At 41.7% G+C, this 144,179-nt stretch overlaps 8 protein-coding genes and 1 long non-coding RNA gene across 11 annotated transcripts; 5 read left to right on the top strand and 4 right to left on the bottom strand.

The window, feature by feature from the left end:
- The first annotated feature begins 28,963 nt into the window (after window positions 1-28,963).
- On the top strand, window positions 28,964-34,404 carry LOC108874399 (ectonucleotide pyrophosphatase/phosphodiesterase family member 7). Its single transcript, XM_018662837.2, has 6 exons — window positions 28,964-29,279; window positions 29,706-29,851; window positions 30,216-30,845; window positions 32,374-32,608; window positions 33,700-33,817; window positions 33,973-34,404. The coding sequence occupies exons 1-6, from the start codon at window positions 29,045-29,047 to the stop codon at window positions 34,028-34,030; spliced, it is 1,422 nt and encodes a 473-aa protein (XP_018518353.1). The 5' UTR covers window positions 28,964-29,044; the 3' UTR covers window positions 34,031-34,404.
- A 1,315-nt stretch (window positions 34,405-35,719) lies between these two features.
- On the top strand, window positions 35,720-41,259 carry cbx2 (chromobox homolog 2 (Drosophila Pc class)). Its single transcript, XM_018662828.2, has 5 exons — window positions 35,720-35,803; window positions 35,897-35,940; window positions 37,332-37,397; window positions 37,508-37,577; window positions 37,654-41,259. Exons 1-5 carry the CDS (start codon window positions 35,732-35,734, stop codon window positions 38,995-38,997), a joined length of 1,596 nt encoding a protein of 531 aa, XP_018518344.1. The 5' UTR covers window positions 35,720-35,731; the 3' UTR covers window positions 38,998-41,259.
- Window positions 41,260-44,351: 3,092 nt separating this feature from the next.
- On the bottom strand, window positions 44,352-86,516 carry LOC108874456 (uncharacterized). The gene is made up of 3 exons (XR_001959684.2): window positions 86,428-86,516; window positions 67,222-67,373; window positions 44,352-44,514 (listed from the first exon to the last, which is right to left on the bottom strand). It is a non-coding gene; the product is annotated as an uncharacterized LOC108874456 (long non-coding RNA).
- On the bottom strand, window positions 57,308-58,765 carry LOC108874440 (noggin-like). The gene has a single exon (XM_018662899.2). It carries the CDS (start codon window positions 58,364-58,366, stop codon window positions 57,698-57,700), a length of 669 nt encoding a protein of 222 aa, XP_018518415.1. The 5' UTR covers window positions 58,367-58,765; the 3' UTR covers window positions 57,308-57,697.
- Window positions 86,517-87,265: 749 nt separating the features above from the next.
- pctp (phosphatidylcholine transfer protein) lies at window positions 87,266-92,299 on the bottom strand. Its single transcript, XM_051074039.1, has 5 exons — window positions 92,121-92,299; window positions 90,947-91,064; window positions 90,076-90,155; window positions 89,812-89,983; window positions 87,266-89,395 (listed from the first exon to the last, which is right to left on the bottom strand). The coding sequence occupies exons 1-5, from the start codon at window positions 92,247-92,249 to the stop codon at window positions 89,328-89,330; spliced, it is 567 nt and encodes a 188-aa protein (XP_050929996.1). The 5' UTR covers window positions 92,250-92,299; the 3' UTR covers window positions 87,266-89,327.
- A 2,014-nt stretch (window positions 92,300-94,313) lies between these two features.
- tmem100a (transmembrane protein 100a) lies at window positions 94,314-97,673 on the top strand. Its single transcript, XM_018662953.2, has 2 exons — window positions 94,314-94,539; window positions 96,315-97,673. Exon 2 carries the CDS (start codon window positions 96,391-96,393, stop codon window positions 96,793-96,795), a length of 405 nt encoding a protein of 134 aa, XP_018518469.1. The 5' UTR covers window positions 94,314-94,539; window positions 96,315-96,390; the 3' UTR covers window positions 96,796-97,673.
- Window positions 97,674-111,699: 14,026 nt separating this feature from the next.
- Window positions 111,700-112,151, top strand: LOC127142971 (small integral membrane protein 36-like). The gene has a single exon (XM_051073894.1). The coding sequence runs from the start codon at window positions 111,849-111,851 to the stop codon at window positions 112,149-112,151; it is 303 nt and encodes a 100-aa protein (XP_050929851.1). The 5' UTR covers window positions 111,700-111,848.
- Window positions 112,096-124,627, top strand: mmd (monocyte to macrophage differentiation-associated). Of its 3 annotated transcripts, none has more exons than XM_018662972.2 (7): window positions 112,096-112,281; window positions 120,475-120,556; window positions 120,652-120,812; window positions 121,009-121,083; window positions 121,174-121,275; window positions 122,051-122,120; window positions 122,903-124,627. In XM_018662972.2, the coding sequence occupies exons 1-7, from the start codon at window positions 112,244-112,246 to the stop codon at window positions 123,104-123,106; spliced, it is 732 nt and encodes a 243-aa protein (XP_018518488.1). In that variant the 5' UTR covers window positions 112,096-112,243; the 3' UTR covers window positions 123,107-124,627. The 3 variants fall into 3 exon arrangements, with proteins under 3 accessions (XP_018518488.1, XP_018518496.1, XP_050929850.1); XM_018662980.2 differs by having other exon boundaries at window positions 112,154-112,287; XM_051073893.1 differs by lacking the exon at window positions 112,096-112,281 and adding an exon at window positions 119,088-119,518.
- Window positions 124,628-127,299: 2,672 nt separating this feature from the next.
- hlfa (HLF transcription factor, PAR bZIP family member a) lies at window positions 127,300-137,941 on the bottom strand. The gene is made up of 4 exons (XM_018662985.2): window positions 137,535-137,941; window positions 136,212-136,571; window positions 129,411-129,625; window positions 127,300-129,113 (listed from the first exon to the last, which is right to left on the bottom strand). The coding sequence occupies exons 1-4, from the start codon at window positions 137,647-137,649 to the stop codon at window positions 128,898-128,900; spliced, it is 906 nt and encodes a 301-aa protein (XP_018518501.1). The 5' UTR covers window positions 137,650-137,941; the 3' UTR covers window positions 127,300-128,897.
- Window positions 137,942-144,179: the final 6,238 nt, after the last annotated feature.

The following is a 144,179-nucleotide window of genomic DNA, read 5'->3' as shown; positions in this document are numbered from 1 at the left end:
AAGAACGATAACTCTCATTATCAGCGCTTTCCTGTATACGAAGGAAATATGTTCATCCATTATGAAATGTGCTGAGAATGACAACATGGAGCAAACATAAGACGATGTAAGCTGTGACTCGCCTCTGGGAAAAAAAATGGGATGGAGCTCGCTGGAGAGTGGAGAGTGGACAAGTCTCTTTTTTTTGTACAATGCCTTCACTTGCTTTATTTATGGATGAGGTGATGGTGATTTTCACTGCACACGAGAAGCCCATGTATTGGATTTTAACACAGTCAAGACTGTAATAGGTTGATAATTTTGATATCGCACAATGCTGTACGCAGTGGTATGCAACAGCAAGACAGCCTGTGCTTTTATTTACAGTGCCTTTTCTTGTGGTAATCTGACATCTGGTAGACCATGCCAGACCTTGAACAGTGTCTTCCCAGGCATTATCTCATAAAAACAGAGCCTTGATAATGCTGTTCCATTAGACAAGCAGCGGAAATAACAATAAGTCATTTTGGCCAGAATTAATTGATAAACAGGGAAATGAGGGAAGTCTCCAGATCTGTAACCCACGATAACCACGGCTTTGCTAAACTTAGGAAGACAGGACTTCAAGCTGTTTCAAAAATATATTCACTTCAAAGAGTATAAAAATATGTTTGGTGCCAGGATAATCATCAAAAGTAAGTTCAGTGCCAGCAAAAAGTGTTGCTGAATGAGCTGGAGTGGAGGAAATGGGAAAGCCAGGTGCTTGGGGGGGGGGGAGTCACACACACATACTAATGCGCCATTAAAAGTCAAGAGCACACATTCAGGAACAAGAGACTGAATCAAACACAAAGCGATGCGCTAATAATTAAGAAACACTGATTTGGAAATATTTTCAGCTCTAAAATAACGAATGTGTTTATGGTCACGGTTCAGTGCCGCTGCAGCCTAAACCTTATGTCCATGTAGAGCAACTGCAGCCACTGAAATGTCACATCTAAATTTTTCATGCAGCAGGACTGAAACAATAACAAGTCAAACTAAACCAGTAAGACTGGCATTCTACCTCAGCCAAACAAAAAAAAAAGTTTAAAGCAGTAAGAGAAAAACTCACTTTCTGAATTCTGAATTACTTTAAGCAAAACTTCATGAAACAATAAAAAGCTATGTATCAAACGTCAGTTGTCTAACACTCACGCCAAGCTTTGTTCCCATCATAACTAACCTGGCCACTGGATAACAATAATAATAAAGACGTAAGTGTGGGTCATAACAAACTGCTGCACAGACGACCTGACGCCTCGTTCTTTATGGGAAGACAGTCTCATTTACTCTGTACAACACCAAGAGGAGTCTCTGCCGGCTGCTGCTAGACAGGAAACAGTGCTAGCACATAACCCACGGACATATTATGGATACTGGACTCAGATGACGCACATGCGTATCATCATAAACGCTGCCATTGCATCTCGTTGGGATGACATTTTCTGGGGTCTGGGAAATGTTTTTGCAGCATCACGAGTGGCTACTGGGCCAAACTGATCCTTTAAGGGTTTTCATGAGTATAAAATCAGGAAGTATCTACTGAAGAAACCCAATGCAGTGTTTCTACTCTACACTACTGGTCACAGCTAGTGATTATTGTGAAACCATTTTTCCTACATTCCAAGCACCCATTCGTTTTGGTTTGTTGAAACTTGTTAAAGGTTGTGTAATCCATCCCAGTGAAAATCAAGTCTCATTATTATTTTTTTTTCCATTATCCTTATGGCATTACTTGGTAACAATACTGAAACTCTGAAAAAACAAATCTCCTCAGACTTAACATTTCCTGTGATGGATTACACAACTGAGAGAAGTTTCAACAGTCAGGTAATTGATTTTCATACCAGAGCAAATGAATAGAAAAGAAAAAAACACATTCAAAAATCTGAAAAACTACAACATGTCATGATGTGTGGACACTTCAACATGGTTTTCAGCATAGTCAGTAGTAGGTAAGCACAATATATTAGTCGCTGACATAAAGTTTCAGGCCTTAATAATGCCATGAATAGTTTATTTATCAGTTAACTTCTGATAAAGTGCAGTAAACTGAATCAAATGAATATTTGATCTGATCCCCCTTTGCCTTTGTAACAGCACCAGTCCTCCTCAGTACACTTACACACAGTTTTTCAAGGTATTTGGTAGGTGGGTTGTTCCAAACACCTTGGAGAACCTGCCACATTTCTTCTGTGGATTCAGGCTGTCTCAGTGTCTTCTGTCTCTTCATGTAATCCCACACTGACTCCATGATGTTGAGATCAGGGCTCTGTGGGGGCCAGACCATCTGTTGCAGGACTCCTTGTTCTTCTCGTGGCTAAAGATAGTCATCATTGTCATGCTGCAGAATGATGGGTGAGAATCTAAACATCTAAAGCGCCTAAAACTTTTGCATAGAAATGAAAAAATGGTAATTATTGTTCCAAAAATGGAAATTCAGCTGGTGCACTGATAGCTTGGAGCCCTTTCTTACAATAGCTGTGCTTCTTCTGTTGCTATGAAATAATACGAGGAGTATAACTATGCTACAGGGAGACAGACGCATGTCAGTCTCTGCAGAATCATGTCAGTTCAGGCCACAAAGAAACTCACAAAAATGTTGGAGGTTGTATCATATCAAACATTATCTACTGTGGTCATCCTCGTTTTATTCACATTTCCATCTAATCCACAAGTTATCATATTGTGTTGTAACTAAGAGATAGTGAATGATTATTGTTATTGGCCCCTAAAATCCATATCTAATCAGCAGTTATCCCTCCTTCAAAATGCACTGAGGTATATTGGACACTGCTCACATGAACTCTCTAACCCGAATGTAAAAAAAAAAAAACCAAGGCAGCGTTGCAAAGCCATAAAGTAACTACCATCATCTTCATTATGAAAATCAAATGCACAACAAAGTCTTGGATACGAGTGACTTTCAAGGCAAGAAAGACAAAGGACACATATCAAAAACACTCGTCCTCTAACAATGTTCACTGCATTCAGTCCCTGTTCCATCTCCGAGGGATCTTCGTGTCCCACACGTTCCTTTTTCACCGACTCCTTCAGGTCAATATTAGCACAAGGAACTCCAGCTACTTGATGTACCCCAGTCAAATTTACCAAACACTGTTTGACTCATGCGATTAAATCTGAAGATGAAAGAATCGCCAAGGGCAAACAGCTCCTTAGGCTATACACTAAATACCCAGACTCTCTACTTTTAACAGTAAGGCACAATTAAGAATTTAAATGGATCCTGCATGAATGTGCTTCTGCTGCGAATCTGACTGACTTTGAAAATATCATAATTAGTGTCAAGCCTGGCTGACATTGTCCAAAGTCTGAAGTCTAACTATCTTCACTGATCTGCTGCAGTGATTACGGGGTAAAACCAGGAAATATGACACAAAATGTACCCGAGAAAGAATAATATCATTAAGTCAGGAGCTGTAGCTGTGTACTCCTGGAGGGGCCTGGCGGAAACCTACATCTATTTTACCTCCACACTATTTACTTTCAACATATAATTCCAACTCTATTACAGCAGATAGAGAAGGACAAATATGACAGAGCAACAGACAAATGGGAAGGAAGAGTGAGAGAGGTGCAGTGAGAAATAGAGAAGGAAAAGGAGGAGTGGGGGGCAGAGGGGCTGTGAGAGATAGGCAGAGTTGGGCACGATAAGGAATCACAGATAAAGGCCTCGAGGGTGCAGACGTGTTCCAGAGAGGAGTGACCAATCAAGATAGAGTGAAAGAGGGGGTAAAATTGTGATAAGAGTGATGACAGAGTGTAAAATGACTCAGTGAGCCCTGGCAGTGGCATTGGCTCTGACCTCGCATTCCTCATCCCAGTTCAGCGAGGTTTAGGACTGTGCCAGCTGGTTGTAGCGACGCAGTCTGAACCCGCTGCTTTTCACAAAAAGCTAAAAGGCATTTGGCAAAGACAAAGGCCTCCTCAGACTGTGACAGTGTTTTACATACAAAGAACAGGTTTCAACAACTAAAACGCAGTTTTTCATTCAAGCGTTTTATGACCTTGGTAACCTATTGGCAGGGCTACACGTTTTCTCAGTGCCTTTCATAACACATGACTGCTACGAAAATGATGGTGCTCGTGATTAAAAGAATCCATCATTGACTGTATATTGAAAATGGGATGTGAACATCTGTCTCCCGTGTCAAAGTCGCCCACTTTGTTAACCCCCTCAGCCCATCCAGGCTCCTCTCCTCTCCAAGTGTTTCAACAAACAACCACTGCTGCTATTTTGATAAAAGCTAAAAAGCTGCAAACCGTCAAACTGAAAGGTCTTTTCAGTGCGTCCTAGTACTATATACCTGTGTGACAAAAGCAAAAACAAAACCTAACCAGACAGAGGCCTCTGCAGACCACCAACATCGCACATAAATAAGATCCATACTCTCAAATAAGCACTGATGAGGTGATTTGCAGGTGAAAAGACGAGTATTTTACATTAAATCTGGATGAAAAGCTAAAGTTTTACAGATGTCTGTTATATAGCATAACTACTGCTTTATTTCAAGAAAGTTAAAACCTGTTTCACAGTGGGTGCATTAATTCTTTAAGTGGGTTAGGAGCTTCTTACTGTGGAGCCAGGTTTTTGACACATCCATCACTGCGGCTGTTATTTAAAATCAGATCCTCAGCCGTATCATCTAAACTGAAACTGTAGCAGGACCCTGTCAAATGTGGGGCCCCGTATGGCTCCGAATGTTGTCAGGTGACAACAAGAGACTGGGAAAAGCTGCTCATGACAAATGTCTGCGCAGCACCATGAAGATTTTCTGGACACTAACCTTTTCAAATAAACAGCTAGTGAAACAAACAGGACAGGGATGTATGCATGTCACCGTAACAAGGAGTGGGTGGAGTTTGAGCAGCCATGTTCTGTAGCATCTCACAGATCCTTAGATAGATCCTGGAGAGAAAGCACAAATGAGGGAGCCCAGAACATTCTTGCAGAAGAGTAGAGACACAGTTGAAGGAAATGAAGCTGACCTGAGGCTGTCATCAAATCAAAAGCTGTCTCTATCTCGCACTATAGAAGTGCATTACTCACAATGGTTTTGTGCATTTAATTGAAGATATTAACAAGACTAGAGGGCGACACACACATTTGAACAGATTGACAATTACGTCAAACTGCACCTACAATCTCCCCGTAACTCCACATAATTTGAAAACAATCCCTTTGTTCAGGCTTACTGCAAATCTCAGAGAGATGCACTGGGAACTCTCCGTTTTCTACCTGCATCATAAATTTTCATAAGCAGTTGAAGCAGGGGGCATATTTTGTTTTCTGAATAGTTGACAGTTGCAAAGTGCACACATATTGACAGTGATTAGAATCCGTGAGGGCTCACTGCCAATGAATATTCAAGAGCACCTGTCTGCAGCTGAACCCGCGGCTCAACAATGCGTGGTTGGAGCGTTCAATTTGAGTCTGTAAGATGGAGTCCTGCTACACTCGATATAAAATGAGGAATTACAAGCGTGTGCACTGGGTTACACACTGGTGTGCACTGATCAGAATACACACTTAATTTAGTTGGTTTAGTCTGTTTTTAACATTTTGCTCATCAGCTTGTGAAAAAATAGTAATCTTTTAAAGCTCGCCTACACGTGTGACGTGTTTGTGTTTCTACTGATGAAATGCCGTTGTTAATTTAAAGCATCTCATTTAAGATTTTGTCAGTTTGGTTTTGTTGTCTGGACGACTGTCAAAGCAATTAAGTGAAATATTTTCATGCTGCAGTAGCTTCTTAAATTCCACATTCAAAGATACTGTTAAAAAGTGTCCATAAAGAAAGTGGACACTGTGTCTTCATACTTGTGTGTACTTCAGGTCCAGGGCTGTTTTTCCTGGTTCCAATGAAGGGAATTCTTCATGCTTCAGCACACAGTGACATTTTAGATAAATGTGTGCTTCTTACTTTGTGGTAACAGTTTGGACAAGGCCTTTTCCTCTTTCAATATGGCAATGCCCTGCTGCACAAAGCCAGCTCCGTAAAGAAATGGTTGGTGTGGAGGAACTCGACTGGCCTGCACAGAGTCCTGACCTCGACCACATCCAACATCTTTGGGATGAACTGTAAGCCAGGTCTCATTGCACACCTCACTAATGCTCTTGCAGCTGAATCGGGACAAATCCCTGCACCCAGGTTCCAAAATCTGGTGCGAAGGCTTCCCAGCAGAGTGTCATAGCAGGACATTAATCACAATGGTTTTGGAAAGAGATGCTGTACAATTACAAAAACAGGCCAGCAACGTGTGGCATAAACAACTGACCTAGAGCAAGCAAATGAGAAAGCTGAGATTTTTGTTATTCTTGACACCAATCTGTCCCAGTTTTGCTGACATGCTCCCTGCTGAGCTTCTCCTCCACCTTTGGCACAGTCGAGTTCAGAATGAGTCACCAAAATACTGGGAACAGGAGCAGCCGAGACTGCGCCTGGGAAACAGAAACAACAAAGAAACCACCCCGCTGGTGAAAGCCAAACTATAATTCAGGACATCAAACCCCCCCTCCTCCCTGCAGGAATATCATTTGCAAGAATATAATTTTACCTTTGAAACAAATGGGAGGAAAAAAGCAAGTGGCTCGCCTGACTAAATGTTATAAGCCTGAGAGACAATGAGGTCTTCTATCATTACGTGAGTTTAATTTTATTTTAGTTGACTCATGTACAGTGATATAACCTAGTAAATATAGATCCATGTTTTGGATCCCTGCCTGACAAAGCCAGCTGGTTCAGTTAAGTGTGTGATGCTTTCTCTGGCACAGAAAGTGAAATAGGTGGGTGGGCGGCAGTGAAGCAGTTTCAGGGTCTGGAATTGATATCATTGTTTGTGCGATTTAAATGATGATAATATTTGATAAACAAGACACAAAAGGCTGATGCAAGCCGCTATCAACAGCACTGCACCGTCATTTACCACAAATATTCAATTTGTCAAAGCAATTGTTTGAGAATTTGATCACAATTTGGGAATTTGAGCTTTACACTGCTGAGTGCATTAGTATCCAGCTGCAAAATGAGCAGCACTTACACAACAACGCCCAGAAATCAGACTATCATGAGCTGTTTTTGCAATTTAGCTGTTAACCACCATCATCTGTGAAAATGCAGTATTTTGTGTGAAGTGAAAGCCGCTATAGATAGGAACTGTAACCCTGCCATTCTGTAACTATGGAAACAATAATGAGGTCACTGTGCTATTTTAGCTGGGTTTACTTGGAGATCATTACTGACATCACCACACTTTCAGCTGAAGTTTGTGGAAGTTCAGTAAGACAGAGCCTCGGTGGAAACTGAGGGAACTTGTCACACACCGAGTCACATTAAGCTGCCATGTTGCCGGCTATAACCTTCAGTGATCTCACATGGAGCTCATTAGTCACTGCAAACAGTTCAATCCTATTATCACCCATGTCGAAATCAGAAAGGAAAAAAAAAAAGTCAAAATAACCACTTTTTTATTCACAGTAATTACATTTTGTTTGGCCTTCAATCTTCTGAGAAATTCTTTGTCTCCAATCTAAATTCTTTTCTGAATTAAACATTTGTTCGGCGAAAGACAAGCTGTGCTGAGAATGTGAGAGGTCTGCTTCACAGAACATATCTGGAGGTACTTTTTAATAAAAGGTTCCCATTACTGACAAATTGAACTGCTTGTGCTGAGACTAAGAAGTCTAAATTGGAATAAATTCCTGCTGCATCCCCTTACATTCACATTCAACATCATTTGAGCACCCTATGATAAGGCTCCTATCAATTAAAACATGTCCATTTAATCAATAACTTAACTGAGGGGACACGCTGAGCCGAGACAAGCAAATTACACCCTGAAAAAGACTTCATTCATCGGCTTAATTTAGACTTCAGAGTCTCCACTGAAATGTGTTAAGTGAAGAAAAGGCAGTGGTCTGCTTCTGTGTCAAGCACAAGAAGGATAGAGGTTACTCTGCCTGAACCTCAGGAGAGGGAGGGGAAGGTTAGCGTTAGCTAATACTAAATATACAGCTAATTCCATAGAGCATGCAAGCTAATGTTTTCTTGTTTGTAAAAACGACAGCAGAGGATTTAGTGTCGGAGAGTTTCCCCAACAGACGTCTTTTGTTCAACGACCTGTATTTCTGTTTACCGCACAAGGACCTCTTGTGGTCACGCAAATCATAACAGATATCGCTCACGAGTAAAAGCACAAGTAGCGTGCTGTTGTTAAAGCTCCACAGAACACAGAAGACATCGAGGTGAACGGCTAAGTCAACAAACTGGGACCCAGAATTTGGCTCAAGAGGCGAATGTTCTCATCTGGTTTATCAGGTAGCTTTTCTACTCACTTTTGCGCTTTTTGTTACCGTCATAAATGGGACAACGTTGCCATGCCAACAGGGATACCAAATGATAAAACGCTGATTCTGTTCATGTTGGGAGGCAGTGTCACATGACCCGTTCTGTCATTGTGTTTGGAGGACGTGTGGGGTGTCGCATTGGTGAACTGTTTGACCTTGCTGTTGTTGGTCTCCAGTGAAAATGTCATCGACCCTGCCAGGTGTATTTAAGGCTCATTATTTTCCTTCTTCCGTGGTTATTTAGAATATGATGGATGAAAATCAGAAATACAAAACTGAAAATGAAAATCTGTTTTAAATTATTCCATTTACAATATAGTCACCTTGTGCTTTACCCATTTATTGTGTGTTTTTTATTACTTTAAGGGACACGATACATAGCAGCTTGTTTGTGTTTTCTCCCCATTTTCTCTTGACCTGTTGAGTTGTGTTAATCTCAGAAGGAACTAATTCACTGTAAATGGTTTTGAGCATCATCTTGTTGCAGAAGAAAATGTAAACCAATCTGCTGTTTTTAAAACATCCAGGTATTTCATGGTGAAAACTGAAAAAAATGGTTGGGGTGGGAGTCAGTGAAGCAGTTTAAAGGTCCGCAACTGATATTATTTTAGTGCAATTTAAATGAGGATAATATTTGATAATGAAAACAAAACAAACCAGTGTAAACACTTAGCAACAGTACTACACCTTTATTTACCACAAATAAAGGAACTGCTTTAAATTTAACAACAATTTACAAACTGTAGCTTCATCCTGTTGAGTGCATTAGTATCCAGCTGCAAAATAAGCAGCACTTACACATTACCGCCTATAAATCAAATGATAATGAGCTATTTTAGCAATTTAGCAGTTAATCAATACCAAGCACTAAGGTGAGGAAAACAAATATTACACAACACAATGAGACATTCGCAACCCGACAACCCTGATGATCATTTCTCAAAAAACAGACAAAGACAAGTCTCCAGAACGGTAAATTTTAGGGATTTCAGCTCGTATTTTATTTGATTCTGCTTCAGCTATGCTGTGTTTATAAATGAGGAATAAATGAACATAATGTTTAGGAAAGTGAAAATGAATAGAAATGCACGACAATCCTCGTCTGCCTGGGTCAGATTGTGGCTCACAGATAGCAACACTTAACAGTTTGCACACATTCTCTGAGCATCTGAGCGAATGTTGTCCCCCATGTCTCTGCTCTGTCCTTAACCATTTGTACTCTGGTAATGACTCCAACATGCTGTGTTCACTAGATCGAAAGGGAAGAGAAGATGGAGGGGGGGGTAAGAGAGGAGGCTTATCGTACAGTTAAGCTGCAGCTGCAGTTTCCATAACAACTACCTGCAAAAACCCGGCTCCCTCGACCATCATTAGAATAACATTTTTACTCGTCAAGTAAGCATTAGCGGAATCTACATGAGCAATGAGATGGGAGTAACACACACACAGAAAAGCGTCAGTGTCCGCTGGAGCTATCATTTGACAGCCGTAGTAGGGAGCCTTTTTTTCCTGCAGGAGAATATCCAACGGTGTAATTACAGAATGGGAATTGTAAGCTGTGTAGTTTCCCTGGAAAATGCACACATGATGTGTAATCTTCACAGACATGATGTGTAAGACTTCCAGAGGATTGTTGTGCAGGAGTTTAGCACAGCAAATTATTTATACCAGGGTTCGGTTCGCACTGAAACACACTGAAACACAAAAGCATCCTGCGCATAGCTCAGGGCTTAAGAGGCAGGCCCTTGATCATAACCTCTCCGCTTTTTTTCTCCCAGCAGGAACTCCGGCGACCGACTCAAGGAGAAAGGCGTCGTTCCCGTTCAGCCGCTCCTCTGATCATGCATTACGATATCAACTTGAAAAGGGGATAATCAAGAGTTTAAAGAAAAAGTAAAGGGAGAGGGAACACATTAAGTGGTGGCTAGTCCAGGGTATCATTTAAAATCAGCGCTGATGGCTTCATTGCTGCCAGGCTGTATGGGCTGTAACCTTGAGCGAGGGCTGGTGGGGCCCTGGTGACCAGGGAGGGGATGGGGAGAGGGATTGGCTCTTTTTGCATTCACATTCTGCTCAGCAGGCACCCGGGGGCTATAACCCTGAGAATCCGTATTAGGTGAGCCAAAGTCACCATTAATATAGAGCACTGGGCCATACTATAACCTTACACTTCACATCTCTGGGGTGTCCTGAACTGAGAAAAAATGGTACTTTCGAACAATCACTTGGGAGGACTTTCAAAAGTGACCTCTTACCAAAGTCAATCCGTTTGCTTTTCTCTTTTTTTTTATTCATTTTTATCTGTGTTTGCTGTTCCTGCTCAATCTCTCCATCTCTCTCTGGCTTTGCGCGGCGGCTCTGGCCTCATGCTCCATGGCCGGTCACGTCAGAGAGGCTGTTCCTCCTTCACTGGATGCAATTACAGATTAGGGCTAAAACACAGGTCGAGGCCACGCTGCTACCACATCTTCTCTCCACTGAATATACGACAGTGTGGAGAGGACTACAAACAACACAAACTGAGTAACATGGAAGAAGTATTCTATGAAGAGTAGTGAAATTAAATAAACTAGACATAAATGCTTAAAAGTCACATTTAAGAAACTTATTTTCAACAATATTTATGAAGCACTTATCACTCATAACACGTAGAAATACATTACAAAACCTGCCACCACTGCAGATTCTGACCTTTTTAAAGGTTATTTAATTTTTCACACCACATAGAAACGGAACCAGCACTTCCTCCTTTATTGAGTTTAAATCAAATATTATGTTTAAAGCCTTCTATCACACAAAGAAAATAATGTATCACCACACACCATCAACCAAACCAACCATCGCTGGCAGGAAAATCCATAATTCTGTGTACACATCCTTAACACTAACTTAGAGTTCCTTAAATCTCTGGACCGAATCCCTAAAATCTCAATTCATTTGCAAAGTTGGGTGACAGATTAAGTGAGTTTCAAACTCTTACTCATCACTATCACTTTCCACCTTGAATCATATTATAGGACTCTTTATAAAGGGTATAAATATAAAAATAAATGTACAACAAACTCCACAGGGGTACCTATCATAGAACAAATCAACGTTTTTATTTTTAACTTTTAGTATAATCTCCATAAAAAAAAATATGACCATCTCAGTCCTTTGAGAGAAAGACTGGGAGCTCCCACTGGCCTCTCGGCTACACTGAACTCCACCGGACTGGAGATTTGGCTCAAAACTTGCTGGATGCTTTTTTTAGGCAAAAATGGGTTCTGTTTTAAGGCACAAAAAAAGGGAGAGGGTGCTGTTCCCCTGGCAGAAAAACAAGTAAAGCTTTTGGAGTTTCTGATAATAACAGATGGAGGAAGGAATGGAGAAAAAAGCACTTCCAACATGTTTGTTTTCTTTACAAAAATCTAAGAGAATGAGTGTCCCAGGGGAGGGTGGGCAAAGGGAACAGTGCTGCATGCGACAGGAAACAGTGTGGTTTATGGGTAATTCAGTGTTTGGGGAAAGACTTGCAGTGGTGTGAGAGAGAGGTGATTTCCAGTAATTAAAGTAATGTGTCATGACACATTTCACAATGATATAACCCTGAAAGAAAAATCTAAAATACAGCAAATTGTAAAGTCATATTAGCTGTGTGTCTATACCTCTAAACCCAAATACGTATATGAGGATTATTCCCAGTGAATCCGAACATAAGAAGGAAAGAATACACACTTTTATATAGTTGCTTCACTGAGTTGTTTTCATATTTGCCGTTAGAAAAGACTATATTAAAGGAAAACAATCTCCTTGTGACAGTATATAGATTCTTTTTGTAGGTAACATCGGGAGTATAAACATAAACCATATGATGGTCGGCTCTGGGGAGGGATGAGTGCATGAATAAATAAATGAATAAGCAGTCCTCTGTTGCGAGGTGATATATTGTACATTCTGTTTTTAATACAACAAAAGAAATACCTGGCCAGGCTTTGTTTGTTTGTTTGATTTGCAAGTGTAAGACAGAGAAACAGTTTGTTCTCTTTGTTTGAGAAGTTGAGCAGCTTCTTTAACTGCTACATATGTTACTGTTAAAGGGTCAGTTCACCCTTTTTTCATGTAGCTATGCACATGCTGTTTGTTTTTCTTGATGAAATTTTGACGTATGTCCACCAGGTGTCTGCTACAATCACACTGCAGTGAGTTTAGTGTTTGTCAGTTGTAATGGTGAGTGTACAGTAGAAACACACAAGAGACTGCGGATAGTGTCCTTCAATTAAGACTAGAGAAAAGGGTTGGAAACTGAATACTTAAATGTCCACACTTCCAACTATGATCTTTACTTAACCTCAAAAATCTGCTTTGAGTGTGTGAACATAATCCAGGTGGGATTATATTTCTCTTTAAATGCATTTTCTGTTTCCCTTGTGACACGATAACAGGACACAAATACAAGCTGACAGCAAAATGAAAAGTACCAGTGAGATGTTATGACTTCACCAACACTGAACCAAATTTCGATTTCCTCTAATTGTAACAGCACAGAAACATTTAAAAAGCAGGAATCAGCCGCTCTACAGGCTTTCATTAAAAGGTGAGGCTGCCTTTGGCGCTGTTGCCCTGATTTGATCTTGAGTTCAATTTGATTTCTGTCTTGCTGTCATTGGTTTAACACTGACCAGTCCACTGGGGAGACCAATGAAGTTAGTAATTCATCTCAGAAAAGGGCAGTGTCAGACCCAGCCAATCGCTAAATATAATGCGCCGCCAGTGATTCATGAAATCTGGAAAGCAGGCTCACCTTTGACCTTTGGCCTTTTTGAAATGGGTAACCTTTGCCAGGTGACCCGTTTGAATCCCTACACCAGCTGGGAGATGTGTGTGGGGTACATGAGTGGGGAAAGCTCTGACTTCCAATGCCACTACTGTCGTGATGCCTCTGAGCAAGGCAGCTGCCCAGTTTTTCAGATGAGATATTCCAATCAACAATGCTCGGAGTTCAGAGCAGAATTTTCAGTGATAAAATCAGAGAATCTTTTGTTCAGAGGTGTATTTTGAAGAAAGCTCGGATGGGGAATTGGACTGCCAACTGGCTTTAGGAAGGGTCAAAGAACACGGCCCGTCTGTCAGAACAGGGGGGCAGATTAAACTCTCCTCTTCCTCAACACAACTACTGTGAAGCCACCACGTGCCCTCTGGGGTTGGGGTGGAGATGGTGTTGGGGCTGGAGGTGCGGGGCTTGATTATAATGATTGGCACCTGTGAAAGAGGGCTTGGGCAAGTGCACGGACCATATCAAAGAGGATCAGCTGGGGCACACTGTGACCTGACTGTTATTAGGTGCCAAAATGAAATGGCCGCTCTATAGCCCTTCAAGAAATCATTTAACCAGTCACAGCTGAGAGAAATACACGCATGCATGCACACGCTCACACTCATAAAGTCAGACAAATACTCACACACACACGGTACAGTTGGACAGTAAAGACCAAAGGTTGCTAGTATATATTAACCGCACATTGAAAGTGGGGAGCGTGTTGAGAAATCTGCTGTTAGAAATGTGTTTGTCTACAAGTGCAGAAAGGTTGTGTGAAAGAATGTGAATCACGTCGATGGGGCAAAAATGCGAAATGCCTCCAAACAGTAAAATAAAATGTCAAAGCCATGATTTACTCCAGAGGCTGTGAGGCTGACATTGACCTTATGTGCTTTATAGTGTAATTTTTTAGAGTATATGCTCGACTAAGATTGTTCCGTTTCAAAATCGATTCAAATAATGTTGAATGAAGTGATTTATTTCAGGCGTTAGATAAAATATGAATGAACAGATGTGGTGTAAAACTGTAAATATGTTAGTACAGGGCTATTTGGCAAAATAATCTACAAGACAACAACACTGATAACTACTGAACAACAGTATTTTCTGGAGTGAAGGATGTTGTGTGGCTGCATGGATAACAGCCAACACGAAGGAAGAGAGTCTATAGTGTGTGCAAGATTTGCAGTAACTGGATAAATAAAGAATAATAAATGAAATCCAGTATGTTATATATACACTGTGCCATTGATTCTGAGCAGAGAAAGATCTCTACACTGAGAGAGAACTGGTCTGTGATCTGTTTAAATCTTGTTGCCTGAGCAGTAAAGGGGAAGAAAAGCAGAGGGGTGAAGCATCTAAAAAAAAAATGTGGTTGTAGTCCTTCAAGCTCAAACATTTAACCGTGTATATTTTTTATCCACCAGTGTAAAAATAAGTTTTTAGTTGAAGCACTTGTATTGCCAAAAGGAAGCTTGGCATCCATGTATATTAACTTTTCTGGTACATCTCAGATTCCTGTCCTCTAACCCTGCAATGTCTGTTCAGAAAGTAAAGTAAGTTATCAGAGCTAGAACAGTCTGATCTTTCAGATAATAAGCAATAGGAGGGATTAGGATCAATCATAAAGTCAGATAATTACCTCCACCTGGGAGGTTATGTTTTCACCCGTGTCTGTTTGCTGGTTTGTCTGAAGGATTATGCAAAAAGTACTGAAAAGATTTGCACCAAACTTGGTGGAGGGATGGGACACGGGTCGGGGATGGGCCCACTAAAATTTGGTGTGGATCTGGTGAAAGGGGAAGATGTAGGATTTTTTTTCTAAATGTCCTTCAAACTGAGATATAAGGGCAGACGTGTAGGACTGTTAGGTGTTGGCGGAGGTATGCGCTCTGCTGACTGCCATTCTAGCTGTAGATGCAAATATTTTTTTCACTCTTTTTTCTCAAATAAACAAAGAAGCATTAGAGCCACATTCCATGTTTACTTCTCTTAGAACAGAACTGGACCAACTTCAACCAATTGCTGCCAACATATTTCTTTGCATTTTGTCTATTCTAAGCCTGGTAACTAGACGCCTGGACTTTGCTCCAGTGTTGAAATGGCCCACAGTCTGTTCATAACAAATATTTCCTGTCACTTAGCAGCACCGCCACCCTCCCAGCGCACCCCCTGCTCATCAGCCATGTCTCTGTTACCATTTCCTCATTTGTTGTGTCTCCACATTGGCCGAGCCCGCCGTCCCCTTGAGAGACTGCTTCACTCATGACTTCCACTGTTGTGTCTCGGCAGTCCTCTGCCCTTTGCACAAACATATCGATCACTTCCACCTCTCTTCCTTTGTCACCTTTTTTGTCCTGGGCTAAAAATACATTTTCACAACCAATCCGTGTCGCCAACGACCACCTCCAATCCTCTGTCCTTCATCCTTTGACCCCTCTCCTTCGGCTTTAATCCTTTTCATATTTCTGTTTCAAATGTTTGTTTCATCAAAATCCATCTTGCGACCTCCTTGGGACTCTGCGACCTTAAGATGCCACTGCTGTTATTCTGAGGTCAGGGGATCTCCTGTGCATTTGGGGACGTGTTTGGCATTGGATTCCATTGTGAAAACCCACAAGTGCACCGTCTTCAAATAAATGCTGATTGCTGTGTTATTAGGTTCCTTTAGCTCATAAAAACATGACAGCCCCTAGATGTTTACAGATCCAGGCACTTTACAGGGGTCAATAAAAGGAAATTGCTGCTCAAAGAGGTGGTGGGAGTATGACTCAAGACATACAACTCAAACTATAACACACGCCCTCACAGCCCTCATCCCTACACTGTACCACAAAGAGAGTCCATCGTCTTTGTTTAATTGTATAGCAAGACTCAGTCTGTCCAAAAAGTGTGTCTTAACTCTGCCCTCGTTTACCCTCATTGATAAAATCTCACCTGTGATCCTCTTATCTCTCTGACAAGACTGACAATAACAAGCACGAAGGTCACTGCAAAGACACTGCTTTACTCTTGAAATAACAAGTTTGGGTTTCATGAGGCTGAAGTAGCAGCAATATTGTCCAGATCAGTGGACCACACGCATACTCTTGGTAGTACAAGGAAGGTCTATTTGCGGGAGGCTTTTCGGAAGGTCACAGCAGCAAGGCCACAACTGAAGTGTCTCAGTCAAGGCAGTGCAGAGGCAGGGTCACCTGATGGCCGATGCCGTATGTTCCTGAGGGTACTTAACCCTGGATGAGTAGCTAATGGAGGGAGTCATCCAGAGCAGACTAACCTAACCGATTTAAATAGGCATCCACTCACAAACGCATGGATAAGCATGGAACTACTGAGTGCTACTAAGCTAAAGGTGCTATTAGAGGGGACAAAATAACACTCAACAATATCCGTGGAATCTATCTTGGTGTGCACTGAGCAGATGGTCTAAGAACCAGAACGTGAAGAAAAACAAACATACATTTTTTTTTTTTCATTATTTCAAAGTAGGATATTAAACCTTTGATTGCCTGTGATTGGGATTGTATCTTTGCAGGATAAAAGAAACAGATGATATACAATAAGAATGTTGAATAATTTTGCTGAGTGCCTATTCAAAGAAGAGCCCGATGCTGATTTAACCACGCTGACATAAGTAAGTAAGTAAGTAAGTAGTCCACGTAGAAAGGGGGAAAAACATGCAGTAAAAAACTCGACAACATATTAAATCTGATCGCACTGTAACGAAAAGCGAGCAGTGATAATAATAAGCTCTGATGGGGCCCTCTTATGGCCCATCGATTTCCAATAGCTGAGATCATAGAAAGCTGGGGGGGTAATTACACTGTGCAAGCAGAGGTCGTCCTGAGCAAATATCATTATCATCAGATTAGAATGAAAGGCTGGCGCGGGTCGAGCACACGGGGGTGAAGGAGACCCAGAGGAGAAGCTTCTCAGCACACATTTCTGACCCTTCATCTGTCTCAATGTCCCCCACCTTGCTACCACCTCCACGGGTCAGCCCTACATCACACTGACACAAACAAGGAGGGGGGGCAGGTCACCACAAAGTACAACCATTCATCAGTGAGAGACAAGGCATATGATGAGAATGATACCTCAGAGTAGCAAACAGATAAAACAAGGGAACAACATAAAGAGGGAAGTATGGTCAGTGCAGAGCTGATGCTCCACCAGGAGGTGCAGTGTTTTCTCTGAAAAACCTCTCAAAATCTGGATGGAAAACTGACTTCTCTTTGGTCACTAACACAGACCCTCAAATTGGTGTATTTCTCATAATAAGTTAATCTATAAAATATCAGAAAATACTAAAAAAAATCCCAAATTCCCAAAACCCAGCGGCGTCTTTGTTCATGTTGTCCACCCAAGGATATTTGACTCAAATTGATTTAAAACACAAAATGCAATTTGAGAAGCTGGAACCAGTGAAGTTTGGCATTTTGCCTGATAAATGACTGTTGCAAATGAATTCCCTGTTAATCAACTGAAATAATTGACTGTCCCAGTGCTAATTTAATACAAATAGTAGCATGATGGTAAAAACTTGTTTTTATTTCTACCATTAAAGAGAGGAGGGATTGTACTCCACGCCCCTCTCGGTTAAAGTACCAGTCTGTATGCTGTTTCGTACATCATTTATGCCAGTTTTATGAATAACGTAACATATGCATAGAAAATAAAGGCAAAACTGACAGTGCATAGCTGGTTTTGATTGTAACTGTCAGGGTCTGACCCTATCAAAATAAAACAGAATAGAGAAAGAGTTGGTATAAAAATGCACATTTTCAAAGACGCATACATTAAAAACAGAATCCTCTCCCTTCCTCTCCGAGATGTCATTTGTGGTTCAAACGAAGTGTGAAGAAGTAGATGAACCATCCACAGATGATTAGGTGGGAGGGAGTCCCAGCAGGCCTGCATCACCTCACCCGTCTTCCCTCACCCCGGGTACTCCTCCACTGCCAACCCCCCACATGCGAATGCAGGGATCCTGGGTAGCCCGGCGAGAGGTTGCGAGTGCCACTCTGATGAGCCTCTGACGTCTCTATCTGTGCTGCTCAGTGTGGGAGCTGGCCCAGGCCACCTACATTAACATAAACAAGGCGTGCTGCTGGGGTCCGCCTGTCAGGGGCTGTCACCGCCGAGGACAGAGGAGAGACGCCTCCGCATTAACCTCCAGGCTTATCTCACTCTCTGTGCGTCTCACCAAAAAAAGTGGGGATTAGTGCTCAGTCAGGAATTGCTTTTGGGTCCTTGTCACTCCTGCACGATTATTGAACTCCCTCTTCTACACTCAGACCATTATTCCCATCTTCCTGTGCCACTTTCCCAAAGCGAGGGAATCCCTGGGGTTTTAAAATGGCAACCCACTGGATCTCTGTTTCTTTGATTTTGGTGACATCTGTGGTGATAAACTGTCACTGCAGCGATTTCTGTGTTTACATGAGACAGTGAAATTTATATCGTTATGAAATGACGTGCTCATTTAAGGTTTTTAAGTCTCCACCAAATGTATAGACTTAAAGAGAGGTAGGTGAAATATACTGAAAGATAATTAGACCTGATCCAAACCTTAACAGAGCCAGATAGAGAGAGAACACCATCACTGGCACCAGCATGATGCTCCACCTATTAACGCTTATAACCATTGTGTGATCAAAGCTAACAGTAATACATACTGACACAACAACCAGAGACCTAATGCAGCACAACGGGACCTGGACCAACCTGGGTCCCCCGTGCCAAGTCTTGGTTACACTGACGTGGACCTATTAAGACTACTGCAGTTGAGAGCATGCCACTTCCACAAAAAATCCAAAGTCCAAAGTTCCAGATGTCATGAGGAACAGTCAAGTAAACAGCTCTATGGAGAACAGAGATACTGTGCTGTTGTAAAAGTTGGAGAAAAACTGATAACTCAAGGTCCTCTTACTGCAAAAGCTAGCAACAAGAAAAGATTTTTTTATTACATTATTGAGGAGCTGTGAGTTTCTTTTCCTGCCCACGCTGGCTATCAATGCCTCATTCCAAGGAAACTTTTTTGTCAAGAAGCATGATGAACCATAAAACTTCAGATTTCTCTGAATGAACTTTGGCGATGCACTTTGCAAAATGACTTTCCCTCTCCTCCATCAACGCTGAGTCAAATCTACACCGCCACTGCTGAAGTATTCGTTGCGCAGGTGCTCGACAGGCGATGGTGGTGATGTACGTGGAGGTGCGCGCCCCTGACGATGAGGTAGCCTGAAAGGCGCTCTAGCTTCTCCGTGGTGAGGCTGACGGTTATCTGCTTCACTGGGAGAAATAGTCAGCAACAGTCACTGTATGTTCTTCCTCCTCCCCACCCTCGTCTTCCTCAGTCTGTGCGTGCATGGCCACGTGGCTCCGGGCCAATAAAAGACTGCAGCGTTGTGCGGCTGCAACACTGTGAGAGCCTAATCCATATCTCCAGACCTCAGGCCTAATCAAACAGACTGAATGTAGGGAAGGAGTCAATGGCTGCTTAATTACTAACGAGAGTAATGACAATAACAATCACGTTCCTTTCCGGCTGACGTAATTAAGGGAGGCATGAAAGGCATACCGAGGGAGAGCTGCCTCCAAGCAAGGCAGCAATTAGGGCAGAAGCTGAGGAGGCAGCTTGTGGCAAAGACATGAGATGAGCTGCAAACACTGTCTCAGCCTTGTCTTTCGTCTAACACCTTGTCCTCCTTTCAGGCATCAGTATCATCAGTTGGTGCCATACTCTGACAGCACTGGGCTTCATTATATCTGTCCTGCCCATCGGTGGTGCGAACACTGTGTTGTTCAACCGGCTTTCTCCAGCACGTCGCTGGCGGCTGCCATGTTTAATGACCCTCCTCCTCCTGTATCCAGCACTCAGTAGGCACAGCATGAGACGTGGGGAAACACTCAATTTCTGTAATGGCTTGAAATGGAGTAAATATCACTCGCCCCCCTGCATTTGTTACTCATTCAAGCCCCGTTATCACTTGCTGCCTAATTTCCTGGTGCACTGACAAAGGCAGAGGGCGTTTCCATGGAGAGGGAACCCTTGCGGTTTTCGTGCTTCTCTCAACTTGGCACTCTGTTCATTTCACAGCAATTATCCTGAGTCATTCCACACATTCTGCCACAGAAACTCAAGGGAAGGACCTTTCAGCTAATTGCTTTCAAATGGAAATAAAAAATAATCACACGGCTACTTTGTCAAAATGACTCCTGTTATGCAGCATTTGGTGTGGGAAATTGATGTGGGATTCCTTTTAATGTCCCATTTACAATGCCTCCCGCTCTATTTCCAGATGAAAACCTTTCTTTAAATGCATTTGGGATGAAGCCCTGACACTGCATGCAGCATGATTCTTCAGTTTCTCAGAAACCAATATGTTTGTGTGGACAACTTTTTTAAAGTAGACAGTAATTTGTTTTTTTTTTACTCCTAATGTTCAGGTCTATTTTTGCAGGAGCAGCTTGTGTCACTTGTGAATATAAATGCTGATATTAATTTATAATTAAATTAATATTTAAAAACGTTTCATAGTTATTGACTTTGTCAGCGTATGCACAGCACACCAGTAGTTTTTCTTTTTGGTTTATGAGACTTATGAAGCAGGAGAGGGAATGCTACAGTTTCCTCTCTGCTAAATCCAGTTTTCAGGAAATACAGATACAAAATACAGATTACATGGCATGCTGCATACAGTAATTAAAACGAGCAAGTCCAGCCACAAAGTATCTGTCAGGCATGAAGGAGGTGCCAATGTGTGTTCAACTTGCTTGTAAAACACAACATGTTGGCAAAACAACTCCAAACAATTATGGAAATGCAGCTGCAGAGGCAAAAACAGCTTGAAGACGCTCAGGGTCTGAAACGCTTCCAGCAAACCGCACTGCAGGAACAGGGTTAGGCCTAGTCTGTGGAGATCCACTCCTTGTGTAACAGCAAGAGCACTCGACTCGTGTGCGATGCCATGAAGTTTCCTTTCTTAATTTATGCACAGTTCAAATATAGACCACGATCATAAAATTCAGACAATATTTTAAAATAAAAGAAAACAAGATTTAACATGCTGATGTTCAGCAGGTACAGTGTTTATTGTGCTCTCCTTGTTAGTTTAGCATATTAGCATACTAACATTTGCTAATTAACACTAAACACAGCTGAGGCTAACGGGGATGCTGTTCGTTTTCTAATGAACCAATTAAATCTATCCAACATTTCTAAGATATTTCACTCAAAACTGGAAACCAAAGTTGTTATGATTCATCATCTGGGAACCAAGAACGTCAGGGTCTCAGAGTCATTCCTTGGCAATTATGAATATCTGTATCAAAAATCACATGAGATATTAATGTAATGGGCTAGAGAAAAAGTCAGCAGGCTTCATCTGAGGACTATGAATGTCTGCACAAGATTTCATGGCAATTAATTCAATAGCTGATCAGGTATTTCCGTCTGGATAAAAATTAGTGAACAAACTGACCAAACGCTGCCCTCATTAATGCCGTGCTGCTGCCATGGTTACAAATTAAGACAGAATTTAGACTACCCTTCACCTATGCAAAAAAAATCCTCCTCATTATCTGCCCCCTGCTCCGAAATAATTGTCATGATTCCCAAGATTTTCCACTCCCTCCCTGCAAGCTCAGTCTAGCTGTAACTGAGTTTATTATTTTCCCCCCAAAAAAACTATTTTCTGTCAATACATATCAACCATTCTACGATGAACTGCAGTAAGCTATTCTTGCGGGTTTAGCGAGCCTCATATTTTTTGGTGTTTGAAGGCTGGCAGGCAGGCAGAGTGGTGCTGATGTGTTGACGTATGGTGGGAGGCAGGAAGAGGCAGCTGCTGTTCATCTCCATGAGAGGAAGGCCACTCTGAGAGGATGAGTGGAGAGGGGCCTTTCAGAAGATCTCTGAGTCAGAGCGAGTGGGGAGGCATCAGGATATTATTAGGGAGGTGTGCCTGCTGCCCTGCTATTATTGCAGAAATAAATGGTTCTGCAGCTTTAGACCGAGGATACACCTGCCCTGTGTTGTTTCATCAGGTATTACATGTGAGATGTAAAAGAGATCTGATACTATTAAACCTATAATTCCCATCCGATTATAGGCCTAATGACAGTTGTGATTGTTGTGGAAGAGACAAAGGCCATCAGGATGGAGCATGTTCACCACAGATGTAGATTCATGTAGCTGCTGGTCACCAGAGCGAGAAGATTTTTACAAAGTGAGGAACACAGACCTGAATCTTTGCTCAACATTCACTGCAGTTAATTCTATTATCTCCTTGTCTTCAGGTACATTTTAGTAACCTGAAACAGTTACAATATATAACAGAGCCTCCAGTAAAAGACACACAACTGGAGGTCTGCTTTTTTATTCTCTTGAATTCCTCAGCTGACTGAGGCTCTACAGACTCTATATTATCTCAAGTGAAACAGCCACACTGCACTTAATCTCTAGTTTAAATGCACTTAAATAAATGATTGAATGTATAGCGCGGGAACCGAAATGTCACTGATGAGCTCCTTTTTGAAGCTTTGTGTGAAACATAAAGGCAGAGACGAAAATGTTAATGAATTGTCTGAGGAGTAGAAGATCAGAGGAGCCAAACGAATTTCATATCACACCTAAAGACCTGGCATTTAATTAAAGTGGCCTGAAAAATGGCTGCCTGGTTGGCTGACAACAGTTTCTCTTGAAGCAAATTAAAGAAATCAATTACTGGCGTGTGAAAGTGTAATGCCAGCACACTGGAGCCCCACAGCGCCACAATGAGACACCAGGCCAAAGGGAGAGGAGCGAGGAGGAGGGCGCCTCCACTGTGCCACATCTGACTGGCTCGGCTACAGAGTTTATCACGTCAACCTGTTACAGGCAACAGAGCCTGAAAGGGCCCACGCGCTGGAATGAAGCCGCATATCAGCCTAGCTGCCTCCACAAGCCTGAGCCTCCTCCACTCTGCTCCCAGTTCTTACTCATTCCCTCACCTTCACTCTCCCTCTCTCTGTCTCACACACACTGCACACACATCCAACACCTGCTAGGGTTAAAGATATTCCAGGGCACTAATGGCCATTTACTTCTACTACTACTTGTTGTCCGCTACAGATTTCTGTCAAAGCCACAACTGCAACATAATTTCATACAAATATATTTTTCTCTCTACTTTTTTCATTTAATTTGTTGTTGATTTGTGTGTCACAGGGAGGCTTTAGAGACTGCTCACTGCCAGGCCAAAATATCCACATTAATATTCAGAAGAAATATAAAAATCGAAAACTAAGTTTGCCGTGAAATTCACTGAAAATATTCATGCTCTCCAGGATGAACTTTTTGTACCACGTTCTGGACAACCTGTCCATCTCATCTCAATACTAAGATAAATTAACTGCATTATAGTTGGTATGTTTGTTTGTTTGGTTTAACTTTATGGAGTGTAATAATCACTGCAACCTGTAGGTGGTGCTGGCAGTGCTTTGGACTCCTGTTCTTAAACAAAGGATAAATCTGGTATAAGAGTCAAAAAATCCCATGAAAATCTTAATTCTTTCTAACCTCCCTAACCTGCCTGTGGCACTCAAACCAACTGATGTTTACTAAAGATGTAAATCTAAAAAAACTACTCACAAATATATAGATTCATACCTTCTAAAAAGGTGCAGCTGGGCACTGTAGTTTCAAAGTAAATGTTACTCAAACAGGATGGAGTAATATGTTTTTTGGGGACTATTTTCAGCTGTGGATTAATACACATTTAATACACAAGTGGCACTTGTGGCCAAACCTCCAAGAGGTATGTTTATTTCTTTATCTAAAGGTCTTCGCAGCTTGACTTTCAAACAGTCAGATTAGTTTGGGTTTTAAATTCAAAGTCACTGGATAAAAACGTTGTCAGAAACGTTTTGAAAAAAAAAAATTGAGACCAAAAACAGAATTAGTGTTTTTCATGATCAGTCAAGATGCATTTATGTACCTGATATTGGTTTAGACACTCACTAATTTTGTTACTAACTTGATAAATAATACGTTGCAAGCTTTAAAGTAAAAGCACAAATCAACTCTTTTCGAGACGTACAGTATAGTTATATAGTTTATGTTTATGTCTTCATTCTGTTTCACCACAAAATAACTGCCAGAGACTGAACCTCAAAGAACAAAGAAAGAGCAGTCATATCTGTTTGACAGACTGTGTTAAGGGAGCGAACTATTAGACTGAGCATGCAGGTGGACTGAAGAGGAAATTATCACATGTTAGTGTCCTGCTGGAGGAAGAGCTGGTGTATTAAAGGAATATCTGCTGTCACATTCCCGCTGTTCGATTATAATACAGTGTGTTACGTACACTGTGCCACTCAGCCGGAACTGACTGCCACCCTCTCTAAATGTTAATCTCATTGTTATCTAATCAAAGTCAACACACAAAACAGGAGCTACACTCACATATAGGCTTTGTCCAAGGGTGGAGACCGACACTCAAGGTCAGTCTGAGTATTAAACTCAGTTTGATGAAGTGCTGACATTTACATTAGATATTTAATGCTACCCCCAGCTAGCAACAGTAACAGTAGATGTGAATGAAACGGATTGAATTAATTTCTATCTGTGCATGCTCGTCATCTCTGACCCTGAGCTGTGCCCTGAGCACATCACATGGTGACCGTATGTGGGTGTGTACCACACTGGGCCAAGACCATTACACACCTACATGAACACACACTCTCTCAGACCCTCCTCAGCCGTCGTCGGTTTCAGCATGGCTGTTTGACAGGTGTGAAAGAGTCCTCTCCTCGCAGCATCACGGCCATTATTCTGCTGCACCAGGAGCTCCCAGCCCTCCTTCACATCCAATCCCACTCCTGAAATCTGGTCTGTTTCCCTGATAAGACTGTTCCATGAGGGGGCTGTCGGAGGCTGTAGGCCTGATCCACCGTGGATCAGCACAACTCACGATGTGCCAAATATTGAGGAGTGGGTATGTTCTTATGCTCCCATTAGGGATTAGCCATTTGTGTTCAATGGCAACGCTCAGTAGCCATGCAGGAAGTTGGCACTGAAGAGGTGCTTGGGTGTATAAAGGAGCTTTTCACTAATTTCAGAGTGTCAGAACAGTACATCTAGTGGAGCCCGTAGGGGAGGTCAGTGGTGAAGGACATACTTTTTTGCATAAACCTGCAGTAATTGACTTTTTTAGCCATTTGGGGGGCAGAAGGAAACAAGCTGTGAACACTACATTGATATATCATTAACTTTAAGTTGATATAGCGAAGTTATTAGCAGTTGCCTTTACTGTATGTGTGTTTTTGTATTGTAACCTTGTAAAGTGAGGCTTGTTTGTGGTCATTTGATAAATGTAAGTCAAATATTCCCTCTTTTCTAGCTCTGTTTTTGGTCTCTACCAACTCCTGAGAAAAACATCTGGCTTTTTAGCTGCTCAGTGCTCCGCTATGTTCACCAGATAGTCTCTAATCATCCTGGTTTGTTGCAGAGCCTGTACTTCACAGGGGGCTTTTAGAGTATTCTGGCTGAAAACATCTGCCTGTTGTTGCTTAAAACGACATTATGAGCTGTGAGACTGAACCAAAACAGAAAAATTAAGAGTCAGACAAATAACCTAACATTGTCACATTGTTTTCACATTGTCATTGAAAATGTTGTTTTTGTAAAAACATGGCTTAAGTAAAAGCAGCAATACTCCTAAGGGGAAATACCCTCGTAGAGAGGCTCTGTATTCAAAAGTTTACTGATACAGAAGTGACAGGTATTTACTGTAAAATGTACTTCAGTATCAGTACCAAGAGTCAGTATTAAATCTTCAGAGTTAGTAATGAAAACTGCCAAAAATGTAGACATAAATTTGGCAAAAAATAATCTGTATCTCCAAAATTGGACTTTAGACATTTGTCAGCTGAAAAATGTTGGCAGTGAACATTTTGGAGATTTGTTTATCATGCTGATTTGTAATGGAGAAAAACATTAACCTGGCTGACATGGCGTTTCCTCCAAACGTAATTTGCTAATAGGAAAATAATAATACCTCCAGTGGAGTTTTCCTGTGGTTTGAAGTTTTACGCTTGGACTTACTCACATGTAACCTGATAATAAGCCACTCATGCATCAAAAGTTTGTTTGCTCACAATTCAAAACACATCGATCTCTGCACGCTGGCATGAACTTGATGGTCTACTTCCAGTCACAGCAGGGAAAGAAGCAGATTGCCATTCAAACGCCAAGTGAGCAGAATACAGATGCAGTTCAGAATTTGTTTTCACCAATAAAAGGGTTGGTTGTGTTTGTTTTTTTACATTTGGATCTGACTCCTCTTTCATCAGCAATTCTGATTTAGGAGTAAACATTTTATATGCATTGTGGAGATTCAAATGTTGAACAGTTTGCTTGTTCATGAGATGAGATAGTTATTGTTTTTTTACCTGACAATTCTCACAAGTATCTCCACACTTGAAAATGTTGATTTATAAAACTTTTCTGACTCTGAACATTTAGGAGGAATTCTGCATTTAAAACAGTATTACATCTAAAAACAAAAAACACAATTTTACACAGCTCCGGTGACATTTAGGTCTATTGTACAAAGATTAGAATAAATCCTAATATTCAGGTTTACAGCACTGAAACACCTACCTAAATTTCTCTCTGGCTAAAAACCGAGCAGCATTTACTTTACATATTTGTTCAGAGCCATTTTACTTTAAACTTAATAAGCTGTGAGGATCATGAAAAAAAAAATCATTTGGTGTTTGTGTTTTTATCTGGATCTCAAGGGACTAATCTTTAAAGAGTCGACGATATGTCATCAAATAACTGAAAAATCTCTCTGCACACTGGGGGACACCACAAATGGAACAAATGCTTCCATTACTGCTGGGTTATTTCTGATCCAAACAACCTTCATCAAGTATAAAAAAGCATTACAAACATTCCATATAGGCACACACAGATTAAATCAGAGGACCACTAAATTAGATCAACTGCTGAATGAAACACAGATGGATAAAGACAGACCAGGTAAATGAATCTCATATCTACTATAACTTCCTTTATTCTTTAGACGCCGTGGGTTTACTCCATGAATGACAAATATATGTTTTCAATCTATTGTGAATTTGACCTCTTATCATATACCTGATGTTGCCATTTTGTAATTCTTTGACTTTGGGACAATATGCGGTTGTTATATGGATGTTGCTTCAATGCTCTTTAATGCATGCTGAGATAATTCTACCATTAATTATCTTGTGTATTTTCAAAGCACAAATCTAACTATAAAATAAATAATCCAGCAGCGAGTGAGAAAGTGTGTGGGAGTTTGTCGCTTACTTCAGGAGTCCTAAACACGAAATAGCAAAAAATGCTAATCAAAACATAAACAAAAATTCCTTCAGAGACGACATGCGTTGACTTCTACTCTGTTTAATTTTTGTATTACTGGTGTTTGTGAAGTTTTAGTATGTCTATCTAAGTATATCAGAGGATTTAGTGATGTTCTCAGGATGTATAATTGTTTACAGATGGTGCAAAGTTAAACTTTAAAGTTAAAAGTTAAACAAACCTTGCTAAAAGACACAATACTTTATCTTGAGCCTGGGAAATACCATGTTCTTAATTATTACTGTGCACGCTCTGACTCATACAGATGGGGTTGTTTTGGTTTTCTGCCTGAGAAAGGTGTACTGGTTGTGTATGAGCAGAAGGGAGTGAGGCAAAAACCTCACTTTTCTTCTTCAAGAAAATGCAAGAATCCCTGTGGAAATTCTGTGCAGGAGATAGAGGGTTGGATAAAGTTTGCTTGGCCCTCAAGTTCAGAGTGTGTGTGTTTGATAAAGTTCTCATAGCAAAGATCTGAGACTTGCACCGGTCTCAGCAGTCCAAAACACTCCTCCAAATCTTGCTGACAGTGGACGACGGGCATATAGAGTTAATATGAGAAAGCTAATGAATATGAATGAGGTAAATGAAAGCTGATGAATGTTATCCCTTATCTCCATAAAGATTAGACAATTCCCTTGAACCTCTGCCAAGGACATACACAATAAAGAACAAATTTGAAGAGCTAGCTTGTCTAGCAATTTGATGGACGTTGATAAGGTTACATCACAACGCAGTGATATATAATGTCTGCATGAGAACACTGAGCATGATCTGAGCTGAAACGCTGAGGAGGCTGCAGTTCATTTTTAATAGTTTGTCCATCGTCGCGGCCATTGCTAAAAAAAAAAAAATCAATGTAGATTTTTTAACAATATCCTGAGGCTAATATACACATTAGAGTTATTAAAATGAATATGTCTATTAGGGACTTTGCTCCCCAGGAGACCACTGCTAGCTGACGAAGAGATATACACTCTCATTTTCCTCTTCATTTTCCTGGTGTCAGATCAATCATGCACCATCCCAACTCAAGGTGAAACCCATCAAAGTGTCATTCCCCCATTGTCAATGATTCACAGGAAACTCGAACACACAGACGGGCAGGCAGACAAACAGAAAGACAGCATCAACAAGCGAGTTAGGGGGGAAACAAACAGCCGTGATGCCCGAAGAGATTAATCTGCTTTACTGGCAGTCCTCAAGAGCAAAACGGGGGAAAATTCACTGTGAACACAACTCCCAGCCGTAAAATCGGCTCATAAACACCATTGGGCCGCATGCAAGAAAGTGCTGAGATAAAGTCCGTCCAATCTAAGAGATAAGATAAATTGGTGAAACTTTGCTCAGAAGCTGTTGGCTTCAGAAACCTCAGGCGAGATGCCAAGAGGTGGTTCCTCTTGTAAATACGAGTTTCAGCTGGAGGATAGAGTCAGTTAAGATCTGTGAAGTGCCTGTGTTCGCCATGCTGTGGACTGCAAGTCTCTGCCTCCTCTGGGCTTTGTCCATCGTCGGAGCTCCGGTAAACAAACAGAGACAGAGAGTGCTGCTGATCTCCTTCGATGGTTTCCGGTGGGATTACGACCGCGATGTCGACACTCCAAACCTCGACAAAATGGCCATGGATGGAGTCAAAGCCCTGTATGTCACACCTCCTTACCTCACCATCACCAGTCCTACACACTTCACCCTCTTGACAGGTAAAGTGTTTCATTTTCTACAACAGTGCTTCCAGTTGGCAGGGGATCTGCATATCATGACAGAATAGGAAACTGCTCTGAGTTTATTTTGCAAGGAGAGAAAAAAGCCACGGGAAAAAGGAATTAGTTGTAATTGAATGTCCCAGGGTCCAACAGCTTTTATAGCTGAGTAAGATGATTATGCTTGGATGACTGGGGGAAGAATTCTCTGCTCCCTTTCTTATTTTGACTCTCAAATCATCAGTGCCAGCTAAAAGAAATTTAACTTCCTTGAAATTAAATTCCTCTAATCTCCGAAGTTGGTCGTAAGACCTTGTCCAAAAGCGTCATGCCACTCAGCCCGTTAAGTTGATAGAATTTTTAATGTGAATGTGTCACGCTATGAATAATGAGTGCAAGAGGACTGACAGTGATTCTCTTCTGTAGGCCGCTACATTGAGAATCATGGGGTAATCCACAACATGTGGTTCAACACAACCACCACAGAGAAGAGGCCGTACTATCAGACTCAGTTTGTGAACGAGTGGTGGGACAATGGCACTCTGCCTATCTGGATCACGGCGCAGAGACAGGTCTGTGCAGCGCAATTTCCATCTTATCACTGTGAGAGACTGTTTTGCTGTTTACAGCACTAGAAACCATTTCTCTTGACAAAACACCTCTGAAAGCCTGCTGAATGATTTCACGTAGATCACCACAGTATACTGCAAATTATTCTGCAGGTACAGATGTTAACTGCATGCAAATGACAGCTGCTGTAAGGCTGCCTAAAAAGTTCAGCTGTAGCTTTAAGAAAACTGCTGATTTGATTTCCTTATATGTTGACCAACTGTATGAACAGATTAATTCTTGGCGTGCTTGTAAACATGCCAAAGTACATGTGTCATATTTATGTGTGCATGATGTTAATGTGGCCTCTTTTTCCTAACCTTCAAGGGCCTAAAAGCTGGCTCTCTTCACTTTCCTGGCACCGCTTCCAGTTACCAGGGACAGGTTGCTATGGTGCGGGAAGTGGAGCCACTGCTTTACAACTACAAGAACGAGACAGCTTGGCGAGAGAACACAGACAAGGTGATGGGCTGGTTCAGAGACCAGGACCTGGACTTCGTGTCCCTGTACTTCGGTGAGCCAGACAGCACAGGACACAAATACGGCCCAGACTCCCCCGAGCGACGGGAGATGGTCAAGCAAGTTGACAGAACCGTGGGCTACATCCGAAACTCAGCTGAACAACATGGGCTCACCGACAGCCTCAACATCATCATCACAGCAGACCACGGCATGTCCACGGTGTACCGCAACGGTCTGGTAGAAGAGATCACCCTGTCCAAGATCCCGGGCTTCTCGTTCCGTGACCTGTCGTTTCACCTGGTGGACTTCGGACCCTCTGGGATGCTACTGCCAAAGCCAGGAAAGCTGGAGAAGGTTTACAGTGCCTTGAAGGGCGCCCATCCACACCTCCATGTATACAAGAAGGAGGAGATGCCAGAGCGACTCCACTTTGCCAAAAATGACCGTATCCTCCCCATCATTTTATGGGCCGACCCTGGATATGTAATCAATGGGGTGCGTTAACAGATAAGGTCACATTTTCTTTTTATATCTCTCTTGTTCAAACACTGGATGTTACAGAAACCTGTAAGACTGAAGGCAAGACTGTGTTCAGAAATACATGTGTTGGGTGTTATCAAATCACCACGGGGCTGCAGCAGTGATCAGACATGTCACCTCATATGTGTTCTCTGACAAACATTTAACATGCTGGAAAGAGAGTGACATGCAGCAACAGTTTTCTGCCTAAAACAAGTCCTATCGGTTTACTCTTTAAAGTGCGCAGTTACCTCATGTTCTCATTTGTGATCACTACCAGGCCAAGTTGCAATGTGCAGCTTTAAATCAGCAGCAGAGTGTAAAAAAAATAACCTCCTTAAAACGAAAGCTGCTACAACATGTACATTTCATACAGTAATGATATTGGTAACTTATTAACAACAGCCAGTACTTAAAGTGATTATGACCCACTTAACTGGTCATAGTGAAATCAAATGACAAGCACTGATATACTGATACAGATAAATAACCAGATAAACAACATGAGCAAGCCATCCAGCTTACTCTAAAAAATATCCTCAAGTCTCAACAACAGAAGTACTGAAATTACCAGTTGCATTTTGCTCATAAGAAATGGTGAAACTGGACTCTTTTAAACTAGAAACAAGGAGTTAAGTTCTAATCTTAGTGCATTACAATTTTAATCAAGTGAATTTGCTCGTCCTCGGGATAATCCAGGCCTGCCTGATGACATGCAGTGCTCTCAAATGCTTCATGAAGCTATTCATGCCTCAAAATTCAAAATTAGCATTTTCATTTGGCTCCACACTCACTCACAGTCACTCCACTGTGCAGTCGCAACTTTACAACCGAATGTGTCCGTCAGTACAGAGAACTGTCGAGCCATAACTTAATTTAAAGAGTACATTACTGAAATCATAAAATGTCTTCTCATGCTGACTGTGAGGAAAATAATCAGTCCAGTGAATCCACTGAAGAAACAGGTTATCTAAAGTGTGTAGGTTATGACCGGCCATGATCACGACTGTATTATCTGACTCTTTGTTCACTCTATTTATGGGCACTTAAACTCCTTTTAGTCTGATCCCAGAGAAGGATAAGCATGTTGAGACCCTTACATAATAGCTGAGATAACTGGGTCTTCTACAGAGTGATATTTATATCACAGTTTGTTCCATTAAACTTAACATATACTGCAAAATCATCAAAGGAATTTCTGTCTCTTAAGTATGTTATGAAAATAGAAATTTTAGAGATGGATTAAAATTCTCATTTAGCCAGGTTCATCGGCTGATAGTCGTCACGAAGTGAAAACAGGCCTTCATGCCACAGTAAAGAAATAACTCTTTCACTTGGCCAATACCTCCCTCTGCTGACTAAATAAGAGCAGGGCGAGATGTGTGAACCCTTGCTGATCAGGTCCTGTTACTAAAACCAAAGGCTTAAGAAAAGTTACAGTCTAATTGAATCTAAACTGGGTCATCAAGTGAGTTGTCTTAACTGTCCCAATGTGTCCTTGCAGTATTTCCCAGTTCAGTTCCACAAGGGAGAGCACGGCTTTGACAACCAAGAGATGGACATGAAGCCTTTCTTCAGGGCAGTGGGTCCAGTGTTCCACAAGAACCTGGAGGTGGGACCTTTTGAGACTGTAAACATCTACCCCTTGATGTGTCACATCCTGGGCATCCAGCCGGAGGTCAACGACGGCCACCTGAACGCCACCAAACACATGCTGGTTACCAGTGCTACTGCTCAGGGTGAGATATCAGACTAATGAGCCTCTCCCCATGGCCTGGAAAGTGTGTCACTCCAACACCTGCTCCTTCATTACTAGGCCATTCATCCATCATTTCCGACTTCACATATGTCCAAATCAGACGTAGAGCTACTGTAGGTTAAAACTAGAAAGTAGACCTGGCATTGCTCACAGAAAGTTCAGAAAGAGTAAGTCTAGAAGAAGTCTTAGAGTCTGAGGCCAAGTGTCTGGTGTTAAACAGTTAAAGGACAATTCTGGCAATAATCTATATTTGTAGGAAAAGACCAAAACTGATAATGCTTAAATTCACCTCTCTGTATGTTCTGACTTTCCAACCCAGTATGTCGACCCAAAACCGATGGGTTCCTTAAAATGGGGTCACTAATATATAGTTTCTTTATGGCTCTGTAACTTCCTAAAAAAGCTCTGCACTGCGGTTTTCAGCAAACATTACTCAATCAGGAGGAACTAGTACATTTGTTAAGGACTATTTTCAGCAGAGGATTAATACACATTTGGTGCTGGAGTGAGTATTTGGGGCAGCAGAATGGTGTATGTAGGACTGAGTCATTCTAATGAAGAACATTTCATAGGTTGATGTGTTTTGTTATTGGATAACAATGGGGATTGATTGGATGAACTCAGAAATCAAATGTATGAGTACTGATACTGTTATTACTAGTAGGCGTTGTCTAAGCTAGTAGCAGTATAAGTAGTGGTCTGAACTTGAACGTTTTATTCCATGAATACAAAATTTAAAGTGTTCTTGTGAGATTTTAGCTGAGTAAAGCTCTGCACATACAGAAGATTTTTGTGCCTGGGCTGCGCACTTAAGAAGTCATTGGACAAAATGTAAAAGTAGTTGTCGTAGCGCCATCATGTGGTGAGCTGGTGCAGTTTAGTGCTTGGGCAGAGGCAGTACTTTGGCTGCTGTAGGTTTGGAAATTCTGGTACTTTTAGGGAGGAAGCATGTAAATGAGAAAAACCAAAATAAAGTCTGCAAATCATTCTAGATATGTCAACACCAACCTTCCAAAACACAAACTTAAAACATGTGAATCTGTTCTTCTTTTGTTTGTTTGTTTTTTTCAGATGTGAATTTCCTGCGAAACGTCTTCACTGGACTAGCTGCAGTGGCTGGATTTCTGGTCATAGTTTTTATAGTGATGGTATCCCACACAATGATCAAGAACAAACGCAAGAATAAAAGGTAATGACAGCATCATCAAAATCTGTAATTACATGCCATCACTGTTTGTCCCATGTAGGTCTGGGCATCAAAGGAAAAGTCAATATTTCAAGAATCTTTTGGTGAAATTTGTATTTTTAATATTGATCTAAATGTACAACCTTTCTGTTTTTCAGACCAGCAAATTTGAAACATCTACCAGAAAAGGAAAATACAAAACAAACTGCATTTTAATCATCTCACAAAGGTGATGCTTCAGTGTGAGACTGAGAAACAGCTGCCTGTGGACGGTCTGAATGGGTGATTCCTTCTCATGAAGGAGGAAATGTGAGGAAATGCTCTCTGTTCATTGCACAAGGATCCAAAAAAAAAAACAGTCGATCATTACCATCTTATGAATTATTAATTTTGGTTCAAAACAGAGAACAGAAATGAGCAGGACTGTGGGAATATAATAAAATAAAAGAACTCATCCGCTCACTTTGTGTTCATTTTGTTGAATCCTCCACAGCAAAGTGTGAGAACACAAGGTTTATATGTACATTACTGTCTGTATCACAACGTGTTGTAATTAATGTCTGAATGAATAAACTTAATTTGTCTTAAAATTGTGCCTTGAATAAAACCTCAGATCAACACTATCTATTAAAAGCTATTAATGATTTTAAAAGCACAAACAAGTAAAAACTGAAAAAAGAAACAGAAAAAGAAAAGGAATATGTAATAATAGAGAACAAAGCGGTGATAACTTTATTACGACCATGTCTCTACTTTCACTTGCAATAGCCGAACATGTTTCGATTAGACGACGGCGTCTGCCAAGGGACATAATTCAGCAACCACATTCTCAGTTGCCCGCCTCTCACCGCGTAGTAGTGTGAAGTTACATACGGAAGCACTAAACTTCCGGTTACGACTTTCAAAATGACATTATGCTTGACGACTTGTACTCTATGATTTAATTTATTGCCAATGAATTTAACTAACACAAATACCAGCATTATGCGGTTTATAATGTTCATAATGATAATGAGTCTAAGTCTATAAGTCTAATGCATGTTTTGGTGGTAACTAGTTTTTAAACTTACGTGAAGACAATATGGAAAAATTATGAAGGCTGCTGCAAGGCACGTATACTTTGACCAATGCAAGCAAGTCTATGTTTATAGTCAAGCTAATTTTCCTATCTTGAAAAACTCATTTTCATTCACTGACAATCTTTTAAAATAATTTTAATCAACTTAAGCACTTTGAATATTTACATATTACTATTATTGATAACAGTACTTTCTATGTACTTTACATGCCAGTTACTCAACTAATTTACTAATGTTTGGATTATCTTAATTAACTTGATTGGTAGTTTGTTTGATAATAAAACAAAAACAACTAACACTGCTGAAACTGTCGGAGGTCATTTCCCCACAACTGCAACATGCAATATTTTGTGCAAGATATTGTTTTTATCAGTTTCTGACACATTGTATTTAATGTGCATTTTCAACATATGACCAATGACAACAGATTGCAAATTAGCCTTTTAGGTTAACTCTGATGATTTACACCTCTTATTCTTTGTTCATAAATCAGCATTGTAAAGAATACATAAAATATTATTTTAAGAGTAAGTTAAAACAAAGATACAGATCACTGGTTTCTTCTTATGAAGCTATCATTTTGTTTTTAAGATCATCAAATAGATCTGCACTCAGATCAAAATAATCATTTCCTTCAGATGTTGCCTCTTCACACCAGTTTAGTCATTATTTCCTCAAACGACAATTTTCCACGGGGTATTGTCAGCGCTTTAGTGGAGATTACCATTATTTTGAAGGCAAGACTTTACACATCCGGTCCTGCGCGAGCGTCATTCTGATTGGCTTGACGTAACTCTTCTCCTTTGATAAAGGATTCTTATTCGGGGCGAAGGCAGACATGGAGGAACTGAGCGCCGTGGGAGAGCAGGTTTTTGATGCGGAATGCATTCTAAACAAACGCCTGAGAAAGGTCAGAGCAGCGAAACATTGTAACTTTTACCCGCGTTCTTTTTTCTTCTGGCGCCTGTTTGCAAACGTTCTTTTTCTCTTGGTTTTCTTTCAGGGAAAGTTGGAGTTTCTTGTGAAGTGGAGGGGATGGTCATCCAAGTAAGTACAAGTGGTGCTGCTCAGCCCGAAACAATGAAAACAACAACAACGTGTCGCTTGTTGCTTTTGCTAAAACTGTTCGCTGAACCATTCAGTTATTTCGTTTAAGCACCGAGTCCAAACTACAGTAACGACGGAGGATTGTTTCATTTTGTTTCTCGAAGCAGTTTCTCCAGCAAATCCTGCCTTTACATTTGCTTTCTTTTGTTCATAATACCTCAAATTTGGGAAGTTAGCGGAAAGCAGAAGAAGATGCGTTTTAGGCAGCATCAATTAAATGTTCTTGTTTTTTCATACCTGTATTCATTGAAACAATCGGAATTTTTAAACATTTTATTTCAGACTTAAAACAAGTTTTTTGTGTGTGACTCGGACTCGAAAAACAATAATGCCGTCAAATTTATGGGGACTATTTGATTTTTGATTTATAGCCACGTTATATCATGATATATTCGTTACATAACTCTAAATTCAAGTCATTTCTCCCAGTTTTCTACTGTGTATTTATGTTGGAGCTTGTACGGCTCTACTCTGACTTCATTTCTTGTCACTTGCCCTTTTCTGTTCTCTCCACATTGTTGCTGTAATCCACCATCAATGCACAGGGTTGCCTGCCAGCTCCATGGCTTTCTGTTAGAACCACATCCTTTGTGTGTGTGTGTAGGGAAAGGGGTGGGGGTTGATTATTTCACTGGTGACTGCTGATCAGAATGGGCTATTCAACAACAAGTGATGAGGAGAAAGGTCATTACACATGCATGTAGGTCAGATCACTTCAAGAAAAAACTGTTTTCAGCACACATCTGCAGCAAAATCTGACACAAGTAATTGAGCAAAAACAGCAGTGGAACCTTGTCATGATGTACAGGTGGCAACAGAGGAACAACAGAAAGTTGTTTCTTATATCTAAATGACACTTTGTGCTGTGCCGTCACAAGCACAACAAACTTGTTACTTTCATGACTTCCCATAAATGTCACGGCACTCCCATGACCTAAAAACCGTCTTCCTTCCTGGTGTGTTTGTGTTTTGTTTTGTTTTTTTCTACACAGATGAAAAGCTGGGTTTTCACCACAGCTGATTCACTGTGGAAAGAAAAATAACCAAAAACTGAATCTGCTTTGGTGGCTGTGGGAGACAAGTAGTAAAGTGCCCTATGTGGTACTTCACTGAAAAACTTTCCCAAAAAATTTCTCACATACATGTATTTCTAGAGCAGCCTGGAAAAAGAATCAAATGCTCCAATTTTCCCTTTTGGGAATAAAATATGTGCAGGATAAAACATGCAAAAGGAAACAGAGGTGAAGGTTTGATTGAAAACTGACCATGAAGCTTCTTCCAGTTCACCTCTTGCTTCTTTATTTTGACTAACACTGTGATGTTTAATTCAGACACAACAGCTGGGAGCCCCAGGAAAACATCCTCGACCCAAGGTTGTTGGCTGCCTTCAACAAGAAGTGAGTGTCCTTACCAAGACATTAAATACACCCATGAGTGGTGACTTCAGCTATAACATTTGTTCATGGATACTTTCATTAAGCATTTGTTTGAATTTATTTCTTTATAGAGAGCAAGAAAAGGAGCTCCTGATGCGTAAGAGAGGGAAAAGGCCAAGAGGAAGGCCGCGGAAAATCCTTGTAAGTACAATTAAAAGCAGAATATCATTCTTTGAGGACTTTGTACACAGTATCTAATGTTTGCACTTTAATTTAGGAAAATGTGCCTGAAGCTCCAAAATCGAGCAGCTCTTCATCTGGCTCATCATCCTCATCCTCCGATTCCTCCTCCTCATGCTCCTCCTCCTCGTCCTCATCAGAAGACGATGACGAAGACGGCAGCACTAAGCAGGCAAGCCCGAGTGTCAGAACACGAGACACCCATCCTGTCCCTCAGAAGAAGGCGCAGATTGTTGTGGCAAAACAGGAGCCCCCAAAGAAACGGAGCAGAAAACCTCTGCCCCCCGAAGTGAAGGAATTTCAACAGAACAAGGGCTCTCGCAAAATCCTGAAGACGCCCCAAGATACAGATCTACCAGGAGCAATCAAAAAGCCTGTTCATCCAGCAAGCTTCACCTTCATGGGTTTCCATCGGGGCTCGGTGAGGGATACAGTGGGTAGTCAGAACAGGAGCTCTCTGACCCAGGGTGGGGCTGTTAAAAACTCCATGAGCTCTGTGGGATCTGGCAGGTCAGTCCAACCTGCCTCCCTCCCTCTGAACAAATCTGTCCAGAGCAGGAATGTCACTGAGGGTAAACTGTCCATCTCCAGTATGAGCAGCGGGGCAAGCCTGGATTTGAAAGCAGCTGCTGGTAAATCAAAAGGGGTAGCGGCGTTGAATTTGAATACATCCAAACACCCCATTCAAGGAACCACTCAGCATACACTAAGCTCCCCCAATGGACAAAAGAAACCCCAGGGCCCTGTGTCAACACTGCAGCGGATACCCAATACTAAAGCAATGGCTTCTGTACCATTGAAGAACCCCTCCTCCAGTCAAGGTTCTGGCCTTCAGCCACTCAACCTTCAGAGCAAACCGGTGCAAAATAATGATGCTCCTGGAAATGGCACTACCCCAGCGGCAGGCCTGAGAAATGCAACAAACCCAGCAAGGAAAACCACTGTCACACAAAATCAGGAGTACAATCCTCCTAAGAGTCCTGCAACTCCTGGAAGACCACCAGCCAGAAAGAACCAACCAGGAGCAGACAAGGTTAAGGAAGCAACTGAAATCCAAGCCTCTAGAGTCCAAGGCAGGCTGGACAAGAGCAGCGTTCATAAATCCACCACAGAAGTCCAGAGCCAGCAGGAGAGACCAGCCTACAAAGATGGCAAGAAAGCCGATATGAGTACAGGTGAAGAGGAGAGCAGCTCAGACTCCGACCAAGATTCTTCCTACACCGGACAGGACCGCTCAATGGGGGTCCAGAACCAGGACTGGAAGCCCACACGTAGTCTGATAGAGCATGTGTTTGTAACAGATGTCACTGCTAATCTAGTTACTGTCACAGTCAAGGAATCACCAACCAGTGTGGGCTTCTTCAGCATTCGCAACTACTGACAGGATTCAAGACACTGCAAACCAGATGGTCTCTGAAGCAAACAGATGGGATTTGGGTTCTGAAGGAACTAGATAAACCTGTGGCTGGAGAGTTGGAACGCATCAGGGAATGGAGGTCAATTTGCTCTTTATTTTCTTTTACTAAGAGACACTTTTTTAGATAAAAAAAAGGACCAGGCATCAGTTATTGATTGTGATTATTTATTTGCTCGTGTCTACAAATTGTTCAAGAAATGACAGTGGAGAGGAGGCAATGCCCATTGGTCTCATCTGATAAACTCAAATCACAACAAATTTTTTAGTCTCATGGGGTCCTGGTCCTGCTTTGTTACAACCAAGCAGATAAGAGGACTGGTTTAATGAAGAAATTATCAAAGGTAGGCACGAGCGGGAGGGATAGTTTCTTTTATGGATGGCAGGCGTTTAGTTCATAATGTGTCATAATGTGTGTAATTCATATCAATCAATAGTTAATGTAAACCAGTTTTTAATTCTTAGCATAGTATCGTTTTTATTAATGTCTCCTAAATTAGCTACCTCTCTTTTTCAGCATTTTGCTGAAAATGTGTATTCATTTCTTTTGGGACAGGAGAACCTTTCCCTCCAGGGTATACCATCATCATGTCCTATCATACCATAATTGTGTCATATCATTTTTTTATATATAGTTTTAATGTATTGAGTCCTCATGCTGTGTAAACTTGTTTTAGAACCAGCAACCAGCTCAAGCAACAGACAACAGCTTTGTTTCTATGTTCTATAAAATACTCCCATCAGAACTGGACCTCAGTTCCACACAACGTTGAACTGTGCACACTGTTATCACCTCGAAAAGAAGTTTCATTCCACAGTGCAGCCAGTTTATCGCCACAGTTCTCCAAATGGGCTGAAGCATGTGGGGAGTCAGATAGAGTATCTCTGTTCCTCCCTGGTGCTCAGATAAGACTTGGTTCTGGCTGAGGTTTACTCTGCCGCCTTTGCATCAGCACCATCCATGAATGACGTATTCACCAGCAACTTTATTCTTCTCAGACTTGTAATTAATACGGACAAAAACCAGAGAAAAATGCTCATGTTGACATGGCTGGGTGATCATGGACAGTACACCTAACGAAGCTTCTGCCCTCAGTCTGTCAAAGCCTCCCATGAGCCTTTGAGATTGCAAAAGGCAACTGCTTTCAAACCAGTGTGGGAAAGGTTGGGTGTGGACAAAGCTCGACAATAAACCGTTGAGCATTGTTTGTCCCAGACTGCAAAACACCATATTTCATTGTTGTCTGTTGCTACTGGTGTTTCAAAATGTCTAGAACTAAAATACCAGATTTGATTAGGGGTTTTTTTTGTTTTGTTTTTTTACTTTACTCGCAGCTGCAGACGTCTCATTTCACCCGCCTGCATGGGTTCAGGAGCTGCAGGCCCAGCCTCCCAGAGAAAAAAAAAGGTCTTTATCTGATGTAACGGAAAAGAAACCACAACAATGTGCGCTACTTTCTGCTCCCTTGAGAGGAGTTCAGCAACAAAGCACTTCGACTGAACTCTTCTGTCTAATCCTGCTCTGCAGACTGTGCCTTTCTTTCTCTCAAAGACTAAACACAAAGGCATTACCCCAAAGATAGCTAGAATTTCAGGTTGTTCAATAAAGGAGTACCCCTAGAGCATAGCATGGAGACTGTACCATTTTCTTTGTTGTCCATATTGTTGTGAAACGGCAAAAAAAAAGGCCCTGCTGGAAGACTTATCACAAATATATGGAACAGACAAATATTTGATGCCTTATTGAAACGATAAGAGTGGTTTAGGTTCAAGTTACAGAAGTACTTTCCGTTCAGGATCAGCTGAAAAACACACTGAGTGCTTCTCATATTACATGTGTTACAGGTGAAAAATATGTGCAGCATTTGGTCTCTTCTCGTCAGTATAACTCCAGAATATGTGTCTTAAGTCAAAGAAACATATCAGGCAGTAGGTAAAGATTAGTTTAGGCTCAATCAAGATGTCATTAATCATTACCACGTAATAGGCTATGGGGTAATGCAAGGTGTTTATATGAATTTTTTTACTTGTATCTGCTTTTCTTAATTGATGAAAAGAAAGAACTTTTTTCAGTTATGGTCTTTTTTTAGATCTACTAACCATTTCAATGGAATGTTGTTCTCTTTATACTCTATTTATTTCAAATTAAAAGCCTTTCAGGGTAGGACAGTGTCATCAATCCTTGTATTGTGCCACTTGTCAAACTGACTAATAAATGGTACAGCCTTATGTCTGAGTTGGATTTCTTTTCTTTACGTTTATCAGGCAGAAACAAACATTTGGTGATGATTATCTGCTTTTCTCCATTTTACATCACTGTAAACTGAATATGTTTGGGTTTTGGACACGACAAGCAGTTTGAAGATGCTATGTTGGTGCTGCTAAATGATGCTATTAAAGAGTCCTTAAAGGAAGAAATACAATGACAGAAACCCAGTCAAGCTAACTTATCTATACATAGCAAGATCCTCCACTGGACACATGCATTGTGACAGCCACTAGATGGTGCTGTTGTACTTGAAGGCGAAGACACCGAGGAGTGCTTCAGTTTCTTAATTAACCATAATTATATCATCTGTTAGTTTACACACTTGCCATTGAAATCCTTACAGTTAATGTCTTATTACATACAGCAAACACAGTGTCAAGTTTCTGATTTTCTCACTTAAAAAACTCCTTAATGATAGTACTACTTACACTTGTATTTCTTAAATAGGCCATTGAAAGACATACAATGAAACCTATAAACCTCATTGTTTTCTTGTCCAACAATGTCTCAAACTGTGAGTTATCTACAGCCACAGTTTCTAATGTCATGTGCTTGCCAAGAGAAACGTAGCTGTCCTCTGTTTCCACTCCATCCTCATCTGATGATCTTGTTAACACTGGAGACCTGTACATGCCTCTGACATGCCAACACTCTCACTATATGGCCGGTCATTAAATTTCAGCCCCTCATTCCATTTGCCTCGGGTCTGTAAAGGTATTGGGTGTGTGTATGGCTTGGCTGTGCGATGCTTTGCGTCGCTAACCCACAAGACTTGTGGTATCCACTGAGAACAGAGGAGCTCTGGACTAGAGGCAACCGCAGAATAACTCAGCTTTTGATTTGGCACAGAGTCGTTCAAATCAAATAATCTCTCAGTAACAGCAGAGAGGCTCTCTGACAGAACAGAGGACAATACAGCCAGTCTGCCCGATGGTTTCAACAGTTTCCCATCAATCCTCAGCTGCAGACAGTCACCAACACTGGCCATTATGGTGTATTAGTTCTTGGCAGCTAGTGTCACACTTAACCCGGATAAGAAAAGTGTTTCTTTACTGAACAGACGGACATTTCGTAGACAACACAATTAATCAATTAGTGAAAAGAAAAAATGAGAAGTAAATAATGACACTGCACCACTAATGATCTGGATGAGGAGCTCACAGGGCTCTAATGCAGGCTATTATCATGGTTTATGGTAGCTATATATACATCTTAAGCACAATAACAAGAGGTTCTAGTTACTGTGCAGATTCCCTATGAACACAGCCAGTCAGTATAAGCTCAGTTATTCACCTACAGACAGGACTTATTTTGTTCTGGGTGTTTGTGGAAGATGTATTAAGATTTTTAGTTAAAGTTAAGTTAAAATTTAAGTCAAAGAACAAAAGTATGATGAGCAGAACCTACTGAAACATACCTGTTCTAGGGTGTTATTATTGTTTATACACTATTATTAACCTGTGAGCAACATTTTAATGCTGTAGTTTGAAAGGCAGAGCTATTGTTGGTTAGTTGAGTCTATATTTTATATGTAAAACCTGGAGAGTAATTCTACATGTCACATAAATGTTGTAGGGGTGAAACAGGTAGAATATTTCCCACTGAAATTCAGTGGATCTGAAGTGTAACGTAGCATAAAGAAGAGGAGGAAAGACGTGTGAGGAGCTCATTTTAACACATTGTTATTGTTCTGCTCAAGAGACTAAATGAACAAGAGAGTCTGCAGCACCTTTCAACACACAGACGCCCCTCTCCCTCTTTCACCACCCCTGTATTTACATACCCTTAAAAACACTGTCACACAGCCTGACTAACTGACAGAAGTTATCATTACACAAAGCGCTCGATTCCATAATTTATAGAGATCCCCGTCCCAGTCATGTGGAATTCTCCCAAAATAAATTCAAGTAAACACTTACGCGACAAAGAGGCACTCACAGTGGCCTGGTATGCATAAACAGTATGAACAGTGTGACAGTGTAATCCCAACCCCACACCCCCACCCCCCTCCAACACACACACACACACATATATATACCCAACAACCCAGCCCAGCACTGACTTCAGGCCGGGTTTGGAAATGAGCCTAAACCCCCCACGTCACCCCCCAGTGCCGATGCACCAATCCCCGACACCCCCCGCCGCCCACCCCACACCTGACTCCTGGCAAAATAAGCCAGACTCCAATCCATCTTCCATCGCAATAACACACACCCCAAACCATGTTGTTATGAAGAGTGTTCAGCAAGTTCATCTCCGGGGATGTTTTTGTTTTTTTCCTCAGGACGTCTTATTGTTTTAGCAACACAAGATGCCGTAAATCAATCAGCTCTTCGCTTAACTCTGGCCTTTGTTTAAAAGCCAGATATGAGCTTTTTCCATGATGCATTGTTGAAAGTAAGCAACTGATACAGAGGATGCAAGATTAGGCACATATTTCACTTACCTTTTTAGTAGCAGAAAAGATTTTACTTTACCGTGTCTCTTCACAGAGACGATAATCTTCACTGCATAAATGAACAATACAAAACTGAAAGTATTGTCAAAAGCAGATCCTCTATTTAGCACACATCAGTGCCTCTCTGTAAATATGATTTTTGTTTTTTATTGCTTTGTTTTGGCTGCATCATAAACTAGAGGTGATAATTCACTCACATTTTTATTTTCTGCTTTTTCATTGGCCAGACTCCAGGCTGGATGTTGACTAATATGGGGATGTAAAGGCCAATCCAGCGATTGATATTTAATTTTCTCTGTTTGTATTTGTGTTTGGTCTCGTCTCTACCTTGAGGATTGTAACCAAACGGGGCTGGTTGAGTTTAAAACGCCTGGGATGGTTGCTATTCGATTTCAAAGGGAATGTTTAGAAACCTGATCCGACCCTCCAGCAAGCATACCTTCTACGCCCACGTCTCCCTCGCCCCTCATTCTAAATCACTCCACTGGAGCAGTGTAAACAAACTTCAGTTTGCTCTCTGATATTGAGAGGTTAAGACAAGCGGCAATCCTCCGCTATGACAACATGGCCTCAGACAGACGATGTCATCTGTCTTACCTCACTCTCCATCCATCACTACGCCGGAGTCGACATGTCTGACAGTCCTACTCTCGCTTTTCTCGCTGGCACAGGCCTCCACATCTGTCACATTTTCCTCCAAGCTTACTTTTATTACACCAGATGAACTCCGCCTCCTTCCCTCTGAATTCACGGACACCTGAAGGGCAAGCAGGCAGAGAGAAACCTATTGATTAGTCATGGTATCTGATGTCATCCTGGCTCCATAAACACTTTTTCAATTGCCACTCAGCTACCTGTAAAACGTGAGAAAGGAATGTAAGAGTCATATTGTGCAAAACGAATGCATTTGAAGCTTCGACTTATGCACATAAAATGTAAATTTAAAGTAAATGAATGAATGAATAACGAGTGAAAAATCTATTTAATGTGTTTATAAGTCAGTTCTGTGAATAAAGTTTTGATGTTACAAAAGTTATAATGAAGATTGCAGTTAAAGATATTTAGATTTGAAGCACTGAGGTGGCAACGTGAAATTAAAAAAGATTGAAATATTAATAGTAACTCTAGATGGAACAGAAATGGCTGGAGCTTGTTTTCGGTTTTCCTCAGCTTCACTGGGAGGTTATTTGAAAGGGTGGGCTACTTAAAAGCTAATAAAAAAAGATTTAGACTTGCAGGGAACTCCTAAATGATTCAGAGGAAATGTTTTAACTTACAAGCAAAGCCAGCAAAGGTCCAGGCACTAACTTTAAAACTATTTAAAGAAACTCTAAAATAAATTACATTTTACAGGCAACAACTACAGTGATTTTTACAATAAGAGAAATGTTTTCAGCTGATTTATTGCTATTTAAGCAGGGTCAGACAGAAGCATGTTACTAATGTCCAAACTGCTCAAAATAAAATGTGTGATAGTTTCTCAGTATTTGCCAGAAAGAGAAATGTGGCACTGATAACGTAGCTGCGATCTCGAGGCTTAAGAAAGGAATGAATGATGTCCTTTGTGATCTTTGTGTACGAGCCAACATGTTTTACATTCATTTTTATGAACCACACCAGCAGCGTGGGTCTGGGATTTATGACCAAATACCTGGAGGTACAGCACTGATAAGTAAATGTTAGCATGCTAACATGGTAAAATAAGATGATGAACATGGAATACATGCTAAACATCAGTTAGCACACTGGCATTAGCAGTGCAGCATCACACAGGCAGCAGCAGGGCTGCAGACTCACTAATGAACACGACATTATGCTGTAAATCATGGTACTGTAACAAAACTGCAGCGAGAACAGGAGATAAAGAAGGTAGTGCAACAAAGAGACTGAGGAGTTATTCTACAAAAGCAGTTTTTGACACGAAAGCCCGTTTCTCTCACAGCGAGCAGTTTCTTTTAACACCCACAGGGCAGGAATAAGGAGGAATCTCCCTCTGCTGTGAAACTGAGGTAACAAAGTCAAACTGTATCTACCAGACAGAAGGTGCCAGCGGGAAGTTTGCCCTTCTGATCTTTGTATAATCTGCTCTGGGGAAGACACAGCTACTCTCCTTACCACCTTCAAAGGCTCCTCTCCTTAACTTTCAGACTCACATCCTAATCTGATTGAGGAGGAGAGAAAATATTGACTATTTCACAGGACAAAGCAGTGTAAATATTTGAAACTGTTGCTATAATACACCAGTGAAAATGGGGCTCAGATACTAACAGTTAAACCAACTCATAGTGTAGCTTTTTTAAATGCATTTCAGCAGCAGACAAGTTAAATTCAATGTCAGTTTTAGGATTTTTCCAAGCCTTCACATTCACAAATACTGCATTCATTCTCCACAAACTGGGGTCTTTTGGTCAACCCACATAAAACTCCATAAAGCCAGTGGCACCAGGAGAGGCGCACTGATAAATCAGCGACAGGCCGCGAACAAGGCCCGGTGCTGGCGGACCTGTGTGCAACAGGACAACTCTATCGGTGAATTTCACAGGTCATTACTCTGGCTCCAGCCATCGCAGCCTCCAGTGGCTCTGGAGACGGCCAGCTTTTTCTCAGAGACAACAGCTTACTGGGCTTTGTGCTAGCTAAACAAGCGTGTCTGTCTCACAGCAGTAGATTAATGTCTAGATAGAAGGTTTGCTCCTCAGGGAGACCTGTAGAGGAGCCATCCATCAACCTTTGGAGGCCATTACACAATAACAAAATAACAAAATCTGAGAGAGGGGCTCATTGACTGAACCCTGTCCTCTGGGGCTGCAGGGAGAGAGAGGCACACACACAGAGGTTTCTGAATTAAGTCTTACCAAAGAGAGGTAGGAGGAATTTCCAGAGAGTCATGCCCTGCAGGATAAAACAGAGCTGATAGATGAAAATGATCGGAAACAGTAAAAGTAAAGTAAAAAACCTAAAAGAACAGCCATGTAGGGCTGCGCCTAATGATCATTTTCATGACTGATTCATTGTTTTGTCTATGAAACATTAGAAAAACAAGTCTGAGGTGACTCAGCAAACAGTTCAAACCCCAAATATATTCAGTTTACGAACATACATGACACGAAAGGCAGCAAAAGAAATGTTTGCTTTTTCGCTTAAAAAGTGACTGAAACCATTAATCATTTACCAAGAAATAATCAACTGATCACTGCAGCTCTGCAGCCCTGGCCTGTCATTGCTGTGTGGGCCATAATGCAGCTTACAGAGCATTTTCATTGAGTGTCATCTGTGAGGAGTTGTGTGTGGTAAACACACAAACCCTCGGCCCTCCACATGAATGACAGTAAACAACACAGGATCTCTGGCTGCACCCCCTCCACCCCCCACCCCTGAGGAGAGAGGGGTCACACAAACACAGCATCTGACTGGCTCTTAATTTGTTTAAAGCAGCCCATTCAAACAGGATCCCCAACAGAGAGAAAATCTCGTTTCCAAGGCTGTCGCCATGGCTCGAGCCGTGTTGTTCAGGAAGGAGATCAGGACGCCGCTGACGACTCAGCTGACTTCCAGCACACACAGCTTCACAGAGGCGCCAGGTTGTAATTAACACTTTGCAGATTACGTTTACAGGACCAACATGGTCTGCCTGAGTTTTATTACTGCCTGGGTTGTACTTCTGCCCTCCGGGGATACAAAACACTCTCTGTTTGACGCTGTCCTGTCCTGTGTGAGAATGCTTGACAGGTTTTGATCGTGGTGAGAGTCGTCTGGCTGTTCACTGTTCTTCAGAGATAATGAGAATCTCCCCTTGCTTCTGCCAGTTTTCCAGCTATGACTGGATGAAGAGAGACACTGCAGTCTGACAGTATTAATCTATTTCTGTCCCCCTATCTGCAGCTTTCATTCATTTATTTGGGCTCACGCTGTTGGTCTAACAGTCTTATTAGAGGAGCGGTGAAACTAATCCATTTCTTGGCAGCAGGCAGCAGACAGCTGGGCAGTGAAGAGTCGCAACAAAGTGGCTGATATAATTACAGTGTAATCGTTTTCATGCAGCTCCTTGGTTTCTTCTTAGACGGCAAGCAGCGCTTCAGGTTAACATGCTAAGCTAATAAAACAGCCATTAATGCGCAAATGACCTCAGAATATGAAGGCCAAGTCATTCAATCTCCATCAAACAGGCCATTTAGAGCAGGTTTCTCAAAGCCAACACAGAGGAATTATCTTCAAAGCACACACATTCATGCAGTGTCTTAAAAACTGGAAGTGTGTTGTGCTTTTTTAGTCGAATATTTTGCAGCCCAAGTCCGAACAGATTCCTCAGTGTTACTCTTAGATCTAAAAATATCTGACAGGAGCTTAGCTCATCCAGTGCTAATATTAGTGCTAGTTAACATGCTGAACAGTTGTGCTTTTTAATCACGGAGCACAGCAGTTTGTGGCAGTTTGCATTCTGCATCCAGCGTCACTGAGACGAGCAGAGGAGGATCTGACTGAATTACACACTCAGTGCAGCTGCGGAAAACATCTGCACACATCTATACCACTAGATGGCAGATATCTCCTGACAGAACTCTTCAATGCAGCGTGGTACAGCTCAGAACACAGCAGCTGTCATTAATATTCCTTCAATGAAAACTCAAAACTGATGGTTTCCAGTCGTGTCAGGGGGAAAAAAAAAGAAACTTTCACTGGCTAAAAATAAATATGGACATTTATCTGAAGTTCAAACCTAAAACAAGACATACGTTCAAATACTGCATCATGCAGCAAATTACCACCAAAACCTGTCAACAACAAACTGTGGCAAATACTACAGAGAGAGTTAATTATAGATCAGAAAACAGAGGTGTCAGTGTCGATGGAAAAAGCCTGGGTTTCTCATTTATCTCCCCAAACCACACTCATGTGTCTTAAACACTTCACACCAAATTAAACTGAAGTGGAAACCAACTCTCCAGACTCGCAGCACTTCTTTCCACTCCATGGCTGGGTGATAAATCTTTAGTCTTCCATCCTACTTCCCTCGTTCCTCTTTTATAAGCTTTCTTCTTCTTCTTCTTCTTCTTCTTCTTCTTCTTCTCTCTGTTCAGGCAACAAATGATTGGTTTGCTCACAAAACAGATCGAGAAAAACCTTCGAGACCAGAGGCTTTGTGAGGACAAGCAGCACAGGCACAGATCCAGTGAAGATGCCTGGGGCAATAATAGATACCACACACTTGTAAATGTGCAGCAATACTAATTACATATCTATGTGTTATTTCTAAAGTGTATTACATTCCTTTGTTTGGGATAAGGTTCCTCTGATGAAAGCTTTAGTGATCTTTAGGTTCAGGAAATCATCTGTGATCAACATTTTGTTAGATGATGGATCTGAAACTGTGAAGCTCTTTCCAGAGTAAAAAAAAAAAGAGAGCAAACCAACACCTAAAGCTCACTAATTAACATGCTGTATCTTGTTTACTTTATTTGCACACAAGCAAAATGTAAAAACGACAATTTGCGGTTTTAGGAGGGGCGCTGAGCTGGAGCTGTTTCATGATAATAACTTTAAAAACCAAATCTGTGTAGAGCGACTGTTAGACACCGAACAACAAATGTAAGACACTTGCCAGTCGAGTTAAACCCTTTTCAGTAAGTGAGATATACACAATCAAGACATTTATCTCTGACACATTTATTTAAACCTCACGGGTGAGATCTGGGATTACGCCTGAAGAGGGGGCCTGTCCTGCCCATAAACCATAAAGTATTTACGTGACATGTTTGTGCAGCACCTTGACAGAATGCAATTATATCAGCAACCCACAGGCGTGTTAATGACGGTGTTCCTTCATCAGCATGGAGATGATTTCGTCTCAGTCTGTGGCGCTGCAGGGCTTTTGCCCCTGATAACCTTTTTATGTTGAACCTCTGCTAAAACTGCTTATTCAACACAAGACTCAAGCAACAAATTTAAATAAAGGAAACAACCTGAGGCCTGTGGATGTTTATAGTCAACTTCTCTTTTGACCTTCCTCTTCACTGTTTGTTGCAACATTACTTTCTGCCCCTGGAGCAAAAACAGCAGAGTTGGGACCAGTTTTTGAGACTTCAGGCTTTATGATGAAAGCCGCCAAGCTGAGAAAAGCTTCTGGTCAAGACTATGTATCTTAACAGAAAACATTACTATGGTTTATGTCACAGGTACTGAGGAAGATGGTACTCCGCTCACACAGCAGCCATCCCACAGCAGACACCACACTCCTTTACATGATGCAAAGACACAGACTGTGGCTGCCGACACACAGAGACAACACCTTAAGTGCTTACCTGTAGCGGCACCTCTCAGCCTCCCACACATTAAGCATAAGTCCCTCTGTAACAAACCTGAACCTCATGTGTATCCATGGAAGGTTCAACACCCACAGAAAAGAGAGGAAGAGAAACAATCCAGCTGAGCCCATCCAGGAACGCTGCCAAACTCATCCCCAATTTCCCAGACACCTTGCTTCCGATGGTGTTGTGGTTGCCAAGAGCCCAGAGTATTGTGAATCCTCCTGAACCATCCTGAACCAAGACCGTGAGACTCTGGTTACAAAACTAATCCTACAAGACGAGAGGCTTCCAGCTTCCTCCTGGCTATTTAATCTTTGGTTGCCTTACAATATACTCATTATATGTGACATATCATGTACCTATGATATCAAATATTCCTGTAGAGCTTCTTGTTCCCAATAGAAACTCAGGTGAAGCAGCGATGAGCAAAAAACGTGTTTATAAAAATCATTTGTTGCACAGTTATTTAGTTTATACATGATTGGAAATCTTTAAGTGACTGAATGACTCCAACCATTAATTACACAATACACCAACTTAAGTTTGCAAATCGCATTTTGTTAAAGGTTAAAAAAATCATGAATCATGGAATCAAAATGTCAGACTTCTACATCTGAGCTGGTTTTTATCACACGGCAACAATCTTGTGGTCTCCTCCTTTACACACTGAGTTTTTTCCAGTATCGTGTTGTTGTTGGTATGAAGAGAATATTGAATGTGTATTTTTAGGAACCAGAAATAATATCAGCAGAGCAGCACTCCCTGGTATTAGTGTCTGAAGTCATTGTAGGTGAGAGGCTGAATCAGAAAGAGGTGGGCCTGGAAACAATTTGCAGAAATCCTTCAATTCATCTGAGAATCTCACAAACCTCCAGAAATGATCTCTTTAGATACTTAACATCTGATCAAAGCACAGAAAGTGCGAGGAGAGTGAATTAACAAATATCCTTAGGCGGCTTGTTTAGATTCAAGATGACAGGATGATAGAAAAGACTTGGCGTGCTCTCAGGGAGCGGGTAAACCTGACTGTGCTCGAGGCTCGAGAGGTGCCAGTGGAGGGTGTGCATTGGAAGAAGCAGGGAGACACAGGAGAGGAATGATGGACGGCTCACACGCCAGCCATTGTGAGAAAATTATAGCTAAGTGCTGCCAACTGAGGCAGCGTGGCGGCCAGCCAAAGCCCCGGGACAACAAAGACCCAGAATCCCTGTGTGTGAGTGAGCGCCGGCCTGCCCGCAGAGCCCCGAACCTTCATATTTACATGCGACGCTCAAGAGTTAATTGCACTGAATTCCTGTGCTGGGTGCAAAGTGGGGGCTGTTGTTGCTTTATTTTACATAACAAACACACTGTTTCTAGATGCAAAAAAGGTTGCAAACCAAATGAATACATTAATTGATGGCTGTTGTTTGCTGTCATGTGATTCATGGATTACAGGAATAAGGGCACGTTCATCTTTTTTTAATCTTATCATGAACCTTTCATCTTATAATCTGCATTGGTGGCTCCCTGAGGAAAACATGAGCGTTGCACACATTCCTCCAATTACCCTGTGTGTTTGGGAAATGATTTGTATTCGATGCAGCTTCTCAGGAAATGTTCATGTGTGTGCGTTCAGCAGCAGGAGAGCTGAGGGGGCCCCTTTAACAAACCAGACCTCATCTTCACAGTAGTTGATGGACAAAAGCCAAAATGTGTCAGGGTTGCTACAGTTCCTGATCTTTGGTAAACGAACAGTGCCCTCGACTCTCCAGACTTGGCAGAGCCGGCCCGTGCACATCAAAGTAGGGTCTGACCTTGCATACCGTATGAGGTTTGGATTAACGAGCTCTGGACATCAAACAGCAGGATCACCACCCACAAGTCATCAAACCCAGCTCGGTGAAATTTACAGCAGATAAAAATGCTGGAAAAATCAACATCAAGCTTGCCATGCATCTCAGTTTGAACATCGTGACCAGGACAGGGAGCAGCAGCAGCAGAGGATGTTTCAAAAGCCTCCAATTATCTGATGTGTGGGAGAGCACGATGAACTGGGCCGCGTGCCAAACAGCATCCTTTACCAAACAAATAAAACTTCTGACAGGACGTGTCTGCCTTTCAGAGGACTGCACACCAACAAACTCGTCCATGCTGGGCAGCAACAAACACTCGCTCACTGATTTCTGTAACCAAATTCAACAAATAGCAGTCATACTTTATTTTTTTTTAAAGAAAAGTAATGCCAGAGTGAAAATAGAAGACATAAGTAGAATCCCAGTTGAAGTAAGCACTGATTTCCCCACAAAACCAACATATTAAATACAATGAAAGGCACTGAAATGAAAGATGACATATTAAACAGAAATCATGAAGATTTGGTTCAAAGTCAGAGGAACGATTTCCAACCACATCTGAAAACACAAAGTGTTTAGAGCTGTTTCAAACGGCCACAATGGAGAAAAAAAGCCTGCTGGCACACAGAGGTGTGAGAGATGTCGTGTTATAAGATGTCAGACATCAGAATGTGTGGGAGCAGGTTTAAGATGCTGCTCAAAGATCCAAGAGACACTGGTAGAAGCGTCAGATGTCTTGTTTTGTTTGACCAACAGTCCAAAACCAAAAGATATTCACTCACAAACCAGAAGCAGAAAATCTTTTTTTAGAGGCAGGAACCAAATGACAAATACACAATGGTGTTTCAGAGCCAATGTCTCAGTCACTACTCATCAGTGCCCAGTCAGACCAAAGGTATTAGAGCAGTGAATCTGGATGAGTCATGTGACCCACTACGTCGGGACTCACTCATCTAAAGGGCTCTGGAGATACTCACCAGGAGTACAAGCGTACAAACCTCCTACGTGAGAATGAACAACAAAAATGGAGGAATAAAAAATGAGGCTTTAACCCGGCAACAGGTTCATATCTGAGCCGTGTGAACAGCAGTAACAGCTGCTCCTGTTCCTCTGGCAGCGAACACCTGCCGTCATTCAGGGACGTTTCCCAGAGGCCTCTGCTGCAGCCACGGCCGGACATCTGGACGGTGAATGAATGAAACTTCTTCATATTCGATCATATTGACAGATGTGTGCAGGTCATTAAAGCAGTGCTTGTCTACACCCACAACCTGTGAAATACTAATGAACTGGAAGATGGAACAGGTCGGACAGGTTTATGGTAAATTTCAACTCACAGATTTAAACAAGATCAAGGTTTTTTTTCATATTTTTCAATGAAGTCAGTGCAGGAACACAACAGTTTTAAAGGTGTGTTTCTTTTAAAGCCTGAATATTTCAAAAATCTTTTCATCTTGTCACTCCGGAAAAATTGTCGAGACTGAAAATAAACCAAGATGACATAAAGTTTAAAACTGTTTATTTCCTTACTTTTCCTCCTCCGTTTGTTTTATGTACCTGTATATATATATTTTCTTTGTGGACACTCATTTTATTTTTATCGACAACTTGAAAAACACAAATCAAAGATTAACGTTCCTTCTTGATCTTGGAAACAGAACAAAAATTCAACATCTTTGGTAAAGGTCCTCTCACAGAGCTTTCAACCACAACTCAGTCTTCCTCTATGGGCAGAGTCACTTCTACACTTCGGTCACATGATGACTGGGTACGTTTTGGTTTTTCTAGTAGACATTAACTTCCCCCAGATTAAGGTCGACTAAGCATCTTTTGTAAATTTAGGATCAGCAGATTTCAACAAAGCTTTTCTACACAACAAAAAGACGGAGGCACCACTGGGTCATTTTTGTTTGGAATAATAAATCATTTTACTTCCAACATAAAGACTCTATTAAAAGGATGTAAAAAAAACGTAGCAGGCAAAAATGCACTCTAAATACACATTAAAACAGTCGCAATTATGGGTGGATGAATAATAGCTGCACTTCACTGTCATACTTTCCAAATCAAGTTTTTTTTTTTAAATAAAAAACATCACTCAGTTGAATTTTGACTCACTCTCACTGGCTTTTTAAGATGAGATGATATTTCATATGTCACATGTCCTCTAACAGAACAGTATTCACTGCCAGTCAGAACTTTCTCCGGGCCACGAGAGTTATGAAGATCAAAAGGCATGTTCAGCTTTCATCACTGCGTAAAGCACCAAACTTTGTGAATCATTTTATTATAGAGCTGTGGTCCAAGTACAGTGGTGAACGTGTATCCACCTCATCATTACAGCACATCCTTTCATGTGCTCAGCTGTTTAACAGCATTATTTGAAATTTGTCATTTCCACTGAGTAAACATCCCTGCGCAGTCTGACTTGGACAAACTGAGCTGGCACGCTCGGCTTGTTATTGTATTCATAATGAAGGTGCCACAAAGGCTACCTTCGGCCTATTAATGAGCCAGTCAACGTTATTAAAACTAATTTTATCATCTGTAGTGAAAAATGAATGACTTGTGTTTGATATTGTTGGCAAAACTAACAAGGAGAAGTTTGCTTTGATCAGGAAAAAATCTGAACCCTGTAGGAGAATTTAATCAGCAACAATGTTTTGGCTTCAGAATATCTGCATAGAGAAAAAAAGAGAGTTGATTAGGTTAAAGGAGGGAGGGAGTAGAAGAGCAATAAAGCGAGCCCATACCCCAAAGAGATCATTAAGTTAATGGATTGCTGGTGGCTAAAAGCATTACAGCGTTGGGTAAAGATCTGTGGACGGCCGAGGCCGAGGAGCGCCACGCTGAGCGACGATGCCGAGCGCCGAGAGCCAGCTCAGAAGTGACGAAGGGCATTAGCAGCCCTGCATCCTCCAGTCTGCAGCTGGTATTAGCAGGCACCGAGCGCTCTGTCAACACGTATTACTCCACACACAAATCACCCAACTGGCGTCAACACTTTGCCTGTGCCACAGCAGGAAAAACTGAGGGGAAAGAAAGATAGGAATTTTAAGAGGAATAACTCATGTTCCTCAGAAGTGATAAGAGAAAGGGAGAATCATGAGCATGGTTTTCAAAGGGTTTACAGTGAGCTGGAAGCACAAGGAATACACACTTGTTATTTAAAACAGACAGAATCAGGTTGAAATATCACAGAAAGTAGATGTTGTAAGAAACTATTAGCTGATATATTCTCCAGGGCAGCTGTTAACCTGACTGTACTCTAATCCTTCTGGGCTCTTAACGCCCGACTATGACACACAAAACCTGAAATAGGGGGATATCCACAGAGCTTTTCGACCACCGTGAGCTTTATGCAACAAGACAAACAGTATCATGTAAAAGACAAGAGGATCACTGTCACACGCCGAGGATCCGACACACACACACATACATCAAAGGCTATTTATTGTGTTTGTTTAAGCCGTATTGTGCAGATCTTCGCCCTTACGCTGCTATCCGGTGACAAGCGCGGGGATTTGTCTGCTGCATGTGTACGTGCAGAGCTGGCTCTGAGGCTAAGGAGCATCATTATGGACTAAACACAACTAAAACAAAACACAGGCTTTCTGGTGCCCCACAGTCTACCCAGCTGAGGCTCGGGAAGAACAGAGGGGGGAGGCTGTCTCAGTCAGTATGAGAGAGAAGCAGCTACGTAAAACTCAGATGATTAGAGTCTAAGTAATTCATTGAAAACTATAGTTGTAAATTCCTCAGACCCACCGGTGGCTCCATCTTCACAGAGTCTTGTTCTTTGGCCAACTTTGTTCAAACTCACAGAACTTTACTTTAGATTCTGGAGAAGATCCTAAAGTTTCCAAAACTATTAAAATGTCCACTTGAATTTTAGGGAAATGGTAATAAAGTAAAGTATACGACATCGAAAACATTTCTCTCTGATGTGACGCTGCAGCCATTAAAAATACAGCATCATATAGCTTTAATCAAGAGTTGGAACGAGCTGATTGAGAATACAGACTGCATGTGACGCTGGTGTAAACTGAAGGGAAGGGTTCAAGAGTTGAAGGGATTAATTAGCATCATCAGATTCAGAGTCAGTAGAAGTGACTATGTGGTGGTAGTAAAGTGAGAAGAAGGAGCCTGACTGCCAAGATGTAAAGCAGTCACTGAAGTTTGATGCCAAAAGATGCACAGTTCACATCTCTTCCTCAGGAAATACCACACCACAAAGTCCTGAGTTCAAACTGTAGAGAAGTGCTGATGTCTGTATCAGAGTTAATATGCAGAACAGATTCATGCTGTATAATACGGTAATATTCTTCATGAGGCGTCTCTGTGGAAGCAGCTGGAGGAGCTGACGCTGAAGCTAAATTCAACTACTGTTCAGTCTGTGCTGAGAATATTGTTTTGTATTTTTTTGAATATTTCCATTTTATGTCACTTTATGCTTCTGAAAACTATATTTACTAATATTTTACATATAAAAGCAAAAAACATGAGTTTATACAACATGATGCACTTCAACAGCACACGTTTCCTTACATGTTTATTTATCAGTGTGGTAATCTAACATCTTATCACTGAGGGGTCATAAACCCATAACTTTTACTTTACTACTTTATAATACGTCTGTTCTTTCACTTATTTAAGAACTTAAACACAGGGTTATTTCTGTTATTCTTAGTATTGATACTTTACTTACACTGTATATTTTATATATAAAACATTAATCTACAAAGCAACTTGTAACTATAACCGTTAAACAAAGTGAAGTAAAAGCTCTTGTTCTTTTTCTATTTGTATTATTTTGTCTTTGCTGTGAAAACTGTTTTTTCTCCAGACACTGAGGATTTAATGAGCAGCCTATAGGTTGTTTTCTCACACTGATTCTGATGTATTTTAATGGCGGAGCGTCAGCCTCTGCTTCATCCAGCTCCTCTCCTCAGCTCAGCTCCTGCTGGGCTGCAAATGGAGGGTTTGTGAAAGAGTGAGAACTGTTTGCAGCTGCTGATTCCTTCAATCACTGAATCTCTGCTGCTTCCTTTATCAGCTTGTAATGGCTCTGATGTGATAAGACAGGGCTGGTTAACTGGGGGAGAACTACTGACCACATGTTGTCTATAAATGAGAGCTGATGTTGGATCATTGTTAAATAAAACCAGCAGTTTTAGATCATCATCAGATCCTCCTTTGTTTCTAGAATAACACAGTATTACACGTAATTGTGCTATGACATAAACCAGACAGCATCGTGCAGCGCAGAGGTGCCTGACTGGAAAACGTACGTGATGCGTAAAATGGTGTTAGCGTGAGAGCCGCGCATTGTGCGCACTGTGGCAGGTGACTTTAGGTGTCCGACCGCTCAGACTGGGTATAGGTGATCAGAGGAAGGAAAAGAAAAGCATTTACAATGATTTCAGTGTCGTTTTATTGTACGAATATAAAGAATAAATAGCAAATTTCCTTAATTTACAGGATAAAACAAGTCACTGATTGACGGCTGGATCAATAATCCACGTTTAACTCTGAGGTCGATCTGCTTCATCCAAATATGGAAAACAGCGAGTCCTTACGTGGCTCTATGCGCCATATCTCCATAAATACAAAATATATAACCAATACTCTCCACAAATAAAGTAGACTCTGGTTACAAATAATACTGACTTTGTACAGGGAGTTATATATAACTGCATGGCACCGCATATACAGAAAATACATTCCTACACTCGGTAGTGCATGTGAGAGAAGAATCACAAAAAATGTTGAGCTTATAATTTCTTTCTGCTGCAGAGACTCAGCTGGAACAGGAGCATTTGCAGTCTGTGATGATCGGATACTGCACAGGTATCCACGCGCATTTGAGTCCCCCTTTCCTCTGCACGCACCTCCATCTCAGTATGGTCAGGTGAGTCGAGTTCGCAGGTTTACACACCATCCCCTCCGGAACCGAACACGACCGTTTGCTGAGGCAGCTGCCCACCCGGACGAACCGCGGCCAGAACCTGTTCCCCAGGTCGGTCCAGGTGTACACCACCGGACAGAAAGAGTACGCCCACAGCCACTGCTGCAGCCGCCGCTTCAGTTTCTTACTGGGCTTGTGCTTCTTGCCGAACTGGACGTCGAAGTCCATCGCTCTAATTTCCTTCGGCAGAACTCCGCCGGGCTTCTGGATCTCAAAGTCATCGAGTTCATCGTTCCCGGTGTATTTGTCCTCCATGGGCGGTAAAACGGACAAAAAGCGGCTGTCAAAGTCTCCCAGGACGCTCTTCAGCTCGGTCTCGTTAAGGTCCCTCTCCCTGGGGTCGAACACGGGATCGGGGTCCTCTTTTAATTCCACAAGCGGCAGACTGTCGCTCGGGATGGGGCGGAGAAGGTAGTAGTGCTGACAAAGTCCCCTGTCCATTAGAAGTCCGAGCGACAGGACCAGGAGATACATGGCCACGCACTGCTGAGACTGATCCATGTCAGACGGTCCGGCGGTGGGTTCAGTGCGCACAGGGAGCTGCTCAACGGGCCACTTTGTTGTGCGCAATTACGCGTGAGCCGTATCCAAACCCGCGTGTTGAGTGTGCTTTAAAATTCGCAAACTCCCATGATGAAAATCCGTCAGAGAAATGAAGACAGCAGCATCAAGGGAACTTAGTTTTAGTAAGAAACTGTGTGACAAAGCTCTGGTGTGTCCTCGGGCTCCGTGCGCGCGGGCTCGGCATGATGCCCCTGTTGTCTCCTCTGCAGAAAAGCGCCGAGCGTAACCCGCGACCTCCGTTATATCCTCCGCACGGAGCGTGATGTAATTCGTGTGCCCCTCTTTGAATGTGGGTTTGTTGTCTAGGAGGAGATCCCCCAATACCTCCTTCTTCCATCGCACTGGAGGGTGGGGGTGGCCGAGGGGAAGGCGGGGGGGGGTGGGGGGAGGCAGGGAGAGGAGACGCCCCCTGTCGGTTTTCCAGACTTCTTTAAATCAGTCTCTCAGTAGGACTGACTGGTGAAGTCGTTCATTCTTCAGGGGTGTTGGTCATCTGACGAACACCCAGAACCTCCGCTAAAAATACTAACTAGGAAATGTACAATCACACTCACAAGTACATTTTCAGGTACTTTTACTTGATTTAAGTGCATTTTACTTCTGCTCCTCTAGATTTATCAAACAGCTCGAGTTACTTTGCAGACAAATATTAGTTCATAAAAGGTGACTGACTGATTTTAGTTGAAGGATGTAACAGTCTATAAAGTCATTACATTAGCAGCGACAATATTCAGCTGCAGTTTATGTGTTAATGCAAAGTAAAATAGAATAATGACACTTTTACTTTTCATTCTTTAAGCACATTTTGCTTCGACTTGTACATTTTGAATGCAGGACTTTTATTTGTAATTGGATATTTTACCATTTGAACTCCTACTTTTACTGAAGTGAATGACCTGATTATTTTTTAACCACTGGTAAAAGTTAGTTTTAGAAACACGCTTCATTCGGTTCAGAGGTCTGAGCTTTTCCACCGTTCACACTGTTCCTCCCTGATCTCCTCTGTCTTCTTCTAAAGTCTGATTAAACTTTGACAGATTAAATCAAAGGCATGGGCTCAGTAAACATCAGCTTGACGCCCACTTAATGTGGGTTTTTATCTTTGAATCCAGCTTGCAAATGAAGAATATCTGTATATTATCATAATAAAGTACCGTCTGAATTTGGACTGTGACTGTGTTCCTCTGAACAAATCACCACTGCAAATGCATGGAGCTGCTACTAACTACAGGACAACATTAGTCTACTCTGAGACCTGCACTGACTGTGTTGATGACAGGGAGGAGAGCTCAGTCGCTGTCACGTCTCTTCCAGTGTTTGTCTTTCAAATAAAACATAACCTGCAGAAATATCCAACCTAAATAATCCAATTTACTCACAAGTTCTTTTTCTTTGAGCCGTTAATAAGCAACAACCAGCTCGTGGGTCGGTCATTAGAGGCTGAATTTTTAAAGTGATGCATGAGACAGCTAGGCTATGTCAGAGTTTTGGGTTTGAATATTTCACTCAGTGTAAATATCATAAAGCTTCAGTAACGGCAGGAATAAACTCATGCAGAATCGATGTGAAACAGTCAGACAGTGCAGAATAAGATGATTTTAAAACCCTGAAACAAAAGAAGAAACCTGGATGTTAAGGGTCTTTTTCTCTGACAGCAGAACAGTCTTTTATTAAAGATGGCTGGAGACAATCTAACGAGACATCCTGGACAGGAAACAAGCAAAACCATACGACCCAATTAGCAGAACCTTCCACTTGTTTGACGAAAGGTACGATTTACAGCCTGAATATGAGATGAAATGGCCTGTTAAGTAGACTTTTTGCAGTGTATTTACTGCTTGTGTCCAGTTCAAGTGGGACAATATTTCTGCCTGTAACGGTGCCACAGCGAGCCTCTCAATAAAGCCGGCCAAATTAGCTCCCAAATAAACAACGCTCACTAAGCAGCAGCCATGGAAAGTATCACAATTTGCAAACCTGTCTAAACTCCTGCTCAGAGAATCATTCTTTGAAAAATAATTTAATGGAAGAACTTAGCCAGCTGCTACATCAGCCATAAACCATCCGCTTTAGATAAATGCATCTCTGTTTCATTTTGAATGAGCTAATTCACACAAGCACTTGAGCACACGACTCATTTAGTTTACGGTCGAATGATGGTGAAAAGTCTGGAAAATGTCACCCTTATATTTTTCATCTGACCAGCACGTATCATAAACCATCGCTCCCACAAAAAAAAAAGCTTGACAGATAGGCTCAATCCAGTGCATTCACACGTGAGACGGTGCAGAGTAAACGACACACACAAACCTCATGTATGTGTCTGTGTTTGCATGAAATACTCAGAAATTCTCAGATTTTTAATGCATAACGTCAACACAGATCCAGACCAATCACATGCTTTGTCTTTGACAACTTCAATGAAGTAGCTGAATTCACTCTCGGCACTTAATCACACTCTTGAGGAAAATGAAATTGGCATGTTTTTCCTCTTAAGAAATCATATTTCACACACTGGAATATTTCATTTCTAATGTGGCTCCATGGGTGAAGTCCAAATATGGTTCTCATTAAGTGTCATCAGGATTGCCAGGCTCATTTAACGCCAAGTTGTTTTTGTTTCTTCTAATCCTTTCCTACTGTTTTACCACAGGAACATTTTGATAGTGAAATATTCCTCCTTAAAAAGACAGGCTACTTGAGACAGACGCCTGCTTAATTGAGGAGTTTTTTTTTTATTCTTAAGTTAACCAAACACAATTCCCTTTGGCTAATAAACCATTCGATGTAATGACCCCCCTCTTTTTTTTTTTTGCTGGGTCTGGTTCTTGAAGACTTTAAAACCTGCGCTTAAGGATATGCGTTCAAAATGAATCTCCTTGTTCGAGCCGTGCGCGGGTCATTGTGGCCTTCCCTGCTGATTTCTCATTTAGTGAGGAAAAGCAGACTTCTCTCTTGGCAGACACCTTCAGCGCTGGTACCAAGAAAAGGCACGCTCAGGTAGAAACAGAAAGAACTCTGATAGCTTTCATCCATGCAGGAGCAAACCACAAAAGACCTGAGATATTTAGATTCTTTTTTTTTTTCTAAGCGGAGTTTTGAGGCTGGGTGTCTCCTCTGCAGCGGCTCTGTGCAGGAGGTTATCAGCGACATGAAGCAGCTACAGTGTCATTCAGAGAACACAAAGCACCTTTCACATGCTTTATCTCCATCAGTGCGTTGTTTCCCACTTCGTGCTAATTGAGGCCACGCTGCCAAGCTGAATACACACAGACGTGAAGTGGGTGCTATTCTGTTTACTCTGGCACTCGGGAGGTGTGCAATTTGCTAGTTTGTTTAGCACTTTTTTCCATTCCTCTGCAATCCAAGAGCACACAATCACAATAATCACTCCTGCTGTGAGCTTAATTAAAATTAATTGCTACTTCTGACCACTGACCATGAGTCGGATGGCAGATTTGCATTCTTGCAAGTCACCATTTTTGTCCTGTGTGAGAAAACAAGCACCTATTCTCTGTGTCATTTTCAGTCTTGTGTCTCCTGCATCAACCTAAAACATGAAAATCAAACTGGCTTCAGTTTAGCAACTGCTCCTCTGAAGATTTCTGTTAAATATTTCTAAGGTTCATTTTATTAAACCTAAATAATAAACATGTCAGATAATATACCATTCAATGAATTTACGTTGAATCCATACAGAGTTATCTTCAGCTTGTAGACAACACTCATAAATATCTGTGGCTTTTCACGAGGACTATAATTAGCACATTTAGCTCATTTTTCCCACAGGTTGCAGAGCTGATGCTCAAAGCACCTAAATCCTGGTGAGAGTGTGTGTTCCTTCCATTCCTCCATAAAGTTTCACAGACAGAAACTCTGCATCCAAACAAAGTCATTAAACCCAAACTCAGAACAAGGTGCTCAGTGATCCCTCAGAGGACTGGATATGTGTTTATGCCCACAGGTGACAGATGAGATTATCTGTATCTTACACATGAAAACAGCATGACAGAGCTCTTCAGGAGAAGCTGGTGGAAAATATATTTAACTTAAAGTCTCACATGAATGTAAAGTAAAAGTACTGAAACTGGTCAGCTGGTGGCATGGTAGCAAGTATTTTTATGTTCTGGCTCCTTGCTCCTGAACTATGAACTCTTCTTTTAACTTCCTCCCCCTCTCTGCCTTTGGCTCATTGTCTGAACCAGTTTTCCTTCTGCTATAATCATTTTTCCACTGTTTTGAATTTTATTGAAAAAACTTTTTGTCAAGGTCGATCTAAATAAAACTTTATGCAGTGCATAAACTTCCTAGATTACAACTCATGCCAAAAATTCTGATCACACATTATGTGGCTGTGATGAAAAGTCACACTGGACACGAACAGGACGTGAGGCCCGCGGTTTGACTCGGTTTTTACCAGGAAGCACCGTGCTGTCGTCTCAGAGGGTGATGCTTTGACTAATCAAATACATACACATGCAAATTTGTGAACGCCGACATCCTTGTGACGAAAGATAAAACGATGTCACCTTCCAGAGCTGTACAATCCTCTCAGGATTATAAATCATCACAACACACCTTCACCAACAGACCCTTTCCATTTTTTATTTAACACAGGGCTGTTTGTTTCTCTGTGTATGTATGAAACAGACAACAAAGTCTTGCAAATATAGCTTCAACTATATGAGCAGCCGAGTAGGAAAAAATGCTCACGTCAGCCTCTAAGCCAGAAATATTGGGAATTTCTTACACCCACAATATCTCTAACGTGGTTAAAACAACTACAGACATGTAAACAAATCTAATTACCATGAGGCCTAACCACGTTGATATGACACATACACACTCAGACATTCCTGCTGCTTAAATCTAGCAAATGAAGTCTGAAGAGAAGCTGAACAAACAGGACTTTTTCTTAAATGTCTGACAGTAAAATCTCCATTATCACAGCATGTTAATATCTGAGGAGACATTTCAACTGCAGCTGTAACTGTGGCATCTTTCAGCTTTTATTCCAAAATTATTGTCAAATTATTTTCCCGTAGCTCCATTAATGGCCACTGTATCAACTACAGTCGGCTTGTTCTGGTCAACATTCACAGCCACCATACACTCACTCTTACATCAGCGTGTTGGCCTAAGATCAGCCTTTATTTTACTGGAATCAAAGTAAATACTTGCACTCTTGATGGATGATTCAGCACTCCCTCAACCCGCCGTGTGACATAAATGAAGCCTGACGAGCAGCACAGACACACAGCAGGCGTCCTCTGCAGCCAGCGGGGCGTTGAGCGCATTTCAACGTCCTGCCCGAAGCTGAGGCGTTGATCCCCACATGGCGATCTGGCTGGATTTCTACAGATCTTCAGAAGCCAAAGCTGCAGCCGTGCCAGATGCTCCTGTGAGCGAGCGGACGGGCCAGGAGAGAGAGCGTAGCGGTGGTGGTTGGTGGTGGTGGTGGGGTAGAGGGGTGGGGGATGACGGGAGGTCGCGGTGTCTCTAGCCCCTAAAACACAGACGGCTGTTTGTGCCATGCAACACCCCCACCGACCCCACCTTGCTCTCAAACTCTCAGCTCCTAATTCACACTTCATAAATCAAGACGGTCTGTCCTCGTGTGAATTCATCTCTCTCTGTGCTGGATAATAGTGGCACTATTGTTCCACCAGCAGGATTCATTTCAGAGACATAAACTACCCTGGAGGCCGATGCACAGCCTTGATAGCTCTAGCAGCTCCTGGATGTCCACACGGAGACGTCGAGGCCTGAAATTGCAGTCCTCCGTGTCAGGCCATGTCTGCTTGGTTATATTTTCAACTCCTCTGGCAGCTAAAATAGTTCCAAAAATAAGAACACTAATTGGCCAGTGTTTATTTCTGTATGGGAGAAATACTCTAAGTGTTTTTAGCAGGTTGTTTGTGGCACGATGGTTTAACAGTCAGGGCTCACTGGGAGGTACGGCTCAGTCCACTGCATGGAAAAAGAGCCGACTCTCCCCTTTTTTTAATAAATAAGCTCTTTTATACGAAAATTGGTAATACAGTATAGTTGTGTGTGAGTCTGGCAAGGCAGCGTGTGACATCATGAGTGTTGACTCATGAGCAGATGAGTGATGCACACTGAGCTTTTTGCCTCCTCTCAAACTCATGTTCAGTGCCACAGAAAAGCAGTAAAGCCTCTCTCTCTCTCTCTCTCTCTCTCTCTCTCTCCTTCTGTCTGTCTCCCTGTCTCTCGCTCCTCGTGCAGGAGTTGGGGATCTGGTAATGAAGCAAGTGTTTCTGTGGGTTGTGAGGGGGGCTGTCAGCTCCACACACAGCAGACCTCTGTCACCTGTTGCCACCAGCGGGAGTCTCGGTGCGACAGGCACGGAGCCAAGCACGGCGGGCCAGTAGCAGGGCCCTGGCTCCACCTATAGACAGCTCAGAGGGTGATTTACTCTGCCTCCATGCAGAGGTGTCTACGGACGCTCGTGTAGCAACAGGAGCGGCGGCGGCGGCGGCGGCACACAGCCTGGCCGACGTCTGCGTTCTTAAGTGGTGTCTCACTTTAGGATTAAGCGGCAAATTCTCACTGAATTAGCTTGGGTAGAGAAGCAACCTCGAAGTGGACACACTGAAAAGGGGCCTGTGGACCACAACTCCAAAGCATGGACAGTGATGAGGGAGGGAGTTCAGATGTTTTTCACACGTCTGACAAGATCTGAATCTGCAGTAAAACTCATGTCCTAAAGTTTAAAGTGTGCTGCTTTTGGTCATGCAGCTTCAAGATGCTGTTTTTGCTTTCAGTGTGAGCAATGAGCTGCAGTACAGTACAGGTAAGATTCCTGCCTGTTTACATGAACACAGAGGAGAAGAAAAGGAACTTTCTGGTGTATTTCCTTAAAAATTCCACACTGGAGACACAAATGTCCACAAGTGACAGCAGCATGATTCCCACAGGAGGCTCAGCAATATAAAAACAACAAGTCAGGGTGAGTAGTCAGAGTTTTTCAGGTGAGCTGGCTGGCTCTCTGTGAAGCTAAAAAGGGAAACACTGCAGCTCAAGATGAGACAGAGCAATGAAGACTGACAGCCAGAGGAACGGGACCTGAGTTGAGAGGGGGGTTCGGGGTTTGGGCCTGCAGCGCTGACTGGCCGCTGCAGCAGCAGTCAGCGCTGCAGTGGAAAGGGTTAACACGAGACAGTAAAGTGAATCCAGATGTGCTGTTATTATTAATATCTCTGGCTGATGAATGGGAAGGTAAAATTACAGGCGCCAGCCAGGGAGGCCCCGTGTGTTGCCCTGCCACCCAGGCGCTTCCCCGGCTCACCTCCAGCAGCAAATCGGGGTGAGAGACCGTCAGCGGGTCTCCACGTGGCTTCAGCGTGTCAAACAACCAGGAGGCAAAGCAGCCAATTAGACAGACAGGCAGTCACTTTCACTGGTCAGAGCAACGGACGACAGACACATGACTTCATACCTCACTTTCATCTCAGTCACTGCTCTGTGTCAAAATGAAGGAATGATTCCATAGTAGCGTCCAACCAAAAATGGGTTTCTGAAGGACAATCTATGCAGCGATATACTGACATTTTTTGGAATGAAGCACATAAAAAAATATTCCACGTTTCCAACAGAAACAGGATTAAGACACTGGAACTAGAGCTAAAACTGACGGTCGACAAAAATTAGATACCAACATTTAAAGGTTTGAGTTTCTCATATTTGCTGTTTTTCTACCAGGAGGCTAAATACCTCCAGACACAACAAGCAAGACTAGAATTAGAATAAGAATAAAATAACCAAGTTATTTCAAACACATGAATGAGAAATTAACCAGAAAGGCCACAGGTCTGTGTGTTTGAGCCTCTGTAAAGACAAAATCAGCTCCGAGCTTGATAGGAAGGAACCAATAATCACTTTATTGGCTCTATAAGCTCCTCACACCTCCTCCAATTCACACCTCAGTCAGCCTCTGTGTTGGTTCAACATGTGACTGTGTGGTTGCTGTGAACTCAAACAGACGTGGAGACAGACGGGATTTCACACCGTTTCTGGGAGGCAGAATTTTTTTTTTTCTCTCTCTCTCTCTCTCTTCCCCCCCTTTTTTCTGTGTCCTGTTATTTAACAGAAGCTCTGCTGGTTTAGATTAAGAGTTTCTCAAACATTTTCAAAAACCCAAACAGACACATCACAGCTTGAGACCGCTCCCTTAATATGATGTTTGCGCTACAGACAGACAGACAATCATATGGTGAGACTTTTTACGATTTAGCTCAGTTTACCCAAAGTTTCATTTTCAGACTAGTTAACCCTCCTCTTTTAGTCTGACGCATGTTTGTGAACAGTAAATCAACACAAGTGCTATCAGACTGCACCGAAAAAGAAAAGAGAAGATTCATTTATGCATCTTGTGATGATCAGTTTACAGTTTTAGAGCCTGGGTTGCACATTTTTCTGAGATAATTTGACTTCTAAAACTCCTGGAAAAGTCTTGAATCCCAGGCCATTTCCAGTTCTTTTTCTTTTCAGCCGCCGTTTTCCACCCCTGAACCCTCTCTGCAGTGGATGTATTTAAAAACTGTAGCGTCATTTTCCCATGTGGACGGGGAAAAAAAATCTGCTGGTGCCGTGGCTCAGGAATTACATTTGGCCCTGCTTAACAGCTACCATTTATGACCCATAATCAAATCAGAATTTACACTCATGCAATCGACTGACGGCTGATCACAGATTTGATCATGTGGACACCCGTCCTGTGTTTTCAGCCGAGAGTCAGCGGTGACACAAATCAGTTTAACGCCACTCCTTACCAGATGATGTCGGCTCATCCATGCTGCCACTTTCTGCACTTTCTTATCCTGGTCAGGGTTATGACAGGCTGGTTGGTGCTTTTCCCTGCACGCTGTTCCCTTGGGGGAGAGGCCTGGAAAAGTCTGTCACAGGATGATGGAGGTAGTGCCAACTGAAAAAGGAGTAAGAAGAGACACACACATTTTTTATTGGTTTTGTATTTCAGTGTGGATGGTGAACTTTAAGAAGACAATATAAAAATGGAGACTTTCATCTCCAGAACAATGAGACATTGTCATTTGTTTAAATAACTTAAACAACCTATGGTTATGCTGGAAGAGGAGAGTTACAGGAAGAGGGTCTGTGCAGATGGAGGGACACACACTTGAAACTGGAGTCAGTGTTTTGTCTCCTACCAACAATCAACACTGGTTTCTTTAAACCATCCTCCCTCAAACTTTACCACACAACCGTAGTTTACTAAACTTAACAAAAACTTCATCATACAGGTTTTTTGGAACTGACAAACAAGTTATTTGTCATTTAGCTGAGAGGATTTATTGCAAAATGCCAGTGTGGGTGAAACTCAATATGATATGAGGCAGACAAGTGAAGCTGAAACTCAACAAAAACCTCAAGAAAAGTGTCAACCATCATTAACTGTGTTTAGAACTTTGTGTGTAACTTTGACCTAGATGCCTTCATGAGCCCTGGACACTTGGTGGAGTCTAATTGGTTCAGGTGGGTGAAGCCTTGTGAGTCAATACGTCTAATAATCAAATAAACTCTGAGCTCTGACAAAGTGCTGCAACTTCTGGTTTAAGGTGCACGTGTCTTTTTAAAGAAACTGCTCTGTCTACAAGAGCAGCAGACGGAGCTGCACAGAGGAGAAGCCTCCTGGCTGATGGAGGACGCAGCAGAAGCAGGAGACAGAGGGGAGGGTGTAGTAAAGGGTGGTGGGAACTGAGAAACAAGCGTAAATCCAGTAGGGCAGAGATGGAGCCTGGCTGCCCACAGGGGCTGTTGTTTTAACCGTCCGACGCACGGCTGCAGGGAGGGGGTGGTGCAGTGGTTGTAGGTGGGATTTGGAGGGTGGGGTGGAGGGGGGGGTGTCCCTCTCGGGTTGCTGCTGTCCCCAAGCAGTCCTGTGGGAGCTGCCTCAGCCAGCCTCTCTGTCGCTGTCTGCCCCCCACCTCCACCACCACCGCCGCCGCCCGGCATGGGGCCCCCACCATCCCTCCACATGACAGCTCAGAAGACAACCTCACGCTGGCTTTACTCACCCTCCTTTGTGCATTTTCAACACAGGGATACCAGACAAATTATGCTTAATGACCGGCGGTGGTTGCCAGAGGAATGGCTCCTTTGTTGCCAGTGCCAAGTGTGTAAATGTTAGGGTGCAACCTTATACAGTCACCCTCAGTCCTACCGAGCAGATGCCCTCTCTGTTGCTGGAATAAACAGGCTGAGTATATTTCCCAAAAATGCTGTCTCAAAATGACAACCAGTCTCTCAGGTCAGTTAATCAGCGGCTTCACACCTAAACGAAGACTTTACCTCTCTGGATAAACAGCAATTAACAGATGATTCTGCTCTGTTTCTGTTTCAGTTCAGTGCCGTCGTTCCTTTGCATGTTACTACGCTGCCTGTTAACGGTTTTATAATGAAGCAGTTTGACTTTTGTTTTTGAAAAACGCTGCATACTATAAATAAATTCCACTTACTAAGAAAGAAACAAAGGTAATCGTCCCGTCAGGATGGTGGTTGATGACTAATGAGAAACCATTAGCAGAGCAGAAATCAAAGGGAAATGTGTCTGAATCTACACAGTTCCTTATTATTTGTAGCAGTTTGTTCCTTGCAATCGGCAGTGATTAACAGCCTTCCTCGTCAGCAAATCATGATGAAGATGATGCTTATTGTCAGCAACAATGACAGTGTCCTACTAACAAGTACTGTGAGTGTATCCCCAGTTACTCGCCTGAGCCACAGAGCTCCATTGTTGTCCAAAAAGTGTAAAAAAATAGATCAGTGTTGTACGGGGTGACATGTTCCTGCATTACCATGAACACACACACTAGTTTACTTTGAGTCAATCACATACACACACCATCCTGCTGGCACAAATACTCACGAGAGCAACAAATGTGGATTCATTCCTGCTGAAAATAGTCCCCAACAAATGCACTACTTGCTTTAAAGCTTTAAACAACAACACTATATATTTATTGTTATTTATTATTTATGTTTTTTTAATCACAGGACTTCTTACTGGTTTTATTGATTCTACTTGGTGCAAACAGATTTTCTTAGAGACAATAAACGTCTGAGCTGAGCTGTCTTGATAATTAATGAATGAATTCTGCACTAGCTTCATTTGTAGATTTCTTGTTCCTAAACTTCAGTAACTCTTAAAACAGAACAGTACTGCAGAGTCTCACAGAGGTCCAAGCTCTGATTTATCTCCGGCGGAGTTAAATTACAAAGAGACTTTCAAAAACAGGAAAATGTTAATTGATTTCTAATCAATGTAACTGAGCTGTGTGGTTAAGGCAAATACTACGAGCTAGGATTTCGACTAATTCCAGAAGTCTGAAAAATGAGGAGTGGCAGAGAGAGGAGACTTTTTAAAAAGCTGGAGTCAGTCTGATTGCTCCCCAGGGAGACATTTCCACCCAAGTGTCCCACAAATGACATGTTTGTATGTAACGTAATATGCTTTCTTTAAGAGGTGACGCTTTAGTGGGAGACACATTCTTCCCAAGGGCCCTGCAGTCAAACCCTGAAAATGCGTTGGTTGTTCTCCTCTGTCTTTCTTTTGTCAGGCATAAAAATACTAGTGAGAGATCATACCTGCTCAGGTGTCTAATTAAGTTTGATTTATACACCCTGCTGATTCACAGAATTCCTGGAACGCCTCCAGGAGCATAAAGAAGTCCCTTAATTGTACATTTATTTGTGCATGCTGCATGTGAAGAAAGAAATTAACTATTTTCAAAGTGGAATTTAATCTGATTTTTTAGAGGGATTCTTGTGGGCAGATTTATTGGACTATGAAATCACACATCTGTGTTGCACACAAGCAAATTAACGGGCAATTTGTACCAATGAGATCTGTTTTAGTTTAAATTAGACCATCACATAAACACAGAAACAAAGACATTTTCCACTGCTTCAGGCTGAGTGCTGTTTGTTTTCTGAAGCGTTTTTCTCACGCAGAACTCAACGTAAAGACTCCAGCAGACACCAGTTGCATTTGTGTTTTCTTTTTTTTTTTTTTTTTTTTTAAAAGAAAGTTATAGTATTTAGATCACACCCGTGGATGTGGCTGCAGAGCTGACACTTTTATTGGACAGTGCCCAGATGCAGACAGAACAGATGGAGTTTATCTTTGCAACGTATCGTGATGAGTGCAACTCTGACAAAATAAAACCAAAGCCTTACAGGCAGCAGAGAAGAGGAGTACACCATAAAGGTTTCAATTTCACGGACTCCAAAGAGGACAAACATCTGATAAGATCAAGTCTGCGCTGTTTGTTGATGTCTGTTAATTTGTTGGTGAACTGTGTGGCTGTCTTTCCTACTTGTACACAAGGAGAAAAGAAATGTTTGGTCTGGTAAATTAAACTGAACCTCATTTTGAATTCCACATCAAGAATCACTTCTCTGCACAGCTACACGACAATATCACATTATTTTAAGTTACTCTGGCACGAGTTTTCAGGAGGTTTGGAAAGAAATGTCAGATGTTTGTAACGAATCTGAAAATATCACTGAATGTTTGAAAGAACAGGGATCAGGACTCTAAATTTTTGTATATAATGTATTATACATTTATACAGGACTGAGTGACGTGGCCACATGAAAATGTTTGTATCAGTTGATATTGATAATAATCACGATAAAAGTCAAACCACTGTTTCTCTCGAGTTTAAAGGCTGAGTTTAGCCAAGAAAAACAGAAACTATTCTTCTGATCAGAACATGACAAACACTCGCCAAACAGCGGAACATTTCACCAATCTGAAAAGAGTAAACACTAAAAAGGACTACAAAGAGAAAGTCTGGAAGATGCCCATGTGATTTGACTCGCAGACTCCCACAGAAACAGGACTGTGGATTTTGTCCCCTTCAGGAAAGAGAAATCACTTTGGAGGAATGATTACAGCCATCAAAAACTCTTTTAACGCACATATGCTCATTTAAGTGTTGTTTTAAGAATAATTGTGAAGCAAAGCCAATTATTTGGATTGTTTATGAATCTTTTGGTCTATAAAATATCCATCACAATTTCCCCAGATCTCTGCTGAGAGCTCCCCGTGTCGTCGCCCTGCTGCCTCCCTGTAGCATTTCAGATCTACAGCAGATAGACGTCGGCGTCTTTGGGGAAAATCTAGATTGATAGATGGTCTGCTGTGTTGTGACATGGCAATTTGGCATGGAATGGTGCACTGTCACCAAGGTCCAGTGATCAAAGGAGTCACAGGGGTCAGCAGGACACTTCACAGTCTTCACACCCATACCAGCCCTCCTTCAGAATCACTGCATATTTCTCCTTCTCGTCCCCTGCAGTGTGAAGTCAGGAGGTCTGACTTCTGCCTGCAGACAAACTATTTCTGATCTGGAAGCTGCATTTCTGTTAAACTCAAGTTTCCAACTTGGTGCTAAAATGATCACTTCTGACGTGTTTTTGCACAGAGCCTCCCTGAGATCACTTGCTAATTAAAAAGCGGGGGTCCCAAAATAAATGTCATCTTCTTTGGATTGTGTGTTGATAGGGTTTGAGTTTCTGCAGCCGGTGCTCTTTTCTCGGCAAATATCACTGCTCAGTTAAGAGTATTTTTCCCAGGAAGACCTACCTGACACCTGGTATTTACAACCACAATAAAAACTTTAATGAACTGGATACTCATCAAGTCTCTAACACAGATATTTACTTATTTTAAACGACTGATTATTCCCTTCATTTTGTTAAGTTTAAGTTTTGTACACGACCTGATGGAAGGAGTGAATTCAGTAGCTCTGTCAGATACAGGCTCTTTGGGGATCAAAGAAATTCTCAGCCAGCGTGGGTGCTGTTTGACTGTGAAAACTCAACGTTGTGCCCCTGACTAGAAGGGATTCACTGTGAGATAGAGACACAGAGGGGATCAGTGGCCAGCCCGGCTGAGGGCAAGGAGGGAGGAGGAGGGATGACGAGGGAGGGGGTTGAAAGCAAACAGCCTACTGCCAGTGTGATATATGTTTAAGCCCACTGGGTGCAGAGCAGAGACACCCAGCTTAAGATCTTTAACTCGTCTCAGCAACCAGGATGGTCGATCCCTGCCAGCTCTGTGACTCGAGCTGGTGCTTTATTAAAGAAAAACAGAAGCTGTGCTTAAATTCCCATATGAAGGCAAAGACGAGGGCACGGTCTCTGCTGCAGAATCTGTTCAGTTCTGTCAAATAATCACTGTTAGGTGTAAATATGAGCACGTGCAACCTGTAAGTGAACCGTTTAAACTCACTCTGAGACCCTCTGAATCAATACAAGGAATATTAGCTGCTATATTCCAACACATTTCTCACTGTCTTTGAAAGAGTTAAATTCAGCTGAGGGCTTTTATCGCTAAAATGTTCAAGTTAAACATCTAAAAAACTATTTTAGTTTTTGTAAACGTCCTGAATCAGGAGTGGGTGATATCGCTAAAATCCTCCAACTTATCTAATTTTCGATCAAAATATAGCAAATTTTCTGGAGAATCAAACGACAAAGTGTTTACGGATAAAACAACTCATCAAATCCAGTGAATGTAAAACTTAACAAATCAAGAAACGTCATCACGTCGATGCTAAAATCCAACGTTGCCCACAGTGATTTGCAGCACAATGGCCTTATACACCCAGAAATATTTAAAGGGAGAGCTGCCCTGGTATAAACAGTATGGAAAATGCACTCGGGTCTTGTTCAGTATATGTAAGGTACAATTTGTGGGTTTGCATAATAAATCATGTACCATATTGTGCATCATGTTTCATCTGACTTTGAATAAAATACTTTTTTCCCCAAGACAAAGTCCTGTATGGGCTGGGATGACAGATCATTTAGGATACTGTGTAAACTTCTGATGACCAAACAACAAAAGGCTCATTTTGCTGTCAACCAGGAGAAATATCTAAACTGCACTAAATTTTGGACGATATTCCTCCAGAAATTTACTTCACAATAGGTTGATGCAATTTTAATGTTCTCTAGTCATCAGTGTAAAGTGATGCGGGAACTGGAGAGATTAAATTGACTGGAATAATGATGCTTCTTTAGGATAAATACGATCAGCTTCATCTGTTTTTTGCATTTAGCCCGGCACGGCTCAGCTCTGTCCAGCCGCTCGGACCGATTCCTAACAGTGCCGTGAAAATCCATCATACCGTCTATGAACATTTATTGCTCCAATTCAGCTTCCCAGACACTGAAGTATGAAAATAGTGGCTCAGACACAGAGGCCTGGTACCTGACCCTGAAACTGACTCACTCTTACAATTTTCTTTTTTTTTTTTCCTTCTTTAAATGTCAGTCCGACGCCAACTGAGGTCTGCAAGAAAAGTCGGGGGGACTGCTGTGCTATTTGCCATGCTGTAACAATTAATTAGGAGTCACTCAAATTACCTGAGTGGTCCGCAGACAGTCAACTGAGAAGCTCCCACGAGGAAAGAAGACCAACTCAGACCACCCAGATCCCTCAGAGAGCACAGCTGCTGTTTGTGAAAATCACCTTCAAATAACAGCAAATAAAAATCGTACTGCATCAACTTTTAGATCATTTTAGTCGTTTTTAGAGCGCTGATGATGATGATGCCCTGATGGGCCAAAACGTTTGAGGCTTTGTGCAAACTTCCTTCTCCTCCCTGTGGCGTTTTTAAAAATAACAATAGCTCAACTCAATCCCCCGGCCTTCGCAGGGTTCGCAGGAGGAACGGCAGCGATGAAGACAGAGTTCTGACAGTCACAGCTCAACAGGCAGCAGCTCCACATCCTGTGCTTCTAACGTGGCTGATTTATTTAATATTGTAACCCATTTCACAGAAACCTCTACAGCAACAAACAGCCCGAGCTGGTGAGGACAGACGAGAAAATGTTGACGGTGAAAGCCGAGGAGTCTGTGGTCAGGTTGTTTTTATTGTCTTTCTGATTCTGCCTGGCGGGGAGCCTGCTTCTGTACAGTCTGATACGCCTTCTACTGTGCTTTCCGTAGCCTGGAGCGGAACAGTCTACACTTATTATTAACCAATATGTGATTTTGAGGGGTTGATGGCATTCACACAAGTTACTAAGCTAAACAGAAAATATATGCAGCTTATCTGACTAATGTTTGTGGTTCAGTTCTTAAACAAAGAGTAACTTCCAACCCTGACTGTTAGATTCCAAACTATGATATTCAGCATATTGTTCCAGGAGTTATTTAGTGATGAAGTGTTGTTTCTTTTGTGAAGCTAGTTTCCATACACGCACCTCTAATTCAAGAGTGACACAACTCACCAGTATTTTGTTTGTGTGGTAGACATTTCATTCTTATTGAGAAAGACTCAGTGTTTTGGTGCAACGCTGGTGACAGACCTGCAAAAACAGAAGAAGTAGGTTTTCTGCCTTTTGCTTTTTGTCTGCTTTTTTTACAAGTGAGTTTGCAGATTCATATTTCACAATAACTTGAGCTAACTGATTCTGTTAAAAGGCTGCTTATACGTTCATGCATCAATAATGTGAAACTGTGAAGACCTGACGGCAAGTCAGTGCTTCTGTGCTTTGACTTTTGTTGTCACCACTGCGTTTAATATGTCTCGAAACCCTCCCTGCTGATGCTTGATTCTAAGGCTAAAATATGTTAACCACAACATTTTAGACAATTTTAAAATGCTCAACTCCATTGTAACATTAAAAAGATTTCAAAATGGGAAGTCAGGCAGAAGTTAGAGTCGAGAAATAAATGATCTATCCTCTATCTCCTGAGACAAATTTAAAGGGATGATCTCCCTCTGACAGTGAGGTCTAATGAAGAGGCTGAGGAGGAGGAGAGGCTGAGGTATGGTATTAGATGAAGCACTGCAGAGCTGACAGTGAATGATGTGCTGCCGGTCATTCAGACGCTCTGAGATTGGCGTCTCCAAAGGCTTTAGGAGCAGAAGAAACACACCGGGGTCAGACTAAACAAAGCCCTGTCCACCTCGGCCTCTCGGGGGACTACAAAGGGCAAAGCTGCTCTTCTCAATCCATGCTGAATCCAGACCAGCACCCAGAGCAGGCGGCAGGTAAACCACTTAAAGAGTTCAGATGATACGGTTAACGCAAATAATCAGTGTCGTATATTCTTCGAGGCAATGAGGAACACCCCGTCACTTCAAAGATCTGTCAGGTCAAAGCTCGATTTAAATAAAGTGCTACAGGTCATTATGGTGAGGTAGAATAACAAAAGGAATTGGAACAGATAGAAAAACACCAATTAATTCAAAAGATCAACACATGAGGTGACTCTCTTCCCGTATCTGACCTCTGGAAACTCTTTTCTACACAACTCGATTATTTCCTTTTAAGATTACTGACAGGATTTTAAGAAGACACATGGTCTCGTTTACATTTCAAATTGTTGTCATTTACAGCTGAAACAATTCATTCACTAGTGAACAAAAAGCTTTGATAATTGTTTCAACATTTTGTCAATTATTAAGTAAACATGGCTAAAGTTCTCAGAAATGTCAGAATTTGCTTTGCCTGGTTTTATAACAGCAGTTTTAACTGTTGGTCGAACAATGGTGTCTGTGAGCTCGACTGTTTTTCACTAAGGGATCAACTGGTCAGTTAAAAAAATGAACAAACTGATTAATAAGGAATAGAATCATTATTTCTAGGTCATCTAAAAACCTCAACATAATTCCTGATATAAGCTTTTTGGTGCTGACTTCTCACAGTGTGTCTGTAGCATGAGTACCGAAAACTCAAAATACCAAAAACTGAGCAGATTAGTCTTGTTCACTGACTCTCTGATAAGTCCTAATTAAAATCCAAGTTTTGCTGATTTTAGATTGAATTCTACACAGTTGCACAGACATTACATCATTTTTGTGAACTTTTGCGTCTTTTGTTAATTTAAAAAATGGCTTTGCAGAAGAAAAAAGTTGATATTTCTAACAATAAAGCACTGAAATTACTATTATTTTTCAATTAGAACCAAAACTCAGGCATCTTATTGGCACTAGTATAAAAAAAAATGTCAAATGATATTCAGCACTCGGTATATATCTTCTACAAGAAGCCAATTTTTGAATTTCCAGACAGTGAAATACATAATTATTGTCTAGAAAGGGAGCCAGAGAGGTATCAGTAAATCAAAATTAATAGAGAGAAGAAATATGCATGTGGAGATAAAGGAGCTGGTTTTGATCTATGATAGGGTATGCAACAGTGAACATGTACAGGGCTGATGTTATTACACGTCAAAAACAGGGCCTCACCTAAAATCTCCATCCAAAGTCTGAATACATTTTCTTTAAACAAGCTTAGATTTTAGATCAACTCATCCCGTACTACTCGCTAGGATTGGTATTCGAGGGTCAAGCGTTTTCCTCTCACAATATTTGCACAGTTCAGCCTGCTAGTGATTGTGTATAAATCCTTAATCTGTAGAGTGTGTGTGCCACTGACAGTTTAGAGCTGCAGAACTAAAACAAACTACAACATGTGGAATCATCCCACGTAAGAACTGTGGCACCAGACTCATCCAGACAAGCCTGAATGGCAAGCTCTGTGAGAATCCAGTCTGCCGCTTGAATTCCTTCCAGTATTTGTGAGACGGCTTAATAACTGTAGAATTAAACTAATTACAAACACAAAGTTAACAGCGGCAGAGCTGATACATGCCAAGCTCAGGAAAACCCTGAGAGTCTGGACCTCGGCCTATCTCCTGATTCCAAAAACATGCTAACAAAATAACTGGATTAAATTGAGGTAGATTGAATAATTTATATACACAAGTCTCATTTTGTTAACTCCATTCTGTTTGTGGATGCAGAAGGTTACGGTACATTTCACACAGAGCTGACGTGAAATCAAAAAGAAGAAAAAAAAGAAATGTGGAGATGTGGTTCTGCTCTGTAACTGACACTGAAAAACTAAAATACAAGTGTGCAGTGCTGCTGATTAAGATGCATTTTTCCAGGAAAAAGAGAAAGAGGCAGAATTCCTGTTGCCATGGCTGCAGCCATTAAAACACTTTCGATTCCTCCCGGTGTGTGTGGATTCAAGGGCAAAGTCGTAATGAGCAGTGGCATTAATGATACTGCAAGATGTGCTCCTGCCACGGCCCGGATTACTGCAGTTAACTGGGTTTGTGATGGGGTAGTTTTTCAGGCACGTGTTTGAAAAGAGCCAACGAAGAGCAGGATTCAATCATATCTGAGTGCATTACAGGAAAGCAGGGAGAGGATGTGCAGTCATTACTGCTCGTTACTGCCGTCGCACAGAGAGCGATCGGGTCAGGAGAGGTGGAGGGGAGCGTCATCTTTCATTCTCCTCATGTTTTTTCAACAGTTTTCAACATAAATACGAAGCCTTAGCTTGAATTTTTGACATTGCTCTGTTGCTTTTATGCGTAAAGCATCTCGTTCCACGCAGACTAATTAAACAGGGATTTCAATAACATTCTCGCAGCAACACATGAATTATATCTATTACCAGTGATTTGATAGTGAGGAGTGAGCAACAGGGGAATGATAATAACAGTAATAGTGCCACAGCCATTGTGTGTCCTCCCCCTAACTCCCACTTTGTTTGTGAAATGCGACGGTATGAGGGTGACTGGCCTTTGATTCTTGAGAATCAGTAAATCAGTCTGCAGGCTACAATGAGACATCTCATTTGAGGTATTTGTGTATTTTGGGTTTATTGGTCCCAAAATGCCCCCTATCCATCTCTGACCAACACAGCATTTTTTTTACTAGAGAATACACTGTTGAGAAGTTTATAGAAGAGCACTTAAGTTCACAGACGGGTTTACTGCTGGCTCCGTGCGCTTGGTGTGAAATAACAAACATTTCTCTTAAAACAGTTTCACTGCTCAATAGAAAGCGCGGTTTCTGAAATCCAAGTAGCAGTGAAGACTCAGATTCATATCTACACAAATACCCCACACACACACCCCAAACAATCTCATGTGGCGTCACGTATTTAGTGTCATTCTTGGTTAATTTGATAATGATGATATAAAACGCAGTGTGCAACAAAACACTGATTTAAGTGCTACCTAAGACATTTTAAGAAAATCTGGCACAAAAAATAGTTCCACTACAGGATCATATGAAAAACAGTAAGAGCACATAATCACTGATCACTGATCTGATGTTTGCCATTTGCATTGATCCTGTGTTAAGACTCTGAATCACTGTCCACCTCTCTGATTCAGGTCTGGTGTTTATTGCTGTGCTTATTGACGACTGTTTCCCATGATCGAAATAACGACCGAGCCAATCAGAGCTTTTCAGGCCGGACTAAGAACGAGGACGTCATCTTCCTGTGCCAAAGCCAGGAAACAACTACTGCAGCTTCCATGCTAACTGACAATGACAGACGGGGCAGATATGTCAGTCATGACTACTGATATATTAGGGCAACATAACCTGCTCCAAACAGAAAACTGACTGAGTAATGAAGTGAAAATAAAAATGACAATTCAGTCTGATTATCAGGCTGCTTTTTAAAGCCACCTCTGGCTTCACTGTGGCAGATTAAAGAGCTGATAGCACCATGTGATTGTCTCATTTATCCACAAACAGAATCATTTGAAAGATGCTATAAATCACTGTTAACATTTACTGCCATTAAATATGTCATTTTATGTAAATGGCTTCAGTCAAACTGCTTCAGTATAGGAACTGTGCTATACAATTAAACCTGCACAATAAATCATTCAGTGTTTGTGAGGGCTGTTCTGAAAATCCCAAACAAACATTACTCAACAATACTACACCAGTCAGAAGTCAAAAGCTTGTTTCATTTTCCAAAGATAAAAAATTCACCTTCTTTTCCTGCAGGTCTAGAACTTCTCCGCTGTTTCTTGACCGGTATTAGTATGATTTAGTCTAATCCAAATAATCACTCAAGGTGAAGCACTGCTCCAAGAAAAGCACTTGGACGCTGCCAGTACAAATCATGCTATTTATCATTCCTCGGTAAACATGTCTCTGCATTACAAGCATTTTTAACCAACACCCTTATTTTCTGGATGCTTTACACCTCCTGCCATTTAAATAAGACATTAAGCATATCATCATGTACTTAAGTTTTATGTGTATGGTTATGGGTAATGATATAATTTGAGGTGTGGGATCCTGCAAGTTTCATTAAGTCAGAGCGGTGAATCTGCTCAGTAGCCAATCAACAATCACTATTAAATAGACACCCAGCGTGCAAACAGATCATGGAGAAAATAAACCGACAATTTCAAGATAGTGTTGGGTGTTAAAACACTCTGTAGGTCGTGTTATGCTGCTGTAGGTTCCGCTTCAGAGGAGGAAACTGAGCGTGCCGCACGTTGGCTTATCACGAAAGACAAGACCTGTCCGCTGATGACAAAGAGCGGAAAACTGACAACGCTGAGAGAGAAAACAGATTCTTCCTCTCAGTATCCAAAAAGAAACGCTTCACCTACTTTATGTTCAGCCGTTCATGCTGCTTTGTTTCAAGCTGCTTGGCTGACTGTGGGTCTGGCCTGCTGATTGCAGTGATAGACATGGAGGAATCTGGCGCTGGCTGCCAGAAACCACAGAGGGAAAAAAGGAGAGGACCCTCAGTCTGCCGTCGGTCTGTGCCGGTAGGGTGAGGTAAACACAAGTCGTCCCTCCTTGGTATGCAGGGCTTATGTTGGCCCAGAGAGGAGCTGCGACTCAGAGGAGGTGCCAGTCTGTGGTCTGCTCAGCAGAAAACACAATTATTTTTAATGAATGCAAAAAAAAAAAACACCCAGGAAAACAAATAGCTGGCATTAGCCGTGCAGTCTGCAGCACACGAGCATTACTGTTATGCAATCAAATCCAAACTAGCACAGACAAGCAGCAGAGTTCAGCCTTTTAAATTTAGACATGCATTCACTGTAAGTGTACTGAAAGAGGAGGAGGTCTTAATTGCAGTGTAGCTGCCTCTCACCACTAACAGAAGCTGTTACACTGTGTGCTACACTCATGATAATATATGGTTTTAAAGCCTCTGATGAAAACTGTGTACACAGGACAGTATGTCCGCACTAAGTCACCATATTTTAATGTGCTTTTTTTTTCTGTCAGGGTCCACATAAAGTTTTTCAGACCTTCTGAAAATGATCTCCTGAGCTGATGAATCTGAAAACTTCTAACTTGTGTTTAACATGGTTGAGGAAACCGAGCTTTTGGAAAACAATGGTCGTTGTTTAAATTAAATAACTTTACATTGCAGCTAACCCTCTGTGTGATTTGATATAAATGTTAATACAGCTAATTGTGCAGTGCAGTCATTAGAGATGATCTGATCACTGTAGTCACTGTACAAGGCACAGTACAGGAGACACTCAGCAGAGGATCCAAACTGTCTGAGCACATGTCAGCTGCACAGGTCTGTTGTTCAACATCCAAGAACAAAGAGCAGTCTTAACCACTTTCCTGTTGTTCAGGTGTTTCACTGTGGAGGGTGATGGGTGCATGTTGTTTGAACTTGTTCTCTAACAATTAAAGGGTGTCACAGAGACTCAGAGTGTACAGTATAAATAGCCTAAGGCTGGTAATTTCTGTAACAGGAGAGCTGAGACGATAGCGTGTTCAAAAGGAGGCGAAATACTAGCAGTGCAGAAAGTCTGTTAGCTGAGTTTGAGGATGGAAAAACAGCTTCAAAGACACAGACAAATATCAAATCTAAGAGGTTTGAAGTTTTGTTTGTTTTTCCAATTGACTGAAATTTTTATTTCCACGTTAAAATCATTATGGCCAAGACAAAAGTGTAAACGGCAGCTGGATGTTTGTGGAGAAATGCAGCTCTTTGTTAAATGTTTCTCTTCTCAGAAAAAGTAGAAATTAAGTAAAATCCATAGTTCTGTTTAAGTGCAAGTGGTTTAAAAAAAAAGAGAGCATGACTTTGTTGTAGTTTCCTAAATGCACACATAGATCATATCTAAATTACACAGCCTGAAGACAACTCCCTCTTTTATAGGAAACCAGTCATCTGAATAACCACTTAAGCTTTGTACAGTTTGATGAATTATCATTCACTGAGGTTGAATTACCTCAAAATGTCCAGTGTTTGATTTACTCCACTGAAGACTGGCAGGAGAAATACAGCTGTGCTTAAGTAACTCACTGATGTTGACTGCAGAGAAACTGTTTTATGTAACTCACGCAGCCTGAAGGTGAATGTTAGACATCAGATCATTATCAGCTGGTATCTGTCCAAGTTTTTCTATTGGTTAAAATAACTTCATTACGCTCATGTACTGTACGCATCTATCTACAGACAGGCTGTATGCATTACTTCATTATTATTTCAGAGGCAGCAGAGGTTGAACGTTCTGTAGCACCAATAAAAAACTCTGAAAAACTGAGCCAAAACGATGAAAATGAAAAACCTACTATAAACAAATTTTACAATACTACAGCTCATAATTTTATAACTGAAAACTACAGGGTGACAGAAAGCAAAACGCTGAACTTTTTCAAGAGTTCATTTGGACAGAAACACTCTAAAAAGAGTGCACACTATTTTAAATAAATGGATCTATGACTATCAATACTAACAGGAAGATTGTTTTCATATCACTTGATTAGATATTTCTAAATCTAACAAGAAAACTCATCTAACTGTAGACAATATTTCATTTAATAGTGATGCATTTTGCACATTTGTATCCGCAACCAAAGGTCTTAAAAAAGTGTTTTTGTATTGCACTAATCTTAAAAAAAATCCCAAAATATGGAGTTCAATATGACTGATGACCGGTTTCCTTTGGACAAAGAGCAAAAACATTTTTACTCTGGTCACCTTCCTCTAAATTAAAGAAAGTGCTGTCAGATGTTGCTCTGGGTGGTTTACCGATCCCCTCGTTGACTGTGCAGCTACCACATGAAACTAAATATTCAAATATTCAGACACACACAAATATGTGTGTTTTCATGTTGCATGTTGGCACAGGGCAGATTTTTCATGATAGATATTGTTTATACTGAAAGAGTCAGAATGCTGATTACAGAGCGTGTGTCCAATGATTTTTGTCGTTCTACCAAAACCGACAATCCAACAAGCACGCTCACTTTATGTGATTAGCCAGGTGTGAGGAAGAGAGAAAAAAAGACAGGATTTGAACAGTTCAGTTCTTCATTTTTGGCACAACTGCTTTCATCAATTTCATGTATACAACAGAGGCCAACACCATGGCCGCCTATGAAGAGAGACTCCCTGAAAGTATGCACCATTACCCTGATTTTAATGATTTACACAGACACTTATGGCCTTCAAATGTGGTCAGGCGTCATGGGAACTAGCTAGCATCAAGTACAGCCTTGCCTTAATGGCAGGGATCAACACTACAAAAATAATAATTTATGCTGTATCATAAATTCATGACAAATGTACCCTATTACTTGAAACGTTAAACCGATGCTCTTCTAACACAACACTTCTGGTTTAGATGCAAGAATGTGAGCCATTCAAGTGTCCTGACATCACAGGAAATCACAGGATTTTCTTTCATTCTGTGACAGAGAAAAAAAAAAGAAATTCAAGCATCTAATATCTGGTATCTGCAGTTTTCCCTCTCTATAAATGGGCTCATGTTGAGCTTTTATGTGAATCTGCATGCATAATGGAGCAGAGGGCCTTCCACCAAATGGAGTGTAGAAAAAGAAGAAAACACATAAAAGCCTATTCAGGATCAAGGATTCCCTTGAGTATACCAATATCTCTAATAGTAATCTATTAAAAATCACTAAAAAAACGACGTTGAAAAATAGGCTTCCAAGTGGAGCCATTATTTTGTTACCTCTGGCAGACAGTGAGGCACCTGGGAAATCTGAGCTGACGTTAAGGGGGAGCAGCAGTCCAGCAGAAAAACTATATCACTTTCTTAAGCTAATTAGCCCTGTATATTACCAATCAAAAGAACCTCACTCTGAAACACAATGGCCGGCCAAGAAATATATTTGTCTTCCATTTGTGAAAGACTGGCAGTGGAAAGACTCCAGGACTGAATATTATTCACCCAAGACATTCCAGGGGATAAAATGTTGCATTAAAGTGGGATCTAAGCGTCTGATTTTTGTCACTGCTACCACTCTTATTCCCAAACAAACTGGATGAGAACGCTGCTGAAACCAGATCTCACCATTTCAAATCGAATCAGTCAGACAATAAACATCAAAGATTGAAATGAATTTATAACATCGCCGCTAAAGAGAAACTTAATTGCGTACATTTACATTGTCACATTAATAACTAACTCACTGCTGTTTGCCTTGAAGCCAAGATCGAGTCTTCAGACCACGATACTCTGACACTAGTTACGTTTGGCTAAAATAAAAACTTACAATTCAACAAAAAGCACACAAATACAGTCTATGTCTACTGTTTATTGTGGGTGAGCTAATGTGTGCAGGAGGGTTCAATAGGAGCTTGTTGTTAGCGTCCAAGCAATATAGTCATCCGTTTCAGCCTGTTTTACTCCCTAATTTGTATTTTTTACTTTAATTTGACTGTTTCTTTTGACAACAAACATCACAACATCACAGTATAACTGTGTACAAAGATGGCTTCTTCATAATAAAACATATATACTTCCACTATTTGAGTGTGTTCTTTTTAAAGTGAATTTCTGACTGAATGTCCTCAAATCTAATGTTTAGATACCCTTTATGCTGGCTGCATCCAACTTTACTATGTAATGTTCAGTTTTTTCCACATTTTGTTTTGTGTTTGGATCTCTAAAATTCTCAGAAAATAATTTGTGTTTGCAGGCCTGCATTAAAAGCAGTGTTCATAACAGAATAAGGAAAGTGGAAGCTGTTGTTGTTTCTTAAAACCAGGTTGAGGTAGTCCGAGAAAAGCAGGCCACATGGGCAAGACTTCAGTCAATGCATACTTTTCACCACCAGAGGGAGTAAAAACATCAAAGATCACTGAGCTGTCAGGTGGAGACCAACCCTGCTGAAAGTCAGTGGTCATTCAGTATAAACAACCCAGAAAAACCAGCTGTTCAGACCCTGTTTTCAGGTCTAAATTTGGCATGTACAATACTTGGCCCAGTCTTTACCATCATTATTACTTTGGACCAAAACAAATCATTGTTGATTTTCATCACTAACCATGTTGCACTAAAATCCATCTTCAAGCTTTTAAGATCTTTTCATCAAACAAGCTAAAAAGAAAACAGCAATGAAGCTCACTCATTCATTCATATGACTGGTCTGTCCTGCCCAACATTTTCCTTCATTAAAATTCAAAAGATCATGGATAAAGATCCTTGTTTGCCATTGTCTGGATCTGGATTTGTCCCTTCAAGCACTCTATTTTATCAGCTTTAGATACAGGACCGCTGGCATGCAGACAATTTTACTTTGCTCTGTCCTCAAATTCAAGTTTAGTTTAGTTTATTCTGTTCTGCAGATTGTCAACTACAACTTTACAGACTACCAGAACCATCACCACCACCAGCAAAGTGACCTCATAGGAAACTACAGCCATCTTCTTCCATCAGGAAACATCTGGGCCAACACTTCAGCTTCAAGTGTTGCGGGGGGGGGGGGTCATAGCCTGAGGGGGTTATGGGGTGAGAGGGGTAAAGGTCCTTAGCCTGGTTTCACTTTTACGTCTGTGGCAGAGGAGTAATCAGGAGGATTATAGGGGCAACAAGGAAATGACCCTGTAATTCATTGTTTCCACTGAGAACTCCACTGAGGCAGCAAGAAGTGGATTTATAATGTATATCAGGTCTTTGGTTTCAGTGTGTTTAGTCATTAAATGCTTTAAAACAATAAATGATGACTCCATTTTTTATCATTAGATTTAATTTTTAAGAAATAGATCTATCTGGATAATTTGGTTATGGCTTAGAATTCATCTAGCTAAATATCTTAGAAAAAGTCATGATCATGCAAAACATTTTGTAAAAATAGAGGAAAGCTGCCTAAAAAGCTAATCACAGTCACTGAAAACAAACATCAGTCATGTCTTTGGTGATTGGTATTCTTGTCAATGAAAATGTAAAATAATGGAGTCTAACATTGAGAGAAACACAACTGAGAACAACTTTTAAATATCTGTAGTACAGTTCATGCAAAGAGATGAAGTTATGTCCACAGTTTGCTTGGATTAACAGAGTCACAGTTGTTAAATACGTCTTCAAGGACTCTGGAAAATCTTCAAGACAGCACTGAGTGTTCTTAAATAACCTTTCAAAGGTTGTGAGAGATTTATCCTCCAGGTCATTCCATGCCAACTCAGCCAGAGCTCAGAACTTCGTCCAGAATGTTTCATCAGCTACAAGCATTAGAAAACAATGAAGCAAGTCTGGGCTAATCCAACCTGAAACAGGTTTGGGTGGATTATTGCATAATAGACTGCATGACCATTTAGTTTGCAACAAACCAAGCCATTACAAGCTGTAACTGCAAATTTCCTGAACCCAATGAAGAACAGGACCAACAAGAATTACACAGATACAGAAAACCTACGTATCATAAACACCTACCTATGAAATAAAAATACTTAAAGTAATATAACAGTCCAGTGAAAAGTACAAATAATATGTGTCAATAGGCAATGTTTCATGCTGGACCAAATAAATATCTCTTTGCAAATTACTCTCAGAGTTTTAAGCAACTGATGAGGCTCGTACAGACTCGCAAAAATGCTCAAATTTAGCTCTGAGGGACAAACTAACAAGTAAAAAAGTATTTGGAGTAAAGTTGTAGGATTTTTGCCAGGTCTTGTTGGGTTTTTTTTAAAGACAGAACCAAACATCACAAACAGTAGCAAGGTAGCTAGCATGCTAAAGAGTTACAGGTTGCTAGCTTGCTAAAGTGTTAGGTTGTAACAAACAAGAAACGGCCGAATAAATGGTTCATTTGCGTCACAAAAACGTAAAAAGGGGTCGTACAACCACTTATGAAGCCTACCCAAAGCTTTACTCAAAACATAAGTACATGAAAATATTGTAATAAAATACAGCATATTCTGTGTTTTGTTCTTACCAGAAGCGGCACCTCCTCCGGCTCAGGAAATATGGGGCTTAGGGGCTCGCGCTCGAATGGTGTTGCCCTCTTACCTGCCCGACGCTGCCAGGCAACAACGGCACCTGAGTGTTGCCAGAACCCGCCGAATTCACTATTAACAGCTCCTGTTTGCTGTGCACCACTGGAAATGTATTTATGATGGACAGCAGCGAAAATTATGTCCTGGGAAAGAGCAACTCACACTCAATTTAAATATAACAACCAGTCCAAATCGGTATTTACCCGCCCAATTCAAGAACCTAACCAAAATGGCGGAAAACCGCCCAATCTGGCAACACCTAGAGACAGGTTTATTTTGTGTACCCACTGTTATTCTAAGATTACGTTTGGGCTTGAGTAATTATGTTACATGTATTTTGATAGTAAATATAAAATTTATAAACTATGTCAATAATAAAACCCGGTAATGTAAAAATAACTAGAGTTATTGGCATGTTTTTCTGTTTCTACTGACAGCCATTTCTATTATTTTGTCCAGCCCATTCATATCACTGAGGGCAGGTTAAATGGCTTCAATACCTCTAAAATAGTTTCAACAAAACTGAACAGAATAGTCTTCATGAGGGAAGGATTTATAGAAGGACTGTTGTATAAGACTGCATCAGGTTTAGCTAGGTGGACCAATCTTATTCTTCATGTCAGTGTCAAACACTGCATTCCTTAGCAGCAATTAGGTTACCATGGTAGCATCCCATCTGTATGACAACACCCAGATCATCATGCATCATCGTGTGATAGTGGACGTGACGTTCTGGCACGCTGGAAAAAATGCAACAGTTTACAGCTCTAAATGTCAAATTAAAAATTTATTAATTTCAATAACACAGCAATATTACACAGTAATAGGCATTTCATGACCAGATTAAAACATATGTATCTGTATCAACAGGAGCACTGAGGTACTGAGTACAGCCTGAATACAGTATCATCTCAGATACTGTATCTTTGATCATATGCATCCATAACATGGTCTTTGCATAAGTAATGAACCCATGGAAATGAACCACACCTAGCCTGGCATCCTTTCCTCTGAGGGAGCAGATTTGTCATTTTCACTTAGTTTATAATAAATGAGTGAATTCAACTGAATTGAAAAGGACAGTGAGAAGATTCCAGTGTGACCAAACAAACAATAAATCAAATTATATTGCATCTTGTTGCATTTAACATATAAAATTAGCAAATTAAAATGAGGAAAAGACATATGCAAGAAGCTGCAACTTTTCCTAATCAGTTTCACCACTCAAATAATAATATATTTGATTCTTTTCATATAAACATTTACTTAAAAATTGCTATGAAAGCTCCTAAATCCTGGAGGGGACTGGAGCTTACAGTGATAGCACAGAAAAGACAATACAGCATTGATTAAAACAGCACAGCCGAACAGAATTGATTCACACCAGCCTGTTAATGAGGGCAGCTGGTCATGCAGATCATGCCTGAGTCAAAAGCATGCTACAGTGAAAAGTAGCAGCCCACACCATGCCGCATTCACCCCATACAGAAAAGTCACATTTCAACATAGAACATCAAAACATCTCCCAAAACTAAAAATCAATAAAACGGATCAAAGCCCTTGTGCGTGAGCCCCTGTCCTGTCAGCTGCACTCATTTCTTCTGGCAGTAGGTTTTGTAATTGCCGCAGGCCTTCTGCATGTCTGTTAAGAAACCTGGCACGCCACTCTGTTTAATGAAAACACACAGAGAGTATCTGTCAGTGAGCGTTAGGAGCACATGTGCCAAGAAGACCCACCCAGGAGGGGCAACCAAGTGAGGAGCTGTTGACATCACCCTGCCACACATCTGCTAACAATAATGCTGGAAAAAGCGTGAAGCAGGCGGAGGGATGGAGCTCTGTGAGGCCTGTGAGTGAACCCATTTAACACCCACTTTAAAGCCCACATCAAAGAGCTTTTTCTGTAGGTCAGCAGTGAACATATGTACGTTTTGGAGATCGTGATTTGCTGGTGGGGAAGTCTGAACACATTATATCCTTAAAATATTTAGAACAAGGCTTTACATTTTTCAACCAAATCAAACCTCTGACCCTGAACATCAGACATACAATTAACTGCAGACAAAAAGTACAAGCACAATTAGTGAAATGTAAAACAAAAAAAAAAATGTTGGAGGAAAAAAAAAGTTCCCCAAAGTGGATAAATCTAAAACTGTCAGCCTGGCGTTTTAATGTGAACAGGGGAAACTCACTTTTCAAAATACAGTTTTTTTGCTAGTTCAGTTTTCTGACAAGACATAAAAACATGTAAAACAGAACAACTACCTCATGAGTTTGGTTGTATTATAACACAGTACAGCTGATGATGGAGAGCAGGGGGGGAAGGAACGAAGCACAGGCTCATGGTTGCATGTGTTACTTATCAACATATAATACAACCACCTCCTTCAGTTTTCTTACACACCTAGTTTTTCTCTCCTTCATGCAGCTGAGGAAGTCTAATCCTCATGCAGGAATTCAAATCTCCTCTGTTGAGAAATATCTCTAAGTGAGGCAAGTTTGCACAAACTGAACACATTTCTTCCTGCAATAAATCATGCAAATGTTACATGAGATCCTAACTGCTAAATAAAATATGTTGCAGACTCAACTCTGCACCTCTAAAGTTTGACATGATTCGTGATTCAAACCAGTCATGTTGAGCTACACTTTATTTATCCCACTCAAGAAATTCTGTACATGTGAGCCATCTGTGACTGTTCAGTCAGGCCCTTCAGCTACTCAATGGACCAATCAGATTTAAAGAGGTTGTTTTTTTTCTTTAAGTATACTTGCATTGTTTGTACTGTATTTGCAGTAAAATGGAAATTAAAGTAAAATAAACTTGTGTGCACTCACCTTAGGCTGCCCAGTTCACCAGCCAGGTAGGAATCATACCACCAGGGTTGTCGAAGTAATTCAAGAAAACTAAAATAAAGCACATGTTCATTCGATGATAATAGGGCTGCAACTAATGATTGTTTTCAGAGATTCATCTATTTTTGTTCTGTTTATTAACATTTTAATCTATGTATCATATTGTGTTTAGGTTTGTAGTGAGTGTCTAAAGAATTCTTCCCATGTGACACTTTTCAGAAAGTTTTTGCATATGTTTATCTCATAATGATGTATATTTAATATTATTCAATATTTTGGAAAAATATCTAAATGAACCCCAACATATTCATTTAACAATGATATAAAACTGATGCTTAACACACAACTGTTTGACATTTTGGCTCTTTGAATGACTTAAACGTCTAATTATTATTATTATTATTATTATTAGGTACAATTTTAATTTCTTATCAGCTAATCATTTGCAACACTCCCTTCATACATACCTTTAGTTCCACACGCTCCGTCGCTCTCCATGGCGACGCTCTGCTTGTAGTCTTTGACCCGCAGCACGCCGCTCTTTTCTGCACACGGCGTCTCCGGAGAACTTCTGGCCAGGATCACCCAGATCTTCCTGCCGTCCACATCCAGGTCTCTCCTCTCCCTGATGTACACATACTGAGGTGTGGGCTGTTAGGGAAGATACTGGTATACGCTCTCCTTTCAACGATACAAACTATATTTGATACGGACTCAAACCAAAAGGATACGTCTCTGTTTGACAGAGGAAACGGGTATTTCACCTCCCAGTAGATTGCTGACTGTCCATCAAAGTCTTTCTCATAGAGCTCTGAATAAAAAAATACATTCAAAAACATTTACTAAAGCAAAATTTAGATTTTCATCAGTCAGTAACAATACTAAACTACTATGATGAGTAAAATGAGCCAAGGATGAATGTCACTATTTATCTTTTAATGTAATTATTATGACTTAATGTTGATCTTTCACTCAGTATTTCCTCCTGGCATGAGAGACAATCACACTAAACTGACAGCTAATCTAATATTCGACACTTTTATGAACCAAGTTTTCTCGTAACTCCTGTTTATGATATCCATGTGGCCATACAGACGTACAGTTTCATAACTGCTCCAAGTAAAGAGCTAAATGGCCAAACCCTGTTTTCAGCCTGTGTTGGACGTGTGCTCACCATCTACTGTATTTCACACTAAACTCAGACAGGAAACCTGCGGTGGAGGACGGAGCTACATGTAGCTGAAATCGTGTTACGACTGAGAGTTGATCCAGTGTATGTGATTGAGACTGAGACTGGGTAACTACATGACTATGTGACTACAGCTACTGTAACATGTTACCTTGGTACTGTAGAGAAGAAGTAGCATGAAGAAAGATGAAAAATGTTACTTCATTGTAAAACTGTAACAGTAAAATCATTATGTCAAGACGAGAAGAAAGGGCTAACGAACCAACTAGACAACATAACTAAACAATGTGAATATAAAGACTGGTTCTTAGACAGGAGAGGGATGAGGGGAAGCTGATATGGATGGAAAGGATAATGACAGTGTGAACTTCGCCTTACTGTTTTGTTTTGTTTTTCTTTTTTTTCTTTTTTACCTTTCACATATCCATCCCAATGTTTCCGATAGGTCAAGTCCATGTAGACATCTGCACACAGCTCTGGAGTGCAGGTGGTGAGCACACCAAAGACTTTGTACTCATAAAGTCCAGTTTCCTGAAAACAGCACATGAAAGTTCTCTCTTCCAACTGCAGGCTACAGGCCACACCCCACAGTGTGTAACTAATCCCAAACCACACAACCCTGATTAGAGCCACTCGGCGTTACACCCTTTCTCACTCTGACTGAGGAAGTGCGTTGGATTTGATTCAGAAGTTCAAATACAGTTAATGCATTTAAATGTAATGAACAAACTGCACTTCTAGTCAGAGATTTGTGTGGCGTATTTATGTCAGCTTGAATAGTCAAACTCCATTCACAAAAACATCAGTTTAAGGTTGTTTACCTTTCCTTCTGCAGTGGAAATCATATCATTTACCTTATAGATTTAGGGATTAAGGTTAGGGGTCAGGGTTAGGGTTAAATGTCATTTTTACAATTATTACTGCTCATTCTTCTCTTAAGAGAGGCACTGGAGAGAATAAAGGCTGAAAGAGAATAGGACTTCCATTTGGAAATGCATTAATTAATTAAAGTATTTTATAGATATACTGACATTGCATGTATCAATATCATCCAACATTAGTCAAAGTAAATTGATACCATTGTATTATGCAGTAAATTAAGTTAAATTTAGCATTTGATTTAATGTTATTTACATTCAATTTCTGTGAATAAAATTTAAATCCAGTTTAAAATGAATTAAAGGCTACTGCCTAGATTTGTCAGATGTAAGCCGAAGTGATCAGTGAATTCCATAATCTGATAAATATGTTCAGTAAGGCGTGACAAGAGAGGCAAACACGCCCAAAGTCGAGGCAGTATTAAATTGACAGGTTTCTAAATGGAGTTTCGTCTGACCGGTACAGCCGCGGTTCCACTGTTTCCGGGTAATCCCCGTGCTTGCCGCTAGGACACCGCTGTTGATGTGTTTATGAATATTATCAATAAATTAATTACTTGAGAGGGAACAATTTAGCATCATCTGTGAGAGAGAAAGAGTGGAAATCAGTGATACTAGCGACGCTAAACCGACACAAACTCGTTCATCCGGTCAGTCACGAGCAGCCGTTTCCCGTGCTCAAAGCAGCAGTTTGGCTCGTTGTCTGTACCTTGTCATAAAGGCGGTAGATTTTCACTCCCATCGTCTCGGTGAAGAGCTCCCATCCTCCCTCCAGCTGCGGCTCGTCCAGCTCCTTCCACGCGTCCTGAAACTCCTCATCTGTAAACTGCAGCGACATGACGGCTCCTCTGTCACCGGCAGCCAGTCAAACACCGGGCTTCCTGTCACACCTTTCAAAATAAAAGCGTTAATGATGAATGGATGTGCATTGTGCTGAATTGCTGTCGTGTGTATATATATCTTAGTTAGGGTGTCAATATGTTTCATAAACAGAATAATATGCTATGTAAATGTAAGAAAAATATTTTTTGTACAAAGTAATCTAGTATTTTAAAAGTATTTTTCAGTGATTGTGAGTGACGACAGGAAACTAATGGAAACATTTAAATGTTTTGTTTTGTTGTCACTTGAATAGTAGAGTCAAATATCAAATTACTGATATGAAAATGCAAAACAATGAAATGAAATTAAAGGAAATTGAATTAGATTAAATTGAATTAAAGGGAACAGAGAGTTTCTGTTGCTTTGAAAAAATAGAATTAAGTTAGAGACAAAGGAACAAAGAGTCATTCTTAAAACTGCATCAGTGCTTTGAGCATCTGTGAACGCAGATGTTGTTGTTTAAGTATATAAGATATAAACCCTCCCTGTCTAAGAATTTAAAGCACTTATACTTCACATTTATATAAAACATTTGAATCACTATTTATCCCATTGAGTCATATATACAGTACAGCATCCTGCAGCCATACACTTTTATTTACACTGTGGAAGTAAACACAACATATGAACACAAACTACACCCACCACTGCTGTCACATCCATCACTGTATTTCACTGTGAGTAGGAGGGGACTGTTTGACAAACCACAATCCCAGCTGACATTTGTTTGTGTAATATAATCAGTGTTGGAAAGAAGAATCTCAAACTAACAGTGTAAACGTATTTACAGTGTGTATACTAAAATGTGTGTGTGTTTCATGCTGTAAATCGATGTTTAAACTGCATGTGAATCCAGATTTTTTTTGTTTGTTTGACAGCGAGTGCAACAGTTTTATTTTGTTTCATCTAAAGTCAGAAGATTTGTTTCCAGCCATGCCTTATGTTGCTAATCACTGTGGATATACAGCTCAGTCAGAGAGGAGTGATAGTTTTCATCTGGATTCTTTCTGCACCGCGTCTGAGGCTGAATTTATTCTGGATCTTTAAATGTGAACACCTCCTGTTGGATCTCAAACGAGCCAAAGCTGTAGTTGTTGTTATTCTGGTTTAATAAGTGAGTTTTGATGCAGATACACTGATCATGTTTCAGCTCAACACAAACCTTCAGTGAAATTCCCTGGGAACTGAACACAGGTGGAACATGAACACATGATTAGGACATAACCAGTAACAGATGAAGCTGGTGCTCAGGATTAGAACCCTGCAGGACCCTGCTGACTGGACTCTGGACTGGAACAGAACCGGATCCAGTCCTGTCTGGTACATGGTTCAACATACAGTCATTTATGTCTTTTATTTGGATGCTTATCAGAATCTTGTGCATTTTCAATGAGCACAAGAAAATAGTTTATATGATTCTGAGGGAAGAAATGTTTGTGTGCAAACAAAGAAAAAGCCTGGATGTCCAACCAGGAAACACGAGCCCTGAGAGCCAAATAGTTGTGTGTAATTTGGTTAACTGCAGGCACAACTAATGGAGCTGCTGTCTTGTAAAGGGCTCTGTGATTCAGGACTTGGATTATTTGAGTTTACAAAGAATTAACGTGACTCATTTTCCTAAATAAAGTTAACCACAGTTGTCTGACTGGTTGTGGGGTAACATGAACAAGATATATCCCATAATCTCCTGACAGCTTCATCCTGCCATACCAGTTAAACCTGCTGAATTTAGCTTAAAGCTGCACAGATAAACGGTAAATAATAAGAGAATAATGTGATTTATTACACAAGCAAACTGTACATATTTAAAATGATCAATAAGATCTTCACCAGCTGACCAAAAATAAAAATAGTAGCGGATATATACCGGCGTGGACTTCAAAATAAATGCATCCAATCAAGTGGAAGTCATTATAAATGACGCTCGTAGCAACGTGCGATTTATTTTGAAATACGCGACCGGAACAGGTCGTTCGTCTTGATCTTTTCGAGCTTCACAGTTCCAGTCATCGATACTTGAAATAGTTGTCCTGAATGGGGATGGCAGTCTGAGCGACAGAGCCCAACCTGAGGACTGCACCGACAGACGCTTCGCATGAATGGGAGTCAGATTCCAGCTTCAGCGCAGGAAAACAACATCCACTGTTAATCAGATGAATATTTAATGAGCGGGTTTATTCAGAGACTAGTTGGACTGCAGCAGAGGAGAAGTTTGGAGACTGTGCGACATGGAAAACGGCTCTGAGGTGACTGACTTTTCCTCTGTCTATACGAAGCCTTGGTGGGACAGGTCAAGTAGATTTACCACACTGTGAATAACGAGTTAAAGTTTAGGTCTAATGAGGAATTCTTCAGCTTTTACTCGATTCTTTTTCTGAAAGTTTAGAGGACTTGTTCTTAAAATAACTTCAGTTACAGTTTTACCCTCAGGTGTGTTTCTGTTGAATCAGGTCTGCAGCTAATGATTATTTACATTACTGATTCATCTGTCAATTATTTTATCAATTTATTGAAAAGTAATTTAGTCTGTAAAATATCAGAAAACAGTGAATTAGTTAAAGCTCAAAGTGACGTCCTGTTTTGTCCGACCAACAATTCAAAACCCAGAAAACTGTTTTTCCTTTTAAAAAATGATAAACTAACGATCAAAGATAGTTTCTGATTAATTTTCTGTAGATTGACTAATCTATTAATCAGCTAATCACTGCAGCTCTGCATGACTGACATGAAAACATCAGAACAGACTGAAGACATTAACTGGAGTGTGTGATAAAAGGCCAATTAAAGGGAAAAAGTTCCAAGATGTGAAAGCCAGAACAGTTTAAAAGAAGCAATGAACTGAGACAGAAAACAAAACCAGTTGGACTCCTCATCACAGGTCCTCAGACTGGTGTTCCCTTCTCCCACTGCTTCGTCCTGAGAATGTAAAAGTCTCCGCTGCTTAAACATAAATTCATGCAGCAGAAATGTCTCTTCATTTGTCTTCTCTGTAACTCGGAGAGCATCTTGTGACCTGTCGGATTCATCTGGTGACTCTGCTCAGCTGTAGCCAAGACTTTAAAGTCAACATAGTGTCATCCATTTTTTATTATATGATTTCTTTGGTACTTTCCTCCTTGTCAGGTTCAGTTGGTTGAGTTTTACACTTCTGTTTGTGTGTTTTAGTTGTGTTAGGTTGTGTGACAGTGAATGCCTGTCTCCATCTTCATAAAGGTTGGCGGACAGTGTAAACACGAGAGAAAATGACGGGGAAGTCCAGGACATTATGCGCTGACAAAGCCAAAGATATGCTGTGGCTTCTCAAAACTGATGGAGAAATAGTGAAGCTTAATTTTGTACTTTTAAAAGTTGTAACATTTCAGTAGATTGTATGGAAACATAGTGGAACCAGCCAATTAAATACCCGTCATGTGTAGTTTTACTGTAAACTCCCCCCAGGTTGCTCAAATTATTCCCAAAATACAGATGGTGGGGGCCCAGGTTGGGGGACCAGTGGTCTCCTGAACTACATTTCACATCCTTTGTAATAAAGAAAGATGACATAACCAGTGTAAACCCTGACAGTGATGGAAAGTCTTACAGAAACCGTACTTCCCATTTACTCAGTCACTCAGCGTCTGAATCACAGCTTTCCACCCAGCAGACGTGAGGGGAAGAAGAATGAGTGCTTGTGAAATTGCTGGTGATTTCGAAGCTCCTCGCATTTCACGGAGCAGTTTGTAATGTCATATCCTGCGCTCTCCAGGGAATGTCTCAGCTCGTGCTGGGCTGAGTGGTCCTGCGTCATTCAGACAGCTCCTCTGACTGGGTCACTGTGCAGAGATGTTTCATGGGTTTATTGAAGCAGCATGTGGGGGTCAGAAAGTGGTGGTGAATTGTGAAACGCAGGGTTCAATTCCAACAAAAGGCATCTGTGGGGTCTTTGTTTTTCCTTCTGCAAAGCTGTGTCCAGTGTTGAGCAACAGGTTTGACTCTTTGCTCTCACTGCTCCCTGTAATGCATGGCTTCTTTTTCCACACAGACTGGAAGATCTTAGCAAGGAAAAGGGGTAAAAGGGCAACGCTGAGGAACCATCTGTGGCTGGTTAACAGAGGGCAATGCCAGAAGAAGCTCATAAGGACGCCATGAGAACACCTGCGACCCCGGAGAAGGCCAATAACAACGAGCGCCCTGCAGCTGCTGCGACGACAGTAAACATCCCCCTGGTCAATGAAGTCCAGCTGACTGCAGCCACCGGCGGGACGGAGCTGTCCTGCTATCGCTGCACCGTCCCGTTCGGGGTGGTGGTGCTCATCGCAGGCATCGTGGTCACCGCCGTGGCTTACAGCTTCAACTCGCACGGATCCACCATCTCTTACTTCGGCCTGGTGCTCCTCTCGGCCGGACTGGTGCTCTTAGCCTCCAGTGCCGTCTGCTGGAAGGTGAGACTAGAGAGGAAGAAGGAGAGGCGACGGGAGAGCCAAACCGCCCTGGTCGCGAACCAGAGGAGTATTTTTACTTGAACCAGCAGTCTGAGCAACACAAATCCTGATACCTGAGTTTGAAAAGAGCTGATCTCGACATGGTTTTGGAGCTGGAGGACCAGCTGTAAGCAGCTGTCGTCCAGCATGTGTTGGATTTCGAACCTGTAAAAGCTTTGACCACAAACTCTCAAGGCCCAGAACTTAAAGCTTTGAAGACAGTGTAAGGGATTTATTTGACAAACAGACGTTGAGCATCTGGCGAGCTGGGAACGCTGCCAGAGGGAATGTATCACAATTAAGATGAATTACCACTGTGCGAAGCGATGTAGAGGAAGTCTCCCATTAATCTGCTGTTGGATGTGGCGGCTTTGATTGTAATGGGAGGGATTGTGGTTTGAAGAGCCCAGGAAAGGAGAGGGAAACTGGAAAATCCAGGACAATGATTCATGCCTCATTTTCTACACTTCAACTTGCACATATCTCTTTATAACGTCTCATTGTTCATCTCACAGGGAATGAGTATGAATTGCCTGTTATGGAAGTACGGTACTTGACAAGGATTTTGTTAAAAATCTGCCAGTATATTCTGTTCAGCACATACGATTAGATGGCAGAGGATTATACATAGAGAGGGAATATTTAACCTTAAATATGTATTCACTTAAAGCACTTTGATCCTTCATAATCTTTATATCAGTATTAAACAACATTTTGTAACAAATTCAATATATGATGAATACTATTTGTGATTAGTATTGCCTGTTATGGTGAATTTGGAACATTTAAATTGACCACAGTGTACTTCCATATTGTAAAAAATATCACCTGTAGCATATGTTTTGTTTTGATGTAATCTTTTGCATGTATTAACTGTTACCAGGATGTCATGAGGTTAAATAAACTCATTACTACTCAAAGATGCGATAGGAGTGATTGTGACGATACTGGCAGAAGGCAGAAAGAAAGAAAGGTAAGATTAATAATAATGTGTCTGTGGGTACAAAGCTTGGGTCAGGATGTGGTTAGCATAGCTAAGGATAAAGACTGGAAACAGAGGGAAATAGCTAGCCTAGCTCTCTCCAAAGTTCAAAGTTCTACCAATCAATATACAGGCAGGCGAGATATTAAAGAAAAAACCTGACTCAAGGTTTACTGCTGATGTTTTAGCAGTTGATGGGAAGGTTCTAGAGGTCGTTTAGGTTGTTCTAGGAGTTATTTAGAAGGTTTAAGTGGAAAGGTTGGAAAGGTTTTGTGGATGGTTTTAGGAGATAACCAGGTTCTAGTGGTTCTTTAGGAGGTTACAGAGGTCCTTTACAAGGTTGTAGAAGTTCTAGAATTCCCCTAGAGGTCTCAAGAGGTCTTTCCACGGTTCCATGTGTAGCTTTTGAAGCCAGTGAGGACTTTAGGGGTCCTCTAGGTGATTAAACACCTATTGGAGATTTTGTTGGAGGCTTATGGTGGAACATCAACATTACAAACACACTTAACCAAACCTTTTGTCTCCAGTCTGTATCTACAGCTCACACATCGGGGATGACGTCGGGATGACAGGGGTTTTAAAGGGTATATAATGTCTTGGACGTATTTATTGATGAACAGTGTATCCATCCACCTAATCAGTCTTTGCCACATCTCAGGCTTTAGCGTGGGTTAACCAGATACAGTCAGCAGGTACAGGTTTTGATCTCTCCACAGTCGAGATGGTGTCAACCCTGACAACCTCACAGTAACGATAGCTCTTCAGGAGGCTGCACAGTCGCTGTTCGTCAAGAAATAGTTCCAACACATAACTCTATGTTAAAATCACAGCTCGTTGTTTTTACATTTCTGTTTGTCTACAAATCAACCAAGGGTAGTTAAAATGTTTTGATAAATCAGCTTTTGACAGATATATAAGTGTATTTTGGAACGTTGGACAGAGCTAGGCCAGCTGTTTCTTATGGACATGACCCACACATTCAAATTTTGTATTATTTCTTACATATTTTTGATAAGCTAATATTACTGATACTGATAAGCAGCACTGATGCCACCTGCCTGGCTTTTAATGTTTATAGGAAATGTGACTCTTGAGTTGACGTCAGTGTTTGTATTTCTTAGAGAAGGTTTATGGGTTGGAGAAGTGATGAGTTATTATATTAACAATCAGAATCTGAATGGAAGGAAGTGCGTCTTTTCTCTCATGACATGCGCACGGGTCGCATGAGTCTTTGCACACAGATATACAGACTCTGCCTTATGTTGATTGTTTTAAATAATCCAACTGAATGTGGTTGACTAATTAAAAGGGTCAGTTCACCCCAAAAAAAACAAAAAACAAAACAAAAACAGAGCATCTTCTCAGTTATATCTAGTGGCAGCTATTTCTGCAGATTTTGGTTTATTTGTATGAAATTTCTGTTTTGGTTTTTGGTTGTTAACTGACCCTTTAACAGTATATTTTCAGGCCTAGTCTATTTTTTCTTAGTCAAATTGACTGTCTGATATAAGACTCTCATTCATTTATTTCACATTTCAGGATATAAATTCCCAGTGGTAAAAGGAAGTTGAACTCTCCTGTTTGACCCTGTTAGGTTTAAAATAGCCTGGACGTGGAAGTATATTTATAGGAAGCATTTGCGTTGCTATGCGTCCCTGTGACACCAGACACTACAACTAAATGGTTTCCTTGCGTCAGAGGAGAACCTACAACACACTTTGTCACTTTTGGGAGATCACCACCACACACGCAACCAGCTATAGGCCGATACCGTATGGATCATGAGATCAGATCAGTAACTCATGTAATGGGACACATGACACAGTGAGGCGTCACCTCCCTGTTTGTCAGGTTAGAGGACGGCAGACTGAAGCTGGAAAAACAGGTGACCTGATATGAAGTTTGACAGGTGCTCTCCACCAGCGTCTTTAGCCTCTTTACACACTGCTGGCACCTCATGCAGGGACTGTGTGCGTCACTTTTTGTGCCTCACGTGGTTGTCATTTCACCCAGCGCCACGCCGTCGAGTTTATTGATAAACAGCAAAGAACTCAAGTGGAAATAGTTACACCACAACGAAGAAATACTCAAAAAACACAAATAAGATTTAGATTTGGATCTCTGTGTTTACAGATCAGATAAACAAATAAGGATAGAGAGAAGCACCGAAGAAAAGGAAGAGAAATCAAAGAAAGAGAAAACAAGAAAGATAGGAAGGAAAGCATTAGAAAAGAAAATAAAGAATATCAAGGACGAAGGGAAGGAAATAACTGAGGGGGGGGAGTGGCAAGAACTGGAAAGACAGTAAGGAAACAAGGAGAGAAATAAAGGAAAGAAGGGGAAGTAAAGGAAGAAAAAAGGACAAAATCAAGGATGGAGGGAAGGAAGGAAAGCAGTGAGAACAAAAGTGGCTTGAAGGAAGCGAGCAAAGACAGAATCTGAAAGATGGAAGGAGAAAGGAATGAGCTAGAGGGAAGAAAGGAAGCTAGGATGAAAAGAAGCAAAGGAAAGAAATCAAATCAAAGACGAAACAAAGTATGAGTACAAACGATAGATGGAAACATTCCAGGTCCTCACAGTCAACATAGTAAAGTACAATACTTCCAGAGCGTCTTTCAACAAAGAAAAAGCCAAACACTGAACAAACCAAAGTCTGAAATTCCAGACTTCAACACAACCGATTGCACATTGTTCAAATCCAACACAATTAAACATAATGAGCTCAGCATTACAGGGATCCTGGTCAGTTCAGCTCCGTCTAATAAAACAGCTGTGCGGACGTAGCATGAGCAGGCTGAAACAGACCCGACCTGACAGCTTTCTGACCAGCTGACTGGACTGAACTGACATTTGGTTATTTTCTAGAAGAACCTGGAACACAGAGAAGCCAGATGTTTTTCGAGGCTTGTTGTATTTGGCCTGGTTCAGCTCATCTGAACGTTAACATCAGGGCTCTGTTGCTGGCGAGGGAACAGATACAGCGTTAAGATCTGATCCAAAAAACAAAAAAGGGCCAAAACTAACAGAGAGATAAAGTTTTTGGGTGTCAGGAGACGACGATGACAGATCAAAACTAAACTCAGGAGGTTTTAGACAATCATTTTCTTTAGATTTCACCATCGCTTATTCAGATGAAGTTTCATTTTGGCTCATTTCTTACAAAAGTCTTTTGCTGGTTATTTCTCAATTTTGTTTTCAGTTCTCTGAGTTTCTGTGAGGCCCTGAAACCCTGACACACAGTGGTACTTTGAGCTAACATGCTAACATTAGCAAGCTAACATGCTGACAACACGCTGATGTTTAGCAAACATTTGCCAATTAGCACTTAACACAAAGTCCAGCTGAAGCTGATGGGATTGTCATTAGTTTGCAGGTATTTGGTCAGAGACTGACATTTTGACCTGACTGTGGCGCTGAAGTTACAGAAGTTACAGCTCAAACCAAAGAGAACGTGACCATGTGTAGCAAATTTCACGAACATCAATCCAACAGTTGTTGAGTTATTTCACTCTGGACTAAAGTGGCAGACAGACCAACTGATGGTAGCTGTGCAATTAGCAAGACTAAAATTTTGTAACCTGCCTCAACAAATAGTCAGAACAAACTGTCTTCAGATCTTCTGGTGCTGTTTTGCTGTTTAAGTCGATAAATAAAACCTATTTGTAGCATTATTTTTGAACACATCCTCCTTTACGCTGCTTCATTCTGGACTAAACCTCTACAGGAGAGGACAGCGCCCGCTGGAAGGAAGTTAAAGTCCAGAGTCAGAGCTGGGCGTCAAGGTGAGCCAGAGTCTGTCTCAGTCTCACGCATCAGCTCAGCTCCTTCCTGCCCTGACTGAGCTGAGGAGGTTTTAGAGTTCCAGTGAGATGTAGGAATATAATCGATGCATGATGAGCTCAGAAAGACACAACATTACAAAAGACACAACAGTTAAAACAATTTTAATGTCAGAGACACTGTTCATGAGAGCAGGCAGTCAGCCCAAACCTCAGGAACTTTTCAGCATGTTCATCCTTTTACTGGAATGAATGGGACACAGTGTAGGAACACACAATCCTGCTGTCTTAATACATCCATGCATTTACCAGCAGGAGGAGTGGATAGATCACCTCCACGTGCAACAGGCTGCAGATCTCTTCAGTTTACTTTCAGTCCTGTGTTGATCTTAACATCAGGCTGTTTTAGCAGTGTCCACAATCCTTTCCTTCAACTGTGTCTTTCTGACAAACCTCTCCCACAAACAGTGACTGTAAAAGTGCAAAAGGACACCATTTATGGCTTAAAACCAAAGTGCAAAACCTCTCCACTTAACATAATAAGAGCCAGCAGTATTTTACAGAGTGACAGTGGCTCTGCACGACAGGCTCTGTCTTTGACTCTTTCATGTGCTGCCAGTGGTTCTTGGAGTGTCTGAAGTGTTGGCTGCCCGCAGCCCCAGAGGAGCTGGCGGCTCGGTTCGCCCTCATTCCTCTACATAATAAAGAGACGGCTCTTCCTGACCAGTTCCTCCCATTTTTACAGTAAATCCCACTCCAGCAGGACGTCTCATCTCCAATATGAGACTACAAAAACTTCACAAGTCAAAAACACAATAAGAGCCTTTGTTCCCTGAAAGTTAGTAAATACATCTTTATAAATCTTAGCATTTCTATACTTTTAACAGTAATTGTTGTCAGTGAAATGCTACTTGTTTCACAGTGTTTTAGCAGCGCTGGTTGTGCAAACAATGTTATCGGAGCCTGTTAACGTATTGAGTTATTCTGCCCTCTAGTGGCCAAAAAAAAGGTTAATCCAGTTTTAAAGGTGAAAAAAGTGGAACTGTAAATGAACTGGTAACTTTTAACAGTCACATCTGTTCAAATGCCTTTAATTTAGGCTGTTTTGGAAAGTTCATTTTGCTTTTTCAGCATGGATTTGACAAACAAACAAAATGTCGGAGATGTTTATCGTCAACTTCTGTACGGACGTCTATAAAGAGTTGAACAACACGCTACTGTCCTTCCATTAAAGTGACCCCATAGGTCATTTGCTCAAGCAGTTTTTTACGACTTATAGTTACCTTATATTGTGAAATGTCAGTCTACATCAGTTTTTTGACACATTCACATTAAAGTGAAAAACGCGCTTGCTGCTGTAGATGGGTGGGTGTTAATTCAGTAATTGTATGAGAGAGTAGGAACAAAGTACAGTGCGTGGTTCAGGTTGGAGGACTCGTCGGTATAATCACATTTTTCTTTGTATTTCCTTCAATAAAAGTACAAAAACTGTCGTTAATCACTAAAACATCACAGACACTGCTGTGTGATGTGATCCATGTTTATTAGAAAACGTGTTGGAGTTCACACACATGATCTACATGATCACAAACTGCTGAGACAGCACATTCAGTTTCCAATAAAGTTCTTGAATGTAGCTGCTTTTTTTCTCTGTTAATTTCTTGTGCCTTTCCTTTTGTTTCTACAGCAGTTTGTCACTTCCTTATTAAACCCAGGGCTGTAAAACTGTCAGAAAATGTCCTTTGATACATTTTCCACCTTGAGAGCAGCGATGAAGGGAAGTGTATGAATCCACCTCTGAATTCACAACAGGGCTTGTACCAACACAAAGAGATTGTTTTGTATGTAGAGTGTTGTATATAATGGCAGCAGGCTTTAATCCGATTATTTCATTCACAGCTCCACCACATCTGAATCCTCCTTCTACGGCTGAAAGTTTGCGGTCGACAGCAGAGGAAGAAGAAGGTCTCTTCACTGGAACAGAAAGCTGACAGAACAAAAGGAAAGTCAACACCCTGTTGTCAGTCCCATCACACGTCAGGAATGATTAAGTCCATATGTTTGAGGGGAAAAAAAATGTTTCCCCGGACTGTAATTGGTATCGCCTCTTGTGACGCACAAGCTTCGTAAAAGATGGGAAAACAGCATGCATGGCCAGTGTGTCAGCCTCTTATTCATCCTCCTGCTGTAGATGGACACTAAGCTACTGTAGGTGACTGAGCTGCATCTGTGAATATCAGGTAGCAGCCTGTGGTTATCATGACACTAAGCTCCTTCTGATGATTTCTGGAGAAACTTCATCACCTTCACTTCATGTGCTTGAGAAACAGGAGTGTTTGCTCCTAAATCACCCACTGGCCTGTTACATAAATATCTGAAGAGGGCACATTAAGCAACTGAAAACTGTGTCATTGGTCACATATGATGCAGATCCAGACTGTGCCTTTAATGTGTCCCACTTCAGTGGAACAAGCAGAGTTTGACTGTAATCCTGATGACAGTGTGTAATCTTTCTTTATGGATTTTTCAGGAAATAGAAAAGAAAGATAAAAGGGTCAAAATTAATATTACAAAGCCAGACGAGGAAGCTGTAATTAAAACATGTTGACCCAGAAACCAGTTCCTTTTTGTTTTTAATCTGGAGTTTGTTGCAGCTGTTAAGAAGCTTTGAAGCTGCCTGTCTGGTTTAACACACATGGAAGTTGCTTAATAATAAACCACATGTTTATGACTGTGACCATGAAGACAAAGCTCTCCTGACTTCAACAGATACACTGCAGCAGGAACATGTGGAGGCCCACAGAACCGTCTCATCTGACTTTACTCATTTAGGAGTTTAACATCTACGGTGGCCTGTAAGGACAAAGCACAGTTAAAACTGCAGTTACTGAGAAGAACTGAGGCCTTATCACTGTGAATGTTAAAGGAAATGGACAGTGGCTGTGTCTCTTGAAGCATTTTTGATGTCCCTGTCTGTTGTTTTGTCCCCTGTGCGCACAGCGAAGTGTAATCTCTTCTAACATCCGCTCAGATCGCACATATCTCCTGCTGGCCTGTGAATTTTGGAGCAGTTTCTATTGTAATGTAGGCACAAAGAGCAAGTGAAAAGATGCTGATGACTTCCCATAAACCCCTCAAAGATAAAAACCTCTGAATTCATCAGCCTGCTGCTCGTTCTCGTGATTAAAAACAAGGTCTTTCAGTCTTTTCAGGATCTTTCCTGACGTTTCAAGGGCAGTCTTGGCAACATAAACCGTTTTTCCCTCCGTCAGTAAATTAAGTAAATAATTTGAATGGCTCCAGGAGGAAATGAGAAGGTGTGTCTGACATGCCCACAGAGGTCATTTAACAAACACAATGATGTCATGGGAAGTAGCGTCTTCACAGCGTTTGGTTTCCTCTTCATCTGAACAGCTGAGCTGCTCTGTGGAGCTGAAACTTTCCTGCCCGTCGCCTCATAAACCTCCAAACTGTTTCCACAGTCTGCTCCACCTCTTCACATGTAGTTCATCCACCGTTATCTGTGTGTGCTGCTGTTGCTTTCAGTGAGAGAAAGGTCCACGTAGAGAGTGGAAAGAGCTGCGTGTGTTGGAGGTTTTGGATGATCATTCATATTTACCCCACATCTGTTTCCAACAAGTGTCAGTTACAGCTTGAAGCTCTGCTCTAATTAAATCTAGACCTCTCCCTACACTCAAATCTAATCATGTTCATGTTGGTTTTTGCTCTTTAACTTCAGATTTCCAAGTACTGGATGCACTTCAGGAAGCAGTCAGTTCTCACTCTGAACATGAAGCCTGTCAGATATAGAGAATATGAGCTTTTCCTTTTCAGCAGCTCACACCTCACACAGACACACAAACCCTCCAGCTTTAAAATGAAGGCATGATACAGCCCCATCACATATATACATCCTTCTAGAGTTGGAGCAATGATATCAGTGGGAGCACAGGTTTGCACAATAGCCCATGTGACATTAAGTGAATACAGCAGGGGAAACATTTATCAAAGATAGAAACCTGATGCTGAACCATAAACCAAAACCACAGCACCTGTTACATCGAGTAGAAATCCAACGTTACTCTTCGTTAACGTTCGTTGGTGTTTTTCCTCTGTAACACGTCAAAGCTAAAACATTTTACTCTTTACAGTGACGAGAAAACATCGTATCTGAGCCCTGTGAATTTATGGGATGTTCAGCTACAGTGTAAACAAACCCCTGAGAAAACCCAGTTTTGTTCTGCTGTCGACAAGTTGGATCTGTGGCCCCGTAAACCAGCAGGCTGCCACCCTGGATCCCCATCAACAAGAGACCCTGGGGTTTTTGTTTTGATGCTTCTTTGCTTTTTATCAGCTGTGGACATTCCTGTGAGCGCTGCCTGGGGAAGGAGCGAACAAGCTGTTGTGATGACGTACAGGAGACAATGGTGAGGAGTCTGGTTTTACAGCTCCCCGCTGATTTGGACTGGGTGTGAATGTGGGCTGCAGCACAAAAGAAGCGAGGCATTTAAACCAAGACAGGGCTGGAAGAAAAGACAGAGAGCAACTTATTCCATTAATCAGTGAGATATATTGTTCTCTAACTCACCAGAGGAAACACAGAATCATCTGCACTGAATAATAACCCACACTTAATTAAAACGTGGATTTATTTGTCTTTTCTTGTTGAGAATGAGCCAATGGGAGGAGGAACTCATTTTTTTGTGATTGATAAATGTTCTTTTTTCCCTATTTTGAAGTGTTGACAAGAAGGCTCTGAATGACCTCTATTATTAATCCTATTATTCCCACCAACACACTGGCATCCTGCTCTCACTTTAAGTGAACTGACTGGAATAAAAATGTAGTGTTTCTTTAGGTGTTGTTACGTCCAGGAGCCTGACGCGACCTCACCAACCCTGAGAAACTTTAGACTGTGCACCAGACGTCTGTAAAAAGATCTTTCCACATTTGTTTATTCGCTCAGCTGTTTCTGGCCAATAAATCTGTCCTCTCCCATTAACTTTATGAATTAATGTTTGGGCAGAAGTGGCAGAGCGACACACATGCAGGCCGGTGGTGGGTCCTTGGCGAGAGGAAACCCTGAGCTCTGGGAGGAGCAGGTTCCCACACCCAGAAGAAGAGACGCACATCGCTCTAACACAAACAGTCCACCACTCAGGAAGGAAAGGGCTCTCTTTGGGCCTTTATCAGATCTGTGAGATCCTCGGCCCCGTCCGTCACCCGCGGCTGTCCGAGAGGCCGAGGCCCCGCCCTCCTCCACTCGTCTTCTTCTTCTTCACGTGTGAGCCGAGGTCAGTCGGTGCACGTCATCATCAGACTCAGGGGACTCGGGTAAAGAAGGAAAAGTGAAGTGATGCAGGAGTTTAACACCTAATATATGAGAGTGTGTAAAGCTGGAGGAGGCCTGTGCTCTGTGATGGATAGTGTTTCTTATCCAGCAGCAACAGTTTAAAGGCTCGACTCTACTGTGAATTCAGCAGATTTTAATTTGTATTTGTTATTCATTCATCTCCAACCTCTGGTTAATGTTGTTAAGAATCAGTTTCCATTGTTAAATTATATCGTGTCATGTCATTATTGTGTGTAGGCGTTAACCACTGTATAAAAATGAGCAGTTGTTACTGAATGTTTAAAGCTGGATTATTCAAACCTTGCCAAAAGTATCTGGCCAGAAACGGAAGGAGGAACAAATATGGTCTGATCCTGTGTATTCAGTATTATGAAATGTTAGGAAAATAATAACCTCTATTGTTCCAGTCCTTTTTATATCAGATTTGAGGGAAAGAAGTTAAACAGAGAGAAGACGACGTCTCTATTTTCTCACTCTCAGTTTGATTTAATTAAAAACGTCGACTCTTCTGTTAGTTTGTGGAACAATTTTACTTTTTTTTGGTTCAAACAAATTGAGAAATGATGAAATAAACACAGGTTTTCCTCAGTGACGGCCGTCAGTGGCGGCGCAGCAGGAGCTTCCCTCAGCTGGCTCCTGCTTGTGTAACAGCACCTCCTCGCTGACCTCATGGAACATCTCTGCAGTAACTCAAAACAGTCTGAAGACACAAAGGAGACAGGGGATCACGTTATCCACATCACCTCCCCCTCCTCACCCCTCCTCACCCCTCCTCAGCGCCCTCTGCCCCACAGGCCAGCTCACACTCAGCGAAACTTTCCCCCTTTGGCTCAGAACAAGAGACAGAGTCGCTTCTCATTCAAAAGAACATTAACAGTGGATGTAACCAGAACCGTTCTGTTGTGGAGCTGTAACTGAGAAGTTGTTTTCAACTTTTCTTTTCAGCTTTACTCTCTCATGTCTGTGATCAGAGAGTGACTTAACATTTTCCCCCCATGACGGCCTACTAAACATTAAACTAAATTAACCAGGTGATGGAGTTACTGTCACTGGATCCTCTGTACTTTCATATATCTGGGCACTGAGACTGACGCCAACCTCACATTAGATAAAATACATGTTGAGGGACGCCCTGCAGAGATTACATCATGTCAGGAAGTTATACATAAGAATCTGAATTCAAAACAGAGTTCAGATGACGCGTCTTTTACCCTCATGGTGGCGCTGCAGGCAAGAAGGTGCAGCAGGTCAGTCCTGCAGAATAGAAACAGAATACTGACTTTGCAGGAGACATGTGTGACTGCTTAATAAAGAATATCAATAAAGATAAAGAAGTTTTAATTTATTTCACTTAATCTAGTTGATTTGTGAATGTGTTATTTTATAGTTACTGTGTAAATTGTTATTTTCTCATGTACTCAAGGTGTTTGTTTTTTTTCTCCCCTGAACAAACAATATCTCTACATGAATTATTTATTGGTCTTTTACTCCACATTTATCATTTATTCATAGTCACCCAGGCTCTGAGAGAAAGACCTTATCCCTGAGTAAGTTCACATCAAACGGCCACAGCAGGGAGCTTGTGTCTTGCTCCTCATTTGTTGTTGGGGATGTTTGATGGAGGGAGAGCAGAGGTGAGGTCTGATGGAGGGGAGGACCACCACAGGGAGACTCAGCTTCACACTGTGAAAATGAACAAACAGCATGCTGGGGCTTCAAGCCTGAGACAAAACTCTTCACATCCTCAGCTCTCAGGCACAAACAGCCCAAGGCTCCTGCAGGATTTGTCAACACATCCTCCCCCCCCCTGCCTCAATCTCTCCCTGCTGTCTGTCTCCAGGTCCCGTCGAGGCTGCCGGACTCCCTGGCACCAGAGTCCGGCGCTGGGGAAGATCTATATCTCCCCAAGATACGAGCAGGAGAAACTCCACCCAAGAAGCCTGGTGTATACACACACAGACAAACCTATTAACATCCTCTGAGCTAATCATTCTCCGACACCACAACAACACAAACATTCTCAGGACACAAACATCACTCTTCCTCTGACGCGCTGCTGTTTTTAGAGCTTTAAACCTCTGCTCCATATTCACTCAAATCACCACTTTTCTTTGTCTTAGACGTCTTTGTCTGGGATTCAGTGAATAGTAAACAAAGACAAACATCCAGCACACAGATGCACACACAAACAAAATAAAATTACACAAACCAATAAGATTCAGATCTGTGTGTGTGTGTGTGTGTGTGCTAAAATCACAGGTATAGTGAGTTTTAATTGATTAATTTAAGTGTCAACAACAAATCATGATGTACAGGTGCTGTAAAACATTTTTAAAAGATCTACGTCACATGACAGAAATGTTCTGTTAATGGAAAGACCAAAGCAACCTCACAAAAACGTCAACATAAGCCTCCTTCTCCTCATTTCTCCCTCTGCAAATTCTGGTGAATCGTTCATTTTTAAACAGCTTTTTCCACCTTTGAGACTAAAAACATTGGAATCAGCCAATAAAATAACAGCCATCATCCTCCGACTAAAACAAAACACGAGGACCTTTGTCCTCTCTCCAAATAAAATGAGCTTTTGTTCGACCACGTGTTTAGAGAACTGTAGCAGCATCCTCAGACCCAGCTCGGGTTCGAGAGCTCAGTCCACCATTAAAACCCTTTTCCTGGCAGCTGATAGTGATAAATCTGTGCTGTACATTCAGTCCTGTATTTTAATCCTTCAAAAACAAGGTTGAGAAATTAAAGACATCATGATGGATGTAACTCCACCAAAAGTGCAGAGAAATACAGAAAAGGACCTGTCATTATTTATCTCCTGTATTTTCCCTGTGGTGTGATGCATCATGCGCAGCCTCTTTAATACAAGTCATAAATTGTATTTATGAAGCGTGTATTATCTGTGAGGCAGAGTTATGTCCCTCAGAGCTCTCACACATAAGATGAACTGTTCGACATTTAATCCAGATTTAGATCATATAAATCCCCTCTAAATATCCTGATCGTGATATGAAAATAAATCAATCACCATGAGCGCGTTATGACATGTGTTATGAAAACACTCAGCGGTGGAAATGATGCGGTCATCGCTGCCTCCCCTACTCAGAGTGCACTTTGACTCCTCCAGATGCTGACTTCTGGAGCAGGACCAGGATCAGTGACGCACAGAGGTCATCGTTTTTCACCGACACATGATTCGTCAGCCTGAAAAAAAAAAAAAAAAAAAAAAAAAAAAAAACACCCCCCACCCTGATCACTTCTCCTCCTGAGGGGAGCTGTGAGGAGGTCAGGCAGGATCAGGGGTCAAGCCTTTTACTCCTGACATCAGTTTCCTGAACACATAGAGGGATTACAGGCCCGAACATCAAGAGAGGAGTGAGGTCATTCTGCGCTCTGCAGATATTATACATACATCTGCTGCAGCAGATTAGTGTTTGATTTCATGCTCTGCCTGTTTGTGATGTGAATCCACTGTCCTGTCCTGCTGCTGCTGAAGTTGTGTTAGTGAGTAAAGATGGCAACTATCAAAGACTGTAAGGATTTGAAACTTATATACATGGATAAACTCACACAGCTGCATTTAAATTCAAGTCACAACCCCATAGTTTCCAAAAACAAATCAGGATGATTGTGTTTCTAAATGTGTATAAAGTCTGAAGAAACATGTTGTCTTGCATTTGAATGTCTGAACACTGAATGTGGTTTCTTGGTTGGAGCAGGTGGCGGTGAACAAAACGTCTGCACAGACAGACTTAAAAGCTGTGTCTTCATTCCATACAACAGGGTAGAAAGTATATAATACTTTTAATTTAAAGCAGTTTATATACTATTAAATAATGTTCTGTACTGATACAAGATACACAGGTGTTTTATTCTGATTTCTTTTGTAATTTTTCTGACTTTCCTGAGTGAACTAGGACACAGGCTTCATTATGAATCATGCTAAAGGTGCCTACAGAACATGTCGTACATTGTCTTCATTGGTCAGTATGAGCTGTGAGTGCACACCTCCCTCCCTCCATCTTCAAGTGTTTGTCTGGGTCAAAGTTCAACCTCCAGCTCTGCTTCTTCTGATTCTGACTCCCTCTGCTATCGCTGCTCGTTGCTGCCCTCTGCTGTTCACCAGCCTCACAGGAATCTCAAGTTAGAGCCCCGGCAGGTACAAGTGACTTGTTGAAACACATGCAACCCACCTGCACACAAACACACAACAATATGCACCTGCACTACATGGGTGTGTGTTGTCATGCACCAACACAGATTATAAACTGGAGGAGTTCGTCGTCCACTGTGATAATCCCGTCTCTGATTCCCTGGTACGAAGAGGAGACTGACACACAGAGGACAAAGGCTGCTGTAATCTGTTGCATGTTCAACAAAATCATATGAGGATCGCAGATTTTGAAGAGACATGTCTTTCACCTTGTTGTGTGGTTGATTGAGTCCTCTGTTAGCATGTTAGCATTTTTAGTCTAGCCTCTGTTTAGCCAGATGGCTTCCTCTGTCAATCCCCACTCACAATCAAGATTAAGATTACACCCCGCACACACACACACACACACACACACACACACACAAACATGCACTCAAATACGTCAAACACACAGTAATTAATGTTCACTCGCTGGCAGATGATATAACAGAGAATCTGTCACAGTTGCTGAGTTACAGCTGAAGCTTAAGTGATCGCAGAAATTCAAGGTTGGAGGAGTGGCCGCGGATTAAAGTATTTTTACCACAAAGCCACGTATCCACGGCGCTCATCTGAAACACAGAGGTGGGAGACAGAAGCGAGGGAGGGAGGGAGGGGGAGGACAGTAGGGAGACAGATTGAAGAGGATAGAGAGGGAGAACGCCCTGCTGCCACCAGGCTGGTTCAGTGTTTCTCAGTCGGCCGTTGACGCCCTCTACCTTCCCTTCCTCTGAGGGGCTTGTTCTTGGAGGCCTCAGGGCCGCCCAGCATGAAGCAGGCACCATGGGCTTTCTGGAAAACTACCAGGAGATCGACCCTGTCACTTTGAACCTTTGCATCCTCATCGCCAGCTACGTTATCTTGCTCCTGGTCTTCCTGATATCGTGTATCATGTACGACTGCCGGGGCAAAGATCCTACCAAGGAGTACGCCCCGGACCCGCAGCCGACCCAGTCTCCCATCAGGTTGGTGGTGATGCAGAGTTCTCCGGCTCCGGTGGGACGGTGGGACACGACCAACATGATCACAACCTATCACGAGCCAACGCACTCGGACTTCAGGGAGAAGAAGAGCACGATGGTCTGACTGAGACTCAGAGGACTCACCTTTGTATATACCTGACTCTTTTTTGTACATACGTTTCTTTTTACGTTTTCTTGTCGTTCGCTGCTCGGACAATGCTAGGATTTGACCTACACAGGACCAGACTCGGACGGTAAGGGTGAGTGACATATGCCGGTGTCTTTAAGTGCTGTGTGTATGCAGGTGAAATCCCTCTTTACCTCAAGGATCTCAAGCCAAAGCCTGCAGTCTGCTCTGGAGAGGAAACGTCACAACTGATAAAGCACAAGGAATAAAGAGGGTGTTTCTGTTGTGTTCTGTTGACAGAGACTGGAGAGCTTTAGGATTAAGGTTAGGGGCTAGGAAAACATAAAGAGAGGTGTAGTAGAAGAGAAACTAAGTTTGTGTCTTAACATCTGTGATTCTTTAGACTTTAAAAGAGTCAGTGAATGCACCAGTGCCTTTTTGTTGCACCTTGCCACCTTTGGACTCTGTTCGTCTTCTCCAACATGCAGATAAAACTATTATCTCCACCTTATCTAGTCTATCAAAATCAAAGATGCCTTGACCTTGATTGGCTGCCATTCAGGGATTAACGTTCAACTTTTGGTTAAGTCTGGATGGACGGCCCAACACTCGATCCAGGTCCCAACCCTTCACGGCTAGATTCTTATTCTTGTTTGGTTTTGTTATCTCTAAAAAGAACCGAATAAAGACTTCAAATCAAAAATCGAATATTTTGAGACGTCTGTCTTTAATCGTCTCACCCTCGCAGCAGGAAGATGTTAACTCTTTGATAGATTCAGTGTCCATCGTGCTGAACAGGTAAAGAAAGGCTTAAAGTTTTCCTTTGTCTCTCTTTATCATATCGCTCGTATCACTCGAGTGCTGATATGGTGTATCAAGTCTGTAGAAACATGCAAAGAAAGTCCTATGTAAACAACAGTGAAGCACATGATTGCAGTGTTTAATAAGTAAACAGCCTACTGTTGATATAAAGCTGCAGTCACGATGGTGCACACGGCTGTTTTCTCATGTTCAGGATGAATAAACTTCCCATTTCGCCTTTAATTCGCTCAGTATTTATCCTTTCAGTGGCATCTGCAACCACCTAACTTCAGTTATATTTAGCATCTGCCTCTCTGCTCCTTCAGGCTCATTCATTGTGTCCATCTTGCGTGCAGCACCCTGCAGTAATCTGTGGCGAGTCAGACTGATTAGCCAGGCCTGTTGGAGCAGTCAGAGGGTCTGAAATCAAAGCGGGGGGACTTTGTTCCGTGAAGCAGGTTTACTGAGCTGTCAGGAGAACAATCCTGAGTGAAACCTCAAAGCCTGTCAGATCTGAAACATGGACTATAAAGAGCCTTTCCTGGGATTTACTCGGCAAAGTCATGGAGATAATTCACTGCCCCAACCTCCTGGAAAAAGTTCTAATCTGACAAACATTTCTCTTCTGGAGGCAAAATAATCTGTTGGTTGAGTTTAAGCACAGTGAGAGATTTTCTGATGACTGAAATAAACATGTTACACCGTGAATCTACATTAGCTTGTTAGCCTAGCCTGCTATCAGAGTGGGATTACACAGCAGTTCACATCACACTGGAGTCAATATAATTACCAGTTTCTAATTTGTAAATAATGCTCATGTCAACATCCAAATTGTAATTATGGCTGAGAAACACAGAGCTCCATGAATCTGACTTAGTGCCAAATAATACAGTGCTGAAAACCAGCGGGGGACTTCATGTGAGCCAGACTGTAATCACACTGGGAATCTTTACCATCTCTACCACCAATCCCAGGTAACATTAGTGTCTGTCAACAGCAAGATTATCCAGACCACTCAGTAAACCTGCTGCTTGGAACAGGACACTTTTGACTTAGTTGAACAAACATTTCCTGGAGGCAGAAATAATCTTTAACCTCAGTGGGTGAACTTGAAGCTAATGTTGAGAAGCCTGGTATAATATACAGAATATAAAGTCTAGCTGCAGTGGTAAGTGTCAGTAGATTTCGTTTTTATGTTTTGATCGGAGAGGAGAGCTTATACATGCAACTGAATCAGCTCTTTGTTTAATAGAGAAACTGCTGTGGCTGCTGATTATTCAACAGACTGTGATTACAGCTTCAGTCTGAGCTGCCAACACTCAACAGAAATAGATCCCACGGCTCTGAGAACTCTTACAGTAAACATGGACACAAACCCGGATGGAGCCCGGTGTAATCCTGCTTCTGAGAAATGTGGATCTCATTCATAAAACAGGCCAAGTGTAGTCTTTATAAAGTTTGTAAAGGATTAGCCAAGGAGATGGTGAATTATCACCTGACCTCCATCCCAACCCTGCGTCTCAGTATCTGAACAGCCAGAGGAATAATTCTTCTCTTCATGTGAAAACTAAGAGAATGACCCCTGTGTGTTTGTGTAGCCATGACTATTGGCTTGGCTAAAACTTGAATCATGTGACCAGGTCAGGACGCAGCTCTAATCACAGAGAGGAAACACATGGCTCTCCTCATTAACGTTTGATGAAATAATGCCAATATTTTCTGCATAAGCTGCACACGATTAAACACAACACAAGCTTTTTTTAGATCTGCCTCATTATCACTTGATGCTTGATGATACTTAATGTCTTTTTCTTTAAATTTGACCCTTTAAGAACCTGGTAGAAGCATTTTCATAGTCAGAGCTGTGCCCTAACATCTGAAATTCTTCATAAATAATTCACAATCAGCTGCTAATACTTGTAGCTGACAGTATAAGTCTTTGTTTTAATTTCTCTGTACCAGTTAAAGTCTTGTTTTCTCTCTTAAATCTGTTCAAAGTGAGAAATATGTGTTAAAACATGCGAGTGTTGTCTGCTGCAGGGTTAGACCTGAACAGTCCTACTGGGCCCAAAGAGTCAGGAAGCCCCAGGGGACCACATAGAGACAAGAAACGACGAGTGGTGCATGTCATTCACTGACATGTGGGATATTTTGTTCTGAAGTGATCAAGTCAAAGCAGTATTAGTGAATGTGAACACTGTTAGTGGTGAAAATCCTACTATTAGAATATTAAAACACACAACAGGAAAGAAACTAACATTTGGAACCAGAACTGTCTGAACCTAGACGTCAGTCTGTGACACTGAAGGTGTAAAGTGAGAACATGGAGGCAGCCACGCTTCAACGCACGCAGTAATCCTGAGCCAGAAGCATCAGTGTGTTTTCCGCTATAGCGCACGCTAGGGTCAGCTTGTTAGCTGCAAGATTAATTAACCTGGGTGCAGCGACGCTCTGCAGCAGCAAAGCTTCTGACCTAAATACACTGTTCAGGTTTGTTTTCAGACGAACGCCAAATCTAAAATCCATTTATTTTTATTTATTTATATGTGGGTTTGTAGTTCTTATTGTTCAAAATATTCTTCATGTGTTGATTTGTCGAGTTTTTGCTGTGAAAATGCAGCACCTTCGCTGTCGCAGTCACTTTTTAATGCTGAGAATCATCTTCCCATTTTTAATTTGCAGTATAGTTGAGTTAATATCAGACATTCCCTCTCTTCCCTTCCCCGCTGGAGGTTAACTATAGGCCATACATTCTAGCATGAAAGAGTAAACCAATTACAAAGCTGTTTAACCCTGTGTCACGTGTTAACATAAAGCCTCTTTTATTCTGAGGCATTCCCACCTATAGTATACGTACGTCCTGCAGAGCAGTGGAGGCTGTTCTACTGAGCCACACAACATGGATTTCAGTAGTTTATCTGTGGACGATTGTACAGTGTGTGTGTATTCATGGTATGAAATGATTGAGAGGTAAAGTTTAGGACACTGGATCCAGGTCAGCAGGTTTCTGAGAGAGAGATTGTGTCATTGTCATTGTGTCTGACCTTTGACCCCTGTGTTATCAGGGAGATTACATCATTTATGATTCTGAAATTATTTATACTTATTTTAAACCAGTCAGTACAAAATCTCTCCTCCCTGCATGACACAACGTCAGGCAGGAACTTTAAATGCTTCCTGGTCGGTAAGAATTATTTTCATTTTTTAAAAACGCAGAAACACATTCTGTGTGTACATGTGAATGTTTGTTAGGGGTCAAACTGCACATTGAGAGGAACACACACTCCTTAAACTGAGACACTGTGCATCTGCTCCAGGAGCCAAAATAAAATTCTACTGATGCACGAACCAAAAACAAGAACGTTTTTCCACAGCTCAGTTTTGATTATCTGAATTTCTTCAGTGGTGTTTTCAGACACCTCGCCCTCATCACAGAGGCAAAAGAAGTTCCTGGTGTCTTCACATATGGTCTGTACGTTCAGGTACTTGGCAACAGGGAAAATGTAGACACTGAAGTAAAGCAGGAATAAGGAAAAAAATACAAATAAGTAAAAGCAGGAAAGTAGGTCACAGACAGGTTCCAGGTCTAAATACAGATGGAAGACAACAGGAAAAGGTTTGACCCCAGCAGATGCTCAACAAAGACATCCTGGCATTCAGCACCACATCAATGCTTTCAGAAAAATCTGAGATTACGACTTGGAAACTGATTTGAACGACATTTGAGCAGTTGACCCTAAAAAAAAAAAACCTTTGTACAGGAAAGCATGGATTGTGAGAATCGTACATTTGAAACCCACACAGATGTTTTCAGTCCTTGTGGCGGATTAAACCTGTGCTCAGGTTGAGGCTGGGTGGAGCTCAGGTGACTTGACAGGGACTAATAAAGGTGCAGTCACATAAACCCTCCATCCAGTGAAACTGCTCTGCACCAGGCTCTGAAGAGGACATGATGTCTAATGAGGGTGATAAATAAACAGAGTGCAGTCCTGAAGTGTAAACAGTGTGTGTGTGAACACTGCAACAATAATAACAACATGAATGTGCAGGTGTATTAGGAGATTGAACCAAAACAGGAAATACATGCCTGACCATGTCCCTCATCCGGGTTCAGTGATGATGAAGATGAGTGTTTGCAGAGCAGGAGGATAATGTGACTGTGTTTTTCCCACACCTCTGTAACCTGCTCCTCATCTCTGGTTGAGTGTGGTGCATTGTGGGTAATGTAGGACAAGAATACATGGGATAAAAACAATATCTCTTGTTATGCTGCATCCATTTTGATATTTTTTCCTAAACTGTTTAATACAAGCCTGAGATGGTGGTGGCGTAAAATTAAAATGAGAGAATGATAGAAATGTGCAGTGATGTTTTCATCGTGAGAGAAGCCAGTCGACTAATGCCTCAGGTTGCAGGTTTGAGCCCGATCGTTGCTCTCAGCACACAGTTACATAAAGTGACGCGTCGTGTGTAAACTGACACAGGTCAAACACCTGAGAAACCGCATCCACCACCAAACCCCAGACGCAGTCAGACAGGGGTTGTTTACGGGGCAGGACAGGAAGTCGTCCTGAGCCCGCTGCCAACCTGCTCCTCCCAGGTCTGTATCACATTAGAGGTGTTAGTGAAGCAGCGTGGGGGGAAAAAGCAGAGCGGAGCCAGAAACAAGGAGACGCTGTCTGCTGACATATGGCCTCTGGCATTCACCCGCTGTCTGTGATAATGTCCTTTTTAAAAAAACCCCGACGTGGACAATGAGCTCTTTCTCCTCATCTCCTACTGGTACAGTACATGTACCACAAAGGCCCAGATACCAGTACACCATTCTTCTTTGGGTGTCTGATATACACTCGACCTTTTTTTAGTAATCCACTGTTTTAATCTGAGAAAAGAAAAGTGCTTACCTGTGTCTGCTGATAGAAAAATATTCTTCTATTCATTTGTGTTGTTGTTTGCAGCAGCAGAGTGAACTTCATTAAAGATTGCACTTTGGTCTTACATAAACACTCTGTTATATCTCAGAGCCACTGATCAAGTTGACAGTGCTATTATGTAACTGTGCAGTTCACTGTCTGCCGCAACATCACACTCTGATTTTTTCTGTACCAGCAGAGTTACACGTTTCCTTACCCATGATGCCTGCTACAGGAAGCTGTGTGTGGCGTCTTTATGTCGTTGTGAACACATGACCTTTAGCGTCAGCTAGTTTCATTTTGTGGTGAGTAAGCTGTGTGGTCAGTGTGGCATCCTGCATCTGAGAGGAACTTCTTATATAACATAAGAACATCTATTGTTTGACCAAAAGTGGCAGGAGATTTCTGAGTTAAGACCAAATTAAACAGTAAAAGAAAGCATCTAGTTGACGTGTAACTTTTGGCTTATGTAGCTGAAATACAAACTCAAATTAAAAATGTAAATAAACTGCTTTGGCAGGTATTCTTACCTCTAAACAAAATGATCGTATTTCTGTTTTCATGTAATATACATTTATAATTTAATCTCCAAAACACGTTCGTATACTCTTAAATTTTACTTTTTAATAAGCCATCGACTCTGCAGTTAAATTGTTAATGTGGGGTTACAATTTTCTCATTTTCTATTCAGTCACTGATTGTAAATGTAAAAATGAGTCATTAATACAATAATTTCACAACAGTAACAAATGCACACACAGTGCAAATGCTGTGATGTGGGATTTTATTCAATTCAAGATTTATTAGTGGCTTATATCTGATCTATAAAGCAGTAATGATGTCGCTGTGTTACTCCTTATTAACTGGTAATAAAGGGTGCATTTAGAAACTTGCTACCAAAATATGAAATAAGCGTTAAAAAATAAGTATAAAGAAGTCTTGTAACACGCAATAACGACCACAAACTATCACTGAAAAGCACAACAAACAGAAACCACTTCCTCTACAACACACAGAAGAGAGAAACAGTTAAAGTAACTCTGGACAACGGTTGTTTCTTTTCCCATAAACCCTCACATTCTCAATCATTGCATATCCCGACAGGACACCGCCTAGCTGATATCTGATTGGTTAGCGCGCCGGTAATCTCGCTCCTCATTGGCTGATGCCGCCGTCAGTCAACATCTCACCACTGTTTGGGCGGCGGGGCACCAAAAGAAAAATCATATTTTAGTTGAGCGGCTCCGCGGGGAGCAGCTCGTCATTGACCGGCGGGGGCTGCTTGCTTGCGGGGGTCTTTTGGGTTTGTCCTGGCTGCTGCTGGTGCTCATGGATGTTTGTAGCTTAAAGACCAGGGTGTGAGTTAGTGTTTTGTTACAGAATGGTTTTAAGAAAAAGGCTAAAATGGTGCCTTTGTAGTGGGAGTATTAATGCTGCCGGTGCCTTGTAGCCTGTAATGAAAGTTAGCATAACGTTAGCTCATGCTAGGCCTTCCGTTTCCTTCGGTTTGTCAGGACGGTTTATTGTTTTATTTCTCCCTTTGTAAACCAGGGCTTTGTTGCTCTTTTGTTCGCTGATTTTTTTTTTTTTTCCTTTTGCTCTCTGTGGTTGATAAGGCAGTGACATGAAGAGAGTGAACAGCTTTCAGAGGTGGGTGAAATCCGATAATCCAGCTGTAAAAAAAGGATGTTTGGGGCTGTAGTGATATTACATGACCACGGTTATGTCAGATATCTGCAACAAACCACTTAGATGTGCTTAGTTACCTCGTTGTTCATGTTGTCCGTTAACCTGAACCTGTTTTTCCACTCAGCTCTATAACATACACAAAGGAAACTTCAAACTAAAGCACTTATATACTGTGTTATATCAGCTTTGGAACAAAAGATCGAAAATTCAGTTAAATTAAGGCTTAATATTCTGTAATCAGTCTGTAAGTGCCTGACAGGAAGCTCCTTCAGATGTGTTTTATATCGTTGGAAATAGAACATCTGTGGGGTTTTGGGCTGGTTCGGTTGTATTTCCTAGCATTTTATAAACTAAATCAACAAACAGCACATTAGCTGATAATGATAAATGTTATTTCCAGCTCTAAATGTCATGTTCACCAGTAGAATATAATGTATGTGAACCTCTGTTGTGTTTTAAATGGCAGTGATTTTTTAATTGCCTGTGAAAACAAACCTCTGCTCGAGTGATTAGCTTAGCCAAAGCTATCAATATACACTAAGATTATTATATAGATGTGCATCATTTTGTCAAATTATAATTTCTCAAACTATGTCTAAGCCTTACGTTCAGTATCTAGGTGAAGTTTTTAGTTTATTACCTTACGCTTTTCTTATTTTATTTCTTATCTACCTGCTTGAGTATGTGTTCGATGTTTGTTTTGTGACTTGGCTGCTGTAACAATGCTGTCTCTGTTTATCACTCTCCACAGAAGTGTGATTATGTCGTAGATACAGAGATCGCAACACATTTACTGTTTATTTGACACATACACCAGTTCTCTCTTGATAAGAACTGATTCAAAACAAAAGTTCCTCTCAGAGAGAGGTGATGTGATTGTGTTGTAATATTTTGTTTTGTTTATTTGTGTGTTTCAGGTTTATGAACAGACGGGCCTCTGCTAACTGTCGCTACCAGCCCACCTGCTATGAGCATGCTGCAAACTGCTACACTCATGCAGTGAGTGGCTTTTATTTATCTATTAATGTTGAGGAGATAAAGCTGCTAATTGATGCTTTGTTTGTTAATGATTCTGTGATTTGTCGTCCGTGCAGCTCCTCATTGTGCCGGCCTTCGTGGGCATGGCGTTACTGCACCGTCTGTCGGACAACAGCTGGGAGAAGATCACAGCCTGGGTGTACGGCATGGGCCTCTGTGCCCTCTTCCTGGTCTCCACTGTGTTTCATATCATCACCTGGAAGAAGAGCCACATGAGGTCAGGAGAAGCAAAATGATGACAGGACTCACATGACCTCACAAAACCTCTTAATTTCAGAATTTGACTCTGTTTTATCTTCTTGTATAACAAAGCCCTGGAGTTCATTATCAGTGCTTTTTTTAAAATCTTGTTTGAACATATAAATGATGCTTCTTCTCTTTCACCTCTCACAGATGTTTGTTGTTTGTTTCAGGTCTGTGGAACAGTGTTTCCACATGTGTGACAGAGTAGTCATCTATTTCTTCATTGCTGCCTCCTACACACCTTGGTGAGTGTCAGACAGATCAGCGATAGACTCGTATCTTCTCTCATATGTGGAGACCTAACACAGGTGCCATTTGTCTTTGTCCCTGCTCAGGTTAAACCTGCGTGAACTGGGCCCTCTAGCAGCACACATGCGCTGGTTTGTGTGGCTCATGGCTGCTGCTGGAACCATCTATGTCTTCAACTACCACGAAAAGTGAGTTTGTGTTACAGTCGGAAAGAAATTAGGAATCATCCATCTTTTATGAGGTGTTAGAAACACTGAGTGTAACCACCAGTGAATGTAGAGGACTTTGTAACTGTGCAGCACATTTTTCAACCATGTGAGGAACCTTCTTCCTCCCCTCTCTGTGCTGGTGTTGAACAGATCTGTTTTGGTATCATTTAATCATGAACTTCAAAGCAGGTTTGGCAAGTTTTTGTTAGCTTCTCTTCATTGTTCGTGCTCAGTCACATTAATGGGCACTTGCTGAGTGTTAACACCAGTTATACCCTGTGTGTTGCCACATGTAGGATGTCACAACAATAAAATGGCCGCCAGTGTCCTGCTGAACAGCCAGGAAAAAGTTTTAAAGCAGAGAGTCTAAATTTCTGGATGAAAATCTTGTGCTTAGTGCTGCGTGACTTAACACACTGTGACCAAAATAACAAACATCATGACAACAAATCTTTATATTTTAATAAATACCCTCAGTTTGCAGAAGTCAAAGACACATGTTAATGTCCAGGGTTAGCCCTGTCTGGCTAAAAGAATTTTAGGAATCAGTGCCAGTAATGAGCTCCATAAGTATCATCTGAAGTTCCTACTTTTTCCATCATTTGGTTCTACTCTACTCTACTTAGAGAAATGAAAGTGTGTTGCTCTCCAGTTTTGTTGAACCCCTCCTGCTCTTACTGACGCATAAAATCTGAATTAATTTGCATCATATTTACTTTTCAGTGAACATGTTTTTCCTCTTTTGTCTTTGCAGGTATAAACTTGTCGAGCTGGCCTTCTATTTGACGATGGGATTTTTCCCCGCATCAGTCGTGACGTCAATGGTAGTTTATTTACAGTTTGTTTACTTGTCCTGAATCAGCACACACCACGCAGCAGGGTGGAGGTGTTTGAGTGTGTTATACTTCCTCTTCTCGCTGACACTGAAGAGCAGTGGTTCTCAGAGTGCAGCTTGGGAAACCTCATGGGCAAGAGGCTCATGGTGTTTTATTGAACAGGGTTTAAACTCTGTATCATGAATAAACAAAGATCCATATCAGGAAATTATCTGTGCAGGTTTAAAGCCACTAAAACTTTAACAAACACTGCACCTCCTGGTTTGTTGTTTACGATCTTGTGTAAAAGAAATAAAAAAACCACAGCTGTTGTGTGTTCAGCCAGAGAGAGTGAGGCTCCTTTAGAGAGTGAAGCTGCAGAATGAGGGTGACTTTATACAGCAGAGCACTCCAGGCCCAGGTGTAGCTCATGAAGTTAACGAGCCTCCAATCAGCACCTGCAACACAGGTGGTGTCCACACCACCCGGAGTTTCCGAGAGTTTCGGAAACGATGTTGCAGACTCCCAGTTCACTCCCTGATCAGTCACAATATGTCCTCTCCTGATTTTACGTCAAACTACACTTACTCCCACCTCATAGTTGGTCCAAGCAAAGAAATCTCTGGTCTTACTTTTCTCCATTGCTGCTCATTCGTAGCATTTTCTCAACCTGCTTCCTGTTTTTTTGTACAACCTACACTGGCATGCACGTGTCCAGTTTTTATAAAGTGTAACTATTAGTGTGTTATGTAACGTGTCTTTAAGTTTCCCTTGTTTTCCGTTCTCTGCAGAGCAACACTGAGGGGCTTCATGAGCTGGCCTGCGGAGGACTCATCTACTGCCTCGGTGTGTTCTTCTTCAAGAGCGATGGCGTCATCCCCTTCGCCCACGCCATCTGGCACGTGTTCGTGGCGCTGGCTGCGGCTGTGCACTACTACGCCATCTGGAAATACCTCTACAAGGCTCCCAGCGCCGACACCCTCCTCGATTCGTGACCACGGCGGACGGGGGTGGGAGGGACCTGTTCTCGCTTGCACACTGACTCCCTCAACTGCCCACTGAAGCTGCAGCGACAGCCGAAAAGTTTACGAAAATACTGACCATGAATTGTTTACTGTTTTCTAATGTGGAGGAGAACAGGTTTTTCAGCGTCTCCCTGACAAACAAAAGCTACTTTAAAAGCTGTTTTCTACAACTTCAGTCTAAAAAAAAACAAAACAAACTTGACAGCGAGGGAGGGAATTTAGACTTTTTACTCTTAGTACTGACCTCGGCACATTCGTGAGTATTTGAGAAATTTGATAGCACTCTTTTGTATCACTTGAAGAGAGTCACATTCCACATTTGGGGTCGTTTGTGTATCAAAACCTGGAGACTTGTCCATTTCAGGGGGTGATTTGAACACGGGGGGGGACAGATGAAGCACGAGGACACATTGATATTTGAGTTGCAGTACCAGTACCAGAATTGTACTTTTTGATGCTTTAGTCTTGAGAACGAAAGAAGCCAAAGCTGTACAGGAACTTTGCCAAAGTAAAATAGTTTCAAACTGGCAAAATTTGATTTAAATCAGGAAGAGATTTGTATGAATCTGACCAGACATTCAATGCCAACTTTGAATACTCTGTACCCAAAAGTGTTTGCTTCAGTACCCAACCCTAATCAGTAGTTAAATACAGTTTGAAGTGTTGGTCGTTCATTTTCCCATTTTCTTTATTTTTATAATGATTGCATTTTCAACCCATCTGATCCAGATCCACACTCTTTTTATTGAGTCTAATGCTTCGTTTCTGACTCCAAATGCAGTCCTCGGTTGTCCGAGAACCACAGTGGATCCTGGTTAGTATGTAGCGCCCCCTGCTGGTGGGCTGGTGTAAGAGGGTGAGTCACAACATTTCAGGGAGGTGCGGAGGTGAGATGGGGGGAGGTGGGAGTTTTTGTTAATGAGCCAAAGGAGAGAAAATCAGTTCAGGCAGTGTGATGAAACTGAATTGTTTCACTGTATTTGTAATGTGAACAGCGTGCAGTAGAGTGTGTGTGTATGCACGACCTTTGTGTACTGTAGTCCAGTATTACATTTCCACTGATTCTCTCTGTTTTTGATTTGCACCACTAGGACAAACAGTGTTTCCTGTCTGTGTTCTCAAGTGGGTTTGATCAGTGGAGAAACCTCATGTTCTTGTTTTTGTCTCCTGCTGTTGGTTTTGTAAATTTGCTCAATGGCTCCTGACTCATAAATCTACCTTTCTGTTGCTTTCCTCTTAGTGACGTGTGGAGCTGAATGATTGCATATTTTTTAATTGTGGCTCTTGTTGAAATGATTTCCTTAACCACTCTGTTTTGTAATGTTTGTATATTCTGTTGTTCTGTTGATTATATGAATCCTGGCCTTCGCAGGGGAAAAAAACTCCTCGTCTGTTCTGTTGGCTGTTAATGGTGCTGCATAAACATGAATGCTCTTCCACTATACTGAATATCACCTTTCTAATGTGACAATAAAAAATGATCATGCCCCACGTCTGCGCCTCCACACAAGAGCCTCATTCATAATAGTTTTCCTTTTTAAACTCTGTTAGCATTGACTGATGTTCTCAACTGGAATCCAAGCTCTCAGTAGACTGAGCAATTTCCTGCAGAGGAATGAAAGCAGCAGCAACGAAAGAACCATACCTTCCCTCGACTACCCTTTCTGTCAGGAAGTAAAGAACCTATCAGTACCAGACTCATTTTACTGAGCAGAACACAGGAGCTGCTGGAATTAGTTAGTGTTTTTTACTGAAGTAAAAGAGTAATTAAAGTGTGAAATTAGCAAAATGTTGTAGATTCCTGACTTAGAATAAACATCTGAATGAATAATTAAACTATTGAACACCTTGTCCTGCTGATACTTTTAAGGCTTTTAAGTCTGAATGAGCAGAGAAACAAGAAGACGTCAGAAAAGAATTGGGATTTTATTAGACACTACAAATTACAGAGAGACAGAGAGGCTGAGGGCTGAACAGCACAAATAAATGTTTTGCATCCATTCCATGACAAACAAGACCGAATACTCCTTTAAGTTGTACTTTATACTCTCTGAAACAGTCCATTGGTGTTGCCATGAATACAATGGTTACACGTCTGTTGCAATGTCCAAAATAAGAAATGAAAAGAGTTGTCAGTGTATAGAATATATAGATTTTTTGATGCACTAAGAAGCCCTTCAGTGCAGATCTGAACCTATCCGAGTGGTGCTGTGATGAGATCTTTACATTGCTGAGAGACTGGGGAACAGTCAGTGTATTCAAGGCACTGGAATAGACTCAGAATTATGGTTAACGTTTCCGGGTGAGGTAGTGAAATCACTCGACTGTGAGGTAATTTTGGGATACACATGGATTAATTATTGGCTTTTTCCTAGATGTATATATATATATGATTTCATAAAAAGATGCTCCACAGATTCAGGAGGCATCGTTCCAGTCTTCACTCTTCTCTACAAACCCTGTTCACACTCGAGTGCATCTGTGCAGATAAGATGTAGAAGGGAAATACCCTCTGAAGCGCAAAAACCCTAAGACGACAGTTTGCGGTTCGAAAAAAATCATTTCATATCGCACACACCTTTGGATCGGATCGATAATGTTCAGCCAAGTCTGGGCTGGGATTAGACCGATGTGTCCATCTGCTGTTTTATCGGGCCGATGTTGACTTTTCTGACTGTTGCGTTTAGGGTTGTTACGTTTTTAAATCTTGGTTTCAGAGATTTTTCACAGCCTGAAAAGAACAAAGTACTAACGACCCAAACTTTAAGACACATTGAATAAAATTACGCAGCCGATATTTAAATATATATATATTTCAAATTTCATTTTCCATTTGTGTTCACGTGATGCGTGACTAAATTTTTAAATTTTTATTTATTATAGAAATTAAAAAAACAAATTCAAACACCACTGGATGGAAATAGTTTCTCCAGGTTTAATCATACACCAAACACAAAATGGAAAATTAATTTTCTAAATTAAGAATTTTTAAAAAAGTCCATACCATTCATCTGTGCAGTAAATGTAAGACTGCAACTAGCAGCTGGTTAGCGTAGCTTAGTGCAAAACAGGTGGAAACAGCTAGCCTGGCTCTGTCCAAAGGTAACAAAATCTGCCTACTAGTGCTTCACACGTTATATCTCATTTAATCAATCTGTACAAAATCTTAAGAGTAAAAAATGTCACACATCTCTTTTTGTACAGATTTTAAAGGTGCTAGCAGTTGGATTTTATTACCGCTAAATAAAGCTAGGCTAGCTGTTTCCAGTTTTTAGGCTAACCTAAGCTACCTCATATTTAATGCACAGATACTTGTTGTAACTATTATTTTAAATGATTTCATTTTAATATTTGCACACTTGAACTTCCATACAAATGATCAGAAACGTCAGTATCAGCCTTCAAAAACACAAATCGGTCACATCCCACTCCTGACTGATCTGCAAAAGCTTTGCATGCATGGCTCTACACTGTAAGGCCTTCATTAAGAAGAAAATTAGGTGTCCATCACTCAGGTTCAGGGACGCGCTACAACTGCATTGGCTGAAGGAACCAATCGCACAATCAGAGCAGCAATAGTAACCAGCTATAGATTTCCCTTCCTTCATAGTAACTTAATCCCATCAAATCAGATTAGAAAGAAACAAGACTCACAAGCTGCAGCGGTTACAAAAAGCCTCCAAACGTTACAATATTCGCCTTTGAAAGAAAGAAAAGCCTGTTGCTGGGGCGTGTTCTGAGAGGTTACGGCACTAAACACAACGAACAAAGGGTGTTGGATGTGAGCTGATGGATTTTACAAAGGGCTGTTTACTGTACATTCTCTCTTCTGGACTGCATTTTGTTTTGGTGCATCTGGTTCCTTTGAGTTTCATGGGATTAACATGACATCGGAGCCTCAAGGTGGCGCCAACATAAGGAGGAGTGTTGCCATAATAGTAACAGTATTGTTGATAATGATAATAATAATGCCCAGGAGGTTTGGGTGCTGCTGAATATCCACAAATCTCTGTAAAACTACCAGCTAATATAGAATATCAAAATACCACTATATGCATTTGTCTTTGAGTTATATAATTGTATTTTTTTAATAATATTCTGGATCTGTTGTGCCTTTAAAATACATAGTTCAGTAATGTATAGGAAAAATACTGTACAAAAAGAACAACTTATAGAATAGGTTTATATAAACATATCTCTTGTAACCAATATATCATCTCTGTTGTGAATAGTTTGGTTTGCAGTAAACAAATTGATTGGGTTAACCACAGTATTGGACAACACCATCCAACTTTTTTGTCAACATCTTTTACATTCATACAGCCATCTTTAAAAAGAAGGCAAACATAGAGCTACAAAGAGAGACTACAGACATCTGTTGATTTCTAAAATAAAAACACTCATTGATCATGCTAAGTTAACAGAAGCAAAAAGAATTATCAACAACTTTGCAAAAAAAACAAAAAAACAAGGAAAATATCTGTAAATAGCTTTTCGTTCTGTGAAAGAAATCATGCTTAAATCTGAAAACAAGGAGGCTAAACAACAATGTCAAGAGTAGTATTAATACTAACAATTATATCAACAGAATATATATATATATATATATGTATGTATATATATATAAAAAAACAACAATCTTCCATCTGAGAAATAAAAGGTAGATAAATATGAGGCGGAGGAAATTTTGAGTGAGTGGAAACATTGCACCAGATCAGATTGTGAGACACGCATTAGTGCAGAGGTTAACTAAGGTAATCTTAGTTAACGGAGGTGAGCTAAGATGTGAGGTGAAAAAAGGGGGAGACTAGGTAGTGATCTGCCAGTGGGAGGGAGGAGAGGGGGAGCAGGGAGGGGTGAGGAACATGTAGGTAGTCATGTCAGTTTAGTTCTGGACAGGAATTATTATTGCTCAGAGTCCGAGTGATGAAAAAAACAAAAACGGTGGTTTTAAAAACGGCAATTCTACGCCACGACTGCACAGGAAACAAGTTTTTTTAACCGTTAAAATACTGAGGATGCAGTAAAGAGAAGCCGGGGGGAGGGTGGAGGTGGTGGTGGTGTTAGAACAACTGAAATACAACATGAACATCAAGAAAGTTCAGAGAAAAAAGAAGAAAACTGAAGACGGTGTTGCTGATAGAGGAAAAACAAACCTGGCACGGGGCTAAAAACACCAGATTTTGGGTAGAAGCAGGCTCCGACACGTCACATGGTTTAACACAGAGAAGAAGAAGAAGAAGGGAAACAGGAAACAACAGTTTTCAGTCCTGATGTCACGTATAAAATCGGTATGAAAGTGAACAACAAACAGCATGGCATCATTTCTCAAAAGTGGAAGGTAGCGGGGGACGGGGGGGACTCAGCTGGTGGGTTGGCTCATAACTCCTCACAGTACATTAAAGTGGGAAGTATGCATGTGTAAATATATATAGATTTATCTATGTATATGTATATATATTTAGTCGAACGATGTGTACAGAAAATAAAAGAAGGAACAGACAAAAATCGAAGCTTATGACAGAAGTCAAAATGACAGTTATAATACCAGAATCATACAGGTGTGTGTTGGTTGCCGGGGGAGGAGGAGGAGGTGGGAGGAGGTTGGGATGGTGGAGGAGGAGGAGGTGGGGGCAGTGCCACCAAAAGAGACACATTGTCCTTCAAACTTGAGGAGAGGTGGGTTGGGATGGTGAAGTGAGGGGGAGGAAGGAGGTGGTGGAGGTGGTGGTTGTGGTGGTTGGGGAGGTTTTGGGGGGGCTCACAGGGGCCCGTGTCGGGCCTCGTATTTAGCCAGAATGTTCTTGCAGCGGCCCAGCTCCTTCCTCAAGTCCGCTACCTCCATCCGGAGAGCGGCGTTCTCCTTCTCCAGGAAGCCGGCCCGGATGGCGATCTGGTTCTCCTTCAGCCGCCGGGCGTCTCGTGACCGCTTGGCTGCCACGTTGTTCTTTCTGCGCCGGGCCCAGTACTTGTCGTCCTGAGGAGCAGAACAAACGGGTTAATTAACTCAGTTTTGGGGTGAATGTAAAGTGTGATAGTTCCTGATATAAATCACAATTTTGCTGGTTTCACAGTTCTAGTTCTTCTGTGTTTCGACCAGTTTTACATTAGAGAAATAACCAGCTGCAGACCCTGGGTTTCAGTCCAGGGTCTGCCTCCCCTCAGGGTTTAACCTGCCGTAGACCCTCACATCTTACATAACACTGGCTCTAATCTCAGATCACAAGAGCCCCCCTCCCACCCCGGCTAAAACTGAGTCAGAGCAGCAGGTCACCTTCAGGTCTTCAGGAATGAAGACCTTCCGGGCTTTTTTGATCATGGGCTGGGGCTTCAGCTCCTCAGCGGAGAATTTGCGTTTCCTGGGGTCGAACATTTCCTGTCCGGGCACGCTGGACAGAGCCAGGTCCGCCGGGTCGGGCTCATAGGTCATGGGCACCTGAATGGACTCTGGGTCGATGGGGCTGGGGGTGTCCCTGGCTGAGGGCAGCGCTGCAAAGGAAAAGATAATAAAGACATGTATTAGCAGCTGCTTGTAGAGCACAAAGTGGACTGTTTTGTTGAAAGGAGGGTTCAGAGTGTTGAAAACCTCTAATTATTTGTAAGAAATGGCAGAACTCAGCAGGAACCAAAATCTTAGCACCTCTAAGTTCAGCTCTAACGGCAGAAATGGCACCATTAACGTTCCAGGTGGCACTTCCATTTAGGATAATTGGTTATGTAACGTCATGAGTGAGTCCTCATCAGCAAATCTTTTCTGTTGGACAGAGGAGACAGAACCTCTGCAGAGAGCCTCTCGTACCGAGCAGGAGGCCTCTGAGGGGGGGCTGACTGCTGCCTTTCTTCCCTCTGAGCTCACATGTCTGTGTGTTCGAGAGCTGATCCCTGAAGAAATGTGGGGCTTTGACTGTTGACCGCTCCTCTGGAAAAACAACATTTTCTGTCTGTTCCTCATCTGTCCTGCAGGTGGTGCTATCACACAAGCTTTAAAAACACAGGTAAACACACACACACACACACACACAGTGGATCCTCAGTGTGCAGGTATCAGCAGACTCTGTCTTTAAACTCACTGAGCTGCTTCACGTCTTCACCTCCATCTCCCTGCTGTGCAGGGCTTCTCTAATTGATTTGAAGTTGCGGGCCGACCAGTGGAAGTGATTGAGTTTATTAGCCGGCCTAGATGGAACAATTAGTCTGTGATTCATTACATTAGCACTAATGTGTTCTGTGATACAGACCACACATGCTTTCCCTGCTCGATGCAAAAGCCTCAACACGAACACAACTGGGAATACGACTGAAAGCAGCAAAGTGCAGCGGGCGTTTTCACTCGCTGCTGATCCGCTGGCAGCTCGTACATCATGACCCAGATTTTTGTACTTGTGAGCCAGCCAGTCAATGCCGCTGACCTTCGGTCAGAGTGTACACGGGCAAGCTGCTTTCTGCTTTTGGCTGTGGTGGAGATCTGAGACGAGGCCGTCAGATTCAGCTCTGACTGCTTTCTATGCGAAAATCAGAGACAAACAGGAAATCTGTGTTCAGTCAGGAGGCTCTGTCCTACCCAGAGGAAGTGATGGGCTTCTTCATCACACACATGAAAACCTCAAGTGAGTGCCACCCTGCCTCAGATTCATCACAGAAAACAAAACCTCTCTGCTGCTTGTTTGCAAAACTATGCAGAACTATTAAAGCTTCCAATTATCACCTCATAAAAGTGAGGAAAAATTCCCCCATGAAAACAACTCTCTCAGACCTTCTGCCTTCAGAAGATGTTGATGTTGCAGTTCACTACACACGAGCAGGACAGGGTGTGGTTCATCATTTTTAAGTCTCAAACGCTGTATGAGAACGTTTGACTGATCCGAACTGAACATTAATTTCCAGAACTGAATTATCAGATAATTATTTTGGATTAAATTATTGTTTCGTCTATAAAATGTCACAAAACAGTGAGAATGTCCGAAATCCCAACAACAAGTCCAAAACCAAAAGATAACAAAAGGTTATTTAAGCACTTGTTGATTATTTTTCAGCTAACTTATTGTCTGTTCATCTGCAACTAACAATTACTTTAATCATCATTAATCTGATGTTTATTCTCTTGATTACTTGGCGAATTATTTGGTGATGAAAATGATGATTTCAAACAGAGAAAAGCAGCAAATATTCACATTTGAGAATCTGGAACCAGAGAATTCAACTAATTATTCATTTTTCTTGCCAAGTATCTTTTATTATCCAGCCCTACAGACAAGCAGCCTCTAAACATAACCATTCTTCTAAGGCTAAAACGTTTGGTTGATTAATTAATCAACAGATAATTAATTGGCAAAACAGGCAGCAGTGTCAAACATTTACACTTCATCTTTGTCACACGACAGAAACTGAATATCTGGGTTTTGGACTGTTGGTTGAATAAAAGCCATTTTCTTGCTATTTTCTGACATTTTTTTAGACAATAAATGATAATGAAAATAACTGTCCGTTGCCCTGATGCCAAACACTTGCTGGTTCCAGCCTCCACAGTCTGAGGATTTGCTGATTGGATTGAACTGATCGGAAAAAACAAGACATTTCAAAGGCTTTTCCATTATTCTCTGTCACTTTATAGGTGAAACACCTTAGAGATCAACTGAGATGAAACCTGACAATGAAAATAACTGACTATATGTCGCCAGCTTCAAGAATTCCTGAGCATCACATGGTTTCTCTGCACCATGTTTTTGTTGCAGAGGTAATCCGTCCATAAGCTAAGACACATATAACCTAACATAACCTCCCACCATTGATAAACCAGACAGCCAGCTTCTTACTAACTAAAACTAGACACTGTCTCAGATAATCTGTCAGGCCTGTACACAAACCTGAGAATAGCCCTCTGCGCCCTAATCACCTCTACCAGTCATTTTGATCTCCTAATTAGCAGAGTTAAAACACAGTAGCATGATCACAGGGCTAAAAGTAGACGCTTTGTTCATTGACCTGCTCAACTAATGTACGACACATTCCAGGGGAGAGGAAGTAGTCGAATGTGGATTCACAAAATAGTCCCGCCGCCTTCCCCGCCGCCTTCTTAACAGGAAATCTAAAATTAACAAACCAGGAAAGGTAGTTCAGAGCTGACCTACAAAGAGCCGTGTGAAGGCTGGAATCCGCAGGTCTCTTGATTAAAATACCTGTGGAACCAGTTTGAATCTGACTTTAGTATTTTATCTATTCACACACACTGCTGGCTGCAGGTTCATGTCACGCTATGTGATCATATCAAAGTTACTGTGTGTTATCACCTTTGCTGCGTAAGTGATAACACTGCGGAGCTGCTGGTCGTATCTGTGCAGGGACAGAGCCGCTGAACTTTGACCTGGGTGTAACTGCCAAATCCTCCTCAGAGGCTGCGCTCAGGGGGCAAAAGGGCAGAAGGATTTTAATTGGATTTAAAACAGTCTCCAGAATTTAACGAGACGACTGCAGCTGGTGATAGTCTGCGTTTTGTTCTTGTCAGGAGCCCAACAATGAATCGATCCCACTTAGAAGTATTGTGTTAATATCCTATCCCTCTGAGCCACAGAGCTCCATTGTCCAAAAACGATTAAAAACACATCAGTGACTCACACTGTTGCACTGTGTGACATGTTCATTCATTACCACGAACACACACTGTACTGTATTTTGACTCAATCACACATAAATCATCCTAGTGCCCCAAATGCTACTACCAGTAGAACTCCAAGTGTGTATTCATCCACCGCTGAAAATAGACCCTCAGTAGATGTACGATTTCCTCCTGTGCGAGCAGTTTCAGAAACATACTGAGGCTTTTTGAAATTAAATTGAATTTAATCCTGCAACTGCTGCAGAATTTCTTTGTGCCCGTGACATTCAAGTCGAGAGGACTCCATAGCTCCCGGTCACTCATGCAGGACATGCTGATCCTGTCCACAGGCCACATGACTAGACATCTGAGAGGAAAGCTTCTCGGTTTGCAAGAGGAGGAGGAAACAACTACAACAATGGGAAAGATCAAATTAAAAAGGATATAGTTTTCTGAGTGCGGGTCTGATAAGAACTGACTGACTGCTGCTTCACTTCACCAGATTATCTCTACATGTTGATAAAAACATGAACTCTGTGTTTAGCTGTGCTGATTTCAGTTTCTCTCTGCGTCACCTTTCCTCGACTAACATTGGAATGCACCACAACACACCCTTTGACCCCTCCTACATCTGGCTTCCCCTTTGGCCCCTGCCAACGGTGCACCGGGTCAATCTCCTGACCCGACCCTGACACAGACCCTGAACATCTACAGGCTGTTCAACACGGAGAGAAAACGCCGCACACGCCTGTTCTTTCATTTGTTCGTTGGTTGTGATAACACTGTTATCAGCCGCCTGCTGTATTGCTTGTGCACAGAGGGATTGTGGTTGTTGTGGGTGGTGGTGGTGGTGGTGGTGGTGGAGTAGCTGGTTAGACGAGACGAGACTCGGCGAGCTGGAACAATATTGCGTGCACGTGACAAAAGCACACCCGAGTCCATGTGATCTCTGCAGGGTACAGTCTGTGCCTTGGCTCCGAGTCCAGGCTCTGTGTCGGAGCCGAGCCCGGCGAGGGAGGGAGAGCAAGACTGGATGGGAAGTGGAGAGTGTTAAAGGGAGAGGGGAGGGTGAAAGTGAGAGTGAGTGAGTGAGGGGAGGAGGGAGGAGGGAGAGAGAAAGAGAAGCAGGCAGGTTCATGCCGTGACAAGCTCCTGTTTGCAGCTTCGGAGCTGCACACAGCGCCTGCATGTGTCCATCACATGGCCCGGCACGCTGCAGGAAACCCCAGCTGCGTTCACGTGAAATGTGAAGACGCAGACAGACCCAAACAGAACACACACACACACACACGCACAAAGGCCGAAGCGCTGCCCCTGCACGTACACACACGTGTGCACTCACTCTGGAATCAACAGGACTGTACAGATGCACCTCCTCTGGAGCATATGTTTATCTGACTGCCCTATTGTCAGGGTTGAGCTTTAACTGTACACCTGCAGAACAGTCACACGGCACACGTGTTGTACGTACGTTCACGTCTGCAATTTTAAAAGGAGCAGTCACAAATTAATGATTACTAGCTTAGGTGACCTACAGTAACACATTTACAAACTGTCTGCTGATCAGTTAGTCAGCTGATCAGTACGTCAAACTGTTTTATCTGATCCCAGGGTCTCAAATATGAGGATTTTTTATTATTTCTTTCTGTTTTTTAAAAAGATTTGACTAAATATCTTTGATTTTTTTTTAATCAGGCTGCCCATTAAAATGAGTGATAAATCAGAAAATGTTACTTCTATGGTTCTTTTTTCTTCTTATGAACCAGGAATATGATACATTTTTTTGCATTAATGTTTGATCAATTATTTATTCTTCAATCTGATCATTCACTTACACTTTTTAATGATTGTTAACGAATATAAACGTGATATAAATGTCATTGTCCAGCCTTATTATAAACAAAACCTCTTACAGTGAATGTAACGCAGCGTTTACAGAACTCATTAAGGTTTCTCCCTCCTAATCTTGTACCTATAAGACACAACACACTGAGAGGAAGTGTTTGTGTGGTGGTGGGTGTACGCCGGCTGTGCAGATCTACAAACATCACACCAACACTTACAACAGGACTTTGTGCTTGTGGCTCTTTCAGGGAGAAGTCGAGGACGATTTGCCCAACAACAGGCAAACAGGACCGGTCAGGTTTTGTGTAATTAAGTTGACAAATGAGCAGTTTAGAGGCTGTTGCTCAGGGCAACATCCTCATCCTCCATTATCATCATCCAAACTGTCAAGCCTTTAATCATCCCGAAGATCAATAGGTCAAACGATCTGAATATTGGTCACTGGTCCACTGACACACTCTATTAGACGGACCAGCTCGTGTGGCTTTACATCCAGAGCCTGCATCTTCAGCGTTTACAGGCAAAACACACATAAACACAACATTTACAGTATCACACACACATTGACTGTGCAAACACCTCCTCTGTTTATCTGTCACATATCCTCAGATCTTCTGCCAGGAGGCCTTTTGTGTTGAGTTTGGATGTGAAACACGCCGCGGCCGGGTCTGGCCTGTGGAGAATTCGCTCTGTTTACGTTTGTGGCGAAGGTCGACCCTTTAAACGATTCAAATCGTTCTGGCAGCAGCTTAACAAACCTGTTCACACAGTTTAATGCTTCAGTCTAAATACCAGCTACCTATTTAATGTCAGTTCATTACAATAATATGATTATATATTACAAAGCTCCATCTGATCACTGCAGCACTGAAATATCAGTTTATAAGGTCACTTTTACAGTGTTTTGATGATTCTTTTCATCTTTTAAAAAGAATTGAAATCACCCAAAATGAATCTCATTGAGTCTACACTGCAGGACAAAGGTGAAACAAGGTCCAACACAATGTAGGACTTAATGAATCACATGTCTGACTAATGCAAGCAACTTTTAATCAGCAATCGTCAAACCCTGCAGGGAGGTCCTCGTAATACAAATAAATATCAAAGCCAACTGTTACAGAGGAGAAATAAAAACCTTTGGAACCAATTCTGCTTTAAAACCACAGCACAAAAAAAAACTACAATAAACATGAGTCTGAGCTTCATGAATGAGAATGCTGCATCCTTGGACTTGAGCCGGTTTTAACCTGTACACTGGGACTCCAAAGTCCAGATCAGGGCTGTAAATCAGAGCTGAAGTGTGTTAGTGTGTGTCTAGGTGTGTGTGTCTAACTAGGAGAGGCTTAGCAGCAGAAGCTAAATGAGGAACAGCTCAGAAACTGCTCTGGGCTGATGCCTTCAGGGACTCAAACCACAAGATATTTGTTATCTCTTAGCATCTCAGGGCTGACAGTTCCTCTCATGGTGGATGGAAGGTGTGTGTGTGTGTGTGTGTGTAGCAGGTGAGCAAACAACACCGTAGACCTACAGAGCCTCCCCTGATGCAGAGGAGGCGTGAACATGCGTGTGAGCCCACGTGTGTCTGCGTGCAGGTGTGATTTCAGGTGCCCATCAGGCTCCGCTGCATGTGATTCCTACCTGCTGCGCTGGGGCTGTGGAGGCAGGTCTGAGGCGCCATGCCTGTGTGAACCGAGGTGGTGGCGCGGCTGCTGAGGTCCACCACAGAGGGCGTGGGCGGGGTGGGCGGCGGTGCCTGCTGCAGAGGGGCCTGCGGCGGCTGCGCTGCCTGCTGAGCCTGGTCGCTCTGGGCTGTGTTGGCGGGGATGCCGTTCTCTGACAGGAACTCCTCCAGGTCCATGTACTCCAGTTGAAAGTTGTCCCCGTCGTACGGCAGGGTCTTGTCCCACAGGGTCGGGCCGAGGAAGGCCGACTGTGGGTGGTTGGCCGCACTGCTCTCATCGTCCAGCTTCTTTTCTTTCTCCTTGTCTTTCCCAAATCCTGCAAATGTTTGCACACAGTCATTTCATTGTCTCACAGCAGAGGAGGATCACGGGTCAGTGCATGGGTATAAATAGAAAGTATGCCTGGGGTTTCATCTTAAAGGGTCAGTTTAACTAAGGGGAAAAAAAAAGCTGGGAATTTTTTAATTTTCACTGGAAACTATTTTCAATTAAAGGTTAAAAACTTAAAACTGTCAGTTCATTATTTCTTTAGGAGCATCAGTGGGTAATTTTTCAATGCTGCCAGCAAAAACAAATCACCTCAATTGTACTGGAGTGGTGGGAAAAGTCTAAGCTGTGAATGTTTTTAAATAAAATCTAAATTATCTGCGAAATGATTGCGAAAAATACGTTGTCATTTGGGTGAACTGACCCTTTAAGACGATAAATTACGTCTCCATTAATGCTCAGATGATGTAAAGACTCTCAGTACATTAGCAATACAAGCAGTGAGTGGACTGCAAGCGCTGACAGCAGCTGAAGAACAGAAAAGACGCCCTCTATCGACAACTTGGGGTATCACTAATATAAATCCCATTGAAGACAAGAGGGTTTAAAAGGCTATAAACGCACCTCTAAGCTAAAAACAGCGCAGTCACAATAATAACACATGTAAATCGGTGCGTATTACGCTAATTTAGATCGTAAGTACGAATTAAAATAGCTTGTTAGCTCGAGCTGAAGTTCACGTCAACCTGTCAGTCAAGTAACATTCGACCGAGACAATCAACGTTCTATTTCATTCATCTCTGCCGCCCCCGAGAACAATAAGATTACATTGTTTCTTTTTCGACAAAGATCGTAGAATGTTCAGAAACGTCACTCTCGGTGGATTTTGGAAATCCCGCGTCCTTCGCCGCTTTATCTGTCAAAACCATGGATGTCTGCAGAATGAAAATATCAAGCTGCGGAGAAGCACCACAGAGAGGTGTACGTGCAAGTCAAGTTTTAAAAAACATACCTTCATCGTGGTGGAAAGGCAGCTTCAGCGGGTTTTCCAGCAGGGATTTCAGTACGCCGTGAGTCGGCGGCAGGAAAGTTGGGTTTATAGGAAGAGGTCTGGCCATTTTCTCCATATGTCTTGAAGGGCAGTTGGAGAACAAAGCTCGCAAAGACTGAATTTTCCTCCCCCCCCAAAAAAAGAGACGCGACCGAACTCGCTAGCCGGCCCGGGTGGAGATCCTCGCAGACCGGGAAAAACGACGCCGGGGCTCGGTGGGAGAAGACGGGACTCCGCGCAGCAGCGGCAGCAGCAGCAGCAGCGGAGGCGGCAGCAGCAGGACGGTGAGCGGCTGGCTGTCTGTCGCTGAGGCTGGTTGGCAAATAGCTGGAGGAGGAGGAGGAGGAGGAGGGCGGAGGGAGCGGAGCTTTGGCGGAGCTTCTACACTTCTCCATCCATGTGCGGAGACGGACGCCGGTGACGTCAAAGCACCGAAGGGGCGGGGACACTTCTCGCGGTGCGTTCAAGTACCGTGGGAAAAAACTGGTTTTAATTCTGGGCGGCCGCTTGGAAAATGCTGCCTTCACTGACGGTCGGAAATATTGGTTTTATATTTCTCAAGCCAGTATTTTTTTTTTTTTTAAACACAGATAGGACAATATTTACCATTTGAAGATACATCGATAATCTGTCCATTATTATTAATTTTTGGAGAAACTAGATTCAGATTTTTGCATTTCAGATGTGATTACTACAAAAGACTTTCAGGAGTTGTACAAAATAATGCTAAAATATATATAATAAACTTTTTACTCAGGAATGCTAGTTGTAGAAATAATGATTTACTTTAATGTGAATTGTTGAATATGATAACTTGGTAAGACACACCTCTTAAACTTAGTTTTTTATGTGATTGGTAATGTCATAAACTGTATGGTTTATACAAGATTTTGTGGTTTTCTTACATCTTTCTAACAAACACACCGACTAAGTAATTTACACTTGTTACCCTTTAAGACACATCAGTCATTCTTATACTGCCTGTCATAAAATGAAGTGTAGCCTATTAAGAAATGCTTTCAAGTTGCAGCTGCTCCCATGTAATTTTCTTACTATTGCAGCCCTGCGAGGTATTTAGAGCAGGTGTGTCAACATTTGAAATCTGTGATGGACAGGCCCATTAACAGACCGCAGCTCCTCAGTCACGCTACATTAACACCTCAACTGTAAAAGTTAGTTTTTATGTTGTTGTGTTATTTTTTCAACCCAACCAAAAACATTTTCCAAAACTGTGACTGTGGCCAATTCTCTCTGAAAACACTCTTAAATCATCATCAATCTTTCTCAGCTTTATTTCCAGCTTAAAAGTGGAATTTCATAAAGGTTTTTCTCTCAAACATGTCAGGTGAGACATGTTCATAAATGTGCATACAGTGTCCAAAACCTGTTTATGTCTTTGTTATGAACATGACTCTCTCTCTCTCTCAGGGCTGCTGTATTCAACTGTAAATCTGAACAATGAGAGAAAAAATCCACTGTCGGTGCCACAGCGAAGAATGACGTGAATCTAAACTTGACCTACTTTCAGCCAATGGGTGTTGTCAGACTGCAGTTCTATCTGCGCAGGTCGTGGCACATGGAAACTCATGCTGTCTAGAGTAGTAGTGGCTGAGTCATAGTTTAAAATCCTGGCTGCACCCTGCCCATTTGTTTGTTTTTAATGATTAGTTGGTCTGTGTCGTCAGCGCCGCTTCTTCTCCACACGAGATGACAAGAATGACAAGCTGGAGAAAAAAACAGTTGCATGAGGAGATATATGACAAAAGGCTAATGAAAGGAGCAGATTGTGCTGACATGGATTAGCATCAGACTGGGACAAATCCTTTTATCTGAAACTGTCCTCATGCCTATGAAAATGCCACACCGTATCGAACCACAGATCTTATTTTTCTTGCCACGACACTGCTCTATTTCATCTAAATGAGACTCCAGGAGGCTCCATGTGGGTGTTTGTACATACTTCCAAACATACTGTATGTTGATGTGCAATATTTCTAAGAATTATAGAGAAGACGGAGACAGACAAGAGACACTAGCATTATTTTTTATCCTGTCGAAGGACATTTTCATCATCTCCAAGGCTTTCTTCAATTAACTGACTTAAATATGAATAATAAGTTTCTTATTAAAACAGGCAACCATGCAATATTTTGTTGCATGTAAATTGGTGCCACCAAATGACATACATGCCTATTTCTCCCTGAACACCTGTTGTTTCTCTGTTACTTTAGTTTCTCAGGTTCGATCTCCCTCTGACTGAGTGACAGTCCGCAGCTTAAACTGCAGGTCAGTTAAAAAGACTTAGACGTCATTAACAAACCAGTGTTTGTCTCCGATATCCAGCCAGGAAACTGACGGAAATATCAAGATGTAGAAACAGAGTTTGGTGTTTGTTACAGAGACAGCACTTCCTGCTCCAGAAGCCGGGGATCATGGGTAATATACACCGTTTGGAGTGGGACTGTGGTCAATAGGCTTTGTTTCAGGAAACAGGATTAAAATCACACACAGCAGCTGAACATCAGGAGAGCTCTGAGTAGAGCAGAAAGGAAAGAAATCATGACCTGGTGGTAAGAATACGCAGCAGAAATCATTTTCTTATTAGCAGCTACATCAGCTGACAAGATCATTCTTTCCTTCTCTGCTGTCTCGAATAATCACATCTGCATTCATCTAAATGTTTGTGGTTTGTCAGCCCACTGCTCTTCACCTTCAGCGTAAAGTTTCTTTTTTTCCACTAATAAAGAATATGTCACCAAACTTCTTCTGATCTATTTATTTATTGATATATAGACAATAAATCCCTGTAAATATTATTCTAGTCTCATGATTCAAAGATCTGAGTGACAAAGATTTCGAAGGCTCCAAATATCAGCCAGAAACTCTCATCTTAATCTGTATAATGAAGATTTTTTGGCTATTTTCTGTCTGTCAGAATAATATCACCCCAGCTGTGGGTGAGGAGTTCTACATTTTCAACAAATCACTTGAGGCAACAGCTATTTTTGAGTCTGCAGGAAGAACTGAAACGCTCCTCCTAAGATAAATGAGTGATTTAAAGTCAAAGGTTAAAGGTCAGGGTCCATGTATAGATGGGGTCACATGGGCCTGATCGGTTGCAGGTAAACAGACGAGCTCTAAAACATTCCTCAGTCACTCCTTGCAGTTTAGGTGTTTGACGCTGTGTGTGTTTCTAACTGTGAGAAAACAGTTTGAAAGGAAAGTTGTGACGTATGAGCTGAACAAAACACGCGTTGTATGAAAGCGGTCAGCTGAACGCAGCGGCATGCCCCTGAATCACTGCGGCAGAGTTAGTCAAGGACACATAAAAAGACAAATTCAAAAGATCTTCAGCCGTAAGAAAATGTGATTTCAGACTGTGACAGTGGACTACAAAGAGCTGTGTGTGGAGGCAGAGGGGATTACACAGTCTAACAGAGTAACTGCTGCTCAGTGCCAGTGTCAGATCTTCATAAGATATCTGTTTCATTACGATGTTTGCTGTACAGATAAGAAAAATCTTTTTATGTCGCTAAATCCTTTTAAAGTGTCATAAGAAACAGTTATAAAACTCAGATAAACAGCAGCTCCGCTCGTTTGCTCATGCTGACTGAGCACCGACGTGAAAGCGAGAAAGACAAAGTTCCTGTGAAACTGTGTTTGCTGCAGGAGTTTTCTTCAAATGCAGAAACATCTGGGGAAATGTTTCCCTCATAACATTATCAGAGCTTACAGGGAACATTATGAGATTTTATGTGAACATTCAGGACGGCTGCGAACACACACAATTCTCAGGAAAAGCACATGCTACACACACACACACCATCTTACCTACAATACTTCTGAGGGCATGTCTCGATTCACAACAGTCCCGAAGGAACGACTTGTTACCGAGATAATAACTAAATAAACTGTTGATGCTGAAGTTTGTGTAACAAACTGGGACCCAGTTTTTAGGAGGTGAGAGTGTGAACAGGTGAGTTTACTGTGCTAACACACAGCCAACACTACAGGTGACAAAAACACTGTTTCTGGAAGTTGTAATTTTCTCTTATTCATCCGATCCATTCATTTTCTAAATAGTTGGGGCTGAAGCTGTAAGACAGACAACAGCAAACTGATCAGTATAATCTTCTTTTCAGGATTAAATTACAGACGCAGTGATGACCGACCTCTCAGCACTTCCCTCTGCTTTTTTTAAATGCATCACTTCTTGGTCTGGTTGCTCAATAAACCTGCATCACTGTCATTAACAGTGCTTCCTTATGTGTAAGATTATATGACACAGTGATGATAAAATGTATGTATGTAAAAACATCCTGCATTTATCATAACCACCATTATTAAGACGACTCTAAAGGCTCGATTATTAGTGGTTTAACGAGGCTTCGGTCAGTGGGTTCAGTCACTTGGCTGGTAATTGACTCATGGCTTTGAGCACAGGGGCACAGTCATGTTCAAACAGGAAGGGGCCTTCCCCAAACTGTTGCAACAAAGCTGGAAGTTCACTATTGTCTGAGTATCACTGTGCTGCTGCACTAGGATTTCTCTTCACTGGAATTAAGGAGCCACACCAGGAAAAACAACCACACAGACCCAAACTACACTGAAGTATGTGGACAGGTGTGTCACACCAACTATCATCGCTCACATATCTGAGCAAAGAAAATCGACCTTTGTCTTCTCTAAGCGTTACAAAAGAGAAATCATCCGCTCACACGACAGGCTCAGTGCATTTAATCAGTCGTGACGATGTGAAAGGATAAATAAGCAATAAATAAACAGGTTAAGTGATGTCAATCAAGTTTTCTACTTTCTGAGAAATAGGATAACAGAAGGAGGAGGGGATTTGAACGAGCTTGATGAAAGACAGTGGAATAATCCAGCAGCACTGAGGCTCTAAGCCTGCTGCTGCTGCTGCTGCAATGATCCTGAATCTGCAACAAAACCGTTCCTGTTACGTAACACTTAGCGAAACAATTACACAGACTCAGGCGGTTATCCCTCGCTTTTAACAGCAGCATCTGAAACTACATGACTGTCCCAGGGCAAACTGTTTCACTCGGACTCTCTGTTTGTAGAGTATCTGACACTCACAGGACTTCAGTATAATTACCTGATAGGTTTGTAACGCTGGTAAAACTGCACGAGCTGCACACTGTGCAGGTTTCAGGCCTGTTTTCTGTTTTGGAAGTTAAACCAAAGAGAGAACTGACTCTCAGCCTCTTAACCACATTCACAAAGGTGCATTCTTTACAGAGATTAGAAAAGTAAGTAGTAAGAACATCCATAGTAAATCCATAAAGAACATGTGGGATGAGGTGGAGTCAGGTCTTATCACACAGCATCAGAATGAATCTCTGCAGCCGAGTTCAAACTCTGGAGAGCCTGAAACCAGAGGAGTGGAGACTGTTATAGCAGCAGTGTTTTCATTGCTTCGAGCAGAAAAACTCACTATTCCATCTTTTTTTTTTTTTAGGTTTTGGAAAGGCTACAATAAAAAAAAGACACCACCCACGAATCAGTTTCCAGTTGAGGGGTCTCACAAACTAATTGCACTACAACACCACTAACATGAATCATCAGTCTCAATGGAAATAAAAACATTTAGAGGTTTACCAAACTCACTGCAGGCCTCTTCTGCTGCGACATGTGTCTGTTATTTTGTCCTCCCCTCATAGCTGTAATAGTTTAAAGTCACCCCACAGTGATGATTTCCCTCCACAAGCTTTCTTGTTCTCAAAAACCAAACCTTGCACTCTGCTGCAGATGGTATCGATTTGAAAAACACGTCCTTGCGTCGTTGGGTCTCCTGTGTGCAGTGACAGCGTTTAACAGGAAACAGAACTGGGCCATGAGGAACACTTTAACAAGATTTGATTTCACTGGAAAGTCTTCAACAAAACCCCGATTCAGGAAAAAGGCCGATTCGTGACGAGGGCCGAGTGTCAGGTTCATGTTTTTCCTGGTAACCTCGCCAAGGAGAGAAAACACCTTATGAAACGTGATCTGCTTGATGCATCAACTAATGAATCTTATGGCTGTAAATCATGGTTGCACTCGTATCATTTACCCTGTTTTAGCTCCTTTCAGGGCCCAAATCCCTCCTCTCCCCCTCTGAACCAAACACGATGCATGTTTATGGTATGGCAGGATAATTACCTCCAACCACATTCTGCCAAACAAGGAAACAATCTCGTGTGTTTCCCTGCTCTGCTTCAGGCTTCCTGCAGAGACAGAATCAGCAGTAATGGCTCTGACTCTCCACCTACCTGCTCATCATCTCCACTCGCCAGCAGGTGAGAGATGTTGAGGTGTTCATCTGCACATCCCACGCGCTGCATTAAAACACTCACATCGCTCCGCTCGCCGCCGTACACTCGGATGCCCACACACACATGGAGAGGGCTGCAGGTGAAGCCGAGTGGCTGACAGTTACAGTGTATTTCTGGAGCCTGTAATGTGCTGTCAGTCCATTTATAGAGGGAGGGGGGGGTTCTGCTGCAAACAATGTTAAAAATAAGGAAACATATAAGCTTCAAAACTGTCGGTTACAAAGGGAATGTGTTGTTTTTAGAGAGCTCAGACTGTCTGAATCAAATATTG

Source organism: Lates calcarifer, linkage group LG11 (assembly GCF_001640805.2).
Source record: "Lates calcarifer isolate ASB-BC8 linkage group LG11, TLL_Latcal_v3, whole genome shotgun sequence".
NCBI classification, from domain to species: Eukaryota; Metazoa; Chordata; class Actinopteri; family Centropomidae; genus Lates; species Lates calcarifer.
The sequence above is the reverse complement of the archived record's forward strand: the minus strand, read 5'-3'. Positions and strand labels throughout refer to the sequence as shown.

Excerpts from the sequence above, each read along its gene's own strand:
- LOC127142971 (XM_051073894.1), top strand. The coding sequence starts at position 111,849 with ATGGGCTTTCTGGAAAACTACCAGGAGATCGACCCTGTCACTTTGAAC.
- tmem100a (XM_018662953.2), top strand. The coding sequence starts at position 96,391 with ATGCCAGAAGAAGCTCATAAGGACGCCATGAGAACACCTGCGACCCCG.
- pctp (XM_051074039.1), bottom strand. The coding sequence starts at position 92,249 with ATGTCGCTGCAGTTTACAGATGAGGAGTTTCAGGACGCGTGGAAGGAG. Across the intron at positions 89,984-90,075 it reads TTCCTCTGTCAAACAGAGAC|TATGTGTACATCAGGGAGAG; the intron begins GTATCCTTTTGG and ends CCCACACCTCAG. Across the intron at positions 89,396-89,811 it reads CGGAGCGTGTGGAACTAAAG|TTTTCTTGAATTACTTCGAC; the intron begins GTATGTATGAAG and ends GCTTTATTTTAG.
- cbx2 (XM_018662828.2), top strand. The coding sequence starts at position 35,732 with ATGGAGGAACTGAGCGCCGTGGGAGAGCAGGTTTTTGATGCGGAATGC. Across the intron at positions 35,804-35,896 it reads TAAACAAACGCCTGAGAAAG|GGAAAGTTGGAGTTTCTTGT; the intron begins GTCAGAGCAGCG and ends GTTTTCTTTCAG. Across the intron at positions 37,578-37,653 it reads GAAGGCCGCGGAAAATCCTT|GAAAATGTGCCTGAAGCTCC; the intron begins GTAAGTACAATT and ends ACTTTAATTTAG.
- LOC108874399 (XM_018662837.2), top strand. The coding sequence starts at position 29,045 with ATGCTGTGGACTGCAAGTCTCTGCCTCCTCTGGGCTTTGTCCATCGTC. Across the intron at positions 32,609-33,699 it reads TACCAGTGCTACTGCTCAGG|ATGTGAATTTCCTGCGAAAC; the intron begins GTGAGATATCAG and ends TGTTTTTTTCAG. Across the intron at positions 33,818-33,972 it reads AACAAACGCAAGAATAAAAG|ACCAGCAAATTTGAAACATC; the intron begins GTAATGACAGCA and ends TCTGTTTTTCAG.
- mmd (XM_018662972.2), top strand. The coding sequence starts at position 112,244 with ATGCTAGGATTTGACCTACACAGGACCAGACTCGGACG. Across the intron at positions 120,813-121,008 it reads TGGAAGAAGAGCCACATGAG|GTCTGTGGAACAGTGTTTCC; the intron begins GTCAGGAGAAGC and ends TGTTTGTTTCAG. Across the intron at positions 121,084-121,173 it reads GCTGCCTCCTACACACCTTG|GTTAAACCTGCGTGAACTGG; the intron begins GTGAGTGTCAGA and ends GTCCCTGCTCAG.
- hlfa (XM_018662985.2), bottom strand. The coding sequence starts at position 137,649 with ATGGAGAAAATGGCCAGACCTCTTCCTATAAACCCAACTTTCCTGCCG. Across the intron at positions 136,572-137,534 it reads GCCTTTCCACCACGATGAAG|GATTTGGGAAAGACAAGGAG; the intron begins GTATGTTTTTTA and ends AAACATTTGCAG. Across the intron at positions 129,626-136,211 it reads CCACAGCCCCAGCGCAGCAG|CGCTGCCCTCAGCCAGGGAC; the intron begins GTAGGAATCACA and ends TTTCCTTTGCAG.
- LOC108874440 (XM_018662899.2), bottom strand. The coding sequence starts at position 58,366 with ATGGATCAGTCTCAGCAGTGCGTGGCCATGTATCTCCTGGTCCTGTCG.